Genomic DNA, 144,179 nt, shown 5'->3' with positions numbered 1-144,179 from the left:
CATGATGTTGAATAGTACCTTGTGGAGAGTGGGTTCCCTTGGCCTGTCCTCCCCCTGTCGTACAGCTGTCCTCCCAGTTCCCCTGTTATCCTGTGCCTCTGAACCGTGTGCCCACTGCCACTGCCCCCAGGTCCCTGATTTTCTTAGGTTGGTGGGTTTGCCTGGGTTCCCTTTAGTGGTGGACACACTGCTGCTTGACGTGTCCTGGGGACAGAGGGATGGGCCCGCTGGGAGGGTGCTGTGCTGGTGTTTCCTGAGGGGGGAGGCTCTGTGGTGGCATGTGCCAGTGTGAGGGGAACCAACTGTCCCGAGGTCCTAGTTGGGCCAGGCTGGTCATCTTGATCCAGTTGGACAGAGCTGCTGTCATCACTGTGGGCCTCTTCTGTGGGGGGAGTGGACATGTCTGGAACCTCCTGTCTGGTGACGTTGGGTAGGGGTCCTGCAGGGGTGTAGAGGCATGATTAGTGCATCTGTTTGTGCCATCGTGTGCAATGGGTGGGTGACCCTGTACTCCTGTGCTTGCATTCTTGTGTAGGACCTTGTGTGATACTTGGTTTGGGGTCTGTGTGGGTATCTGTAGTGGACATGCTTTGGTGATGGGTGTCCATGCTTTGTTGTTGCATGCAGGGCTTGGTATTGGGATGTGTGGGTTGTGATAGTGGGGCATATGTGAGGTGTTGGAGTGATGAGGGTGAGGGTGGGGTATGTGATAGCATGCAGGTAGGGTGGGGGATGTAATAGTTAAGATTTGACTTACTAGAGTCCATTCCTCCTGCTAATCCTGCGAGGCCCTCAGGATGCAGTATAGTCAAGACCTGCTCCTCCCATGTTATTAGTTGTGGGGGAAGAGGTGGGGGTCTGCCGCCAGTCCTCTGAACTGCAATCTGGTGTCTTGAGACCACGAAATGCACCTTCCCCCGTAGGTCGTTCCACCTCTTCCTGATGTCATCCCGTGTTCTTGGGTGCTGTCCCACTGCGTTGACCCTGTCTACGATTCTGCTCCATAGCTCCATCTTCCTAGCTATGGAGGTGTGCTGCACCTGTGATCCGAATAGCTGTGGCTCTACCCAGACGATTTCCTCCACCATGACCCTGAGCTCCTCCTCAGAGAACCTGGGGTGTCTTTGCAGTGCCATGATGTGGTGTGGGTGAAGTGTAGGGTGGTGTGTGTTGTGATGTGTGAGGGGATGTGTTTGTGTGTGTTGTCTGAGGTGCGTGGATGTTGTGTGAGTGATGATGGTGTGTGCCTGTGGATGCTAGTATTGTTGATAGTGGTATCTCTCTCTGTGCGTCTTTCTCTATTTTTGTCGTAGGGGTTTGTGGGTGATGTGGGTGTGTGTTTTATATTGTATTGGGTGTGTGGGAGTGGTGTGTGTATGTGTATCAGGTGTGAGTATTTCGAATTGTCCAATGTGGTTGTGTTTTGTAAATGTGTGTGTATTTTGAGCGCAGCAGTGTGTACCGCCAATGGAATACCGCGGTTGAAAGATCACCGTGTGGATTCGTGTGTCGTGATAGTGTGCGTATTCCTCTTGGTGTGACAGTGGAGGTTTTGTTATCGCCAGTTTATCACTGACCTTTGGTGTGGCGGACTTGTGTGGGTGTCTGGATTTCGGCAGATTCCGGCCTGTGGGTCGTAATAGCTGTAGCGGAATTCCACTGCCGCAGCGGTATGTTGGCGGTCTTCTGCACGGCGGTAAGCGGCATTTACCGCCAATGTTGTAATGAGGGCCATAGTATAGCAGAAGGCAGGGTGGGCAACAGCTGCTGCAGCAAGAAGCTTTTGTGGGCACAGCACCAGGTGCTATCATGGAGTGCCATGCAGATCCACGTGTCAGTCTATTACATGTTCAGCTAACAAATACCCAGGGCAAGAGGCGCATACACAGTGTTCTGTGAGGTGGACTGTGAGAGGTCTGCACCATGCAGCCCTTGATAAGTCACAGTGGAATAGCATGAATCAAGCGTGCCTTAAATATTATGCACATATCCCCCCCACACCCAAATTGAGCTAAATAGCAATTATGAGGTGGAGGAGCACTTTGATGGCTGCTCTCTTCTGCTGCCTTTGTATGAGGTGTTAGAGTAACTGCAGGACTGTTAAAGTAACTGTGTGACATGACATTATTGTCAAACTATCACCCTGATGCAAATACTGCCTGACAGACTGGCAAGCAACATCAATGCTTGGGCCATGGCTGGCCTTCCTTCTGGGATAAAACAGGCAGCCAAGAGCAATTTACTTGAAGCCTGACCAAAGGACCATCTTTTAATAGTTTCTGCCCCACTAGTATGTGCTGATGCCACCTATCATCAACCACTGAATCAAAGTAACTACTGCACAGACCAATATTGTTCAATATTTCTTTAATTTCTGACTGTTTAGCTAGTACTTGGAATTTTTTGCAAAAACACAAGTGCCCCAGAATGGAAGATGCTAGATGCTATTAGTAAAAAAATGCTGGACTGCCTGATGGACAACGAATCACTGCAATACCATAACAAAAAAAAAAAGAAATGTTCTCCCTTTTTTGCATTTATATCACGCTTGCTGCTCTTTGTCAAGGGTACTAAGCGCTATATAAATTCAATTACATGAAATCAGGGCAACTGAAATTTAGAGACGGGGGAATTATGTAGCAAGAAAATGCAAATTATGCAACGTAATGTGGCACATCTTGTGACACTATTACTTCCTTATTTTGCCATTTTTATACCTTTTAACACTGTCTGGGCATTAGTTGCACCTCATTAGTACCAGTAAAACACCAATATGAATCATTAAGCAACATATAAGTAACCAATCAAGCTTTGCAAAGCTACTTCCACTGCCCAGTAACGTGTTGCTGCATATTTTTGATTTGTTTGAGCTAGAAACAAGTTGTTTTCTTAAACTCTGCAGATTATGCAGCAGGCAATGGATTATGCAGCAAATGTGGTAAATGGGGGAGGGGGGCAGAGAAAGGGGTGGGGCTGAAGTTCTTTTAGCCCAGTGGGCATTGCATGCCTGCTGGGAGATCAGTGTGTGGGATGTTTTTTTTACGTTTATGGGCCAGTTTTATGGTCTGGTGGGCCGGTATTTCTCAGGTAATACCACATATATGGCCTACAGCAAGAGCAAATCAACACAGTTGCTTATATAGTGGAAAACACGTATATTGCTTGTTTTGACAAATTCAGAACTGCCCTGATTTGCTAATGTGGGCCACCTTTTTTAGCTACCTGCATTCTTCCCAAGTGCCACGCACCACAAGTTCAACTAACGCTTTTCAGTGCTTGTACCTGTTATCACCACACTGAAATACATTAGCCACGCAATTTGACTTCGGTTGTGTGTTTAAATTCTGTCCTTGCTCTCATCCTGGTGTGCTATTGGCACCCGCAGTTGAAAAGATGTAAGGTCATATTGCTGCAGATGCACACAGGGCTTGTTGGGATCAAGTTGCTGGAGCCTCAGCAGACGTCATTGTAGCTTGTATCTGCTGTGAATGGGCCTCTCACAACATATCATGTAATGGACCCTCTCCCAACAGTGCTATTGCGAGACAGACTAGCGCTGCCCCAGTTGGATCACTGCAGTGCTAACTTTGTAACAAAAGAAGGCCCTCAATACAACCCTGGCGGTCGGTGATAAAGTTGCGGTAATACCACCATCAGGCTGGCGGTAACTACCACCAAATTATGACCATGGCGGTGATATCTCTGATAGACAGCCAATGTACCACACCGACCGCCAGGGCAGAAACAAGAGGCACCACAGTGGTAGCCGCATACAACCAGGCGGAAGACAATGTACTGCCCACTGTATTATGACAGGCCAATCCGCCACCTTTTCCGGAGCGGTACAAACTACATCAAAATCACGGTGGAAACAGTACACTGAAGGGAAACCACTCACCTTTCGACACTCAACGAAGAACCAGGACGCCATGGAGCCCGAGCTGCAGGTCCTCCTCATGTTGGTGTATCTACTAATACACCCCAAAATAGAAAGAAGGCGGCGGGGACGACGGTGAGTACTGCACCTAGCACACAGGGGAGGAGGGGAAGGAAAAGAGAGTGACACACACACGCAACACCCCCACCCTCACCCACAACACCATACACACTAAGACAACCAACAACATTACAGATACACCTGTTACCCCCTGCAAGAACACAAGAACAAAAGGACTTGATTTCAATCAGTGATATTTTGGAACATGCAAATATAGCAAATTAATTTAAAAAAATCAGTATATACAAATATTTACATTATGTACAGAAGGCCGTACACTGTCCCTTGTAAATGTCCGAGGACCAATTGGCCAAAACATCATGGGCCAAACCCACACTTGACTCCTGCCTCAAAATGGAGAGAACACTTCAAGGGCATCAGGTCAAAAAACACAGGCACCTCAGGGGGAAGGGGAGGCGGGCACATCAGCCGGAAGATGGCACTATGCCACTGCTCCTCGAGGGGGCAACATGCCCACAGCGATATCCTGGGGAGTGCAAAGCCACAGTCTCACAAGTCTCTCAAGTGGGTGGTTTGCCCACTGCTTGGTCCTGGGGAGTGCAAAGCCACAGTCTCTCAAGTCTCTCAAGTGGGAGGGGTGCCCACTGCTTGGTCCTAGGGAGTGCAAAGCTACAGTCTCTCAAGAGGATGCCATTCTCCACTGGTTCTGGAGGGGGCCTTGTGCCCAGTGTGCTTCATCCTGCCAAGGATAGGGTGAGTGGATACCATTCTCCACTGATTCTGGAGGGGGCCTTGCGCCCAGTGTGCTTCACCCTGCCAAGGATAGAGTGAGAGGATGCCATTCTCCACCGGTTCTGGAGGGGGCCTTGCGTCCAGTGTGCTTCATCCTGCCAAGGATTGGGTTAGTGGATGCATCGCTCCACTGGTTCTGGAGGGGGCCTTGTGCCCAGTGTGCTTCATCCTGCCAAGGATAGGGTGAGTGGATGCCATTCTCCACTGGTTATGGAGAGGGCCTTGTGTCCAGTGTGCTTCATCCTGCCAAGGATTGGGTTAGTGGATGCATCTCTCCACTGGTTCTGGAGGGGGCCTTGTGCCCAGTGTGCTTCATCCTGCCAAGGACAGGTTGAGTAGATGCATCTCTCCACTGGTTCTGTAGGGGGCCTTGTGCCCAGTGATGCTGCACCTGGGGTGGGGCAGTTCCCATTCCCTCACCTGGGTGTCTGAGGCACGAGATGTGCAGGGAACAGGTAATATGATACTCCATGGAGGCAGAGACACACTCCATCCTGCGGCTACTTAGGCTGCAAACTGCTGGTAGTGCCAGTGCTGGTGATGGTGCCTCATGTGGTGTGTGCAGGGTCCAGGACGTCTCCTGCAGCCTCGGATGGCTGCCCACTGGGGATGCTGCTGATGTCCAATGTAGTGGCACTGGCTGGGCACGTGGCGGTGCATATAGCGGTGCAGGTGGCAGTGGCTGCCACGGACATGCTGCCGGTACTGCCCGTGGTGCAGGTGTCTGTAGTAGTGGAAGGAGACACCATGCCATCCCCAGCATCCTCGGACGGCTGACCACTGGGGAGGATGCTGGTGACTGTTGTTGTGGCAGCGGTGGTGCAGGGGGTGGTGCAGGTGGCGTCGCAGATGGCGGTGCAGGTGGCGGTCATTGCAGCGGTGCTTACAGTGGGACAGGTCGTTGGCCTGTCAGAAGAAATGGTGGTCACCAGTCCCTCACTAGGAGGCTCCACGACCTGAGGTGACTTTCCCTTGTGTAAGGAAATGCCTCCTTGGCATGGTTACCCCATAACGTTTTGCCTTTGCTGATGCTAAGTTTTGATTGAAAGTGTGCTGGGACCCTGCTAACCAGGCCCCAGCACCAGTATTCTTCCCCTAAACTGTACCTTTGTCTCCACAATTGGCACAACCCTGGCACTCAGGTAAGTCCCTTGTAACTGGTACCCCTGGTACCAAGGGCCCTGATGCCAGGGAAGGTCTCTAAGGGCTGCAGCATGTCTTATGCCACCCTGGGGACCCCTCACTCAGCACATGCACACTGCCTCACAGCTTGTGTGTTCTGGTGGGGAGAAAATGACTAAGTTGACATGGCACTCTCCTCCGGGTGCCATGCCAACCTCACACTGCCTGTGACATAGGTAAGTCACCCCTCTAGCAGGCCTTACAGCCCTAAGGCAGGGTGCACTATACCACAGGTGAGGGCATATGTGCATGAGCACTATGCCCCTACAGTGTCTAAGCAAAACCTAAGGTAGGGTAGCCATAAGAGTATATGGTCTGGGAGTTTGTCAAACACGAACTCCACAGTTCCATAATGGCTACACTGAAAACTGGGAAGTTTGGTATCAAACTTCTAAGCACATTAAATGCACACAGATGCCAGTGTGCAACTTATTGTAACATACACCCAAAGGGCATCTTAGAGATGCCCCCTGAATACCAATCCGACTTCTAGTGTAGGCTAACCAGTTTTGCCAGCCTGCCACACACCAGACATGTTGCTGGCCATACGGGGAGAGTGCCTTTGTCACTCTGGGGCCAGGAACAAAGCCTGTACTGGGTGGAGGTTCTTCTCACCTCCCCCTGCAGGAACTGTAACACCTGGCGGTGAGCCTCAAAGGCTCACCCCTTTTGTTACAGCGCCCCAGGGCATCCCAACTAGTGAAGATGCCCGCCCCTCCATCCACTGCCCCCACTATTGGCGGCAAGGCTGGAGGAGATAATGAGAAAAACAAGGTGGAGTCACCCACCAGTCAGGACAGCCCCTAAGGTGTCCTTAGCTGAGGTGACCCCTGCTTTTAGAAATCCTCCATCTTAGTTTTGGAGGATTCCCCAAATAGGATTAGGGATGTGCCCCCCTCCCCACAGAGAGGTGACACAAAGAGGGTGTAACCACCCTCAAGGACAGTAGCCATTGGCTACTGCCCTGCCAGACCTAAACACACCCTTAAATTCAGTATTTAGGGGCACCCCAGATCCCAGGAAACTAGATTCCTGCAACCTGAAGAAACAAGAAGGACTGCTGACCTACAAGCCTGCAGAGAAGAAGGAGACGACAACTGCTTTGGCCCCAGCCCTACCGGCCTGTCTCCAACTTCGAAAACCTGCAACCAGCGACGCATCCGACAGGGACCAGTGACCTCTGAAGCCTCAGAGGACAGCCCTGGATTAAAGGACCAAGAATCTCCAGTGAACAGCGGCCCGGTTTAAAACCAGCTACATCTTTGCAACAAAGAAGCAACTTTCCAATACTGCACGTTTCCCGCCGGAAGCGTGAGACTTCTCACTCTGCACCTGACGCCCCCGGCTCGAGATTCAGAGAACCAACACCTCAGGGAGGACTCCCCGGTGACTGCGAGCCCGAGAGTAACCAGAGACGATCCCCCTGGCCCCTCACAGCGACGCCTGCAGAGAGAATCCAGAGGCTCCCCCTGACGGCGACTGCCTGAAACAAGGGACCCGAAGCCTGGAACCAACACTGCACCCGCAGCCCCCAGGACCTGAAGGAACCGAACTTCAGCGCAGGAGTGACCCCCAGGCGACCCTCTGCCTAGCCCAGGTTGTGGCTGTCCTGAGAAGCCCCCCCGTGCCTGCCTGCACCGCTAGAGTGACCCCCGGGTCCCTCCATTGTTTTCTACCTGAAACCCGACGCCTGCTTTGCACACTGCACCCGGCCAACCCTGTGCCGCTGAGGGTGTGTTTTGTGTGCCTACTTGTGTCCCCCCAGTGCTCTACAAAACCCCCCGGTCCTCCCCCGAGGACGCAGGTACTTGCCTGCTGGCAGACCGGAACCGGAGCACCCCTGTTCTCCATAGGCGCCTATGTGTTTTGGGCACCTCTTTGACCTCTGCACCTGACAGGCCCTGAGCTGCTGATGTGGTAACTTTGGGATTGCCTTAAATCCCCAACAGGGGGCTGTCTATGCCCCAGAACTGAGACTTGTAAGTGTTTTACTTACCTTCTAATCTAACCTTTACTTACCTCCCCCAGGAACTGTTGATTTTTGCAGTGTCCACTTTTAAAATAGCTTATTGCCATTTTTACAAAGACTGTATATGATATTGCTTTTATTCAAAGTTCCTAAAGTATCTAAGTGAAGTACCTTGCATTTAATGTGTTTACTATAAATCTTTAACCTGTGGTTCTTAAAATAAACTATTTTTCAATATAAAAACCTATTGGCCTGGAGTAAGTCTTTGAGTGTGTGTCTCTCATTTATTGCCTGTGTGGGTACAACAAATGCTTAACACTACCCTCTGATAAGCCTACTGCTCGACCACACTACCACAAAATAGAGCATTAGAATTATCTACTTTTTGCCACTATCTTACCTCTAAGGGGAACCCTTGGACTCTGTGCACACTATTTCTTACTTTGAAATAGTATATACAGAGCCAACTTCCTACATTGGTGGATCAGCAGTGGGGTCTAAGACTTTGCATTTGCTGGACTACTCAGCCAATACCTGATCACATGACTAAATTCCAAAAATTGTCATTAGAAACTGATTTTTGCAACTTGAGCTATTTTTCTAAATTGTTAAGCATTGTCCTGCTAGGGCCTTGTGTAAGTCCCTGTTAGCATTTCTTTTAGAGTTTAAACGTTTGTAAAAGTTTAGATTAAGTTCTAGAAATAGTTTTAGATTCTTAAAAAGTATTGTAACTTTTAGAAAAGTAATGTCCAGCACAGAAGAGATGATGGTGGAACTCAACCTCAGTGAACTAAACAATATATAGACTGGGTCAAACCCTACCAAAGTGAAGCTCCAGGAGCTTTTGGTAGAGTTTGCAAAAGACCACCGCTCTGAGGATAACCCTACAGAGGAGGAAACTAGTGACCAGGAGGATAATTCCCTCCCTCCTGTCCTAGTTAGGGAGGCCAGGGTCCCTTAAACCCTGACTCCACAAGTGATAGTCAGAGATACTGGTTCTTCCGCAGGGGAGACCAGTAACTCTGGAAGCATTGAGGGCAGCCTCAATGAAGATGACCTCCAGTTAGCCAGGATGGCCAAAAGATTGGCTTTGGAGAGACACCTCCTAGCCATGGAGAGGGAAAGACAAGAGATAGGTTTAGCTCCCATCAATGGTGGCAGCAACATAAATAGGGTCAGAGAAAGTACTGACATGCTAAAAATCCCCAAAGGAATTGTAACAAAATATGATGATGGTGATGACATCACCAAATGGTTCATAGCTTTTGAGAGGGCTTGTGCAACCAGAAAAGTAAACATCTCACTGGGGTGCTCTCCTTTGGGAAATGTGCACTGGAAAGTGTAGGGATAGACTCCTCACACTCTCTGGTAAAGATGCAAGATCCTATGGCCTCATGAAGGTTACCCTGACTGAGGGCTTTGGATTCTCAATTGGGGAGTACAGGATTAGGTTCAGGGGGGCTCACAAATCCTCAAGCCAGACCTGGGTTGATATTGTTGACTTCTCAGTCAAAACACTAGATGGTTGGATTAATGGCAGTGGTGTAAATGATTATGAAGGGCTGTATAACTTGTTTATGAAGGAACACCTTTTAAGTAATTGTTTCAATGATAAACTGCATCAGCATCTGGTAGACCTAGGTCCAATTTCTCCCCAAGTATTGGGAAAGAAGGCAGACCACTGGGTCAAGACAAGGGTGACCAAGACTTCCACAGGGGGTGACCAAAAGAAAGGGGTCACAAAGCCTCCCCAGGGGAAGAGTGTTGATACATCCAAGGGAAAAAGTAAAGAGTCTTCTACAGGGCCCCAAAAACCTGCACAGGAGGGTGGGTCCAGAGCCTCTTCATAATAGGCCTGGTGTTGCAGCTGTAGCCAGCATGGACACCAAACTGGAGACAAGGCCTGTCCCAAGAAAGGTTCCACTTCAACTACTACTCCAGTTAGCACTGGAATAGCCAGTCTCCAGGTGGGATCAACAGTGTGCCCAGAGCAAATCAGGGTTCACACTGGAGCTACATTAGTCTCAGAGGGTGGGGTGTACCTAGCTACACATGCTGCCTGGCCGCCTTACATGCAAACATACAGGCAGCAGCTCTTAATTAATGGGATTAGAGTAGAAGCCCTTAGGGATACAGGTGCCAGTGTCACTATGGTGACAGACAAACTAGTTTCCCCAGGACAATACCTGACTGGACAAACTTATCCAGTCACCAGTGCTGACAATCAGACTAAAGTACATCCCATGGCTATGGCAACTTTAGAATGGGGAGGGGTCACTGGCCTGAAACAGGCGCTAGTCTGTTCTGCTATACCAGTAGAATGTCTGCTTGGAAATGATCTGGAGTCCTCAGTATGGGCTGAGGTAGAACTCAAAACCCATGCAGCCATGCTGGGTATCCCTGAACTGGTGTGTGTCAAGACAAGGGCACAGTGTAGGGCTCAGGGTGAAAAAGAAGTGTTGGAGTCTGGAATAATGGTCCAACCTTCCAAGCGAAAAGGGAAGAAGACTGGGGAACCAGCTTCAGCACAGAAAAAGAAACAGAACCTCTCTTCTCAGGAAGATGTTCTATCCACTGAGGGAACTGAGTCCATGGAGTTAGAACCTTATCAGGTTGAGCTCTTGGGCCCAAGGGGACCCTCAAGGGAACAGCTGTGAAAGGGGCAAGAAACTTGTCCTTCTCTTTAAGGCCTAAGACAGCAAGCAGCTGAACAAGAGAAAGGAATTGTCAGTGGAACACACAGGGTCTATTGGGAAGATGGACTCCTTTACACCGAGGCAAGAGATCCCAAACCCGGTGCCACTAGGAGAGTGGTAGTGCCTCTGGAGTTTAGGGAGTTCATTCTGACCTTAGCCCATGACATTCCCCTGGCTGGGCATTTGGGACAAATCAAGACATGGGAGAGGTTAGTCAACCATTTCTATTGGCCCAATATGTCCGAGAAGGTAAAGGAGTTTTGTGCCTCCTGTGCCACCTGTCAAGCCAGTGGTAAGACAGGTGGCCATACAAAGGCCCCCCCTCATTCCACATCCAGTGGTGTGGGTCCCCTTTGAAAGAGTGGGAGTGGATATAGTAGGTCCACTTGAACCTCCCACAGAATCTGGGAATCAGTATATCCTAGTAGTAGTGGATCATGCTACTAGGTACCCTGAGGAAATTCCCCTTAGGTCCACTACTGCCACTGCAGTAGCCAAAGCACTCATTTGTATTTTTACCAGAGTGGGATTACCTAAGGAGGTGGTTTCTGACAGAGGTACCAACTTCATGTCAGCTTACCTGAAACATATGTGGAATGAGTGTGGGGTGACCTACAAATTCACCACACCATACCATCCACAAACCAATGGTCTTGTTGAGAGATTTAATAAGACATTGAAGGGCATGATCATGGGGCTCCCTGAAAAACTAAAAAGGAGATGGAATGTCCTCTTGCCATGCCTGCTTTTTGCCTAAAGAAAGGTGCCTCAGAAGGGAGTAGGGTTTTCCCCCTTTGAACTTCTGTTTGGTCATCCTGTTAGGGGACCACTAGCTCTTGTAAAAGAAGGCTGGTAGAGACCGCTCCATGAGCCTAAACAAGATATAGTGAACTATGTACTAGGCCTACGTTCAAGGATGGCAGAGTACATGGAAAAGGCAAGTAAAAACCTTGAGGCCAGCCAACAACTCCAGAAGATGTGGTATGACCAAAAGGCTGCTATGGTTGAGTTTCAGCCAGGGCAGAAAGTCTAGGTTCTGGAGCCTGTGGCTCCCAGGGCACTTCGGGACAAACGGAGTGGCCCTTACCCAGTGCTAGAGAAGAAGAGTCAGGTCACCTACCTGGTGGACCTAGACACTAGCAGGACCCCCAAGAGGGTGATCCATGTTAACCGCCTAAAACTCTTCCATGATAGGGCAGATGTAAACATGTTGATGGTTACAGATGAGGACCAGGAAGCAGAGAGTGAACCTCTCCCTGATCTCCTCTCCACTGACCCTAAAGATGGCACAGTAGATGGAGTGATCTATTCAGACACCATCTCTGGCCAACATCAAGCTGACTGCAGGCAAGTCCTCCAGCAGTTTGCTGAGCTCTTTTCCCTATCCCCTGGTCAGACACATCTGTGTACCCATGATGTGGACACAGGAGACAGCATGCCTGTCAACAACAAAGTATTCAGACAATCTGATCAAGTTAAGGAAAGCATCAAAGTGGAAGTCCACAAGATGCTAGAGTTGGGAGTGATTGAGCACTCTGACAGTCCCTGGGCTAGCCCAGTGGTTGTGGTCCCCAAACCTCACACCAAAGATGACAAGAGAGAGATGAGGTTCTGTGTGGACTACAGAGAGATTAATTCTGTCACCAAGACAGATGCTCACCCCATTCCAAGGGTAGATGAGCTGATTGACAAATTGGGTGCTGCCAAATACCTGAGTACCTTTGACTTGACAGCATGGTACTAGCAAATTTTACCATTTATTTAATTGTTATTAGCCTATCCGGCCTTAACAATAATCACACAGTAGATATCAATCCCTCGAACTCAATAAAAATCACATTAAGATAAAAAACATCTCAATACAAGGAACTATGCTTGAATTTTTGATTTAACATGTGCCGAAATGTATCCAATTTACCATGCATTATCGTAAAACCTGATTTGACCATAATTTACATAAAAACTTAACTTATTCTAGAAAAACATTATGAATCTAATATTTAAAATGTCTTATTATGGGACGAGTCATTTGGGGCCTTGCATTGCCTTCCAGTCATTTAATAAAAGATCGAGGCCTAACCCAGTTTACATTGCCCTGCACCGATTTCCCAAGCTAAATAGGTACGGGATAACATAGGCTATTGTGCCTGTGCCAACTGTAGGTGCATTGATAGACGTAATTTCCATGCTTCCAAGATATAAGTTGAGACCTTTGTCACAATGTATTTCTCATCTGAACGCATACATAGCGCTTCCGCCTCCTTGCACTTCCTAACTCCGAAAGTTCTGAAAAGTGGACGAACGTACAATTTACGGAGTCTGAGCGTAAAGTGACATAGTAAAAGGAAATGGGAAAGTGTTTCCGGACCACCATGAAGACATGGACAACATTCTAAACTACCCGGAGGAGCGGATTGCCATCTGTTGACCACCGCTGTCACTGGTAGGGTGCCCATACGGAATTTAAAGTAGAGAGCCCTTTTTTCCTCCGGATAAATACTGTCTATGAATATTGCTGGTTTAAGCTCTTGGTTAAACAAAATATACCGTTTGAATAAAGGGCTAAATGACTCGCACATAATCTCTGTCTTTCGCTCCCAATATGCCTTTTTTATGACAGCAAGACTAGGCCTTCCGATTTTTTCAGGATGGAGCCAAAAGTCATCCTGGCCAATAGCAGCCAGGATAGTTGAAATATGTTTGAACCAGGGCAGTTTCCGATGGTTTTGCAACTTCATGATATCCTTGAGTACGTCTCTGAATGGTTTGAGTGCCTCTTTTGTCCAAATACGGATCCAGTATCTTACTGGAGCCAGAGCGATGTAGTCCTCAACCTTTCTCATCTGTAGATCAATTCTTATTGCTTTCATTGGTGTAGCATTACCTAGACAAAGTAGTTGGCGTAAGAATTTGTTCTCGGTTACTTGTATTGATGGAATCTTTCTGAATCCCCAAATCTCTGCGCTGTAAAGTGCTGCGGCTCTTGCTTTTGTTTTGTATGCAAGCAGCGCGGAGCTCACGGAGTGATTGCCTGTAGCCTTTGCAAATCTGAGTACTGCTCCGGCTTGTTGGGCCAAGGAAATTCTGCTTTTGTAGATTTGTGGTTTCCATGTCTGTTTTTCATCTAATCTGCAGCCCAGGTAATCATAGGAGGCCACTCGGGCCAAAGGCTTATTATTTACCCTAAAAGTCGATTGCAACGTCTGTTTTTGGTTGAGAATCATAAACTTTGTTTTCCCCTCATTGATTACCATGCTCCTTGAGGTACAGAAAGATTCGAAGCCCCTAAGTAGACCATGCATTGCTATCTCTGTTCTTGCCAGTAATACGGCATCATCAGCAAAGAGCAAGATAGGTATACTTTCATTGGCTAGTTTTGGCACATCCAGATTTAATTCCTTCAAAACTTGACTTACTTTATTTATATAACAATTGAATAAGGTTGGGGCCAAAACGCAGCCTTGTTTTACACCTCGCTCAATTGGAATTTTGGCCGTGTAATCATTTCTCGTAGAATATCTGACCCTGGCAGTGTTTCCTGTATGCAATAGAATTAGCAGCCTTAAGATTTTTCCCTGTATACCCATGTCCGACAATAGCTGCCATAATGTTTGGCGATTTACGCTGTCGAAGGCTGTTTGGAGATCCACAAAGACCAGGTATAATGGACAGTTTTTAAGGGTGGCGTATTTAGCACAGATCATGTTTAGCTTAAAAAATTGGTCTGTTGTACTTTGGCCTCTCCTAAAACCAGCTTGGTGTGTTGATATTAAATCTCCGTCCTCTAGCCATTGGTCTAGACACGACTGAATCAATTTGGCAAAAATCTTTCCAACACTATCAAGCAGTGAGATAGGTCTATAATTGCTCACCATGTCCCGAGGCCCTTTTTTGTGAATTGGAACGATTATTGATTCCTTCCAAGAAAGAGGGATTACCTCGTAATGCCAAACACTGTTGAATAGACGGGCTAGAGCAGGTAACCATAACGTTAGCTGGTTACGGTAAGCATCTGAAGGGATGCCATCTGGGCCTGCAGCCTTATGCGGCTTTTGAAGGAGGATAACTTGTTTAATCTCTTTTTCACTAAATTCCGGTATTAACTTCATTGCACGTGGAATGACGTGGGCTACTTGCATGGAATTTGTGCTGGAAAATTCGTTAGAGACTAGTACGTTCTGGGTTCCGTTTACCAATCTAAAAAGACAATTTGAAGATGCTGCGTGGGTCTTTTGAAGAGGAAATACTTTGCTTGATCTTTGATTTCTGCCTCCCAGCCCTTGAGTGAGGATGTTTGAGTTAGTGGTCATCCCTGGTTCTGTCTTGGCCACTTCCTGATACAAGGCAGTAAAGTGCTTTACCCAAAGTTGAGGGTTAATATTCAGTTCTAGGTTTTTCGGGGGGCCTTCGCATCCCCACCTGACTATCTCCCAAAACTTTTTGGAGTTCCCTGCCGTTATTGCTTGCAGTAGAGTTTTCCAAAGTTTATGTGGAAATATCTTTCTTTTGTATCTTAATAATTTTTTGTACTGTTGCCTACATCCATGAAAATGTTGCTCGTTGGAATCATTCAAGTGCCGGTTCTTCAGTGCTTGTGATAAGGTCTTTTTTAGCTTTAAACACTCTTCATCGAACCAGCCCTCCATCATTTTAGGACTGATTTGAGGATGCTTGATCTTTTCCTTTTTTGTTTGCAGTAGCAAATTATTAAAGTTATGCAGGAGGGGTATAGCGTCATTGTCTGATGGGTTTAAGAACGTGCTAAGTGATGACAACCAGGTTTGGCTGGGAACACTCATATAAGGTTCATCCTCATTTGACCTTAATATGTTTTTCCTGTTTGGTCTCATGGTTAATGTTAGGCTATTTCCGTTGAATGGAGGCTCCGCCTTCCCTGGGCTCGTGTCCGGATGGACTATCTCCATTAGCAGTGGGTCGTGATCACTCTCGATTCTGTCCCTTATTTCCATATCGATGACGTAATGCCAGGCTTCGATGTTTATTGCCATATAGTCAATTATGCTTTGCCTTTTTCCAGTTCGAAAGGTAGATTTAAAGGTTTTATCTGACTTTGTTCTCCCATTTAATGTGCGAAGTCCTCCTTCTATTAATGCTTCAAAGATTAATTCTCCTTTCTTGGAGTCATTACAACGTTGGATAAGAGGCGTTGGGATATTCCAAGCATAATCTTCCTCTGCTACTTGTTCGTCCCAGAGGATAGAATGAGGTTTAGTGTTAAAGTCACCACATATCAATAAAAAGATTTTACAAGGTTGGAGAGAGCGATTGTTCATGTGACCTGGTACTGGGTTCCTCCGATCCATAGATCTTTTGTTTAGGATATGTTCTTTAAGGAGCCGCACCCCTGGCGTAACTTGAGCCCGGCTGATAGGTGGGAAGTACACATTTACTATTTCAAGTGACCATTCCTCGTATTTGACTGCGAGGGTCTGGATTCCCTTGCTTTGTACGGTGTGAGTTACTACGGAGTTCCTCAGTAATGAAGTCCTAATCCAAATACTCAGACCTCCCGAGGGTCTTCCTTTTTTTTGCTTAATTGCAGGTGAGTGGAAGGTGGCGAACCCATCTAGGTCAATAGCATGTGTAGACCAAGTTTCTTGGAAGCAGCTGATGTCTTGTTTTTTAATGAATTCAACCCAGTCTTTATCTTCCATTTTGTTTTTTAAACCTGCTATGTTCCAGCTTAGAATTTTTAATATGGGACTGGTTTTATTTTTTATGTTCGAGTTATCCATTTTTTGCTACGAGCTTTTAAATGATTGCTCTTTGCAATTCTGTAACTGTGGGGAATTACCCCTACTGTTTCTAGGGGAATTAGCTACCAGGCAGAACCTCATGTTACTCAAGTTTATTCGTTCAGGGAGTTGTTGTTTGGAGCTGATTGCTCCCTGAAGTATCGAGCCGAAATTGCCTTTTGCCTCTTGCCTACGCATCATGTTTCGGTCTGTAGCTTTTTCAAGAAGTATTGTTGGATATAGTTCTTTTTGCGGAGTAGCAATGGATATTCCCCAGGTCTTCATCGTGTTTGAACATTTTAAGATCTGTTCTGCTATCCAAGGTGAGGCCCAGACTGTTTCTGTTAATTCCCCGTTCTCTAATTCTTTTTTTGGTATGAATCTTACTGAAAGGAGATCTTTAGTTGTTACATTCTGTAAGGCTGGCAGGGAGTTAACAAGACATAAGATGTTAGACCTATTCAGGATGTCGTGACTTCGTCTTGAGGAGTACTCAGGCATAAACAAGATCGTGGCTTCGGGGTTTTTAGTTGTTTCAGACCGGATCACAGTGTGCCCGCCACCTTCCTGCGACAGTCTACCTTGGAGTTGGGTGTTCTCATTTTGTCTGTCTTGGGTGGTAACTGCCCGACTAGTAGATATTCGATTTACCTGGCCTTTTTCCCTCCCTTGTTGCACTTCTTTGTTCCTTTGTTCTTCGTAGGGTTGCCTTTTTGGAGGCCAATTGTCCCTTTTTCCTTTGATTTCATTGGTTTCCAGGTCCAGTGCTGGGCGCGATGGTGCAGGCGAATCAGTGATCCACCCAGGCTGGTTGCTGAGATTATAATTCCCAGGGCTGCCCTGAGAACAATATTTTGCCTTTGTCCGGGGTGCGGGAACTGGGGCTGTTGTGTTGTCCACGCGCATGGTTGTTCGTATACTTTGTCCGTTTCGTATATACTCTGGGGTCTCTGCCCTTCTATTTTTGCCTATGCTATTATCTTGTTCTGCCCCCTCACTAATGGGGTTCGGAGGCTGCTGGTATTTTCCGTACTGGTCTTCTACTATGTTTGAGAAGTGTACCTGAACTAAATGTTCAGTTTTTGTAGCTGGGAGGTGCTTGTCGATACAAATGCTGGGTTTGGATGTTCCTGAGCTCCATTTGGGTTGTTCGTTGGCTGGAGGATCATTTACCTCGTTTATCCCATGATTTGTTCCAGGGTCTTTTCCGGACCACCTTTCTTTGTCTAAGTCATGCCCAGATGCTAGGTGTCCCCTGGGGCCAGTGGGTATGCGGTTTATATGGGAATGGTGAGTGCAACTTTTGTCGCACAATAAACCGGGATTTTTATTTATAAAGTTAAACACTTTATCAGTAGGTTTCTCAAAGATCTCCGACTCAATGCTTTTATCTTTATACTGATGTTGGGCGCTCTCGTCACCTGTGTTCCTGATTTCTCCTATTAGGCCTATCTGTTGTAACATATTTAAGGCCTTACCTGCTGGTGCTTTTTTTTTTCCTCTAGCTTTCTTCCATGTGTTTTTCCATCTGCCTGTTGGTTGAGGCCTTTTACCCGGTGGCCTTTTTTCTACTGTATTTGGGACTTTGCTTCCAAATTCAGGACTTCCATTTGTTCTCTCCCTCTTGGGTGTCTGATTTTTTACATCTGGGTAGTTCTCTCGACCTGGGCCGAAGTGGCTTTCTATGTTTTCTTTGTGTGCTGGCCCTTCAATTAAACTAGATTCTGTTTTTCCTAACTCGTGAATGCACCCCTGTGTGCTTTTAAGGTTATGTTTAAGGTTATGTTTGCAGTCTTCGATTATGTCCTTGATTACTTTTGGGACTTCCAATAGTTTTTCCAGCAGTGGTCCACAAACTTGTCCATCCAGCTTGTCCATTTTATCGGCCACTGCTTGGTGCAACAGGTTTTCCCTAATTACGCCCTCTACTAGGGCCATCCTGTAATCTATAGACTGTATTGAGGATGTAAGTTGTTTGGTCAGTTCAAGTTGATCATCAAATTTTTGAGACTGGGCCATGATCGTTGTTGCGATTGAGCCCAGTGTTGCACATATAACTTTCATGATGCTAAGAATTGGTTGGTCTAGTGAGAGGTCGTCTCCAATGCCACTTTGTTCGTTGGTTATCTGACCTTCTGGATTTTTACCTTCCTTTCCTCTGTGGCCTATGATTATACTACCTTCCAGGAAGTTTAGATCTACTGATGTTATGCTGTTTAGTTGAGGGTCTGTGTTGCCAATAACGGAGTTGTCGAGTGAGGACAGCTCCAGACTGAAAGAACTACTGTTGAGTCTGCCCAGCATTGAATTAGTTTTAACAATTTGTCTTCCGCAGTGAAGCTGTGACGCTGGGGTTTTATGGGTCTGTTTAGATGGTGAGCAGTCTGTTTCTGGACCCATTACATTTTGGAGTGCTGTGAATTCTGCTTGGGCACATTGTGGAGAGGATGTTAGTGAAAAATTTCCGGAGTTCAATAGTCCCGTTTGGGGGTCAGGATAAGGTGAATCGTTGCTTTTTCTTTGCTCTCCCGAAAAGTTGCTCCACTTTGGGGGGTTATTTAACTCCACTTCACCATCCCCAAGAGGATTACTCATTGGGCAGAATAATTGCGAAAAACCAGCCGGCTGCTGTTGCTGCTGAAGTGGGCGAGTATCCTGGAGCCTGGTCGCTGGTAGCTCCAGTTCACCCCCCCCCATGTTGTAGCCACCCACTTCCCCCGGTGGCTGTGATCGGAGGCCACTGGCTCTGGGACTTTGCGTTTGCGGCTGTTCTGAGTTCGAGATCACTTGGTTGTAATAGTTAGTGATAGTGTTTGTTTTTGGTCTAGTTTTCCTTACTCCCGTAGATCCACCCGGGCCCGGGTGTGTCGGTGTATACTTATGTCCCCTGCACAGAGGACTTAGAAGGCCCCCCACAGTTCCGCCTACAGTTTCTCCTGCATTCGGTAGGGCACCCCCTGTATCGTCAGAGTCAGTATGGGCTGGCAAGCAAGGCAGTGTCACCACTTCTAATGTCCCGCCTGACTCTTCTCCTGGCTCGGAATCGCTTTTGATGGCGGGAGACCCGAATTGGACACCCTCTGCTGTGTCTGCTGTGTCCTCACCTAGGTTTGCGAATCCCCCCTGGGATTGCTGGATGGTTCTGGGGTCCTGGTCCAGGTCCTGGTCCTGGTCCTGATCCTGGTTCTGGTCTAACCCTAGACTTTGTAGACTTTTGAGCTCCTGCTCCTGCTCAGGTCTTTGGGAATCCGCAAGGTGAGTGAACGCCTTGTTGGCCTCTCTAGCCTTCTTTGTTTTTCCTCTTGTCCCAACCATCCTCCGGTTACCGTTCACTGCTCACTGCTCACTACTCAGCGTTCGCCACCCACCACTCACCGCACCCCACCCCTTGGCTCCTTGGCTCCTTACTGGGTTCCTTCCTTCCTTCCTTGCTTGGTCTTTAGAAGAGACCACCAATCAACAACGGCAAATCCCAATCCAAGGCCAAAGACCAACTAGGGCTATGGCTAGAGCTGTTGCTGTGGTTGTGGCTGTGGCCGTGGCTGGGTAAGGCTGGGTGAGACGACGTGGCGCGGTTGAGTACCGGTGCCGGAGCCGAGGGCAGGAGCAGGAGAGGGAGAAGGAGAGGGGTTCAAAGGCCGGGAAGGTGGACAGGGACAGGGACCCCCCACCCTTCCCACGAAGTCTGCTTACCCGGTCTCTCCTGGTCAGTCCTGGTCTCACCCGGTCTGCTCTCCTGCTCAGCGTCTTTTTCCAGGAGGGGGCTGTTGGAGGTCGCAGGAGGTCCACAGGGGGACGGCCTTCCTTCTGGCTCCCTCTGACTAGTTTAATAATCTCCTTGGCTTCACCTAGTCCATGTGATGGCAGGGCAGGGCAGGGCAGGGCAGGGGAGCAACTCCAAGCTCCAAGCTCCTCTGGTACCCCTCTAGAGCTCCTCTCGTGCTCTGGGACTCCGGTACTCCTCTGGTGCTCCTTCTGGCTTCTGGCTTCTGCCTTCTGGCTTACTGGCTTACTTAGTGACCACGCCGTAGTCCGCACTGTGACGGCGCTGGTGAAAAACAGGCAGCAGCCCTGGTCGCACTCGCCTGCTCGCGGAAGCTGCTCCCCCCGCCAGCAGCTTCTGCACCCCGGACCGTGCTCACTCGGCTTCTCAGCTTCCCGGCTTCCTGCGGCTGTTTTCTCCTGTTGACACGGAGAGCGCCCCCAGACCGTGCGCGCTGGACGCGGCTGTTTTCTCCTGTTTTCTCCTGTTTTCTCCTGTTTCTCCTGTTGACACGGAGAGTGCCCCCAGATCGTGTGCGCTGGACGCCGGATGCCACCTCGCGCTCACGCTTGCACTCGCGGTGAGCCAACCGCGACGCGAGCCACCCGGCACCAGCGCCGTACGCCGCACGCCTGAGCTCCTCTCGTCTCTCGTCTCTCTCGTGTGCGCGATGCAGATCCAATCCGTCTGTTTCCTTCTCGTCAGCGATATATCCAATGTTGCTGGGTCGTTAATTAGGCATGCAAGAAGTGAAGAAACCAGGAGCACAGCAAAGGGGAATCCCACTCTCGTCACTCCGACAGCAATATGTACAATGATCCTGAGACTTTAACTCTGAAAACAAGGGAAAAAGCCAGGACCGCAATAAAGTGTAAATTCACTCTCGTTGCTCCGTCCGATGTACTCAAGTCTGTTTTATTTCATCCCTGGCATTGCCGTTTTACTTCCCCACGTCTCATTGCCTTACTCATCCTTGAAGATGTTCTTTTCTGTTAATGTTGTTTCCAGGCAGCAATACACCACCCCTTCTTTTCCTCTCCGTTTCAGGCACTGTATCGATTACGTGTTGATTTAAATGATGCAATGTATCCAGGTCATCCAAATGGGTGGCGGAGATCAGCAAGAACAAACCAAGATGAAATCCAGTTAAAGCCAGTCACATCCACCAAATGCGGTTGGTGCACTCCTACTTCTTATAGGTCAAGGGTCAGACTGAAAGCATTGACAATAGTCTTCCGCCTTTCAGAAGCCGATTTAAAAAGTATGTTGGGTAATGATAACACAAATTTTTCGCAGAAGTTGAAACTGCGAAATGCGCAATAACTGTGCTGGTACTAGCAAATAAGAATGGCACCAGGAGCAAAAGAGAAAACAGCATTCTCTACACCTGATGGGCACTACCAGTTTACTGTAATGCCCTGTGGCTTAAAGAATGCCCCTGCCACCTTCCAAAGGTTGGTGAATCAAGTCCTTGCTGGCTTGGAGTCCCTTAGTGCAGCTTATCTTGATGATATTGCTGTCTTTAGCTCCGGCTGGCAGGATCACCTGATCCACCTGAAGAAGGTTTTGCAGGCCATGCAAGCAGCAGGCCTCTCTATCAAGGCATCTAAATGTCAGATAGGGCAGGGTACTGTGGTTTACTTGGTGTAACCGTGTGGGTGTGGAGGAACCACTCCAGACTGCGTTATAGGCTTAAAAACAAAGGAATTTTATTGAAGATATTGAGTGTGGCGTAAACCAGGTAAGTTTGTTTCAGTCTTGAGTTGCTGGGTTTTAGGTGGTGGGATGTTCTTGAGGTTTGGTCTTTACTCGTCTCTTTCTGTCTCTCTTTTTCACAGGTCGTTTCCCGGGAAGCGCATGTGGAGAGAAGAGAATAATAGCTGTAAGTGACCGTGATACTGGTATCTCTTGTTTCTTTACAATGTCTTTATGGTCCCTGTCTTACTGTTCTTGACGAGGTTACATTTCTCACATTAGCTCAGATTAGCCCGTACTTTTCCTTCTGTTTCTTAATGGTCTAATTCCTATTCTTTCTGTCTTTATGTTTTCTTTCAGCGCTCAACCGTTCCTGTCCTCGGGTTTTGGCTGGCCCCTTAACGGTGACGATGGTCTATGGTGCCTGAAGGTAAGTTTTTGTGTCTCTCTCTGATCCTTGTTCGCTTCCCTCTTTCTCCTTCCCTTTTCCCCAGTGCTCGTGCATTTATGTTTTCTCAGTGTTTGTCTGTCCCCCTCCCTTCTCCCCGTGTTACCTTTTTCCCCCCTTCCCCCTCCCTTCTCGCTCCACTCCTTTATCTCTTTTGTACTTGCACTCATTCAGGGACGTAGTCCCATGCACCTGAATGGCCACGCTTCTCCTGGAGCGTGGCGGGATGCTGCGTTTCGTACTCCCGGTCGCCTGGAACAGGGTTGTCTGGCAATCGTCTTCTGGTTTCTCCTTCGATACCCGGACGGTACCGCTGGTGCTGGTTCACAGGTGTGCTCCGCTCCTCGTCTTCCTCCTTCCAACCTCCGAACGCTGCAAGTGCTGACAGCGGCACATTTGACCTTCTGGCGTCCCGCCACTCCGGATCTACCGACCAATCACAGGCAGAGTGACCAGGAAGCTTCAGAGTAACAGGGGCAGAGTCAGCACAAGTGAGAGCCATGTGCGGGCGAACTGGTCTCAGCCCGTCACATACACTCCCCCTAGAGAGCAGCCTGTCGAGGCGCTCCAAAGCCGGATAACGGGAAAGGAAATCCGCGGCCACCATATGTTTCCCTGGCAGATGCTGGATCCGAAAGGAGAATGGCTGTAAGGAAAGGAACCAGCGGAGAACACGGGAGTTAGTGTCCTTATGATGGGCAAGCCAGGTCAGAGGAGCATGATCAATAATCAGGGTAAAAGTCCTGCCCGACAGGTAATATCTGAGAGATTCAATCGCCCATTTAATCGCCAAACACTCCTTCTCTATAGCTGGATAATGACATTCCCGCGGTAGAGGTTTCCTGCTGATGTACAACACTGGGTGAAGGGAATCATCATCCTGCGGTTGGGATAACACTGCCCCAAGCCCCACGTCGGAGGCATCAGTCAATAACACAAAAGGTTTACCAAAATCAGGACAACACAGCACAGGTTCAGACGTGAGAGCGGTTTTTAGCTGATCAAAACTACGTACTGCAGTCACAGAGGGGGTCCAAGGATGTTGAGACAGGAGTTTTTCAGCATATTAATAAGAGGTTCTGCAATTGTGGAGAAATGAGGAATAAAGCGCCGATAATAGCCAATCAAACCCAGGAAAGCCCTAATGTCCTTTTTTCTCTTGGGAAATTCCATTTTAGAGATGGCCTCTACTTTTTCTACTTGTAGGCTAATCCTACAGTTTCCCACAATATAGCCCAAATACTTGATACTAATTTGTCCGAGTTTACATTTGTCAGGATTGGCGGTTAAGTGGGCCTTTCGTAGAGCATGCAATATGGTACCTAGATGTGTCATGTGCTCCTCCCAGGTCTTGCTATATATAACAATGTCATCGAGATAGGCAGCAGCATATTGCTGAAAAGGTCGTAGGATTTCGTCCATGAGCCTTTGGAAGGTGGTGGGGACCCCATGGAGCCCAAAAGGGAGGACAGTAAAGTGATATAATCCCGAAGGGGTAGCAAATGCTGTTTTTTCTTTGTCTTCCCTTCTTAAGGGTATCTGCCAATAACCCTTTGTGAGATCTAGGGTGAATAGGTATTTGGCTTGGCCTAATCTCTCAATCAATTCGGCGATTCTAGGCATGGGATAAGCATCAAAATAGGTTAAGTTGTTGACACCCCTATAATCTACACAAAACCGAGTACTGACATCTGGTTTGGGTACCAATACGACTGGCGAGCACCAAGGGCTGGTTGGCGGCTCTATGATACCCGCTGCCAACATGGTTTGGACTTATTCTTCAATTACATTTTGCTTTGCTTCAGGGATGCGGTATGGCCGCTGTCGCGAGACAGTATTTGTTTTCAAGCGAATGGGATGTTGGACTAGGGTGGTTCTACCCGGATATTTAGAAAATACATCTTGAATGTGCTATACTAAATGGGTTAGTTGGTTGTGATACTCTTTAGTAAGATCGGGATTGATCCGTGGTTGTACCTGGTGGGACCAATCCTGGGGAGTTATCTTGGGATACAGGATGTCATCAGTAATCTCGGAGTTGATAAAGTGAACAGAATTCTCTCCTGTGGGTTCTAGCCATTTCTTAAGTAGATTGATGTGATATATTTGCTCCCTACCACTTCCTTGGGGAATGGCCAGCTTATAGGTGGTGGGGTTGATCTGTGCTATCACTTCAAACGGTCCCTGCCATTTGGCCAATAACTCATTGTCAGTGCTAGGGAGTAAGACTAGAGCTTTGTCTCCTACTGATAAGGTGCGAACAGTACTTCGGGTATCATATCTTTGCTTCTGCTTATCCTGTGCTTCCTGTAGGGCCGTATGGGCTTCTTCCCATACTGTATGAAGATTGTCTCTTAAATCCCTGGTGTAGGTTAAGAGGTCTTTTACTTCCTCTTCTATGTCCTCCCATTGTTCTGCTAACATATCTAACAGTGTGCGTGGCTGTCGGCCGAACAACATCTCAAAAGGCCTAGGGACGCTTGTACATGAGTACGGATAGCATATAAAACCAATGGTAGTTTATTTTCCCAGTCTTTCCCAGCTTTAGATATACTTTTTCTGAGTAAGGATTTAATGGTTTTGTTGTATCTTTCTACTAGCCCATCTGTTTGCGGATAATATACTGAGGTACGGATCTGTTTCACCCCCAGTAGTCGGCATAGTTCTGCCATTAATCTGGACATAAAAGGAGTCCCTTGGTCCGTCAATATCTCCATGGGCTCCTCTGTGTCTTTTTTTTTAGGGCAATGCAGGGCAATATGGCTCCACTCTGAAAAGTGATAACACTGGGGACCATGGCTTGTGTATCCAGAGGGACCAGGACCAGCTGGTTGTGATCGGTCAGTTCCGGGATTCCCTACACGCCGCGGCAGATGCATTCTAGGTATGGCCGGTCGGGCCGGAGGTGGAGGGGCCGACTAACGGTAGCCCGGAAGTCTGAGCCTCTATGATAAGCGCAGGCAAGCTCTATGGCTGTTTCATTCGTGAGTCCAGGATGTTGTCGTACCCAGTTCCGGGTGGTAGGTGGTAGAGCATCTAAGTACTGTTCCAAGACTATGATGTCAAACATGTCTTCTCTTGTGTTCTCTGTGGGATGTAACCATCTCCCAGCTGCATGTTGGACTCGATAATATAAGGTACGGGGGTTCTCCTGATGCTGCCATTTCATTTGTCTAAACCTGGTGCGATAACTCTCACTATCCAAACCTACTCTTTCTAAAATAGTTTTCTTAAGGTCTTTGTATGGAAGAGTACCACTCAGATTAATAGCTTGATATGTTGCTTGTAAATGGCCTGTGAGTAGGGGGGCGATATACTGACCCCATTTATCCTCGGGCCAGTTAGCAGTGCTGGCCACCCTTTCAAAGTTTGTGAAGAAAGAGTCGGGGTCTTCCTGCTCCTGATATCGTTGCAACACACTACTCGGTACTGTGGGGTGTACTTTTGTATGGGTGATGGTATCGGTAAGTTTACCCAATGCTGTCTCATGTACCAGTTGGTTATTGTCCATAATCGTTGCCTTACTCTTAAAGGCTGTTTGTGGCGCCTCTCGTTTCTCTTTGGCTTCTTTCCTTTTTTGTTCCCACATTAACTGGAGATGCCGTTGCCCTTCTGCCAACTGAGCGATTACGTCTGCCATTGTTGCCTTTTCTTCCATGGTGGCGGTGTCTCCACAAATCCCACTTCTGACACCACTTGTAACTGTGTGGGTGTGGAGGAACCACTCCAGACTGCGTTATATGCTTAAAAACAAAGGAACTTTATTGAAGATATTGAGTGTGGCATAAACCAGGTAAGTTTGTTTCAGTCTTGAGTTGCTGAGTTTTTAGGTGGTGGGATGTTCTTGAGGTTTGGTCTTTACTCATCTCTTTCTGTCTCTCTTTTTCACAGGTCGTTCCCCGGGAAGCACATGTGGAGAGAAGAGAATAATAGCTGTAAGTGACTGTGATACTGGTATCTCTTGTTTCTTTACAATGTCTTTATGGTCCCTGTCTTACTGTTCTTGACGAGGTTACATTTCTCACATTACCTCAGATTAGCCCGTACTTTTCCTTCTGTTTCTTAATGGTCTAATTCCTATTCTTTCTGTCTTTATGTTTTCTTTCAGCGCTCAACCGTTCCTGTCCTCGGGTTTTGGCTGGCCCTTTAAAGGTGACGGTGGTCTATGGTGCCTGAAGGTAAATTTTTGTGTCTCTCTCTGATCCTTGTTCACTTCCCTCTTTCTCCTTCCCTTTTCCCCAGTGCTCGTGCATTTATGTTTTCTCAGTGTTTGTCCATCCCCCTCCCTTCTCCCTGTGTTACTTTTTCCCCCCTTACCCCTCCCTTCTCACTCCACTCCTTTATCTCTTTTGTACTTGCACTCATTCAGGGACGTAGTCCCACGCACCTGGGATGCTGCGTTTCGTCCTCCCGGTCGCCTGGAACAGGGTTGTCTGGCAATCGTCTTCCGGTTTCTCCTTCGATACCCGGACGGTACCGCCGGTGCTTGTTCACCGGTGGGCTCCGCTCCTCATCTTCCTCCTTCCAACCTCCGAACGCTGCAAGTGCTGACAGCAGCACATTTGACCTTCTGGCGTCCCGCCACTGCGGATCTACCGACCAATCACGGGCAGAGTGACCAGGAAGCTTCGGAGTAACAGGGGCAGAGTCAGCACAAGTGAGAGCCATGTGCGGGTGAACTGGTTCCAGCCCATCACACTTGGGTTACCTTTTAGGTGGAGGCCAAGTTCAGCCACTCCAACCCAAGATCCAGATATTCTGGACTTGGTAGCTCCAAAAATCCAGACTCAAGTCAGGGCATTTCTTGGCTTGACTGGGTACTATAGGAGGTTTGTGAAGGGATATGGATCAATAGTGACACCCCTCACAGAACTTACCTCCAAGAAAATGCCCAAGAAAGTTAACTGGACCTAGGACTGTCAAAAGGCCTTTGACAATAGAAGCAGTCCTGTCCCAGACAAATGATGATGGCCTTGACCAACCTGTTGCTTTTATTAGCAGGAGGTTACTCCCCACGGAGCAGAGTTGGAGTGCCATTGAGAGGGAGGCCTTTGCTGTGTTCTGGTCCCTGAAGAAGTTGAGAACATACCTTGTTGGTACTTACTTCATAGTTCAAACTGACCACAGACCTCTCAGATGGCTAATGCAAATGAAAGGAGAAAATCCTAAACTGCTGAGGTGGCCCATATCCCTACAGGGAATGGACTTTATATTGGAACACAGACCTGGGACTGCCCATTCCAATGCTGATGGCCTTTCCAGGTTCTTCCACCTAGAAAATGAAGATTCTCTTGGGAAAGGTTAGTCTCATCCCCTTTCGTTTGGGGGAGGGTTGTGTAAGTAAATACCTCCTTGGCATGGTTACCCCTTAACTTTTTGCCTATGTTGATGCTAAGTTTTGATTGAAAGTGTGCTGGGACCCTGCTAACCAGGCCCCAGCACCAGTGTTCTTTCCCTAAACTGTACCTTTGTCTCCACAATTGGCACAACCCTGGCACTCAGGAAAGTCCCTTGCAACTGGTGCCCCTGGTACCAAGGGCCCTGATGCCAGGGAAGGTCTCTAAGGACTGCAGTATGTCTTATGCCACCCTGGGGACCCCTCACTCAGCACATGCACACTGCCTCACAGCTTGTGTGGGCAGGAGGGGAGAAAATGACTAAGTCGACATGGCACTCCCCTTAGAACGCCATGCCAACCTCACACTGCCTGTGGCATAGGTAAGTCACCCCTCTAGCAGGCCTTACAGCCCTAAGGCAGAGTGCACTATACCACAGGTGAGGGCTTATGTGCATGAGCACTATGCCCCTACAGTGTCTAAGTAAAACCTTAGACATTGTAAGTGCAGGGTAGCCATAAGAGTATATGGTCTGGGAGTTTGTCAAACACGAACTCCACAGTTCCATAATGGCTACACTGAAAACTGGGAAGTTTGGTATCAGAGATGTCCCCTGAATACCAATCTGACTTCTAGTGTAGGCTGACCAGTTTCTGCCAGCCTGCCACACACCAGACATGTTGCTGGCCACATGGGAAGAGTGCCTTTGTCACTCTGTTGCCAGGAACAAAGCCTGTACTGGGTGGAGGTGCTTCTCACCTCCCCCTGCAGGAACTGTAACACCTGGCGGTGAGTCTCAAAGGCTCACCCCTTTTGTTACAGCGCCCCAGGGCATCCCAACTAGTGGAGATTCCCGCCCCTCTGCACACTGCCCCCACATTTGGCGGCAAGGCTGGAGGAGATAATGAGAAAAACAAGGAGGAGTCACTCACCAGTCAGGACAGCCCCTAAGGTGTCCTGAGCTGAGGTGACCCCTGCCTTTAGAAATCCTTCATCTTAGTTTTGGAGGATTCCCCCAATAGGATTAGGGATGTGCCCTCCCCACAGGGAGGAGACACAAAGAGGGTGTAGCCACCCTCAAGGACAGTAGCCGTTGGCTACTGCCCTCCCAGACCTAAACACACCCCTAAATTCAGTATTTAGGGGCACCCCAGATTCCAGGAAAATAGATTGTGTTTGGCGGACCAGTACATCTCCCATGTGAATGCCAAATATCCTGGCTCTGTGCATGACGCCTATATCTTGAGGAATAGCAGCATCCCTTATGTGATGGGCCAACTCCAGAGGCACTGGGTGTGGCTAATAGGTGAGCCCAAGGTCCCACACAGTATATGTAGGTGTCTGGGTATGGGGTTGACCCTAAGGGTTAGTGTGTGGCTCACAACTGTCCCTTGATATTTACAGGTGACTCTGGTTACCCCAATCTGTCATGGCTACTGACCCCAGTGAGGAATCCCAGGACAAGGGCAGCGGAATGTTACAATGATGCACATGGGCGAACAAGGAGGATTATTGAAAGGACCTTCGGCCTCCTGAAGGCCAGGTTCCGGTGCCTCCATCTGACAGGTGGATCCCTGTACTACTCAACCAAGAAGGTGTGCCAGATCATCGTGACATGCTGTATGTTGCACAACCTGGCATTGAGACGTCAGGTGCCTTTCCTACTGGAGGATGAGCCTGGTGATGGTCTTGTGGCAGCGGTGGAGCCTGTGGACAGTGAGGAAGAGGATGCAGATGAAGAAGATGTGGACAACAGAACAAACATTACCCAGCAGTACTTCCAGTGACACACAGGTAAGAGACTGTAACTCCTCTTCATATTTCAGTGTACTTTAGGACATTGTACATGGCAGCCTCTTACCCTCTGTGTATGGCCACTGACTGTTCCCTTTGAGTTTCCTTTTCTCAGATCTGTGTACCCCATTCTGGCTTCTGCTATGCGTACTGCTGCCCACCAACTGTCATACATTGCTATTATTCAATGAACATGGACGTTGCAATGCTTTGTGAATGTTGTAAGAATACATCTTTTGAATCATTACACTGACTCTAGTATGGTTTATTTTTCAATGGTGTTTATTTTTTGTGCTAAATAGTATGGGGGTACGTGCAAGGGGCTCGGGTGACGATGGAGGAAAGTCCATGGTAGAGTCCAGACTCTTGGTATCACAGGTGCATTGTCCAATGGGGCATAGGAAGGGGAGTAATGGCAGTTCAAGGTGGACAGGGTGACATAGTGGGGCAGAAGGGTTACAATCAGGAGAGTCCTAATTCCTGGAGGGGGTCTTGGCAATGTTCTCTGTCTTATGCCTGGATCTCAGGGACCGTTTGCGGGTTGGTTCTCCTTCTCCAGGGGGTGGGGTGCTGGTGGCCTGTTGGTCCTGTGGCGGGGCCTCCTGTCCACTAGCGCTGGCGGAGGTGGAAGGCTGTTCATCGGTTTGGCTAGTGTCAGGGGCCCTTTGTTGTGCCACTGCCTCCCTCATGATCTTGCCCATGTCTGCCAGAACCCCTGCTATGGTGACCAGGATGGTGTGGATTTTTGTGAGGTCCTCCTTCATCCCCAGGTACTGTCCCTCCTGCAGCCGCTGGGTCTCCTGCAACTTGGCCAGTACCGTGCCCATGGTCTCCTGGGAATGGTTGTATGCTCCCATGATGTTTGAAAGTACCTTGTGGAGGGTCGGTTCCCTTGGCCTGTCCTCCCCCTGTCGCACAGCAGTCCTCCCAGTTTCCCTGTTGTCCTGTGCCTCTGTCCCCTGAACCGTGTGCCCACTGCCACTGACCCCAGGTCCCTGATCGTCCTGTGTTTGTGGGGTTGCCTGGGGTCCCTGTAGTGGTGGACACACTGCTGATTGACGTGTCCTGGGGACAGAGGGATGGGCCCGCTGGGTGGGTGCTGTGGTGGTGTTTCCTGAGGGAGGAGGCTCTGTGGTAGGTTGGGACTGTGGCAGGGGAACCGACTGTCCATAGGTCCCTGATGGGCCAGGTTGGTCATCGTGATCCAGGCGTGCAGAGCTGTTGTCATCACTGTGGGCCTCTTCTGGGGGGGAGACTGGATGTACCTGGCATCTCCTCTCCGGTGACATTGGGTAGGGGTAGGGGTCCTGTTGGGATGCAAATGCATTGCTATTGTATCTGTGTGTGCCATCATGTGCAATGGGTGTGTTTCCCTAATATATATATTAGTGGTTTCCCTGTCGCATTGGCCTTGTGTGGTTACTGATTGTGTGGGCTGGGTGAGTCTCTCTACTGGGCATGCTGTGGTGATGGGTGTCCATGCACTGGTGTTCCATGCAGGGCTTGGTATTGGGATGTGTGGGTTGAGATGGTGGGGTAGATGTGAGGTGATGGAGTGATGGGAGTGAGGGTACGGGTAGGGATATGTGATGTCATGCAGGTAGGGTGGGGGATATAGTAGTAAATATTTGACTTACCAGAGTCCAGTCCTCCTGCTACTCCTGCGAGGCCCTCAGGATGCATGATCGCCAAGACTTGCTCCTCCCATGTTGTTATTTGTGGGGGATGAGGTGGGGGTCCACCGCCAGTCCTCCGTACAGCAATCTGGTGTCTTGAAACCAAGGAATGCACCTTCCCCCGTAGGTCGTTGCACCTCTCCCTGATGTCATCCCTGGTTCTTGGATGCTGTTCCACGGCGTTTACCCTGTCCACGATTCTCCGCCATTGCTCCATCTTCCTTGCAATGGACGTCTGCTTCACCTGTGATCCGAATAACTGTGGCTCTACCCGGATGATTTCCTCCACCATGACCTTTAGCTCCTCCTCAGAAAACCTGGGGTGTCTTTGAGGTGCCATGGATGTGCTGTGAGTGATATGTGTGGTGATATGTGTGGTGATGTGTTGGGATGTATACTGTAATGTGAGTGGATGGTGTATGAGTGATGGTGTTCTGTGCCTCTGTTGGGTGTGTGCTCTTTGCTTGTCTCTCTGTGTTTGGTCTCTTTTTTTCATTGAAAGGGTTGTGGGTAATGTGGCTGTGTGTTTTATAGTGTTGTGAGTGTGTGGGTGTTGTGTGTGTATGTGTGTCAGGTGTGTGTATTTTGAATTGTCCAATGTGGTGTAGTGCTGTAAGTGTGTGTGTATTTTGAGCGCAGCGGTGTGTACCGCCAATGGTTTACCGCGGTTGAAAGACCGCTGCGTTGATTCGTGGGTCTTGATACTGTGGGCGTATTCCTGTTGGCGTAACGGTGTGGGTTTTGCTATCGCCAGTTTATCACTGACCTTTGGGTTGGCAGACTTGTGTGGGTGTCTGTATAGTGGCGGTATTCTCTGTGTGGGTCATATTACCCGTGGTGGATTATCGCTGTGGCCTCGGTATCTTGGTGGCCGTCGGCACAGCGGTAAGGGGAATTTACCACCAGGGTTGTAATGAGGGCCAATATGAGTAGTGTAGGAGGCTGGGCTGGTTTGTATTGGGTACCTAAGGTACTTACACCTTATACCAGGTCCAGTTATCCCTTATTAGTGAAATTAGGCAGTGTGTAGCAGCTTTGGATGTCTAGGGGTAGCTGTAGCAGAGCAGCCAAGGCTGAACTAGGAGACATGCAAAGCTCCTGCAATACCACTATGGTCACACAGTACTTTTAAACAATAAAAGACAATACTCAGTGTTACCGAAAATAAAGGTACTTTGTTTTAGTGACACAAGTCCAAAAATATCTTAAGAGGCAATACTTCTTCTGGAGGTAAGTATTATACCCAATATATACACTAATAATAATCAATATCAGATAAGTAAACAGTCATAGAATAGAGCAAACAGTGAAAAACACAATAGATTGCAATGGGCCTAGGGGCAGCACAACCCATATACTAAACTAGTGGAATGCGAAGGTCAGATTCCCCCCAGGCAAGTGTAGTGTGTAGAGGGGCGCTGGGAGTGTAAGAAAACACCAAAGGTAAGTAAAGTACCCCACCCCAGAACCCAGGAAAGCAGGAGTTAAGTACAGCAAGTTTCCTTGGAACACACTACAAGTTGTGATGAAGAATTATGCAAGAAAGAAACAAGACTGCAAGCAACCAACAATGGATTCCTGGACCTGAAGACCTGTGGAGAGAGGAGATCAAATCCATAATTCGATGAAGAGTCCAGGAAGAACAGGAGCCCCTGCTGTAGGAAAGTAGCCTCTTTCTTGCATGGTTACCCCCACTTTTGGGCTATTAGTGAGCGTGTGTCAGTGTGTTTTTACTGTGTCACTGGGATCCTGCTAGCCAGGACCCCAGTGCTCATAGTTTGTGGCCTAATATGTATGCCTGTGTAGTGCCTAACTGTGTCACTGAGGCTCTGCTAACCGGAACTTCAGTGCTTATGCTCTCTCTGCTTTTAAATTTGTCACTGTAGGTCAGTGACTACATTTACCAATTTCAATTGGCATACTGGACCCCCTTATTAGCCCCTAGTATATGGTACTTAGGTACCCAGGGCACTGGGGTTCCAGGAGATCCATATGGGCTGCAGCATTTCTTTTGCCATCCAGGGAGCTCAGACAAACCCTTACACAGGACTGCCACTGCAGCCTGCGTGAAATAGTGCACACACTATTTCACAGCAATTTTCACTGCACTTAAGTAACTTATAAGTTACCTTTATGTCTAACCTTCACTTGCTGAAGGTTAGGTGCAAAGTTACTAAGTGTGAGGGGCACCCTTGCACTAGCAAAGGTTTCCCCACTTAGTTCAGGGTCATTTCCCCGGACTTTGTGAGTGTGGGGACGCCATTACACGCGTGCACTACATATAGGTCAATAACTATATGTAGCTTCACAATGGTAACTCCGAATATGGCCATGTAACATGTCTAAGATCATGGAATTGTCCCCCCATCCAAATCTGGAATTGTGAGCCAATTCCATGCATCCTGGGGGCTCCACCATGGACCCCCAGTGCTGCCAAATCTGCTCTCTGAGGCTTGCACTGCAGCTACAGCTGCTGCCACCTCACAGACAGGGTTCTGCCCTCCTGGGGTTTGGGCAGCCCAGTCCCAGGAAGGCAGAACAAAGCCTTTCCTCTGAGAGCAGAGTGTTACACCCTCTCCTTTTGGAAATAGGTGTTACAGGCTGGGGAAGGGTAGCCTCCCCCAGCCTCAGGAAATGCTTCGAAGGGCACAGATGGTGCCCTCCTTGCATAAACCAGTCTACACCGGTTAAGGGACCCTTTCTCCCCTGCTCTGGCGGTAAACTGGACAAAGGAAAAGGGAGTGACCACTCCCCTGTCCATCACCACCCAGGGGTGGTGCCCAGAGCTCCTCCAGTGTGTCCCAGACTACAGCCATCTTGCTTTGCAAGGTGTGGGGCCACTCTGGAAGGCTCTGAGTGGCCAGTGCCAGCAGGTGACGTCAAAGACCCCTCCTGATAGGTCCATACCTGATAAGGTAGCCAAACCCTTATTGGTTTCCTTCAGGAAACCTCTGCAACAACTTCAGCATCCTCTGACCTCTGACCTTGGATCAACTGCAGCCTGCTCCAAGAAACGCTGTAACTGCAACAAAGTGTCTACAGGAGACACTTTTCTTCAGCAACCTCAGCTCCAAGTCAGCAACTGCAACAGTTTCCATGGTGTGCATGCTCTGGGAACTCCCTGTCTTCATCCTGCACCAGAAGGATTGAAGAAATCTCCTGTGGAGTGACAGAGTCACTCCCCTGCTCCAAGCAGGTACCTTCCAAGGTGACGACCGGTACCTGGGACTACTGTCACGGTGACGAGCGTGCTCCTAAGGACACAGAAGGTGAACATCATTGACATAGACTGTCCTGAGGTCCTGCTGACGCAATTTGGAGGAGGTAAGGCCTTGCCTTCTCTGAAAACAATGGTACCCCTGTGTTTTGTGTCTTCTTCGCCTCCTGAGGCCTCTGTGCACTTTTTGCAAAATTCCTTTGTGCACAGCCTGGCCCAGGTCCCCAGCACTCCACCCTGCGACGCTCGACTCGCTGAGTTGTTCTCTGGCGGCGTGGGACCCTCTTTTGTTGTGCTGCATCAACTGTGTTTTGCACCTCCTTTGAACCCGGATCCTGCGGCTTCTTGGGGTGTTGGCTGGCATCCTGAGGGCTCTTTAAAGTGCTGAGAGCCCCCTCTTCCTCCTCACACAGAGTTGAGGCCCCCCGGTCCTCACTGGGTCCATCCATCACCATTTTGATGAAAAACGCACTTTTTCCGTAGCCAAGGCTTGTTGGTGCCTTCCAACATGAAATCTCATCTGCAACGATCTTCACGCCGTGGGACATCTTTTGCATCATGCAGGAACCCACTGGCATCTTCCTAGGGTGCATTTCTGCAGTCTTCAACTAACTGGGGACTCTCCTTTTGCACCCTCTTCTGGATTGGCAGGAGCTCCTGTCCTTCCTGGAACTTCTTTCGACTTCTGGACTTGGTCCCCTTCCTTTGCAGGTCTTCACGTCCAATAATCCTGCAGTTCTTCTTTGTAGACTGGGTTGGCTGCTGCAAAATCCCCAAAACGCGGTGTAGTGTGTCCTAAGGAAACCTGCAGTTCTCTACTCCTGCTTTTCTGTGCTCTGGGGTGGGGTAATGTACTTACCTTTACTGTATTCTTACTGTCCCAGCGATTCTGCACACACTACACTTGTCTAGGTGGGAATTTGTGATTCACATTCCACTTTTTAGTATATGGTTTGTGTTGCCCCTAGACCTATTTTCTCCCATTGCATTATATAGGATTTCCAACTGTTTGCATTGTTCGATGACTATTTACTTGTCTAATTTTGGTGTCTAGTGTATATATTGTGTATAATACTTACCTCCAGAAGCAGTATTGTCTCTAAGATATTTTTGGTACTGTGTCATCCAAATAAATACCTTTATTTTTGGTAACACTGAGTATTGTCTTTACTTGTGTATAAGTACTGTGTAACTATAAGTAGTATTGCATGAGCTTTGCATGTCTCCTAGTTCAGCCTAAGCTGCTCTTCTATAGCTACCTCTATCAGCCTAAGCTTCTAGAACACTACTACTTCACTAATAAGGGATAACTGGACCTGGTATAAGGTGTAAGTACCCAAGGTACCCAGTACAAACCAAGCCAGCCTCCTAAACCTGCCCACCTGGAAGAAGGTGCAAAAGTGGATTCTCCAGTTGGAAGAAAAGTACTTTGTTGCAGTTACAGCGGTTCCTGGAGCAGTCTGCGGTTGATCCGACGGTCAGAAGCTGAAGCAGAGGCTGCAGAGGAGTCCTGGAATTGGATTCAATCACGATCTTCGGAGACAAGCCAAAGATCCCTCTGCCATTCCAAACATCCTTATGATTGAGCCACCGATGGATCTCAGACCTGGCCTCGAATGAGAGGGGAACTAGGGCAGAATAGCTGAGGCCTTTGTGGAAATGGGAGATCTTCAGTCGTTGAAGGGCCCAATAATGAAGGGGACCCGGAAATATAGCCTGAATGGATGAGGAAAGGAGGCCCACCATCCGAGCTAGGCATCACAAAGATACCATCTGTTTGGACAACAATCTCCTCAACTCCTTCTTTATGTTGCGGACTTTGGAACGAGGAAGGATCAATTGAGCTAGGACAGAGTCTACATGAAAGCCCAGAAACTCCAATCTCTGTGAAGAAACCAAGATGGACTTCTGGCTGTTGATGACGAAACCCAAATCTTGAAGGAGGGAAATTGCCCCCACTCCAGATGGGTCATCAGAAGAAGAGGGCACTGAGACATGATGATAAGACCGTCGAGATATATGATCAGACGAACCCCTTTGGACCGAAGGTGTTCTGCAACTGGGCGCATCACCTTCGTGAAGGCCCAAGGCGCTGAAGACAGGCCCGAAAGGAAGAACCTTGTATGAAGAGGAAAAATAGGAATGGTCAAGCAAGCCTCTTTTAAGTCTATGCGGACCATTCAATCTTTTTCTCGTAGGATGTTCCTTAGTAAGTGTATGCCCTCCATCTTGAAGTGGCGATAAATGATCCAATCTTTTAGATTTAGGACCAGACGGAAACCGCTGCCCTTCTTTCTACCAGAAAAATCAAACTGAGAAAACCGTGAGGATGAGGGTAGGAGGTCACTATGGCCCCTTTGGATAGAAGAGCCTCAACTTCCAGTGAGATGAACTCCCGATCTTATAGGGAAAAAAAGATTTCTGGAGGGAATACACCCTGAACAGGGGAATCGTAAAATTCCAGTTTGAAACCCTAGATAGACTCTAGGCCCAGGGTGTTCCTGCGTGATCTTTTGCCAATTGTGAATAACAAAGTTGTCCTGCCCCCCAGAATTATTTCTGAAAACAAAATAAGTCTCACCTGTAGTATTGGGCTCCTGATGGGTGGTGTAGGATCCTTTAGTTTTCCTCTCCGGAGTCGATTGCGACCTCCACAGGACTTGGTGGGGTAGAAGGAAGAGAAGGAATCCTGATATCCCCCCCCCTGGGGTGTTGGTAGGAGCCTCACGGGGCCTTGATAATAATTGCGGCTGAATGCTCCCCCTCTGTAGCGTCTGGCCCTGGAAAAAAGTGGGCAAAGAACCTTTTTTATGGAGCCTTGGGCCTTGTCAAGGTTGGCATAAGTGGAGGCGAACTTCGAAAGTTCCTTGAGAAAAGGAGATCCAAAAAGCAGTCCCTCTGCCAAAGGACCTGATTCAGACGAGGCAAGATCAGTCACTTTGGGATCCATCTTGATTAAAATGGAGCACCGCCGCTCACTGGATATGGCGCAGTTTGCATTTCCCAGAAAGCGCAAGGCTCTCTGGGCTCAACCAACCAGAACTTCGGGGTTAACAGGAGTACCCGATGCCTTAGCCTGAAAACCCAGCTCCAAAATCTTGGTAGGGGGCCTGAGACATCCAGGAGTTTGTCCTGACATCCTCACCAGGCACGATCAATGCCCTTTTTGGGGTCTTTGGAGAATTTCTTAAGATAGGTTACCCGGGTGGGGTCTATCTCCGGAGTCTCAGTAACTTTTGAGGAAAAATCAGGTCTAGGACATTCAGATCTCAGCCAAGACCTGACATCTTTATCAAAACAATGGCGAATGTGTGCCTGAACGTACTTGGCCACTTCCAAAGGCGGAGTCCAAGAGGAAGATCTAGGGTGAACGATATCTTCTGGTTAAAAAGTAAGCACTTTCAAAGGTTGAGAAGATGCTTGAGTATGCCAGGATTTGGCTTTACACTTACGAGGAGGAGAATCAGAGTCCCCATCCGGGTTGTTAGAGGAAGACGAGGAATCTGAATCCCCCTTACTTTCATCTCTCAGATAGAGCGACTGTGAGGATGAGTAACCATGCTCCTTAGTTAAGGATTGTACGAGTTGTTCAAAATCAGCTTGGTGAGGGTTCGCAAAAGAACTTGAGCAAGCAGGATCTTTAAAAAAAGGCGACTCTTCCTGGCAGCTAGAATGTAGGACCCAGCCCTGCTACTCAGCAAAACCCAATAAATGATGCTTAATCGGCTGAATAGTTTGGGCTCAGGCCACGCTGACAGTGTGCCGAACACCAGCCTCGAGGGCATAGACAAGGTTTTGCTCAAACGACCCCACAAAGTCATCATAAAAGGTACCTTCCCCAGATTCTCCTTCATAAACAGCTATGGCGTAAAATATCAGGTCACAAAAAGTGGGAACTTTAAAATGGGCAGAGGAAACTGCCAATAGGAACTTCAAATGAAGTGGGGAGGAAAGCTCACAACTCAAAAGCAGGCTAATATGCTCAGGGAGGGCACCAAGCCAGTAGTAAAATGTGGAGGGAGGCCTGCTTAAATAGAGAATATTCCACTAATAAAGTTGCATTCCAACAAGGCAAAGCCTAATAATTATTATTGCAGCCCAAAGTGACCGGCAATCGGGTGTAAGATGGAGGGATGTGATGAAACCTGCAAGAAACGAAACATGCCTCTCCCTCGTGTTCCAAGTTCCAGGAGAATGAGCTGACTGAGTCAGACTCAAGCGTGTGAAGCAGGCACACAAAAAATAGAAAGAGGACACCGCGTCAAGCAAGACGCGCTCTCGCTCTCCTCAATCCTGCTCCACTGACAATGAAAGGCGAGGGTTAATGAAACTCACGCCAGGAGGTAAACCCTCCCATCAAGGACGTGCACAAGGAACGCGCAATAAGGATCGGAAGCGTCTGATCGTAAAAGCACAAAATTGAAACAGGAGCGCAGCGCAGGCGAGCGGTAATGAAAACACAAAGTGCTCGAACACGGCGCACATCCTGTAGCAAAAAATACATTCAAATAGTATAAGAGACACTTCACTGGCTGCGTAGCAACAAAGAAAGAGGAGGAGTTGTATCCCTAAGGGGTTTATATAGGGCTAGAAGCTATGGTGGTCATGTGATACTGTGTCACAGGAAGTGATGTTTTGTTTTGTTTTCTAATTTGCTGCTAAAAATTAAAAGCATAGAAAGAGAAGCATTATCGGGGCCTCCAGTCCTGACATAGAATTGCAACAGGTTGAAGTAGTTGCATGCTTATTTAGGTCTGCCTTGTGAGCGGCGTCCATACTGTTTGGCAAGGACAGAGAATATGCAGGTTTCCAGTTTGATGCGCCTTTTGAAGTCGTGAGTAAAATGAGCCCCCGGATGGGCCATAATGTGTCTGCATGTACAGCACACAGGGGCTGATACAGAGGTCACAGAACCTATCAGGCTCCATGTATGAATGTGACTGAAGCGTCAATCAGTCTTTGGATGTTAGAAACAGTTTTTTGGTAAATCCCCAGGGATGGGAAGAGATATGGCCTCGATTATCACTTTTCAAAAGATCGAGTTCCCTGGGGCATGATATTGGGCACCTCACATTTGAAGCTATATTATACAGGGGGTATCACCAGTAGTGGGTTGATTGACACATAATACATAAGGGCCATTGCGTACCTAAGGCAGTTGGGGGGAAAATGCCAGTGAGACAGCTGTAGAAGTGTTGGTGATGGAATGTGAATTTAAGCAGCCTCTGGGCAAAATTATTTAATCATACACAGTGGAGGCGCATAAAGGCAATTTTCTATTGTAAGTGGCAAAATACGCGCAAGTAACAAAAAATATGCGGAAGCAAGAGTATATGCAAAACTTGGATTGGCATCCCACTGCGAGCACGCCACGAAACCGTAGCTATTATCAATACTGAATAGTGGATCCTGCGCTAGAGGACGATGGATCGAAGCAACATAGGTTTGAGGGGATGTCACCAATGGGAGGTGTGAGGACCATCAATATGAATAACATTCAATATTATAAAGCTTCAGTCAATATCTACACCAGTTTAGTAATAAGAATTCATGGATTTATTTCCCTATATTAACAATGCTAATGTCACCAAAATAACTCTCAAACACGAATGATAAGCATATAAAATCAATAGCGGTTGGTTAAAATGATGGATTTATTTCAATTTGAATAATACAAATAAGCAAATTATCTCCAAGAGAATCACACTTATTAATAATACAAGAACTGGTAACAATGGCAGAGTATGCATTAGTTCAGCTTCAAATGATCTCAAACCAAACCATGAGCATATCAGGATTAATTCACTGACTAACCGCAAATTAGCATTAACATGTTGGGCTTCATGTGAAAAGAATTTACTAACACACATTTAGAAAACTCCTAACTTGATTATAATATAAGAAAAACTATTAATATGCAGCAATAAAATCAATAGTTGCAGCTGGTACCTGAAAAGCAAAAGAGACACAATTCATATTTAATAACACACACTACCACAAAGCTAGTAACAGCAAATGATCTGCTTCAGCTTGAGGACACCATCAGTTATGTCATCAGAGGATTTGGGGCCATCAAACTCGAACCTCGTCTGCTCTCCAACTCAATGACTAAACACTAGAAGAAAGATCCCCTCCTAATCACTCTACCCAGGTTATTATACTGAATTCTAATTAACTCCTGATTGGTCAGTTTATGGGGTGGTTTAATTTCAGCCAATCAAAAACTAAATTGATGACCTAAACTCAACAAATCTACGCTAACTATAACATTTTCTTTCGTTGTATCTTTACTTCTTCTGTCTCGTCTGTAACTCCATTGTCTCATCGCCTCTTGTGTATCTTGTTCTCAGGAAGAAACTTTTACTGTTTCATTTACTTCCATCCTTGAGGAAAGACCAGATATTAGTAACATTCTCAAACAATAGGACATTTCAACGTATGCAATGCTTTGTTAATATACAACCTTGTAAGACATAACACTGCAACCCACTAGGGGTAGCTGTGGATACGTCTACAAAAGCTTTGAAAACACTTATGAAAACTCTGAATCATGGAAAATAACCACAGCGTCTGATTATTATTTTGCTTAGCCAAGAACAGGAAAACTGACATTTCAAAAGTTTCTCGTTTTACAAATTTTTAATATGAAAATCATTAATAAACACATTAGAAAATTTACACTCTCACACCACTATATTTTGTTTTGTGTTTGGTGTGTCTTTTTGTTGTGTTTGTCTTGTGTCTTTTATGTACAGTGAGTGACTATAAAGGCCATCGACCCTCTCCTTGACCAGGAAGCTAACAGCCCCCGAAGTTAGTGTAAGGATGACTCGCATGTAAAACGTTAGCATAAGTAAAGTAGCAATTTCTAAGGTTCCTTTGACTAGAGAGGTGTTAGAATTACTGCTATTCTGACCAAAATGAAGTACTAGTAGGTAGTATAATAGTCAGCATGTTAAAGGGTTATTCTGCATGAGGTGGTTCACACGCCACAAGTGTTTGCAGTGATGTGTGCAGTGTCACTTTCGTTCACAGAGCAATGGCTTAAGTGGGCGAGGATTATCAAAAAATCTGTGTTGATTTTTTTTATCTAATGTCTTTTAGGTGGCTTTAATTTTCAATCTTTTATCCAGGAAGGATTAACCTGCATGCATTGGGTTTTCCTTGTGCAATCCTAAAATTTAGGGTCAAATAGCCAGCAAGGTTGGATAGGGACCCATGATCATGAAGAATGCCTGAGACCAATTAGGGCTTGAAATATGGGCAGAAACATGTTGGCCTTAGAGTATGTGGCTTGAGTCATAATTCTCGAACAGCCATCCTTGTCCTGTTTTTAATATTATATGTGGTTCTCAATAATAAAGGTGAAATGCTGGGGTACTGCAAGGTATTTTTAAAGTAATTCATCTGGCTCCCAGTTTTATCCAGTAGGTGTTTTATCTAAAAACTCCCTCTTGTTCTGAATCTGATTGGAGGTTCAGTCCGCCCTGGTGGCATTGTCTTACCAGGGTGAGGAGAGGAAGCTAATGATGAAGCATGACACTAATAGGTGTGTAAGGCTTCCTCTTCCATTAAGGAATGACTCTTCAGAAGAGAGGAAAGTAACACCTTGTAATTTACCTTTGTGAAAGTAATCCCAGTATATGGAAAAAAGGAGAATCAGAATAGACTCTCTCTAAATTTTACAGATACACTTGGTTGTGTTTTTAGGAAGGCTTAGGAGAATATGTAACTGTGTTCTGCCTCCTACTCTTCAGTTTGATTTGACATATTCCAAAAGAAAAACATACGATTGCATAAAAAACTAATGCAATACAATTTCATATTTCTACCTGATGTAGAATCAATAATCAACCACAATATATTTTAAACAAAAATTATTCTAATAATGCATACATTCACAGAACAAAAATCAGCATTATATTCAGAAAATGTATTAACAGTTATGATGCATGAAAGCCATATGTTGAGTTAACAGTATTAGTACGTTTTGATCCAGAGAATGGGAATAAAGTAGTTTCTTTGGCACTCACAGGAGAAAGTTATTTTCATTTTGCCTTTTGGTGGTATCTGGGTCTGTCCTCAAATGGGCCAGATCAGCAACCACATGTAAGGGCCACTGGGGCAGCAACAGTGTAGGAGGTGACAGATGATTCCAGAGGAACTAGTGTCCCTCTTTCTGTGGGGCTGCCATCTAGAGAGAGAGGAGGATTGCCCTAGCTGATGATGTACGTCCCTCACAGAAAGTAATCTAAACTTAACACTGCTGCCACTAATGTAAACTTTAAGGATGTAAATGTCTTTATGTGTCACTGTGTTGATACATTATTCAATAACTGTGGTAGGCTAGATGACCAAAACCAGAAATACCTTTCCACACACTTGTCATTTCTACTCATGTACCCACAAATAAGTGTCTAGGCCTACATAACCTACATAAGGTCTTCTCATTTGAAATATCAGGAGTGTTGTCCACAGTATTAGGCACAGTTCCCCATAAAACGTAACATTTTTAAAAATGAGCAGTATGAGCCATTGAATTTTTAACATTCTTTAGGGATGAGGCAGGAATCACACCCAACCACTAGTTAATGAGAAGCATAAAACAGTATTGTTAACAACTGTGGCCCTCATTATGACTTTAGCGGTCTATAACGCAGACCACCTGAAGTCCCGCCTGCCGTAAGACTTCCATATTATGACTGCTGGCAGCTCTCTGCCAGAATATGAGCAGAAAGACGCCAGCAGTCAGACGGACAGACGGACAGACGGTCGGCAGTGCAGTGGAGGCTGCTCCGATTGCACTGTCACGTCATCACAGCACCGCCACGCCTATTACAAATTGGTAATAGGTGTGGTGGTGTTGTGGTGACAGGGCGCTGCCAGCAGAGCAGGCCCCAAGGATCCTGTCCCCTCCTGGACGACCACTGTGAAAAAGTAAGTGCCCGTCCGATAGGGGAGAGGGGGTGATGAGTGGTGTGTGCATGCACGGGGGTGTGCGTTTGTGTGATTGGAGGGGGGTGGTGTTTGTGTGCGTGTATGTGTGTGATTGTGAGTGTCTGTGTGAGTGCATGAATGGATGCGGGGGTGGTGGGGGGTGTGCGTGTGTATGAGTGTGTCTGTATGAGTGCATCAATGCATGATTGCATGTGTGTGTGTGTGTGGTGCATGCATGCTTGGATGGGGTGGGCAGGTCTCTACGGGGCTTAGCGGGGACCATGGCTGTGTGGGGGGACTGGGGAGAGTCGCATACTGGCGACAGGAATGTAAATTCCTGTTGCCAATATCCTTTCCACCAGGGATTTCCTGGCGGGGTTGCCACCAGGAAATCCCTGGCAGAAAGGAGGCTCCAAATACCGTTGGCAGTCTATGGTGGACTTCCAGGACGAAGGTGGTCCACCTTCGTCCGAGCTGTCCAACTGCCCTGACAGTTCACCGCTGTGGTTATAATCTGGCGGTCCAGCACCGCCACACCATCAGTGGTGTTACCGCCACCGCCACCTTGGCGGAGATGGACCACCAGTGTCATAATGATGGCCTATATGTATTACTGGTAGGTGTGTAGATAGTACACCAATCTAAAGTATCACTATGATTAAAAAAAACAGCTAAACCTAAGTTTAAACCGCATAAGTCTCCACTCTGCCTTGAATTCCTGTTATCCTTTCAATGTTGAGTATGAACAACACCTTCTCCCCTAGGATTTGATTAGATTGAGAGGCCTGGAAGAACTATCACAAGTTGGGAGGGCATCTCTGTGTGTCCTCCAAGCAAGGGAACATACTCTTCCCTGGAGGTCATTCCAGCACTTGTGAATGCCCTCATGCGAGTGCTTGCTGGTAGACACGACATTGACCTTATCCACTATTCTGTCCCATATTTGCCGTCTCTGACTCGTTGTTGTCTGGGCTAAGGCTCCTAATAACAGGGACTCAACCATCACTAATTAATCCACTATAACAGTTCATTTTCTGAAAACCTATGGGGATCTTCTCTTTGACATATTAAAACAAAAATATAGATAGAAAAACACTGGGTTTTGGCAATACTGCTGTAGAGCATCATGCTGTAAATGTTGCAAAAGCAAGGAGTAGCATGAGTGGAGGGTTTGTTTTGTATTGTTAGTTGCAGATAATTTGTTTAGGCTGATGCCGTATAGCTGTGTGAGACAGATGGACATGTCTACCATTTTGATGGACGTGTCCACCATTTTGGATGCTTACGCAATTTAGATGCCAGCCGTTTTGATGGACATGGGCCTTGATGTTGCTTATATTGTCATTGTTATATCTGTATCAATTGAATGACATCAACTAATAGCGGCAATCTTGCAGATCTGAACTACTGTTTTTGCAGCTAGTGTACTGCACAGTTCCCTTTAGTATGAATGACTTCACTTTTACAAGCCATCGTATGCTGTACATGCACCAATAATGGCTTTTTCTGCAAGATGGTGACATTTGCCAAAGCTAGTTAGCCTTTTGAATCTTTTTAGGTGCTAGTGAGGCACCTTGGGATTTTGTTTTTGATAAAACTAAAACAAGGTAAAGGTTTGTTGGCCAGAAATTTTATTTGATGGAGCCCTCTACCAAACTTTTACCACATTGACAGGAACCACCTTGACAGCTGTACCTGCCAATGTTAAGAGACACTAATAAACAGAAAGGGAACACAGAGGCTCTTGAGATCAGTCACCAGGGACCTCAGAAGCGCGAAGGGCTTACCCATTTACCAATAAACAAAGACAGATCAGGTTTGAGGTCCAAAAGATAAGGCAGTCGTTTGAGTTTTAATTTTTCTTATTTCAGATAGCAGGCTGGCCAGCACATGTTTCACAATAACAATGGCGCTTCTCTGCTACAGTAACTTCCCAACACAATTTTTTCAAATTTTATATTAAATGTCAGAACAAACAATGAACACAGCCAGATTGAATAGAAGGAAATCAAAGAGCAACAAGCAAAAAGCAAAAAAACTAAATATCATTAAAATCCCAAGTGTGTGTATCTCTGGATAAATGGGCTTATTAAATGTTAGTACTAACCATTGTAGCGTCATTTGAAAAATCTGCTAGAGATAGACCCTTTGAACTCATTTATAGGAACCTCACAATAGAGCACAAAATGAAATAAAATCTGAACAAAAAGAAAGAAAGTAGGTGACTAAAAGTTTGGTGGTCCGTGGTCGGACATGGCAGCGCCAAGCCGACGACGCTCGGACAACCATATTATGATGCATGTGGTTCCATAGAGGAAACACTGCTGTAGTCCTGCCGACACCGCCAGGCAGTTCAGACCCTAGAGGTGGTTGGCGAGATAGGCCAATCTGTTTCGGTTGGCAGATTATGATGTTGCCTTCCGCCAACGTGACTGTGGCGGTCCAACCACCACGTCCCAGCTGGCAGAAACAGAGCCATAAAAGGTAAGAACTCACCTGCAGGCAGCGTTACACGTCCTGTGCTGCCATGGAGATGATCATATACGTCCTGCCGCTGCTCTTAGATGGAGCACAAAATCCATGCCACCGCAGACGCAACCGTCAGTAAAGCAAAACACCTACCCGAGTTCCAATACTCAACAACAAACTGACGAGCCAGCATTCACCTTGTATGTGGGTAACGCTCCGTGGGCCAAGTACACATTTTTGTGTCCCGGGTCGGAGTTGTTCGCAACGAATGACCCATAAACAGCCACATGACCCCCCTTTGGGCAGGCCACTGACACTGCACCAGCACACTCCACAAAAACCCAAGTCTGCCCCTTCCCGTTTCAGGGACAGTGAAGTCTACAGAACATTGTGTCACATAACAGCAACACCACATCAACACCACATCAACATCACACACAATTAAATAGACACCATCACTTTGCTCATATGCATGGCCTGTCATGATATTGAAGACATATATGTATGGATGTGTCATTTACCCCAAACACACATTCCATGAAACATCCCTGTGATGGACCAACACATATCACCCATGCTGCAACACAATGGAAGAAAAATGGGATGCACAATATTTTGTGAGACAAATATATAAAGCTCACAATGTAAACATTACCTGCACAATAGGGATATCGGCATCACGGGCACACCAAGAAGGATGCTGCCCTGGGACACATTCACTTTGCACATGTCCCTAAAATACTATTTGCACAGGAACTGGCCATTTGTGTATGCCAGGGACAACCAATAGTAGAGCCAAGTGGCATGCCAATCTGACAAATGTGCAAGTCAAGAAATCAAGTGCAACAGCATGGGTCACACATCTAGATGAAGTAGCTGAAGTCACATGAAAATGGACACATGCTCAGTCAAATGTATAGGAAGGTAGCACAATTGAACACCCTTCATGTGTAGACAAACAAAAGGGTAGCTTGCACACGAGACGATTGTCCAGTCTACATCATGGAGACTAATTTAACACATTGGCTAAGCCAAGATGAAATACTTACCATATCAAACAAAACACAGTGCAATAACACCCCATTTGGATTGCCATCCACATATCCATCCAGTGAACATCTACCCTTGTCCTGGATGACACCAGCACTGCCCACAAAGTCATATCTTGCCAACCAAAGCAAATAGATCAGCAATCAGGGTGAATCACATGCAACAGTAGACATACAACGCAAATTACTCAGGAACAACAAAAAGGTAGAATAGTAATGGCAGGACACATGTACCCAAAAAACACCTTGGGTTTATTAACAAAATAATGATGGTGATCAAAGGCCATTGGCCAGTCCATAGCAAAGTCCATGCACAGTACTGTGCACCAGCTTGAGACTGATCGCTGACAAAGAACTGCCACAGGAAGGGGCATCAATTGGGCACCTCAGTGATTGGGTTTGGGAGGGGTAGACTTCTTTTTAGGAGGGGTGGCCTTCTCTTTTGGAGGGGTGGGAGAGATGTGGCTATTTTGGGGGGGCAGGTGTGATGGGGACTTGGATTTAGAAGAGAAGGGTTGGGATGTGGGTGTGGTTCTTTCGGTTTTGAAAAGGATCACAGGGGTACAGACAAGGTCAAAAAGGAAACTCTTGGGGAAAATGGGTAGGTTCTTCAGAAGGGATAATGGATTTGGAGGTAGAAGAAGTACTTGTCTGGCCACTGGGTGTTGTTGCTGTGGTGTGAGTGTGTCTGAGGTATGCTTGGGTTTGGGTGGTGTCTGTTGCATGTGTGGGTGTTTGCCTTTCTTGGGGGTCTGTGAGGTGGAGATGCTGGGTAATGTGGGAGTGGTGGCTGTGTTTGTGGGTGTTGGGGTGGTGTCTAGTGGTATGGTGGATGTGATAGCTGTGTCTGTTGGTGATAGGGATAGTCTGGGGGTATGGTGTGAATGGTTGTTGTATCTGAGGTTGTTGGGTTGGTGTTTGGTGGTATGGTGTGAGTGATGGCTGTGTCTGTGAATGTTGGGGTTTTGTCTGGGGTAAGGTGTGAGTGGTGGCTGTGTCTATGGGTGTTGGGGTGGTGTCTGGGGGTATGATGTAAGTGGTTTGTGGGTCTGTGGGTTTTGAGATGGTGTCTGGGTGTATGGTGGGTGTGGTGGCTATGTCTATGGGTATTGTGGTAGTATCTGTGGGTATAGTGGGTGTGGTGTGTGGGTCAGTGGCGGAGGGTGTGCTATCTGTGGAATGTTGGTTGTTGTGGTATCTGTGAGTGATTGTTGAGCGCTTGTGTCTTGTGGTGCTTGTGTTTGTGTATGCTGCTTGTGTGTGTTGAGGTGGGTGGATGAGGATGTGTCTGTGTGCTTGGGACAGGGAGGGGAATAGGGAAATTGGATGGGGATGAGGTAGGTGGGGGGGAGGATTGGGGTGGGTGGATGGCTGCCAGCCATGAGGAGGCCAGAGACTGAAAGGATCTCTATGGGCGAGACATGGGCACAATGAATGCCTTCCAGGTACGCAACCATCTGCTGGTGCTGGCTGCCCTGCACCTACATGGCATTCAGAATGGCAGTCTGACCCACAGAGATACTCCATAGGAGGTCAGTAGACTCCTCACTCAGGGCAGCAAGGGTAACGGGGGTATGGGGAGAGGTGCCTGGGGCAAAGAAGACACCCACCCTCCTGTGTGAGCAGGCACAGACGACTGGGTGGGGAGCCACAGTGAGGGTGGCAATGGAACTGGGTGTATCGGACAAGGCTGGAACAGGAGCATGTCCTGATGTCCATCACAACTAGGGAGTGACCACTTGAGGAGGAATCTGAAGATGGTGAATTGGATCCTGTGTCCTTACCCTCCGGGCCACTTGGTCCCTCCTTGTCAGTTGTCTCATGATTGGAGATACTGGGCAAGCTGCTTCGCCACTTGGTTCTGCCCTGCCTCCTCCATTTGCCTGGGATCATGCTGAAATTACAAAGACAAATAGGGTCACTACATGTTCCTGATCACACTTGAACAAAGCAACCACTATCATGACGTACAGTAGCCACCAGCCACAAGCTCCAGCAAAGTGACTCCAACATTTGCAATACCATATGCATGCTTGCTACATGAAGTGTCAACAATTGCCCACAGGAAATTCAGAATCACAGACAACTCCTATTGGATGGATGAAGTTGTATGATCACAGTACGCATGGAGCAAGTAAGAGATCTTATCACCTTGAATGGTCTTCTCATGTATCATCCCTCATTAAACTGTTGTCACAAAATAGTAAAGCAATGCAAATTTAATTCCACAGATCCCACCCAAGGACATGCATCCAGCTAATCTTCATGTCACGTTGTAGATGCTCCTCAGACTCGGTGTGATGCAAAATAAAGGTCCACCTCCTGACCCCACCAAGTCACCGACAAAAACCACGGTGCATTGGAGTAATCAGGTGAGGGAAGGTAGGGGAAGGAACAGCAGGGACGGGATAGCTGTAAAGAAAAATACACAGTGTTAAATATCACATTACCTGTCTATTCTCATAATGTCTCACTAACACACCAATGACCGTGTCTGCCCATAACTCATGAGGGCAGAACTAGTCCCATGCCTGTCTATGCTCCATCTGAATCATAGATGGAGGCCACAAGCCAACAACGGATACCAATAATCACTTAAGGGTTTCACAACACCTACTCATATGCAAGATAGTCATGTAATAACGAGGAAACAAAAACAAAGAGAAAAAATAAGGATGGCAAAAAACCCTATCTCGTACTACTGTCTATGACTCAGTTAAAATACTAAGCCTCATGTTATTGTCACGTAACTTGTAGAAGTAACCAGGTCCCACTCCACTATATCCTGAAAAAGAACAACTTGTCCCGACTGTTTAATTCCTGCAAAAATAACATTAATCCTGAGACGCCGCCAATTGTATCTATGTTCTGGCTCCAAAGACCGTCGTCCGTGTTTAAATGGTAGTTAGAATAATGGAACGCCGTACTACGGAAGATTCCAAACAATTTGGCCGAAATGTACAAAAAAGAAAGGCGAAAGACTCCGGTACTAATTCGTTTCGCCGCTTACCACCTCTTTCTGGTGTCAGGTAGTACATGGAACCCTCTGCTATCAGACTGTCCAATTCTCCGTGGGAACCCAGAAGAAATCAGTTCTTCCTCTCAGACGCTACATTTCCCCCTTGGAAACGCCGTCCACATAGCCCTCGTTGAGCCTTCGACTTGGTTGCATGAAATGAATAACGCACAATACTTCCTGGATGGGCGTGGGTTTATGCGGCCTCTTCCGCGATGGCGTCATGGGATATGTAGTCCATCAGGACTACAAGATCCCGATCGGCAATGTAGGCGCCGCGGCTAACACCTGACAGTACGCCCTCCTCCAAGGCGCCTCCTAGGACCAGGTTTAGTGGGATGACGGGCATGAAACAGGTGCACTGCCCTAGGGGCATGGACATTGCCTTCCGGCTCCCATGAATCCTCCTCGGCATTATACCCCTTCCACGAAACCAAGTACCATAACTTACCCCCCCGTCGTCTGGAATCCAACACTCTGCGCACCTCATACTCCAGCTGCCCATCTCTAACCACCGGAGGCACCGCCTGCCGGGTCGCTGAAAGAGCTGGTTTCAAAAGGCTGCAATGAAACACCGGATGGATCCTTAAGGAAGCAGGTAAGTTGAGACGATAAGCCACAGGGTTTATCTTGCGTAACACCACATAGGGACCAATGTAACGAGGATGAAAGATGCTACGCATCTTGAAGCGTATATACTTGGTGGAAAGCCACACTCGATCACCTGGCTGATACGCCGGCCCCTCACGCCGATGTTCATCACCCCATTTCTTATATTGTTCCTTGGCTTTCTCCAGATTGAGTCGTATCTTCTTTTGCATGGATTGGAGATTCTTAATCATAGCATGAACCGTAGGTTGATCCGTGACATCCCGAGGTATGATTATGGGCAACATTTCCGCGTGGAACCCCGTGTTAGCACGAAAAGGAGACTCCCTTATCGAGCTATGCCAAGCATTGTTGTACGATAGTTCGGCAAGCCATAACAACGATACCCAAGATTCCTGGGCGTCCTTTGCATAGCACCTCAGATATTTCTTCAGGGTTTGGTTGAGGCGCTCCGTCTGGCCATCGGTTTGTGGGTGGAAACTGGTGGATAGGGCGGATTCAATGCGCAGAACCTTGCACCACATGCGCCAAAACCTAGCGACGAACTGGGGGCCTCTGTCCGAAATAATGGTTCTTGGTAGACCATGTAACCGCACTACTTGAGACAAAAGTAGGTGGGCGGTTTGACTTGCTGTAGGTAGGTTTCTACAAGGGAGAAAGTGACCCATCTTGGTGAGACTGTCGATTACCACCATGATAGCGTTGTACCCCTGATCCATTGGTAATCCTACCACAAAATCCACGCTGATGGTTTGCCATGGTTTATCCGGAGTGGGCAAAGGCATCAGTTTGCCCTGACTCTTCGCATTTTCTCCCTTGGCTCGAGCACATATCTCACACCGGGCCACCCATGCCGCAACGTCTTTAGCCCAACCTTCCCACCTGAAATGTCGTTGAACTATTTGCGCAGTTTTGGTGTACCCAGGATGACCAGCCGTTACCGCATCATGACACCAATTGAAGGCTTGCACTCGGAGTTCATGTGTTGGCAAATACAAACGATTACCTTGCAACGGTATTCCATGCTTAAGGGTACGGTCCTGACTTACTTCGGCCCATTTCTTCCACTGAGCAACAGACTTATGCTTAGAAACTTTTTCTAGGAAATGGGAGATATGAAGGGCACAAAGCACTCTTTCAGGTGGGATGATTGATTCATCAGGTCTTGAAGCGATGGTTCTCACATCCTCTTGTCGAGACAGTGAATCTGCCTTGCGATTGTCAACCCCAGGACGGAAGGTTACCACAAAATCATATTCAGAAAAAAAGAGCATCCACCTCATTTGCCGCTGGGTAAGCTGTCTTGCCTCCTTCATATACTGCAAGTTTCGGTGATCAGTGTATACCGTGACCGGGTGTTGGGCTCCCCACAGGTAGTGTCGCCATTCCTGAAATGCCTTTTTGATGGCTAGCAGTTCCTTTTCTGCCACCGTATAGTTAAGTTCCGCAGAAGATAATTTCCTAGATAAAAACGCGACAGGATGAAGCTGTCCGGTGGTTTTGTTTCTTTGGGATAACACAGCCCCAATCGCTATATCAGAGGCATCTGCTTCGACGATAAAAGGTACGTCTGGCTGTGGATGTTGAAGTATAGGTGCGGAGCAGAAGGCCTGTTTTAAAAAGCAAAAGGCCTCCTCTGCCTCCTCTGACCAAACAAAAGACACACCCTTTCTTAGCAACCTTGTTATAGGTGACACAATGTGGGAAAAATGACAGATAAATCTTCTGTAATAATTGGAAAACCCAAGGAAGCATTGCACGTCTCTCACACTAGTGGGTACTGGCCACTCCTGAACAGCCTGTATCTTTCGGGTCGACATGCAAAACCCTTCAGGGCTTAAATCCACCCCCAGGAACTCAACCTTCTGGACATGGAACTCGCATTTGCTCAGTTTGCAAAAAAGACTATGCTGTCGCAATGCTTGGAGTACTAAGGAAACGTGTTCAAAGTGGCGCTCCAGGGATGTAGAATACACCAGAATGTCATCTATATAAACGATCACGAAATGGTCTATGTATTCCTTAAGAACATCGTTCAGAAAATACTGGAAAGCCGCCGGGGCGTTACACAACCCGAACGGCATTACCAAGTACTCAAACAGGCCATAACGGGTTTTGAACGCCGTTTTCCACTCATCCCCTTCGTGAATTCTGACCAAATGGTAAGCTCCCTTCAGGTCCAACCTTGTATAGATTATTGCCTCTTTCACCTGTTCCAATAACACAGGAATAAGGGGAAGAGGATATCTATTCCTTACCGTGTTCTTGTTCAGCATTCGATAATCGATGCAGGTTCTCAACTCCTTATTAGCTTTAGCTATGAAAAAGAGGGGAGAGGCTGCCGGAGAACATGATGGTCTAATGAACCCGATTTCCAGGAAGCGATCCAAGTATTTTCTCAAATGCTTGGTTTCTGGGTCTGATAGAGCATATACCCTACAAGAAGGAAGGAGAGCTCCAGGAATCAGATCTATCTTGCAATCATATATACGATGGGGTGGTAAGGTCTCAGCCTGACCTTCGTCAAATACATCCTTGAACTCGGCATAAACAGAGGGCAATATCACTGTTTTCTCCACCACTGTGGCCAACTGTAGCCCTTGAGCCAGTGCTAACGTGGGGGGATTGTCGTACAAGAAGCAGCCATTCTCACACCTCGAGGACTGAAAACTAACCGTCTTGGTTTGCCAATCGATAGCAGGATTGTTTTTTCTCAACCAGGGCATTCCCAAAATTATTTCATACTGAGGAGCCTCTATTATATCTAGCCTGATCCTTTCTTTATGTGCCGGAGATACCCCATTGAAGATCAACCCAACGTCCTCCGTATGTTCTGTAAGGGGTCCAGATTTCAGCGGTGTTCCATCAACTGCCAACACTATTTCGGGGTCCTTTCTTGGAATACTAGGAAGTCCCAGTCTCCTAACCACCCCGGCATCTATGAAATTTCCCGTGGCTCCGGAGTCTATCATCGCCCATACTGGATATTTTCGATCTTGGGACATCAGCTCTACTGATAACAAAAGGTGGGATGCCTTTTCTTCCTGTGGACAAAGGTTTAAAGAAGTTACCCGTAACACCGGTTGGGGTTCTGTAAAGGGCAAATCCTTTTTCTCAGATGTCTTCCCTGACGTAACCGCTGCCTTTTGAGTGGGGAAGTAGGAGAGACTTTTTTTTGGTTTTTGGGGACACTCTCTCACATAATGACCTTTCCTGCCGCAATACATGCACAACCCCTGGACCCTCCTACTCTCCTTCTCGGCCTTCGACAAGGGTGCCCTCACGGCTCCCACGTCCATAGGTTCTCCGCATGTATCATTGGGAGTAAAAACTGGGCGTCCCTCCCTTTCCGGAATGCATGGTCGCCTATCACCCGCTCTACGCTCTACTCTTCTTTCTGCTAATCTGTGATTCAGTCTCAGGGTAAGATTCACAAGGTCTGTACAAGTGGAAGGCTGCGGATCTATTTGAGCGATTATATCCTTCATGTCGTCTCGTAAGCCTTGATAATAGAGAGACATTCTCTTCTCCTCTGGCCACCCTGATTCCGCCACCAGTCTATTGAAGGTCGTAAGATAAGTGACCAAATCAGACCTCCCCTGTCTCAGCTCCAGTAATTCCCTATCAGCACTAAAGGTGGTTGTTCTATGATCAAACACCCTCTCGAAGGCCGACCGAAAGGCATTCCAATCCGATAACAAAGGGTCATCGTTTCTGACTAAGGGCACGGCCCAATTAGCGGCGTCTCCCGAGAGATAAGAAATAGCGAACGTTACCCTGGAAAGGTTAGAGGGAAAAGACGCGGGTCTACAAGAGAATTGAAGAGACAACTGGGTCAGAAAGGCCTGAACCCTCCTGGGGTCCCCTGAAAACCGTTCCGGGCTGGCCAAAGGGATAGGAGGGGAGACATTAACGGTTACCTGCGGTGTAGATGCTGAGGCATCAAAAGGATTCCTAGTAAGCTTGTCTACCTTTTCCCTTAAAGCCGCTGCTTCAGCCCTAGAATTAGCCAACTCTTGTTGCACTACTACTAACGCCTGTAATACATCATCCATAGACGCCATTTTTGCATTACACCGAGCGGGAGGAGTTTTATTCGTGGGTGCGTTATTCTGTCACGTTGTAGATGCTCCTCAGACTCGGTGTGATGCAAAATAAAGGTCCACCTCCTGACCCCACCAAGTCACCGACAAAAACCACGGTGCATTGGAGTAATCAGGTGAGGGAAGGTAGGGGAAGGAACAGCAGGGACGGGATAGCTGTAAAGAAAAATACACAGTGTTAAATATCACATTACCTGTCTATTCTCATAATGTCTCACTAACACACCAATGACCGTGTCTGCCCATAACTCATGAGGGCAGAACTAGTCCCATGCCTGTCTATGCTCCATCTGAATCATAGATGGAGGCCACAAGCCAACAACGGATACCAATAATCACTTAAGGGTTTCACAACACCCACTCATATGCAAGATAGTCATGTAATAACGAGGAAACAAAAACAAAGAGAAAAAATAAGGATGGCAAAAAACCCTATCTCGTACTACTGTCTATGACTCAGTTAAAATACTAAGCCTCATGTTATTGTCACGTAACTTGTAGAAGTAACCAGGTCCCACTCCACTATATCCTGAAAAAGAACAACTTGTCCCGACTGTTTAATTCCTGCAAAAATAACATTAATCCTGAGACGCCGCCAATTGTATCTATGTTCTGGCTCCAAAGACCGTCGTCCGTGTTTAAATGGTAGTTAGAATAATGGAACGCCGTACTACGGAAGATTCCAAACAATTTGGCCGAAATGTACAAAAAAGAAAGGCGAAAGACTCCGGTACTAATTCGTTTCGCCGCTTACCACCTCTTTCTGGTGTCAGGTAGTACATGGAACCCTCTGCTATCAGAATGTCCAATTCTCCGTGGGAACCCAGAAGAAATCAGTTCTTCCTCTCAGACGCTACATTTCCCCCTTGGAAACGCCGTCCACATAGCCCTCGTTGAGCCTTCGACTTGGTTGCATGAAATGAATAACGCACAATACTTCCTGGATGGGCGTGGGTTTATGCGGCCTCTTCCGCGATGGCGTCATGGGATATGTAGTCCATCAGGACTACAAGATCCCGATCGGCAATGTAGGCGCCGCGGCTAACACCTGACACTTCATATACCCAATGCCACATCATGAAGAAATGATGGCCAAATAATCCAGCCATGTTGCTGAAAAAAGTACAATAGCCGGAAGAAGGTGACATGGAAACATCCATCTAACAATGTAAAAAATCAACAATGGTCACTTCACTATGGGCCAGAAGTATGACATTTTTTTGCACTCGCAAACGGTGCGAATCGCAAAATTCGCCGTTTGCAAGTGCAAAAAAGTGGTCTGCGATGCATGAAAGGCATTCGCAGACCACAAATAAGAAATCGCTAAAATTTCGATTTCTTGCGTTGCGACCTGGTTTTGCGAGTCGCAATTTGCGATTTGCAAAATCCCCATCGCAAGGCGATGTTGCAAAAAATCGCAAATTGCGATTTTTCGCAGAATGGAATTTTGCACATGCAAAATACCATGAAATGAAACCAGGTGGTAACTTGGTGCAAAATTTAAAAATGCATTTAAAATGCATTTTTAAATTGAACATGTAAAGCACACATGCCCTTTTGGCATGTGTGCACCTTACATGTCCCCCAAAACATTTTTGGGGTGCAGCAGAGGGGGCCTTAGGCCCCCAGCACCCTGGGCTTTTGCATTTCCAAAATTGCGATTTCTGGTTCAGAAATCACAATTTTGGAAATGCAAAAAATTCGCAGATATGGGCCAACAGGCCCATAGCTGCGAATAGGGCCGGTATCGGAATTTGCGATTCGGTAATGGCATTTGCGATTTTTAAGAAAACGATATTACCGAATCGCAAATGTGATACATGGCACTTTGCGAGTCGGAAATAGCGATTTCTTAAAAATCGCTATTTCCGACTAGCAAAGGGCCGTGATGATACATCTGGCCCCATATGCCTATTGTCTAAATGGACTCATGTACATTGTAGTAATGTTGCTTAGAAGGATAACACGTCTTGCATAGAAATGTACACTGGAGACAAGTTGGTTAAAAAGTCAGGGAGATTTGTCTACAAAATCCACACTACATGAATCAGATAGCCCCAGGGAAATCACTTCTCATGATTGGTACTCCTGAGAATACCCTACTCAGATTGCAGAAGGAAAAACCAATAGTCCATTGAATGTTGTAGAGGCCTAGGGATATTCAAGTACCCGTAGAAGGCCCTTAACATGTTGCTGAATGGGAAGACACATCACTGGCCCTTACTGTCATACAAATACAGATTCCCTTGGATGAATGGTTTATACAACCACATATGGTTCCCACATTACTGCAAGTCACTCCCTGATGCATGTCAACAGCTAAGAAATTAACCTACACCATGTAACATGAGCTAAGCACTTTGCTAAATGATTCTGTATCATTGTAATTGAAATGCTCATTTAGAGTGAAAACGGTAGTCTTACATGTCATGTCCTTCATTCTTCTGCAATTCTACATGCCAAATTACATGGAATGATGAGTGAAGGTATGCGTGAGCCACCAATCAATGGTGACATGCTCTTGTCTGTGGCACCACATGAACGGTAGCCCCATCACATATGTCCAATTCAAAACAAATGTTGCCATGCACACATATGTGAGGGAATCAGACATCATCCTGTGAAGACAGGTAGACCATGCATGAAACAGCAGTGAACATGATATGGCGAAAGTGAAAGGTGCACAAGCTAACATGCAGGCACAAGGAATGATGGCAACAGTGATGTCACCAAAATCATGTCATGGACAATCACTACTTACCAAGGGAAAGTATTGATCTGAGACTGCACCCAAAGGGCAATGTATGCTCTGTCACATGTATGATGGCAACCCTCACATGACAGACATAAGTGAGACACCAGTCTCATCACACACTGAAGACAAGTGGCCTGTGGCGGACAGATACTAATAGACTCACTTGAGCAGACACGTGGTTGAGTACAGTGATCTATTACTCCATGTTGTTTGGGCTGATACACTGAAGACAAGTGGACGGTAGGGTTCAAATGACACCCGCAACAACAGACATTATCTGATTGATCACTGTACTCAGCCATGTTTTGGTCCTGGAAAGTTCATTGGTTGTGGACTGTACTATGTTGTGTCCTAGGTCACTGGGCCAATAGGCAAGGCACATCAGCATGCACCAACTACCATACCTACACAATTACTCATCTTGTGTGTCACACATGGCACATTTCCAACCTTCAGGAGGAGATGGCACACTCTAACACATCAATTGGGCGATGTTACAAGCAGGAATATGCCCAGGACTTACCTCCTTGTAGCTGCTGTGCTCCCCTCAAACGTCCATCAAGCTCGGGGTAGGCCAATACCAGAATGCGTTTCCAAAAGGGGGGGGGGGGGGGTAGAGTCAGGCTCCGACGTGCGCCATGCCCATGTTGGGAGGACAGCACGTTCCAGGTGCTGGCTCTCCAAATACCTTTTTCCTGAGTGGCATTGACCAGTATGGATGTATGAGACAAATCAAAAGGTTACATATCCACTTTTTTTGCCCAAATGGTTGTGTCACACACATTTCAGAACTACCAGGCACAACAATTTTGTAATTGTAAACACACCACAAGTGTAAACACACATGCTGATTGTAGGAAGCTAGGCGGGTGTGTAGTGAGCACCTATGGTGTTATGAGCATTATACCAGGTCCAGGTATCCTCCATTAGTGAGGTGTAGGCAGTGTGTAGGAAGCCAGGGCTCTCTAGAGGTAACTGTGGATGAGCAGCCAAGACTTATCTCGGAGACATGTAAAGCTTATGCTATACCACTGTAGTCACACAGCACTCACACACAAGAAAGGACCACACAGTGTTACAAAAATAAAGGTACTTTATTATGGTAACACAAATACTAAAATTCTGTATAGGCGAACCCTCGCTGGGAGCTATAATGGCGGCAATCTCATGTCTTAAGTCTACTTTATAACTCAAGTTGGACTCAGTAAAGGCAGACGTCTCCCTCTTGTGCGCTGATCTACAGAAGATGGCAGATAAGGTGTCCACGGCACAAACCGACATGTCAGGTCGACATCCAAGAGATTAGAAGAGCAGGTGCGAATTCTCACAACAAACAGCACTGGCGGCTAAGTTGGAGGACCAGGAAGGGCACACAAGACGGAACAATATCTGGGTGGTTCGAGTACTGGAAGGTGCCAGCATGGACCTCTTTCTGGAAGACCTCATCCTAAAAAACTTCTGCCCAAAGCGATTGTCAAACTTCTTTTCAGTGGAAAGGGCGCACTGCGCACCAATTCCGCCACCAAGGCTGCGGGCTCCCCCAAGGACAATCATTGCCATAATTTTTTATAATCGAGATCGTGATGCCATTCTACAGGGGGACTTGCATTACGAAAAGGCTGTCATCAGGTTTTTTCCGGGCTATACATTTCAAGTTCAAAAGCAGCGCCGCAGTTTTGATGAAGAAAGCTCTAAGAACTAAGGAACTTAAATACATGATGCTCTTCGCAGCAAAGCTCTGTGTAATAGCAGAGGGCAAATCTTGGTACTTTACCTCACCAGCGGATGCATGGGAATGGTTTGAAGGCTGGCATCAGGGAGGACAGCAAGCCCGCGAGAGAGGGAAGGATGCACGCATAAGCACCCAGCGGCAGGCTGGCTCCTTCAAGCCACCCCAAGACCATGAAGCCTCAGGAGAGATGGAAAGGGCGAGCCCTAGAACTAAACTTTTTCACGATTTTAGGGCGGAGTCCACTGGGGGTGCCGTGGGACCAGATTCAAATAGTCTCCCCGGGGAGGGAGGAGAGTATAGTAATAAATAAAAAAGAGTCTTCCTGGACATGCGGGCATAGAAATCTAGAAGGACTGCGCAGCTCCAACAGGTCCGAAATATGGACTAAGAAAGCGGATGATAGCGGGCAGAATAATGAACGATAAACTGACTGATCATTACTAACACAAGTGACTCATCCGGACAACACTTGGCATATCTGGGTAAAGCCAGTCAACCCTTAACACGTTTAATGTTATAGTTGGGGCGACGGGCACTCTTCAAGTTGGGGGGTGGCAATTCTAAGCCTACTAAGCAGGGAGGGGGAGATCTAGTTGGGAGGATTGGAAGCTTAGTCATTTCAGAACAGTTGATGTTTTCTTAATGTGGGCTCAAGAACTCAGTACTCAGGGAAGGATGAGAAACCGTGGTAGGGAGGATAGGGAGGGAGGTCAGTCTACGGAGGCTTATATCCTCAGGCTACGAAAGTATTGGACCTGACATGACAACCACTAAGGCCCTCATTACAACACTGGCGGTCGGTGTTAAAGAAGGTAACACCGCCAATAGGCCGGCGGTAAAAAAACTTAGCTCACGACCACGGCAGAAACCGCCAACATAGATCAAATCAAATCAAATCATTAACATTTATAAAGCGCGCTACTCATCCGTGCGGATCTCAAGGCGCTAGGGGAAAAAAGGGGGGGTTAACGCTGCTCGAACAGCCAGGTCTTTAGGAGTCTCCGGAAAGCGGAGTGGTCCTGGGTGGTCCTGAGGCTGGTGGGGAGGGAGTTCCAGGTCTTGGCCGCCAGGAAGGAGAAAGATCCCCCTCCCGCCGTGGAGCGGCGGATGCGAGGGACAGCAGCAAGAGCGAGGCCTGAGGAGCGCAGGTGGCGGGAAGGGACGTAGAAGCTGAGGCGTCTGTTGAGGTATTCCGGTCCCTTGTCGTGGAGGGCTTTGTGTGCGTGGGTGAGAAGTCGGAAGGTGATCCTTTTGTTGACTGGGAGCCAATGCAGGTGTCTCAGGTGTGCGGAGATGTGGCTGCTGCGGGGGACGTCTAGGATGAGGCGGGCCGAGGCGTTTTGAATGCGTTGCAGGCGATTTTGGAGTTTGGCTGTGGTCCCGGCGTAGAGGGTGTTGCCGTAGTCCAGGCGGCTCGTGACGAGGGCGTGGGTCACGGTTTTTCTGGTGTCGGCGGGGATCCAGCGGAAGATCTTACGGAGCATGCGGAGGGTGAGGAAGCAGACGGAGGACACGGCGTTGACTTGCTTAGTCATGGTGAGAAGAGGGTCCAAGATGAAGCCGAGGTTGCAGGCGTGGTCTGTGGGGGTCGGTGCGGTGCCGAGGGCCGTGGGCCACCAGGAGTCGTCCCAGGCGGACGGGGTGTTGCCGAGGATGAGGACTTCTGTTTTTTCAGAGTTCAGCTTTAGGCGGCTGAGCCTCATCCAATCTGCGACGTCCTTCATACCCTCTTGTAGGTTGGTCTTGGCGCTGGCGGGGTCCTTGGTGAGGGAGAGTATAAGTTGGGTGTCGTCGGCGTAGGAGGTGATGATGATGTCGTGCTTGCGTACGATGTTGGCGAGGGGGCTCATGTAGACATTGAAGAGTGTCGGGCTGAGTGATGAGCCTTGAGGTACGCCGCAGATGATCTCGGTGGGTTCTGAGCGAAACGGAGGGAGGTAAACTCTTTGTGAACGGTTTGCGAGGAAGGAGGCGATCCAGTCCAGGGCCTGGCCTTGGATCCCGGTGGAGCGCAGGCAGGTGATTAGGGTGCGGTGACAGATGGTGTCAAAGGCAGCCGAGAGGTCGAGGAGAATGAGGGCGACTGTTTCACCGTTGTCCATCAGGGTTCTGATGTCGTCTGTGACTGAGATGAGGGCGGTTTCAGTGTTGTGGTTGGTTCGGAATCCGGTTTGTGAGGGGTCGAGCAGGTTGTTGTCTTCCAGGAAGGTGGTCAGCTGTTTGTTGACGGTCTTCTCTATTACTTTGGCTGGGAAAGGCAGAAGAGAGATGGGGCGGAAGTTTTTCAGGTCGCTCGGGTCAGCCGTAGGTTTCTTTAGTAGGGCGTTGACTTCAGCGTGTTTCCAGCATTCGGGGAAGGTAGCAGAAGAAAAAGAAGAGTTGATGACGGTCTGGAGGTGCGGGGCGATGATGTCGTCGGCTTTGTTAAAGATGAAGTGCGGGCAAGGGTCCGAAGGGGCGCCGGAGTGGATAGAGTTCATGATGGATTTGGTTTCTTCCGTGTTGATGTGGGTCCAGTTGTTGAGGGTGATGGCCGGGGGTGCGGGTTCGGTGGTGTTTGGTTGGGTCTGGTGTCCGAAGCTGGCGTGGAGGTCGCTGATCTTGCGATGGAAGAAAGTGGCGAGGGATTCGCACAGATCCTGAGAGGGCGTGACGGCGTTGGCGTTGGCGCTGGGGTTGGAGAACTACTTGACGATGCTGAAGAGTTCTCTGCTGTTGTGGCTGTTTTTGTCCAGTCTGTCGGTGAAGAAGTTCCTTTTGGCAGCGCCGATCAGGTGGTGGTGTTCGCGGGTAGCGTTCTTGAGGGCGTTCATGTTGTCAGCGGTGTGGTCCTTGCGCCAGGCTTTCTCAAGGGCGCGACAAGTTTTCTTTGATTCTTTGAGGGTGTCAGAGAACCAGAGAGGTTTTTTGGTGTTGGTCTGTCGATGCGTGCGTTTGAGGGGAGCAAGGTTGTCTGCGCAGTTGGAGATCCAGTTTGTGAGTTTGAGGGCTTCATCGTTGGGGTCGGTGGTGAGGGTGGGTTGGTTGGCGGCTAGTGCGGAGAAGAGTTGCTCTTCAGGGATCTTGTTCCACTGTCGATGAGGGATGGGTTGAGTGCGGAGGTGGCGGGTCTCGCGTCGGAATGTGAAGTGGACGCAGCTGTGGTCGGTCCAGTGTAGGGCGGAGGTGTGGCTGAAGAAGACGTCTTTGCTGGCGGAGAAGATAGGGTCGAGCGTGTGTCCGGCGATGTGGGTGGCGGTGTTCACCAGTTGTTTGAGGCCGAGGTTGGCGAGGTTGTCGAGCAGGGTGGTGGTGTTGGGGTCGTTGTTTTGTTCCAGATGGAAGTTGAGGTCGCCTAGGAGGATGTAGTCCGGTGAGGCGAAGGCGTGCGGGGAGATGAAGTCGGCGATGGCGTCGCTGAAAGGGGCGCGTGGTCCGGGAGGACGGTAGACAAGGGATCCTCTGAGGGTGGTCCTCGGGTCGGTGCGAATCTGAAAATGCAGGTGTTCAGCGGCGAGAGGGGTGTCTTCGGTGGAGGTGGTGACGCTGATGGAGTCTTTGAAGACGATGGCGATACCTCCTCCTGCTTGGTTGGTGCGGTCTTTCCTGGAGATCTTGTAGCCTTCGGGGATGGCGGTGGCGATGTCTGGCGCAGAGGAGGCGTTCATCCAGGTCTCCGTGATGAAGGCGACGTCCGGTGCTGTGGAATCCAGGAGGTCCCAGAGTTCGACGGCGTGTTTGTGGACGGAGCGAGCGTTGACTAGGATGCACTTGAGGTGGTTGATGGCGCGTGGGCTTGTGGTCGTGGTAGTAGCGTGGTGGAAGATGCGTTTGCAGGAGTTGCAGGCGAAGGGTCCATGGGTGCGTTTGGGGTGAGCTTGGAAGCAGGTGTTGGAGCGTCCTGGGTTGAGTGCGTTGAGGGTGGTGGGGTCGTAGCGGATCAGCGGGGCTTGGGAGAGCTTGGGACCAGGGGTCGTGGCGCTGGGCGCGGGCCAGGCGCGGACGGGCGCAGACGGGCTTGCCTCTGGCGCGCCTCTGGCGCGCCAGAGGCGCAGTCGCGCAGCGGCCGCCATATGAGGTAGGAGGGGGGGAGGGGTCAGCTGGGGGCGAATGGGAGCTGGGGGGCGGGGGCGTGCAGGAGGTCGCGGCGGGAAAGCGCGAGGGGGGAACAGGTAGAGTGAGAAGAGCTGGGGGAGGGGGGTCTAAGGGTGGAGGGGGGTGAGTGTTAGGAGGTTTAGGAGATTAGGGAGAAAGATAGGAGTAGGGTTGTGAAGATAGGGGAGGGGGTGTTGTAGAGGTGGGTGAGGGTGAGGGTGAGAGGTAGAGTGAGAGGATAGGAAGATAGGTAATAGAGGGGGTGGCGGGAAGGGGGGGAAAGATAGAGAAGTAGATAGAGAAAATAGATAGATAGAGAAATCGATAGATAGGGAAATAGATAGAGAGATAGGAAGATAGGAGGAGGTGGAGAGTGAGGGAGATTAGATAGTGGGATAGAGAGATAGAGAGATAGGTAGATAGGAGGAGTGAGGGAGGTAGATAGGGGAGATAGAGAGGGGGATGCGAGTGAGGCAGGGGGATGAGGTAGGAGCAGGAGGGCAGGCGCGGGGAGAAGAAGACGGAGGAGGCAGAAGAGCCGAAGGCAGAAGACCAGAGGACCGGAAGAACAGAAGAACAGAAGAACAGAAGACCGGAAGAACAGGGAACAGAAGACCGGAAGAACACAGAAGAACACAGAAGAAGATACAGAAAACGAAGAACAGAAGGCAGAAGACCACAGAAGAAGATGAGGAAGAAGAGAAGAAGAGAGAAGACGGGGAAAAGAAGAGTACAGCAGAAGATTACAGACGAGGAGCGAGGAGGAAGAGCAAAGAAGAAGAAAAGAAGAAAAGAAGCAGGAGCAGGAGAGAGGGTGAGTAGCGCGGGGCAGAGCGAGGGGCTGGGAGGTGGGGGGTTCTTACTGTTAGGTGGGTCTCAGGAACTCAGGAACCTGGAGGAGCTGGAGGAGCTGCAGCGGCAGGGGGAGCGACCTACCCTTGGGTCAAGGGTCGCTACCACTGTCGCGCAGCGGCCGCCATATGAGGTAGGAGGGGGGGGAGGGGTCAGCTGGGGGCGAATGGGAGCTGGGGGGTGGGGGCGTGCAGGAGGTCGCGGTGGGAAAGCGCGAGGGAGGGGGAGACAGGTAGAGTGAGAAGAGCTGGGGGAGGGGGGTTTAAGGGCGGAGGGGGTGAGTGTTAGGAGGTTTAGGAGATTAGGGAGAAAGATAGGAGTAGGGTTGTGAAGATAGGGGAGGGGGGGTTGTAGAGGTGGGTGAGGGTGAGAGGTAGAGTGAGAGGATAGGAAGATAGGTAATAGAGGGGGTGTGCGGGAAGGGGGGAAAGATAGAGAAGTAGATAGAGAAAATAGATAGATAGAGAAATCGATAGATAGGGAAATAGATAGAGAGATAGGAAGATAGGAGGAGGTGGAGAGTGAGGGAGATTAGATAGTGGGATAGAGAGATAGGTAGATAGGAGGAGTGAGGGAGGTAGATAGTGAACGGGTTAGATAGGGGAGATAGAGAGGGGGATGCGAGTGAGGGAGGGGGATGAGATAGGAGCAGGAGGGCAGGCGCGGGGAGAAGAAGACGGAGGAGGCAGAAGAGCCGAAGGCAGAAGACCAGAGGACCGGAAGAACAGAAGAACAGAAGAACAGAAGAACAGAAGACCGGAAGAACAGAAGAACAGAAGAACAGAAGACCGGAAGAACAGGGAACAGAAGACCGGAAGAACACAGAAGAACACAGAAGAAGATACAGAAAACGAAGAACAGAAGGCAGAAGACCACAGAAGAAGATGAGGAAGAAGAGAAGAAGAGAGAAGACGGGGAAAAGAAGAGTACAGCAGAAGATTACAGACGAGGAGCGAGGAGGAAGAGCAGAGAAGAAGAAAAGAAGAAAAGAAGCAGGAGAGAGGGTGAGTAGCGTGGGGCAGAGCGAGGGGCTGGGAGGTGGGGGGTACTTACTGTTAGGTGGGTCTCATGAACTCAGGAACCTGGAGGAGCTGCAGCGGCAGGGGGAGCGACCTACCCTTGGGTCAAAGGTCGCTACCACTGTCGCGCAGCGGCCGCCATATGAGGTAGGAGGGGGGGGAGGGGTCAGCTGGGGGCGAATGGGAGCTGGGGGGCGGGGGCGTGCAGGAGGTCGCGGCGGGAAAGCGCGAGGGAGGGGGGGACAGGTAGAGTGAGAAGAGCTGGGGGAGGGGGTTTAAGGGTGGAGGGGGGTGAGTGTTAGGAGGTTTAGGAGATTAGGGAGAAAGATAGGAGTAGGGTTGTGAAGATAATGGAGGGGGGGTTGTAGAGGTGGGTGAGGGTGAGAGGTAGAGTGAGAGGATAGGAAGATAGGTAATAGAGGGGGTGGCGGGAAGGGGGGGAAAGATAGAGAAGTAGATAGAGAAAATAGATAGAGAAATCGATAGATAGGGAAATAGATAGAGAGATAGGAAGATAGGAGGAGGTGGAGAGTGAGGGAGATTAGATAGTGGGATAGAGAGATAGAGAGATAGGTAGATAGGAGGAGTGAGGGAGGTAGATAGTGAACGGGTTAGATAGGGGAGATAGAGAGGGGGATGCGAGTGAGGGAGGGGGATGAGGTAGGAGCAGGAGGGCAGGCACGGGGAGAAGAAGACGGAGGAGGCAGAAGAGCCGAAGGCAGAAGACCAGAGGACCGGAAGAACAGAAGAACAGAAGAACAGAAGACCGGAAGAACAGAAGAACAGAAGAACAGAAGACCGGAAGAACAGGGAACAGAAGACCGGAAGAACACAGAAGAACACAGAAGAACACAGAAGAAGATACAGAAAACGAAGAACAGAAGGCAGAAGACCACTGAAGAAGATGAGGAAGAAGAGAAGAAGAGAGAAGACGGGGAAAAGAAGAGTACAGCAGAAGATTACAGACGAGGAGCGAGGAGGAAGAGCAGAGAAGAAGAAAAGAAGAAAAGAAGCAGGAGCAGGAGGGTGAGTAGCGCGGGGCAGAGCGAGGGGCTGGGAGGTGGGGGGTACTTACTGTTAGGTGGGTCTCAGGAACTCAGGAACCTGGAGGAGCTGGAGGAGCTGCAGCGGCAGGGGGAGCGACCTACCCTTGGGTCAAGGGTCGCTACCACTGTCGCGCAGCGGCCGCCATATGAGGTAGGAGGGGGGGGAGGGGTCAGCTGGGGGCGAATGGGAGCTGGGGGGCGGGGGCGTGCAGGAGGTCGCAGCGGGAAAGCGCGAGGGAGGGGGGGGACAGGTAGAGTGAGAAGAGCTGGGGGAGGGGGGTTTAAGGGTGGAGGGGGGTGAGTGTTAGGAGGTTTAGGAGATTAGGGAGAAAGATAGGAGTAGGGTTGTGAAGATAGGGGAGGGGGGGTTGTAGAGGTGGGTGAGGGTGAGAGGTAGAGTGAGAGGATAGGAAGATAGGTAATAGAGGGGGTGGCGGGAAGGGGGGGAAAGATAGAGAAGTAGATAGAGAAAATAGATAGATAGAGAAATCGATAGATAGGGAAATAGATAGAGAGATAGGAAGATAGGAGGAGGTGGAGAGTGTGGGAGATTAGATAGTGGGATAGAGAGATAGGTAGATAGGAGGAGTGAGGGAGGTAGATAGTGAACGGGTTAGATAGGGGAGATAGAGAGGGTGATGCGAGTGAGGGAGGGGGATGAGGTAGGAGCAGGAGGGCAGGCGCGGGGACAAGAAGACGGAGGAGGCAGAAGAGCCGAAGGCAGAAGACCAGAGGACCGGAAGAACAGAAGAACAGAAGAACAGAAGACCGGAAGAACAGAAGAACAGAAGAACAGAAGACCGGAAGAACAGGGAACAGAAGACCGGAAGAACACAGAAGAACACAGAAGAAGATACAGAAAACGAAGAACAGAAGGCAGAAGACCACAGAAGAAGATGAGGAAGAAGAGAAGAAGAGAGAAGACGGGGAAAAGAAGAGTACAGCAGAAGATTACAGACGAGGAGCGAGGAGGAAGAGCAAAGAAGAAGAAAAGAAGAAAAGAAGCAGGAGCAGGAGAGAGGGTGAGTAGCGCGGGGCAGAGCGAGGGGCTGGGAGGTGGGGGGTACTTACTGTTAGGTGGGTCTCAGGAACTCAGGAACCTGGAGGAGCTGGAGGAGCTGCAGCGGCAGGGGGAGCGACCTACCTACCCTAGGCAGCCACTTTAACACACCGACTGCCACAGCGGTAGCAACAAACACCGCGGCGGTCGCCGCCAACAGACAGGCGGAAGACAAAGTACCTTTCACACTATTATGACAGGCCAATCCGCCAGCTTTTCCGCGATGGTACCAATGACATCAAAAGCACAGTGGAAACAGTACATCGATGGGGAACCACTCACCTTTCGACACTCCACGAAGAGCCAGGACGCCATGGAGCCCGAATTGCAGATCCTCCCCATGTTGGTGTATCTTCTCATACACCAGGAAGTAGAAAGAAGGCAGCAGCAGCAACGACGGGGAGTACTGCACCTAGCACACAGGGAAGGGGAGGAGGGAAAAGAGAGTGACACACACACGTGGCAAGCAACACCCCACCCCCCACCCTCACCCTCACCCACAACACCATACACACTAACACAGCCAACAACATTACTGATACACCCTGTCACCCCCTGGAATAACGCAAGGACAAAAGGAAATTAGTTTAACCAGTGTAATATTGGAACATGCAGACATAGGCGGGGGCACAGTGGAGGAAGTGGATGTTGGTATGTGTGCATGGGTATGGTGCTTGTGTGAGTGCCTGTGAGATGTGTGGTGCTTATGTTTTCCTGAGCCACTTTTGTGTGTTGATGTGTGTGCATGCTGGTCTGAAGGTGTGCTTGGGATTGGCTGAGGTAAAGGGGATTGGGTTGGGGTAGTGGGAGTTGGAGAGGGAGGGCTGGACACAGGGACAATGGCTGCCATCAGTGCTGAGGCCAGAGCCTGAAATGCTCTCTGTTGGGCCGCCACGCCAGAATGAATGCCCTCCAGGTATGCATTTGTTTGCTGCAAATGCCTCTCAACACCCTGGATGGCATTCAGAATGGTTGACTGCCCAACAGTGAGGGATCTCAGGAGGTCAATAGCCTCCTCATTGAGGGCAGCAGGGCTGACTGGGGCAGGGCATGAGGTGCTTGGGGCGAACGAGATGCACACCCTCCTGGTTGAGCGGGCACGGGAAACATGCTGAGGGGCTGCTGGGAGGGCGGTGCTGGTAGGGGGGTGGCGGCTGTAACTGTAGTTTGGGTGGGCACAGAGGTGTCCGCCACCACCAGGGAGCTTCCATCAGAGGAGGAGTCGCTGTCGCTGGTATCCCCTCCTGTCCCTGTCGTGGAGCTCCCCTCGCCCTCCGTACCACTGGTGCCTTCACACTCGGTGGATTCACTCTCATGGGCCATGTGGGATGCAGCTCCCTCCATTGCCGGTGCCTCTGCTCCTCCGCCAGATGATGCTAATGCACACAAGGACAGGGTGACAACACAAGAAGGGGGGAAAGACAGAGGACACACATGGTCAATGCCAGCAACACCACTACCATTGGCGGACACAACACACTCTGAGCTGCCCTATGCACTAGGCCTTGCCCAACCACTCACTATTTTAGTCAGCAGCCCATGGGGTACAATGCCTAATGCCAGCACATGCACACCTGACACCCCCAGGACCCTGCACACTAGTAGCTGCCATATTGTACCATTGGGTTAGGGATGCTTCTGAGCCTGCAAACAAGCAAAACTTGCAGTGTAGGTTCTCTCCTGTTGATGGTCAGGTATCAAGTGAGTGAACAGATAGAAAATGGTGGTGACGTCCGCGGTGGTGCGTACCGTCATCGCCAGCGTACATTTCCATTGGCTCCTGGAACCCATAGGGCCCAACGATAACCAATGCGGAGTTGCGCAGCGGTCTTCGACCGCCTACCGTGACTCTGCACAACGCCAGTGCAGTTACCTCATTTCCCCTTGTCCCTCCTCACAAGTCAGGCAGCTGCCATTTCAGGGGTCCACATGGCATGGCACCTAACTGCGTCACAGCACATATTGGCACATATACGGACTCACAATTTCAAACACGGATTCTGTCACATTACTTCAGACACAGTTGTGCTACCTATGTGGTAAATGACCCTCTTCTCACCGTTTTCCTCCATTGGCTACAACTGCAGGGGCAGATGATGAGATGGCGGCATCCTCCGGTGTACAGACCCCTGGTGGACCTGTCGACAATGGAAGACTGACACATCATAATCACATACAGACTTCATTGTGCCGCAATCCAAGAACTGTGTGCCCAACTGGAGCCAGACCTGATGTCAGCTATCCGCCAGCCCACAGGTATACCCCCTCTGGTGCAAGTCTTGTCAGTGCTCCATTTCCTGGCAAGTGGCTCCTTCCAAACTACAGTGGCCATGGCATCTGGGATGTCTCACCCAATGTTTTCTAACGTGTTGAGCAGGGTGTTGTCTGCCCTGCTGAAACACATAAGCAGCTACATCGTGTTCCCCCGGTGGATGATTTGGCCACAGTGAAAGCTGACTTCTATGCCCTGAGACACATCCCCAACATCATTGGTGCCATTGATGGTACACATGTGGCATTTGTCCCCCCGCAGAAGTGAACATGTGTACAGAAATAGAAAACGCTACCATTCAATTAATGTGCAGATGGTGTGTTTGGCGGACCAGTACATCTCCCATGTGAATGCCATGTATCCTGACCCTGTGCAAGACGCCTATATCTTGAGGAATAGCAGTATCCCTTATGTGATGAGCCAACTCCAGAGGCACCGGGTGTGGCTAATAGGTAAGCCCAAGGTCCCCACACAGTATGAGTAGGTGTCTGGGTATGGGGTTCTCCCCAAGGGTTAGTGTGTGTCTAACAGGTATTCCTCGAAATTTGCAGGTCTCTAGTTACCCCAACCTCTCATGGCTACTTACCCCAGTGAGGAATGCCAGGACAAGGGCAGAGGAATGCTACAATGCGGCACATGGGCGAACTAGGCGTATTATTGAGAGGAGGTTCAGCCTCCTGAAGGCCAGATTCCAGTGCCTCCAACGGATGGCTCCCTGTACTACTCACCGAAGAAGGTGTGCCAGATAATCGTGGCATGTAGGTGCCTTTTCTGCTGGAGGATGAGCCTGGTGATGGTCTTGTGGCAGCGGTGGAGCCTATGGACAGTGAGGAAGAGGAGGCAGAGGAAGAAGATATTGACAACAGAACAAACATCATCATGCAGTACTTCCAGTGACACACAGGTAAGAGACTGTAACTCCTCTTCACATTTCAGTATACTTTAGAACGTTGTACATGGCAGCTTCTTAACCTCTGTCTATGGGCACTGACTGTTCCCTTTGGATTTCCTTTTTGCAGATCTGTGTACCCCATTCTGCCTTCAGCTTTGTGTACTGCTGCCCAACAACTGTCATACATTGGTATGAGTAAATGAACATTTACATTGCAATTTGTTGCTAATGTTGTGGTAATACATTTGTGAATGATCAGACTGACTCCAGATTGGTTTATGATTAAAGGGTGTTTATTTAGGTGCTAATGGGTATAGAGGTTTGTGCAAGGGGCTGGGGTGATGGTGGAGGAATGTCCAGTTAGAGTCCAGTCTCTTGGTATCACAGGTGCATTGTCCAAGGGGGCATAGGAAGGGGAACAATGGCAGTTCAAGGAGGACATGGTGACATAGTGGGACAGAAGGGTGACAATCAGGAAGGTCCTTTTTCCTGGGGGGGTCTTGGCAATGATCTCTGTCTTCTGCCTGGATCGCAGGGACTGTTTGCGGGGTGGTTCTCCTTCTGCAGGGGGTGGGGTGCTGGTGGCCTGTTGTTCCTGTGGCGGGGCATCCTGTCCACTAGCACCGGCGGAGGTGGAAGGCTGTACCTTGGCTTGGCTAGTGTCAGGGGCCCTTTGTTGAGCCACTGCCTCCCTCATGGTCTTGCCCATGTCAGCCAGCACCCCTATGGTGACCAGGATGGTGTATATTTTGGTGAGGTCATCCCTAATACCCATGTACTGTCCCTCCTGCAGCCGCTGGGTCTCCTGAAACTTGATCAGTACCGTGCCCATGGTCTCCTGGGAATGGTGGTATGCTCCCATGATGTTGGAGAGTGCCTCGTGGAGAGTGGGTTCTCTGGGCCTATTCTCCCCCTGTCGCACAGCAGTCCTCCCAGCTTCCCCGTTGTCCTGTGCCTCTGTCCCCTGAACCGTGTGCCCACTGCCATTGACCCCAGGTCCCTAATCATCCGGGGTTAGTGGGGTTGCCTGGGGTCCCTGTAGTGCTGGACACACTGTTGATTGACGTGTCCTGGGGACAGTGGCATGGGCCCGCTGGGTGCGTGCTGTGCTGGTGTTTCTTGAGGGGGGAGGTTCTGTGGTGGTTTGGGACTGTGGCAGGGGAACGACTGTCCAGAGGTCCCAGATGGGCCAGGCTGGTCATCCTGATCCAGGCGTGCAGAGCTGCTGTCATCACTGTGGGCTTCTTCTGTGGGAGGACTAGATATAGCTGACACCTCCTGTCCGATGACTTTGGGTAGGGGTCCTGTTGGAATGGAAATGCATTGTTATTGTATCTGTGTGTGACATCTTGTGCAATGGGTGTGTTTCCCTTTATAAATGTGCTTGCACTGTCGCCTTGGCCTCGTGTGAGTGGTGATTATGTGGGCTGGGTGAGTCTATCTAGTGTGCATGCTGTGGTGATGGGTGTCCATGCAGGTCTGTGATGGGTGTCCATGCATTGGTGTGGCATGCAGGGCTTGGTATTGGGATGTGTGGGTTGTAATAGTGGGGTATATGTGAGGTGTTGGAGTGATGGGGGTGAGGGTAGGGGTAGGAGTTTGTGATGGCATGCAGGTAGGGTGGGGGGATGAAGTAGTTATGATTTGACTTACTAGAATCCAGGCCTCCTGCTACTCCTGTGAGTCCCTCAGGATGCATGATCCCCAAGTCTTGCTCCTCCCATGTTGTTAGTTGTGGGGGAGGAGGCGGGGGTCCACCGCCAGTCTTCTGTACAGCAATCTGGTGTCTTGATACCAAGGAATGCACCTTCCCCCTTAGGTCGTTCCACCTCTTCCTGATGTCATCCCTGGTTCTTGGATGCTGTCCCATGGCGTTGACCCTGTCGACGATTCTCCGCCATAGCTCCATCTTCCTTGCAATGGACGTCTGCTGCACCTGTGATCCGAATAGCTGAGGCTCTACCTGGATGATTTCCTCCACCATGACCCTTAGCTCCTCCTCAGAAAACCTGGGGTGTCTTTGAGGTGCCATGATGTGGTGTCAGTGATGTGTGAGGTGATGTGTGGGGTGCTGTGTTGTGATGTATTATGTGATGTGCGTGGATGGAGTATGAGTGATGGTGTTCTGTGTCTCTGGGGGAAGGTGTGGTCTTTGCTTTTCTCTTTCTGCTTGGTCTAGTTTTTTCATTGAAAGGGTTGTGGGTAATGTGAGTGTGTGTTTTATAGTGGTCAGGGTGTGGTGTGTGTATGTGTGTCAGGTGTGTGTAGTTTGAATTATCCAATGTGGTTGTGTTTTGTATATGTATGTTTATTTTGAGCGCGGCGGTGTGTACTGCCAATGGCTTACCGCGGTTGTAAGACCAACCCGGTGGTTAGTGGGTTGTGATACTGTGGGCGTGTTCCTGTTGGCGTGACCGTGTGGGTTTTGTTATCACCAGTTTATCACTGACCTTTGGTGTGGCGGACTTGTGTGGGTGTCTGTATAGTGGCAGATTTGTCTGTGTTGGTCATAATACCCGTAGCGGCATTCCGCCGCGGTCACGGCATGTTGGCAGCCGTCGGCGCGGCCGTAAGCAGAATTTACCGCCAGGGTTGTAATGAGGGCCTAAGTCTTTGTCACTAAAGGTCATGACGTGGAACGTAAATGGCCTAGGCAACAAAATTAAACACGCTTTGATCCTGCAGTATCTCAGGAGATATACACCGGACTTATGTTTTTATACAAGAAACTCATCTGAAAGGCAATCACCATAAAGCCCTGGATAGAATGGGGTATTTTATGTTGGCACATGCCAGCTTTACTGCCGCCTCAAGAGGGGTGGGAATCTAACTAAGAAAGGCAACATCATTTATTCCTGGGGTCAAACTGGACTGATCCCTGGGCAGGTTGGTGGCTCGATCCGGAATCTGGCACAGGCAGACCCTCAATATTTGCTCCGTATACATTGACCCAAGACTGCACTCAGACACCCTTCCAGCCCTTGGGCGCTTGCTGTTACAGTTGCCCCCAGGGATTCTGATCTTGGTGGGGGACATGAACAGTACTGTAGATCCGAATTATGACAGATCGACTCAATCATGAGGGGTCTGGGAAGTTAGTATACTGAAGTCCTTCGTAGATTCGATGGGGCTAACAGACTTGTGGAGGGCCCACAACCTAGACGAGAGGCAATATACCTTTCTGTCTGCAGCTCACAAAAGCTTCTTGCATCTAGATTGCTTATTTACCCACCACTCGGATGTAGGCAACTTCCAGGGGACAACCCATTTGGAAAGAGGTATATCTGATCATTCTCTAGTTGAGGTTACATTGAGGGGAACCTTTAGGGACATGACACAAATGCCCAGACTTGATCCCTGGTGTTTGAGGGAAGAAGGCTTCTCAGAAAAGATACATGAGAGTGCAGAGCAATATTTTTCTGAAAATGGTGGGACAGTGGATTCCACAACTACACTCTGGGAGGCATTTAAGACAGTAGTTTGGGGGAAGACTGAGGCATTAATTGGGGGCCACAAAAAGGAGAGGGATTGTAAATACGCGACACTGGAGAAGGAAGTCTCTGACTTGGAGGCGGAGGCTCTTGGGTGGGGTGGTTGACCCACACCGATGCCACAGACTCTGACTTAAACGACAACAAATGCAGGACCCAGGGACCAATAAGGCACGGACCCACGAGCTAGATAACCAAAGGAGTCTTTACGAGGTCGGGGAAAAAGCAAATAAGTTACTGGCATGGCTAGCAAAATGGAATAGAAGCAGGAACTGGGTGGCAGAGATCTGTGATGAGGAGGGAACACAACACTCAACAAATGAGGCTATGGCAGAGGCCTTTGCCACCTACTATGAACGTATATACTCTTCTTAGACGACCAATACACAAGAGGACTGCAGGGAGCTGGCGCAACTGTCTGGGACGGATCGGGAGCTTCTAGATCAAGAGCTGACAGTAGAAGAAGTGCAACAGGCCTTGAAGGAAATTCCATCTGGGAAGGCAGTGGGCCCTAACGGACTTGCGGTGGAGATCTTCAAATGCATGTTGGATATAGTGGCTTCTCATATGTTGGAAATGTTCCAAGCAGCTAGGGTAGAGGGGATTCGTCCGGGAGATCAGAGACTCGCTACCATAGTGGTCCTTCATAAGGAATGCATGCCCCTGAAGTCCTGCAGTTCATATTGTCCCATCTCACTATAGAACTTGGATGTCAAGGTATTAGCAAAGATTCTGGTAAACAGACTGCGACCACATATGGCCAAACTAATACATCGAGATCAAACAGGCTTTATGCCACACAAAAACACTAGATTAAATTTGAGACACCTGTATGGGATCTTGCATGCTACCGGGTCCCCAAGTGTGGAGGAGGCTGCGGTACTCTCACTGGATGCCAGGATGGCCTTTGACAGTATTGAATGGCCTCATATCTATGCAGTCCTAGCCAGGCTAGGGTTTGGCCCCAGATTTTGTGCTTGGGTTCAACTACTATATACTGGCCCGCAAGCAAGTGTCAGAGTGAATGGGGTTATGTCCTGCCCTTTGCGTTCCAGAGGCACTAGGCAGGGATGCTCTTTATCGCCATGGCTATGTGCCCTTGCACTTGAGCCAGTGGCCGCATGGGTACGCCAAGACCCCTGGTGTGCGGTATACCTGAAGAGAGCTGGTGGGAGGCTCGGCTATCTCTGTACGCCGATGATATACTCTTATACATCACAAGACCTCGCCAGTCCATAGAGAGACTATTAAATATTTTCCATCTTTTTGGAACCTATTCTGGTTATCAGATAATTTGGGAGAAATCCTTAGTCTTTCCTTTAACAGGCAAGAACATTTCCCTATCGGAATGGTGCTTGGCCCTGGTGACTAGCAAGGGTTTTCCCTATTTGGGAATTTACATGACAAGGAACTCGGCAGAGTTCCTTGGGAAGAACCTCTACTCACAACTGGAACGGGTTGGAGCTGATGTCTCACATTGGCAGAGGCTCCCCCTGTCCTTGATGGGCCGAGCTGCCCTATTTCAAATGATGTCTCTACCTCATCCAATTTATGTACTTCAGAAGATCCCTTTTAGGGTGCCCCCTGACTTCTTCTCAAAGATAGATAGCGAGATACGCAAGCTCCTGTGGCAAGGACAAAGCCCACGGTTATCCCTGGGTAAACTGCATAGAGAAGTATTCAATGGGGGTCTAGTGGTCCCTAATATACAAATGTACTACTGGGCGGCTCAACTATTTTCGATGGGTGACTGGGTGTATGCAGATGTGGGGGAGCCCGCTTACAAAATGGACATGGAGGCAACAGGAGAAGGATACCCCTCAGTGTTATACTTTCGGAAAATGGAGGGCTTACTACTCCCCCACATGCAGTCTGCGGTGGGGTGTAATGATATGTGAGTTTTGACCACTGACTCAATGTTGCACTTAGCCTAGCACTACATCGTCACATTAGTGACCACCAGCTTAATTTTGCCTAATGACTTTATTTTAGCATTAGCCACTGACACGTTAAAAGCTGCAAGTAGTTTTCCACGTTGTACTGTGTCCATGTTTTTATTCCTCGTGTTTTTTCCCACCAATGGCTTAGGCTGATAAGAATGTACTCAGACGGCAGGGATTGTCTTTTTTTTAATTGGCACCTTGGGATTGTGCTGTCCCGACGTGTTATTTTCAAAGCAGGCCCCAAAGCAAGCAGCATTTGTTTTTAATAAATAAAGTTCTGTAGGGAGAGGGAGGTTCCAAAATGTTCCTCTCTTGTTTGTTCGAAGTATAAGAGGTCAAAACCAGATGGTCTGGGGACAGAGAGTGTTTGCAGATCTCAGGCACATCCAGGACGCTGAAGTGTGCCATCCTTCCCATGAGGATAATTGATCTCTCTCTCCTCAATCAATTCTGAGATCTGGTGATCTGATGCTGAATAGGAGTGAAGTGAAGCAGTGATGCCCTTTTCTCATGGTGATGCATATTTTTTAATTCATTATTTGCTTTGCATTATAATATAGATACATATATTTGCTGTGTAAATTGCAGTTGAGAATCATTCGTAAATTCTTTAATTTCATGGCTGTGACTATTTTTGAACGTGTGCTTTCAACATGCTAATCTCCTTTTGGGAACCTTGCGTAGTGAAATAATAAATGTCTTCTTTGGACTAAATAGCGCTTTCCAGAGATTTTTGTCAGTGCATGAGTGTTTCATCTCGGTCATTAGTGAACCAAAACATGGGGGCGTGGAGGGAGGCCACCAAATACCTGAGATGGGATGGTAAATTGATGGCCATGACTCCACTTTGGTATAGTGACCAAATAAATTAGCTTTTAACTCTAAAGGGCTTTTATAGATGGAGACTACTCAGCATTGACGAACCTGGGGATGTCTCGAGGGGCGGGTCGCTGATCTCTCTGGAGGATCTACAGAATGCATATGAAATGGAAATCTCTGACGGCTTTAAATATATCCAGCTGGGCCATGCACTCAGGAGGCATCTACGTGTAGAGGAACAGATACCCGAATCCTCCCCGCTGGAGGATCCTTTTCTACTGGCCCCTATGCCGGAGAAAGCGATCTCCCTCATCTATTGGAAATTCATGAATAACTCCCCCGATCACTGGCAGCCTCTCTGGGAAGCATGGGAGCAAGGTGTAGGAAAAACTGAAGATGATGACGGGCAGGATGCCCTCCAGATACCTAGAGAGGTGGCAATCCGAGCGAGGTTCCGCCTCGTTCAGTTGCAAATCCTCCACAGGTCATACTTTTCCAGATCACTCCTGCACCGCATAGGCCATGGGGATTCAGACCTATGTAAAAGAAGGTGTGGTGGGGTGGGGACATTGTTTCACATTCTAAGGGACTGCCTGATAATACAACGGTTTTGGGGAAAGGTGGTCCATATCATGTCCCAAGTCACAGGACTCTTGATCCCACGGGAGGCCTGGTGGTTGGTACTGCATATTTCAGCGGAGGAGACTTGGTCGAGACATCAGAAAACTTGGCTGATGCTAGCGGCAGGGGTAGCCAAAAGAGACATAGCCCAAGCCTGGGTGGCACCTAGGCCACCGGACGTTTGGACTTGGGAGGAACATATGGATTGGTGCCATCTTGCAGAATGAATGGTGTATTAGAGCAGGGGTTGCCCCCAGAAATTTGACAAGATATGGTCACTTTGGGGTGCGTATAGAGGACTGTGAGCTGGACCCTGGGGAGTAGTAAGGGGTCGGTGTAGGGGGATAGTCTTATCCTAGGGGTTTCTAGACCTGTAGGGGGTCACTGGGTATGATGTGAATAGAATGTTTGACAGCTGATTTGATCTCTTATTCAGACATGATCTTTCCACTGAAAACTACCACTTCTGACTAAAGTATATTTGTTGATTGTATTCCTTGGCAATGTACTGTACTGAGCAATGGTTTAATAAAAAGATGTTTAAAAAAAATCTGTATAGGCAATGCTATACTAGCAGGTGAGTAGCCACACTATTGTATACACACTAGAAGTCAGAAATTGGCATAGAAAGCAATAGAATACAGTGAAATAACAGAAAATAATAGAGACCCTATGGGGAGACAAAACCATATCATATGTAAGTGGAATGCGAAAGTCAGTCCCCCACCCAAGGAGGTGGGATCAGTAGAGGGGAGTTGGAGGAACTAGGAACCCCAAAAGGTATGTACCAGGGTCCCCCCCAGAGACCAGGAGAGAAGAGATAAGTGCCTGTTTTTCCCTAAACCCATAAGTAAGCTTTGTAAAAGGACTGTGCAAGACCCAAGCAAGACTGGAAGAAACCAAAGGTGGATCCTGATGGAAGAGTACCTGCGAATGAAGGAGACCAAGTTCAGCTTGAGTTGCAGTGTCCGGTTGAGACAGGAGCTACTACCCACCCTTCTAGACATGCAGGACCGGGTCAATGAAGATCAGGAGTCGGCTATGCAGCACAGGAGCAGGAGAAGAATTCCAGGAGTAATGCAGTTGAAGAATCACGTTGGAAGAAGAGTTGCAGTCCATCAGTGGTGTGGAAAAACCACCAACAAGCCTTGGCAAAGGCAAGAGTTGCAGAGCTGTCGGGGACCAGGAAGATCCAGGGGGACTCAACTCAAGGAGTGGAGTCCCATTAGTGAGGAGAGTCAGAAGTCGAGGATGCAGCCCCCACAAGCAACTCAGAGGCAGCAGACACAGGAGCCATAGTGAGGCCCACTCTGCACAGCTAGAGAGGTGTCCTACGCCGCTGGAGTAGCAGGCAGGAGACTGTGCTTTGCAGGGAAGAGTGCTGGAGGGCCTGGCTACACAGAGACTGAAGATCTCTTGGAAGAAGAGTCAACAAGCTAGGGTAGCTGCTAGAGTCGCTGTGCATAGGGGGACTGTCCTGCAAGGAGAGCAAAGGGCTTACCATCTCACAAGTTGGACAGCTGGTACAGAGGATCAAGGGGACCACTCCAGACCACCACATGTGATGCAGGATCCATGCAGCCGATCGTCGTTGCAGTTGGTGCCTGAGGATGCAGGGGAGTGACTCCTTCATTCCAAGGGAGATTCCTTCTTGCTTCTGATGCAGGCTGAAGACTCGTTGCCTTCAGAGGATGCACAGCCAGGGAAATGTTGCAGATGGTGGAAGGAGCCGGAGAGACAATGGTGCAAAGCGAAGTTGTTGCTGGAGTTGCATATTGTCAGTTCTTAGAGGGTCCATTTGCAGTCCAAGTGGCCAGAAGTTGAAGTAAATGATACAGAAGAGTCCTGCTGGAATCTTGCACATCGAATCTGAGGACCCACCCAAGAGGAAGACCCTAAATAGCCCAGGAAGGGGGACTGGTCACCTAGCAGAGTGACCACCTATTAGGAGGGGGCTGTGAGGTCACCTGCCTGACCTGGCCACTCAGATGCTCCTAGGGGCCTCGGCCACCCTTGGATTCAAGATGGCAGAATCAAGTGGCCACCTGCAGGATCTGTGGGCACCTTCTCTGGGGTGGTGATGAACAGGGGAGTGGTCACTCCCCTTTCCATTCTCAGTTTCATGCCAGAGCAGGGACCGGGGATCCTTGGACTGGTGCAGACTGGTTTATGCAAGGAAGGCACCAAATGTGCTCTTCAAAGCATACCAGTGGCTTGGGAAGGCTAACCCTCCCAAGCCATGTAACACCTATTTCCAAAGGGAGAAGGTCATGCTTCCCATTCCCAAAGGAAATCCTTTGTTCTGCCTTCCTGGGCTTGAGCTGGTCAAACCTGTCTGTAGGATGGCAACAGGGCGGGTTGCCGAGGAAAACCCTGCAAACTGGTAGGAGCAATGTTAGGGGTCCTCTAAGGAGCCCCCAGAGTGCATGGAATCATACAACCAATACTGGCAACAGTATTGGGGTATGATTCCGACATGTTTGATACCAAACTTGCCCAGGTTACGAGTTACCATTATGTAGCTGGACACAGGTAGGGAGTGACCTGTGTCAAGAATATTGGTAAAATGGATTCCCCACAATTACGAAGTCCAGAAAAATGGAGCTGGAGTTCATAGGGGCACCTCTGCTCATGCAGGGGTGCCCTCACACACAGGTACTTGCACCCTGCCCTCTGGGCTTGGAGGGTCTGCCACAGGGGTGACTTACAATGACCTGGTGCAGTGACCTGTAGTGAAAGGGTGGATGCACCTTTTCATGTAAGCTGCAATGGCAGGCCTGCAGACACATTTTGCATGGGCTCACAATGGAGGCATAATACATGCTGCAGCCCATGAGGAACTCCTGGTGCCCCAATGCCCTGGGTACCTAGGTACGATATACTAGGGAGTTACATGGGGGCACCAGTATGGCAATTGTGGGGTGTACTAAGTCAGGAACAACCAAATTTAGAGGGAGAGAGCACAGTCACTGGAGTCTTGGTTATTAGGATCCCAGTGAACACAGTCAAAACACACTGACAGGCAAAAAGTGAGGGTAACCATGCCAAAAAGAGGGTACTTTCCTACACAGGTAAGTACAGGGACATGACTGCACACTTTGGAGTCATCTGCAGACTAACCCACTACCCTTCTCCTGGCCTACACTGACAAAGCAAGCCTACTGAGGTAGTCCAGTCTCAAGCAACATGCACTGTGATGTGAGCCACAATGAAACACAACACAACATTGTGGTCTTCTGAACCCTACATGCCTTGGGCCTGACTGGACAGACATATGTACATCAAGGACATTGACGCAATGCATACAGTCCCTACAGGCAACTATCATAGTACAGACTTCACCCTAACACTTAAGTGACAATGAAAGGACTGCCATGGGTGGCACGGAAAGTCTCTTCCCTGTGCATGTATGTACATGTGGGTTACCCAATGTTAACTCATACCACTTCATGGTATGTTTGTGTGGTATGTACTTGTAACACAGAATGCACTTTTTACTTTATATGGCAATCCTACAGAGATGGCATCCATGACTGGTTGCATGTAACCAACCTAATGAGTCACATGTCATGCCCTCCCCGGCATCAACAAACTATTTGCACTGTTGGTTTGGAACTTGTGCAATACGCCTGTACTGGACAAATATAACTTATGTAAAAGTGACAACACAGCTTTGGTAGTAAGTGACCTGTCATAGGTCAATGACACACATTGACAATGAGTCAAAATGCACAAATATACTAAGTGATGGAGTTACCTCAGTACACACCCCTAATGTAGTCAATGGACAAAGGCCTTCAAGCCAAACTTTGCCACTAGAGACTCATTTTGGCCACATGCCAGTATCTGCAGGTCTACGAATTGTGGTGCCCCAGTAGCATAGCCACAGTAACTCTAAACCAGCTTGGCCTATGCCCCATACTGAGAGATACATATGACAGGCCCTGGTTTCTGCAGGCTGAGCATATAGATCCTACATGACACTCACATTTCCATCACGTCTATGCATGACAGTACATCATGTGCCCATACTCTGTGTGGGTTGTGGCTTGTGTAGCACTCTAAAGGGCACTATGATTTTTCTGTAGTTCTCACACAACAGTTTGCCAAGGCCAGATGTGTGCTGAGTGCTCTGTGGCACTATACACATTGCTTACAAGATCCTCAAATGACTCAAACAGTATACATACACAGCTCATACTGTGATGCACATATATGTCATTTGACATTTACAACCATCATATCCAAAGATATGTCATTGTATGGCTTTCAAGGCTCATTGCCTAGATATATGAATGCAACAAGAGGAGGATCTAGACCTTATCACACATCACACAACACAATGTTAATGTGAAATACATGGAGTACTTTTCTCCCAACCTGCACCATGTATATTCCACATATGGCACACAAAAAGTGACAACAGGCACCCAAAATTCTACCTGGCACACAGAGGCACACTGCAGTCTATGAGGAAGGAAAGAATGGTGTTGAGCAGAGTCAGATATGCGTATGAGGTTCTTACCTGCTCCTCTGGTGAGCCATAGAGCCGACCATACAGGGGAAGGACCTCCTCAACGAGCCACCCCAGCTCCTCAGGAGACAAGGCAGGGGCCTTTCACCTGCTAGGCCTGGCATTATTGCTCCCAGAGGCAGCACACAGCAGCTGAAGTGGTAGAGGTGCTGATGGCAGCAGTGTCAAGAGTGAAGTGAGTGAATCTGCAAAACGTGGTGTACATGTACGCCATGCATGAGGACATCACCGCCGATGGCCACAGACATTGGCCGCAACAGTCACAGGCAACAACGTTAGCCTATGTCTGTGTCCGCCAGGTTGGAACCGCCCTCAGAGTGGTCAAACTCCGCTGGCGGCCGTGGGCGATTCATAGTGTCCAGTGAAGCAGGTCAAGCATCCGCCATTTTGGCGGTTGGAAATACAGTATTGGGCGATGATAAATGCGTCACAACACCAATATATGTGTTGGATCATCACAAACATTCTAAAGCAGCCTTGTTGTGTAGGTTTTACTACACAATCACCAGTGTAGTGTGTTGCTGGGCACAGATGGCATATTACGGCAGTGCACTGTCCACCGCCGCTGACGGTATATTTGGGGGTTGGAACAGACTGTTAAATTTTGAGGGGCATTTGAGGAGCAGATAGTTGGGTGTTGCCCAAAGCCATGTTGTCGACACGTGTTGACAACCATGGGGATCATATTTGACCCTTGTGTTGTTGACATTATGATGTGTACTGGATGTAATGTATATCCAATCAGAAATTCTGTGTCACATAATTGTGTTGCTATACATCATGTATGTTGGCGTGGACAGAGTGACTACTGCTCCAAATCATGTATTATCACAAATAGGTACCCTGGGACAGGGAGGAGGTGACAACCTCCAGTGTACCATCCTTTGCCAGACCTTCAAACCAGGGAAGAACCTCACATCATCAAACAGTACCATCTGGATAGGCAAACAATTGTAGATTTATGTTGTCTGTGGGAGACGGATACGTTGACTGAAAACACAAATCCAACAAGCATTCCATCCATTGTGCAACTCATTGTAGTATTATACTTCCTGGCCACAGGGTCCTTCCAATATACAGTGGGCATAACTGGCGGTATGTCCCAAACTATGTTCGGTTGTGTGTTAAGAAATATGCTATCATCAATGATGAAATACATTGACACCTATATCAGGTTCCCCAGACGTGAGGTTTTAGCCAATGTGAACGCTGACTTCTATGGTTTTGCTCTCCTCCCACGTGGTGGGAGCCATTGATGACACACATGTTGCCTTGGTGCCACTGCAGGCCAGTGAACAAGTCTATCGCAACAGGAAGCACTTCAATACTTTCAACATGTAAGTTTTCTGCTATTCAGATCTCTACGTCTCAAACGTCTGCGCCCGGTCCCCAGGTTTAGCCCGTGAATCCTTTGAAATGTGGAACAGCACCATACTCCAGCAGTTGTCATAGACTGCAACCAGAGATGGCCTGGCTGGTTGGTAATTCACATCTGTCCAGATTTTGAGTGTGCAATTGCAGATGCTACAGTCATGAAGTAAGTGACTCATTGTTGCACATCTCATTCCTAAACAGGAGACTCAGCATATCCAAACAGTCCTTGGTTATTGAAGTCACTGAGGAATCCAACTACGCCAGGGGAAGTATGCTTCAATGAAGCCCATGGAAAAACACGGCAGGCAGTGGAGTGGGCTTTTGGGCACCTGAAGGCCAGATTTCATTGTCTGGACAGGACTGGGGGAGCCCTCCTCTACTCACTCAGGAAAGTGTGTCAGATCACTGTGGCGTGCTGCATGCTCAATAACATCGCCCTGTGGAGGAAAATCTCTTATATCCTAGAAGAGGAGGTACTTTCACCATGACATCTTCATGTGGGAATTTCAGAGTTGTGACATTGGCAGGTATGTGATGCTTTTTGGACATACAATATGGACATGGATTGTTCTTGGGGATGTAGGTCACAGACTTTGGGTGTACAAGACCTGTGCCAAGACAGCTTATACAGTGATAGGATGGAAGTTTGGAAGAATCCATTGGATGTATTCTTTGTCATGTGATAACCCTGATGCATCATGGTTGTCATCATGTGGTCAGAACATATGCACTCGTAGGCCACATTCCTGTTAGTTTCCCTTCAATTAGGCTAAACAATCTTTTTGTATGAACTGTATGTAGATATTGATGTGTTTCATATCTGTAGGCCAAAGTGCCTGTGGCGCCTCACAGACATTTGTTTGTGTCATACCACCAGATGCAGAAGTACTGGGTTGTAATGACCTGGCATCCGAAACTGTTGTACTGCCATCTGTTTGAGTCTTGCATTATATGATGTAGGATTACTTTTGTGTGGGAGGCGATATTGCTCCAGCTGATGACATCAACCACTTTAATGTTTGCCTTTTCTACAGGACAATGGCCCTCATTACGACCCTGGTGGTCGGTGTTAAAGCTGTGTTAATACCGCCAACAGGCCAGCGGTTAAAAAAATGGGATTTTGACCCTGGCGGTAACCACCATCACAGACAGGCACTTTAACACACCGACCAGGGTGGTAACGGCCGCTGGACTGAAGACTTCGGTCTGCAGCCCGGTGGCTGTCACAATCCCACCCTCGGGATTATGACCCGGCCTTCCGCCATGGTTTTCGTGCCAAACTTACTGCCACGAAAACCATGGCGGTAGGCACTATCAGTACCAGGGAATCCCTTCCCTGACACCGATAGGGGTCTCCCCTGCCCCATTCCCCCTCTACAGAGACCTCCCCCACCCCCATCTCCTGCCTCCCGCACATGTACACAACCACACGTCCACCCAAATACCCACATGCACAGACGCATACCCACCACCACCTACGCATGCACACATACATACCCACACACCGCAACACACAACAACATACCTTGTCGCACACATGCATTCACAACATACACTCACATTTAGTAATTCACGCACGCATTCAACGCGACTCACACCCGCATGCACGTATTCCAAAACATACACCCCCAAGCCCCCACACATACACACAACACCCCCCAGGCCCCCCTCTTGTCGGATAACCCGACTTACCTGCTTACAGGGGGCCTCCTGCTGGAGACAGTCTGCGGCGTTGCTGTCAGCAGCAGTGTTCGTCATCAAAACACCACCAGGCCGTATCATTGGTCATGATACGGTTGGCGGTTTTTTGCTGGCGTGGCGGTGCTGCTGTCAGCAGCGCTGCCTTACCGCCGTCCGCCGCCATGACCGTTGGAGGTATACTGCCAGCATTCTGGCGGAATACTGTTGGCGGTCATAATACGCGTAGATGGCTGGTAGCCACGGCGGCAGTATGTTGGCTGCCGTTGCTGTGGCAGTAGACGGCAGTTACCGCCAAAGTTATAAGGAGGGCCAATGTCTGATAAATTGCTTCCTTCCATGGTCTGGAGGCCTGTACCCATAAATTTGATCATTTACCCAGCATGATTCAATCATGCATGATTTGCTTTGTTTGAGACATATTGACAGCCTTTGCACTGAACAATGTAATAAAATTTCTTTTTTGACAAGACACTTGTGTGTAGGTGTTTATGTGGAGTGGCTATAATCCTGAGCTGGACCTGTACATACAACATATCCCTGCTTGCACAAGTAACTTGGTTCTTCATTGTATGGTTCACATGGTCTGACACACCTACATGGCTAAATGTGAAATTTAAAACAGCAGACAATGGGGGTTATTCTAACTTTGGAGGAGTGTTAATCCGTCCCAAAAGTGACGGTAAAGTGACGGATATACCACCAGCCGTATTACGAGTTCCATAGGATATAATGGACTCGTAATACGGCTGGTGGTAAATCCGTCACTTTTCCGTCACTTTTGGGACGGATTAACACCTCCTCCAAAGTTAGAATAACCCCCAATGACTTTGTGATGGGTACATTTATTGCAATGCTACCATATACAAAAATAATTTTGATGGAAATAAAAATGTAAAATGAAGGGGTCAGTCATGGTGAAGGAAATCAGTGAGCAGTTGCCACGGCATTGGAAGTACAGAGTACTCCTCCCACTGGAAATGGAATGTGGTTCAGGATCAGCCCACATTGTGTATGTGTGACACATAAAGGAGGACATTAAGGAAGATGATTATTGCTGGCAGTGGTGGGTGTCTTGCGATCCACACCTCCTGGATTCTCGCATGGATGTCCCCACTTGAGGTGGGGGGATCAGCTGCTACATAGGTAGGGGTGTCTGTAGGTGGTTGCACCTCTAGCAGGGTCTCTCTTCCTGTGGCTGGAGCCGATGTACTTGGGCCTGACGTTATTGACTCAAAGGAAGGGGAAAATTGGGTTGTAAAAGCACTGCTCAGGTCTGTATGAATGTCCCTCAGCACCCCTGTTAGAGAGGCCATGTTTGAATTGTGGGACTCCATTTGTTCACGCATGTCCCTATGCAACTGCCTAATTTCCCAGAGTTCAGTCAATACCTGCCCCATCACTCCTTGGGACTCCTGGTAAACCCTTAAGACTTGGCTGATGGCATCCTGTCATGAGTGACCCCAGTGGCCTCACTCTGCCAGCCCACAGCCTCCCTCCCATTGACCCTATGCCCACGACCCAGTGCCCTTGGTACAGGGTGCCCTCTCACACTGGGTCCTGGAACCTCAGTGTCAGGATTGTTGGGTTGGACCTCAGGATCCAAGACTGGGGTGTACAAGATGGTGGAAACTGTGCTAGGTATACAGGTTGAGGAGCGCGTTGTTGCCTGTGATGTCAATGCAACAGGGCTGGGAGGTGTAGTTGTAGACACAGTGAGACTCACTGTTGCTGTGTGACCAGGTTACCCTGATGTATCAGGACTGCCCTCCATGTCCACAAGTCCAGGAGTGTTGTCATCACTCAGGGCATCATATGGGGGTTGAGTAATAGTCTGGTCGGTAGAAGAGGTCTGCCCAGGGGCTATGCCAGCTCAACCTGTTGAGTAAGAGAGTACATTGTTATTGGTTGAAGTGTTCTATCTACCTCCAAAGGTCTTGTGTCACAGTAAGTGGTGACACTGGACATTTTTAAGGTGTAATGTAGCCCATTATGCCATATTATCATGGTAATGGAGTACTTGACACGACGTGTGAAGCTTGCCTAGACTGTTGGACTTGAGCAGCTCAGTAGATGTGTTGATCATTTGCAGTGTGGACAAGGGAATGAAAATTACATCTTACAAACAGTGAAGCCAACACAGTGGAGAGGCAACATGTGCATTTGACAATATGGAGGCCTAGATAAGTGTGATACAAGCAAACACACAACTTTGTTGTATCTGTATCTGCAGTCATCATGTGTGTAGTGGTGTGTTAATGTGTTTGCTACCGCTATCAATCTGCTGATGCCGCTTAAGGCCTCAGGAATACTAGGTGTACTAACTTGGTAAGGTGTCATTCCTATCTTCACTAGGTTCATTTTGGGATAACAGGTCAAGATGGAGCTAGTTAGACAGACATGTCTCTGAGTTGAGCATGACCTGTATATTGCTCACTTCCAGGTGAGTAAACTTCATTTGGAAGTTCACTAACAGATGTATTTGGCCAAGTGGGCTGGTGTTTGGAGTTAGAGAAACAGGGCCTCCTGGGAGTTGTAGTCAGGTCACTCCCTCTACTTCCCAACACTTGACAAATAGTATACAGCCAGATGAGTAAACTTTAGTTGAGAGTTCACTAACAGATGTATTTGGGCAGGTGAACAATGGGCTGTTGGTTGGAGTTAGAGAAACAGGGCCTATTGGGCTTTATAGTCAGGTCAGTCACTCTACTTACCAACACTCGAGAAATGAAATGGGAAACTACCAGGTGAGTAAACTTCATTTGAGGGTACAGACACAGATGTATTTAGGCAAGTGAACACTGGTCTGGAGGTTGGAGTCAGAGAAACAAGGCCTCCTGGGAGTTGTAGTGTTGTCACTCCCTCTGCTTCCCAACACTTGACAAATTGTATCGTCGCGGACGAGTAAACTTCATTTGAGAGTTCACTAACATATGTATTTGGGCAAGTGAACACTGGACTGCTGGTTGGAGGTTGAGAAGCAAGGCCTGTTGGGCTTTGCAATCAGGTCAATCCCTCTACTTACCAACACTTGACAAATGACACCAGGTGAGTAAACCTCATTTGTGGGTACACACATGGGTGTCTTTGGGCACACAAAGACTGGGCTGGTGCTTTTTGTTACAGAAACAAGGCCTCCAGGGAGTTGAAGTCAGGTCACTTCCTCTACTTCCCACCACTTGCCAAAGTTGGATATTACATATCTGTAGGCAGACTGCATTTAGGTTGGAGCATACATTTACATGTTGAAACATTCCATGAGTCCTGGGATTCATTTCTGTTATTGAAACACTTACATGCACCATTCCAACTTTTTCCATGTGATAGGCCGTAGTAGCTGTGATGTTAGGTCCAATAATACAAATTGACAGTCTTACATCTCAGATACTCTGGGTATTGAATGTTGTTAGAGTCAATGAACAAAAGCTTACAAAAGCTAAGCTGTGAGCATGGATAGTATTTCAGTGTAGTGCCAGTTTGTGTTGTAACTTACCAGACTCTGCTCTCCCAGGTTTTCCTGTCAAGCCCCTTAGGATGGAGGATGGACAAGACCTTCTCCTCCCAGGGAAAGAGTTGTTATGGGGCACTGGGAAGGCCACCGCCATTCTTGTTGGCCCCCATTTATTGTCTGGAGGCTAGTGAACGCACCTTGCCCCTCCGGCCACTCATTCTCTTCCCAGTGTCCTCCTTTGTGCGCAGGGTGGTGCCTACAGCATTCGCTCTGTCGATGATCCTTTGCCACAGTTCCATCAAGAAAGTGTACTGGACTTGGGCTCCAAACAATTGAGGCTCTAATCTTATGATTTCATCCACCACGACTCTCAACTCATCCTCTGAAAAACGGGGATTTCTGTGACGTGACATGGTGGAAAATGTAAGTGAGTGATAAGTATATGAAAGTGCCCCTTTTGCCATGGTTACCCCCTTCGCCCCCCCCACACACACTTTTTGCCTGGTATTGATGCTAACTCAGCTGAATGTGTGCTGGGATCCTGATAACAGTTCCTAGCACCAGTGTTCTTTCCCTAAACTGTACCATTGTTTCAGCAATTGGCACACAGCTAAGTCCCTTGTAAAAGTTACCAGTGGCACCAATGGCTCTGTGACCAGGGAGGGTCCGTCCCTAAAGGCTGCAACATGTATTGTTCTACCCTAAGGTGTCCCTCACCAAGCACTTGCACACTGCCATTGCAGATTGTGTGTGCTGGTGGGTGAAAAAAAGGTAAAGTCGACATGGAACCCCATCCAGGGTGCCATGCCCACAAACCACTGCCTGTGTCATAGGTGTGTCACCCCTATAGCAGGCCTTACAGCTGGCAGGGTGAAATATGCCACAGGTGAGGGCATACCTGCATGAGCAATATTCCTGTACAGTGTCTAAGTCCATTCTTAGACTTTGTAAGTGCAGTGTGACCATATTAAGCACATGGGCTGGGAGTTTGTCATTACAAATTCTAAAGCTCCATGATGCCTTCATGGAAGGCTGAGAAGTTTGGTATCAAACTTCTCAGCACAATAAACCCACAATGATGCCAGTGTTGGATTTATTGTACAGTGCACACAGAGGGCATCTTAGAGATGCCCCCTGTCTTTTTCCCATCCCTTTAGTGCAAGACTGACCAATCTGTGCCAGCCTGCCACTAACAGACAAGTTTCTGACTCCATGGGGTGAGAGCATTTGTGCTCTCTGGGGTCAGAAACAAAGCTCGCTCTCGGTGGAGGTGCTTCACACCTCACCCCTGTAGGAACTATAACACTTGGTGGTGAGCCTCAAAGGCTCAGGCCTCCTGTTACTGTGGCCCAGGGCACTCCAGCTAGTGGAGGTACCCGCCCCCTGGACAAAGCCCCACCTTTGGCAGAAGGTCTAGCGGGAAAATTAGGAAAAACAAAGAGAGGTGACCACCTCAGCTAGGACCACCCCTAAGCTGTCCCGAGCTGGAGTGACCCGCTCATTGCAGAATCCTCCATCTTGGTTTGAAGGAGAGGGACAAATAGGGATAGGAATGTGCCTCTTTCCCCAATGCAAGTGGGCACAGGAAGGGTGTAGCCACCCTCAGGGACAGTAGCCATTGGCTACAGCGTTCTGACCCCTGTAACGCCCCTAAATCAAGTATTTAGGTGCACCCCTGAACCTTACTCATCAGATTCCTTGTGAGCTCAAGAAGAAAGAGGAAAGAAGAAGGACTGCCAATCCGATCCCTTCAGTGAAGACTGACTTGGCCCCAGCCATACCGGCCTGTCTGCAGCTTCAAAGACCCCTGCTCCAAGAAGGAGACCCATCCTGCAGGAACAGTAACCTCTACAAACCCTGAGAGGACTGCCTGCCCAGCAGAGGGCCAAGAACTCCCAAGGACAGCAGCCCATCCAGAAGAAACCTCCAAAAAGGACTCCAGAACCACCCCGGATCTGCGAACACTGACCACTCTGCACCCGATGCCCACGGCCCGAGTCCAGGTGGTCCACTGGTCCAGGGAAGGTCCCCAGGCAATTCTGACCTCAAGTCCACCCTGGGTTGACCACTCCTGGCCAACACAATGACGCCTGAATCCAGAGGACCCTCCTGACCGTGACCGGATCTGACGAAGATACCCGAAACCCAAGGAGACCCCTGCACCCACAGCCCTCTCGCCTTGAGGAATCTGACCGATGGTCTAGCAACGTCCAGTGGGCACCTCCTGTACCTGTCCAGCCTTTGGTTTCCTGGAACCGAACCTATGGACCAAGCCAGCAGCATCTTTTGTGACCCCGGTGGTCCGCCTACTGAATAGCATTGGGCGGCGAGCCCTGTGTTTATACCCTGTAGCTGGCCGCCCGAGCCACTGAGGGTGTGTGTTTGGTGTGAACCTATGCACCTCCCACACCCCAGTGCTGACCTAAATGTCCTGGAACCGTGGGTACTTACCTGCAATCTGCTTTCTACCAAGCACACCCAGTCCTCATAGGAATTCATTGTAAACCCAACCTCAACTTTGACGTTTGCACCCAGCCGGCCCGGTGTTGCTGGTGGTGCACTTTTGGGGTCAGCCTAAACTTTGATCTGTGGACATCCTAACCCCTGAAGATTGGAATTGTAAGTCGTGTACTTACCTGTTAACTGTGCTCACACTTTCCCCCCAGGACTCTATTGACTCCTTTGAAAAATTGCACTACGTCAACTTTTGAAATACATAAGTGTTACTTATTTGTAAACTGCTTTATCTGCAAACTCCAAACAAAGTACATTTGGTACATATGCTTGATACCTATGGACAACTGTACTTAGCTGCAACAAAGACCTTCTGGTTCTAGAAATAAAGTAGCAAAATATATTTTTGCTATATAAAACAATTGGCCTTGAGTTAGTCATTGAGTGTGTGCCTCATTTCTTGACTGTGTGTGTACAACAAATGCTTTGCACTACCCTCTGATAAGCCTAACTGCTTGACCACACTACCACAAAGGAGAGCATTAGTATTATCTACATTAGCCTCTGTTAAACCTCCGGAGGAACCCCTAGACTCGGTGCACACTATACCTAATTTTGGTATTATATATACAGAGCAAGCTTCCTACAACAGGGAGTTACTTACAAGAGAAAAGTGATGTGGGGTGTAAATAGAGTAAAGTGTGTGAAAGAGGTTTAATGGGATAATAAAAAAGGGGTGCCTAATCGCTCTGAACAAAATCAAGTGTGGTCTCTTGGCTCCAGAGGAGATGGAAAGGATCATGGCCTGGGAAGGGGTGTGTTTCATAGTGTGATTTGCAGGTGTGTTTCCTGGGCGGATAATTGTCAGCTGTGTTGTTTTTTAATTCATCCAATGTGCACTTGTCTGTTACTTTGCTGAAGGCGGACGTCGACTGCCATTGCTAACCATTGCAAGGGGACTGCCACAGCGACTGTGTGTTTGTAATAGGCTCAGTGGTTGGCCGCGGCACTGATGGTGCTGGAGGTCTGACCACCTACACAGCAGATTGCCGCACCGCTGGTAGTCTGCCTTTTTGCTTGGCGGTTGTGCCTGTTTACATCATAATATGGTGGGCTAGGGACTGTTGGAGCAGCGGTCTTTTTAGGACCCCAACATGGCAGTATGGTGGTCAGACCGCCAAACTCATATTCAGGCCCTATGTCCCGAAAAGATGTATAGCGGTCTGTGCCTTTATTGTCAAATAAGGTTCAAATGACAATATCTTCAAAAGTTAAATGACAGCAAATGAACAAATGACTAATCAGAAACCTCATGCCAAGAGGATCAAAGATGATCAAATGCGCTAGGTCTGAAAAGACAATGAGGAATCTCTGCAAAGAGGCAGGACCACATCATAGTGCATCCGAAAGAAAACTTATTCCACCACATGCATCTTAGAAGAGAATTTCAAAGTCAAAATTCATATAAGAAATATACATTACCCAATGTAATTGCATGTTACAGTTTATAAGCTATTTGCCATTCATTTCTTTTGTTTACATCAAATGGATACACATTGATAAAGACGCAATCTCAGGTCTGTTAAACAAGTAAATACTTTGCCATCAAACTAATACTCACTAGAACTACTAATACCTTTCTTAAATGTGTTCGGTGTTTGAAATAATGTTCCACTTTATCACTCTGTTTGTAGTATATAGTTTGAAATGTTATTTATATTTATCTTTTATGGTTTGTTCAGTATTCTTTACATGTATTCTGCCTCTTGCATTCTTTATTGGAATGAGTGAATATAATGGGATTCCACGGTTCAGGTATTGTTAGAATCCATTTTGAATTGATTCTTTTCCTTTAACACGTGTAAGTTTGAGCTCTTTCCTCTCTGAACGCACTGTCTATCACATATGTTATCTTATGTATATTTGTTTAAGTAAAATAAGTTTGGCTCCACACCACAGGCTTGCAGCTGGTTTCTTTCCCTAACTGGGGCACGTTACTCATTATAATCATGTGGTCAAAATAACTAACCGACCTCGGCTGTTGTATTTTGGGGAGGGAAAGGCTGATATCTATACCTTTGAACCACGCAATCCTTTGAAGGGTCTCAAGAATGTGGGGAGTCATGCAGCTGCAGAAGGGAGTCGAGGACAAAGCTGGGAATGGAACCGGTGTGTGGAAAACTGATTAAATCCTTAAAATATCTGTATGACGTATATCATTATTTACATACTTTATGTATCCTTTGATGTATGAGTATAAATATCACTGTTAAATGCTTCATGCCAGCACACTTTACTTCGGGCCAGGGATGCCAGTGGTAAACCTGTCCTCTTTTGCTGCAGCAAAAATAAACAGACCTTCGGTCATTGATTTTTCACTCCGGCTCTCCGTGTCAAAACTCCTTTGTAAATGCATTTGTAAGTATCTGCAAAAATGTGCATTTGACAATTTGGCGCCCGAACAGGGACCTTCCAGTGGATATCTTCAGTAGCTCTGTCACGAGACGTGCTGCCAGTGGGGGGACGCCGTTTCGGAGGTGTAGATTCCAGGGGCCCCTGCACAAAGACTTAGTTTCAAAAGCAGCTGCATCTTATCCACCGGGCAGGCCTCTCCCCGCTTCTTCATGATGTCCCAGCGAAGTCCCTGAAACATCGGTTTTTATCTTGACTGATTAGTCTGACACGGGCGACCGGAGAGAAATCCAGGAAAAAGCAGATAGTCAGGTAAGACTATTCCTCGCTGGCTATTTGTCTGCTTTAACTTGCATTTGAGAGAATAATTGTTTTTGGATAACTTATCACTTTTGGGAATGATTAGTTCTTGGTAAATTTGCATTTGTACAAGGTACCATTTGACAATTTGTATTACACGTGTTTTTGTTAATCTTGACTAGTTTGCCCAGGCCTGGAGCAATTTGTAAGTTGGTAGACATTTGAAAAAGGGTTTCTTTGGTGCATGTTGCACTTTGAAATTTAAAAAGGGTTAGATATGGGAAATAAAAAATGTTGGCAAGGGCTATGTCTTTGTTTTCGCCGAAATCATGTTCCACGTTTAGATAAAAAACAACCGATCCCAAAGGAGGGAAACACCAGGGAGGGACATGTTAAAGGATTATGGTTTAGAGAATAATTTGTATAATAGTATATGGCGCAGATATACTAGACATTGTCCTGACCTCCAGTGGCCGGAGGATGGGTCTTTTGATTTAAAGAAACTAACCTACCTACAGGAATGTTTGTTTCATAAAAAGGCTAGACAACATATGTTTGAGGTATACAGCAAATGGGAAATGGAGGCCACCAAAAGAAAAATTAAGACAGATAAACTGGTAGAGAAAGAACAACGGAGAGCCATCATGCAGAAAGCAGCGCTGTACCACCATTCCCAAACCCAAAAAAGAATTGAGTCTAAAGATAGAGTCCATAGAGCCCAGGTGGAGGGAAGTTATGTATCAAAGCCAACAGAACCCAAACATGCATTAGAGGAAGATGAGGTATTTCTACAGCTATTAGATAATAGCCCTACTGCACCTCCACCTTACACACCCCCTGCAGTAGCCCAGCCTATCATGGGGGCACAGCAACAGCAGCAAGGGCAAGGGCACAATGTTATACCTCTTCAGACTGTGGATTGGGGAAAACTTGCCACTTATAAACAGAAAATAGGTGAAGATGTCCCAGATTATTTTACTAGAATTGAACAAGCTTTCATAGATTTTAGCGGTCAAGACCTCGCCACCGTAACAGGTGTCACACTATTTGTAGAACGCTTTGTTAATGGCCTTCTACCTGAAATATCACAAAAATTAAAAGCAACAGAGAGTTCGTGGATGATGAAGGGACAGGCAGAGATTTTACAGATGGCACAATACTATGAGAGCAGGTACAAGGAAGAATTAGAAAAGAATGAGAAGTCAGTAAAAGAATTGAAGAAAAAGGTACTATTACAGCAGGCATATCCCCAGCGGGATACAACCCCTCAGCCAAGGGGTGGCCCACCAAGGGGACGGGGAAGGGGTTGAGGCCGAGGTGCATCTGCACCACCCCAAGACCGCTGATTGATTATCAACCAGTGTGCCTACTGTAAACAAGATGGACATTGGCGTGATACTTGCCCATTACTGGAAGGAAGACAAAGTATGTCACTTAATAGAGGGAACGCGGCAGGTAATGCACGAGCAAGAGGTAGAACTGATCAGAATTTGCAGAATGAGAACCAGGTCCCGCGTAATACTAATATTTTTGACAATGCATTTGAACGACAATATTATGCTGATGATTCCTTTTCTGAATCCAACAATTATTAGGACAGCCACAGACAGGGCCAGGGGCGAGTAAGTATTCCTGTAGATCAGAATGGTCCCTACATTGATGTAAAAATCAAAGGTGAGGGCCATAAGTTTCTCCTAGATACTGGTGCCACCAGAACATCTATTGCACATTCTGCAGTCCCCGGGGCTCCCCTGTCTGGGCTTCATACCACATCAATTGGGATTTCTGGGATCCCGTGGTGAGCCCCATCTCAACACCTATGAGAGTAACTGTAGGACCATTTACAGTACACACGCCACTCTCCTTAACATCAGGTTGCAATGAAAACTTGTTTGCATTAGATTTGTTAAAGAAATTAAATGCAGTTATTCACTGTTCAATGGATGGTGTCTATGTAACTATGGATAGTGTTTCCCCTACTCGGTGCATGTTCTCACAGGAATACGACTTACCCCCAGAGCTAAAGGAAATAGACCCTCGCTTATGGGCCAAAGGCAAAAATTATGTAGGCATTATGGAAATCAACCATATTGTAATAAAAATCAAACCAGGTACCCGGTTACCTCGTGTTCCTCAATACAAATTATCTAAATCAAGCGAAAAAGGGCTCAAGGCAGTCATATCTGATCTTGTGCATGCAGGTGTCATAAAGGAAATAGTGAGCAGCCCATGTAACAGTCCAATTCTTCCTATTGTAAAGAAACAAAATGATGCTAATAGATTAGATGGTAAGCAATCAGTTACTGATAACACAGTATATTGATTAGTTATTGATCTCTGAGAAATAAATAAAATAGTCATTCCCCAGTTTCCCGTGGTCCCAGACATGAATAGTCTTTTCACCATGACCCCACCCTCTGCGTGTTTTTTCACCGTAATCGATCTGAAGAACGCTTTCTTCAGCATTCCAATTGCCGAAGAATCTCAATATTTGTTTAGCTTTGCGATTTTTGGTAGATCATTCGCGATTACAAGAATTCCTCAAGGGTTTGTGGAGTCCCCGAGTGTATATAGCCAATGTCTTAAACGTCAACTAGACCAATTCAATCCACCTTCAGGCTCTGCACTGTTGCAGTACATTGATGATATTTTAATTGCCTCAGATTCCATGACACAATGTAAGACTGATACTGTTGCATTATTACATCATTTAGCATCCCTGGGCCATAAGGTGTCCCTCCCAAAATTGCAGTATTGTAGAGAGGAAGTCACCTATCTAGGACATCTCCTCTCTAAGGAGGGAAGGAGATTACATCCAGACAGAATTAAACTGGTTCATACAATGACTGCACCACGCACCCCTTCTGAAGTCCGAGCATTTTTGGGATTTACATCCCTTTCCAGACAGTGGATTCCAAATTTTTCACTTATAGCAAAACCATTGACTGCTCTGACACTTTCAGATGTGCCCTCCCCTGTACCGTGGACTGACAGATGTGAGGAGGCTTTTCAGGAATTAAAAAAGGCGATGTGCTCTGCTCCTGTATTGGGTAATCCAGATTACAGCAAACCATTTGTTTTATTTGTGCATGAAAAGCATGGCTGTACATTGTCTGTTTTGACACAGGATCAAGGTGGGAGACAACGCCCTTGTGCATACTTCTCTTCCACCTTGGACACTGTGGCGCAAGCTTTGCCTACTTGTCTTAGAGGAGTGGCTTCTGCAGCTGCTGCGGTGAAACAAAGTGAAGGGTTTGTTGGTGGCAATCTGCTCACTGTGATGGTTCCTCATGCAGTTGATATTTTGTTAAACAAGACCCAGACGCAGCACCTCACCAGTGCTCGTCTAACGGGTTACGAATTAACATTGTTCAGTCCAAATATTACTTTGAAGCGGTGCAATGTCTTGAACCCAGCTACGTTACTACCCCTCCCTCAGGACAATGTGGAATTTGATCATAATTGCATTTTTGCCACTAAGGAAGAAACCAAGGGACGGGTAGACTTAACAGATACTCCCCTATCTGACCCACAGGGAGAGCTGTTTGTAGATGGGTCTTGCTTTAAGTTACCAGATGGTACAACCACTGCAGCCTATGCCGTCACCACATTAAAAACAGTGGTTGAATCTCATAGAATCACACAAAATTCGGCACAGGCTGCAGAATTAATTGCTCTCACCAGAGCTTGTGAAATAAGTGAACATCTTAGTGTTAATATCTACACTGATAGCCAATATGCGTTTGGAGTAGCTCATAATTTTGGGCGACTCTGGGCGAATAGAGGCTTTATCACGTTACATGGCACTACCATTCAGCATGGCAACTTGATTGTGACACTTTTGAATGCTCTCAGCCTGCCCCGTCAGGTCGCAATCATTAAGTGTAGTGCCCACAAAAAAATTACTGATGATATAGGACGAGGAAATGCTTTTGCAGATTCTACAGCAAAAGCAACAGCACGAGCACCATTTGACAATGCATAGGTTGAGAGTAGCATCAGGGGAGAGCCCCAGAACGAAGTATTAGAAAATACCATGCAGTGTGTGAGAGATATTCAAGCAGAAGCAACAGCAGAGTAAAGGGAACAGTGGGAGAAGAACGGTAGACTAGACAGTGAGGGTTGTTACACAGATGACACAGACAGAAGAAGATGGATGTTACCTAATTGTTATGTACACGCTATGGTTACTATGGCCGACAGTCCTACACACATCAGTGCCCAAGGCATCAAGACAACGTTGGACCACGTTTGGAGTAATCCTCTGATATCCAAAGCTGCTAATAACCTAGTCAAGAGTTGGATGGTGTGTGCAGTACACAATGCAGGAAAAGGGACCCCTACGCCCCCTGGCCATTTTGCCCCTCCTGACCTCCCCTTTGAAGCTATACAGATGGATTTTATCCACATGGAACCATGTAACAAACTGAAATACGTGTTAGTGGTAGTATGTATGTTTTCAAAATGGATAGAGGCCTACCCATTAAAAGACAATGGTGCCCTCTCTACCGCCAAAATATTACTGAAAGAATACTTTCCTAGATACGCATTGCCAAGATTAGTCTGGAGTGACAATGGCAGTCATTTTGCTAATGAGGTAATGGAGAAGATCTGTACCGCCCTTAATATCAAACATCGATTTCATGCTGCAAATCACCCACAATCAGCGGGCCTTGTAGAAAGGTATAATTACACTTTGAAGAGCAAAATAGCTAAGATTTGTGCGGAGACTAATTTAAAATGGCCAGATGCTTTGCCCTTAGCATTAATGTCCATCAGGATGACTGCCAGTAGCAAGTCACGATTATCCCCCTATGAAGTTGTCATGGGGAGGCCAGCCAATATCTGGGGGGTACCACGACCAAAGAAGCTTTCTGAAGTGCAATATTCTTTGTTTGTAGACTTTTGTAAACAATTGACTAAAGATTTGCGTTTGATCCACCAACAGGTCAAGGCCAGCCTACCGACTCCTCTTGAAGGCCCTGGTCACCCTTTTAAGCCAGGGGATTGGCTTATGACAAAGAACTTTCAAAGAACCAACAGTCTTCAGCCCAGGTGGCGGGGGCCAGCCCAGGTACTGCTTGCAACACAGACAGCGGTGAAAGTGGAAGGAAGGAAAAGCTGGATACATGCTAGCCATTGTAAGCGTGCACCAATTCCACTGCAAATTACTCCAACAGCAGAATTACCGTTGTCTCCTGATTACAGAGAAGTAGGGAGACAGGAAACACCTCCACAGGTTTCAAGTGCTACCTTTTCTGCTCCTGAGGTGACACAGCAGCCCAGTGACGAAGGGTTGCTGTTTGAAGATCAACAAATTCATCGATACAATCTGCGTCCTCGCCCACCCAAATGAACAGAATTCTGAAGGTGCGTAAGGTGGTGACCCCTACGAAAAGCTACATTTACATCACCCTGATAGCTCCCAGCCTGGAACTGCAAACTGAGGTCTTTTCTGAATGGCCAAAGAATCCTTTGCTCAGCAGAATACGGCACGCTTGCCTTCATGAAATACAGTTCCCCGCTTTCACCGCCACAGGCATTTCCGATGCCATTGATGTACCAGCATTAAAACGAGCTATCCTCACTGTTGTTACGCACACTTTGGGCGACGAGGTTGTAAATGACTGTGATGACAAAATTTTCAGCATGAACATGAACACGGGTGACTAGCCTGTGCAACGACACCAGAACATTGGTCAGGACAACTGTCTCAACGAGAACACAAGCATAGTGGGATGCCGCTTGTGCAACGCTATTATCTGTGATAAGAAAGTGTGTAAGTGGAGTTAACAGTTCTGTGACTGGCGAGAAAAACCAAGTACCAGTTCTACGGAAGCGGCCAGTCATTAGGGTTGGTGCGGTTTGTAGTCCCAGCGGGAAAGAAGGTGCCTTTTTCTGTTAAATACCCAAGCACATCACTGATCTGGTTACAATTGCTGGCCTCTGCCCTCATTTTACTGAGACACTGAACGAAACTGCCGAACTATACTGAAGACGAACTTTGAAGTATCGCAACTTACTCACTGGGAGTTGAGTCTCACCAGGAGTTAAAACTTGACAAGGAGAAGTCAAGGGACCTAGGATCAAGCCCACATCTATCGTCCAGTATTTGAAAAACTTGTTCATGGACCAACTAGTGCAGCCTAACTGCTAGAGTGAGAAGCACGGCGTTGCTGAACCCTAGTGGGTTGTGAACATTGAAGGAAAACTCACTTATTTGCATATATACATATATGATTATTAGTATAGTGATATCAATATTTTGCATTTGCATATTTGGTAATTGTGTGGGTATATTTTTGAACACACATAGGCGGTTGAGACGAGTAAAACGGCACCATAGAAAGGTTGTAGGAACAAGGAGGAGAGCAGAATAAAATTATGAGAATATATCCATTTGGCAGGACAAATATCCCTCAAGAGAATAGAGAAGAGTGGCCTTATAACTATTTCTACAAAACAACAATGAAGTACCTAGTGACCCTCATGTTAATATGTATAATGTCCAGTGGTGTTGCATCATTGTTGCAAAATCCTACCTTACATCCATTGATAAAGGTTCATGGAAAATTAGCTGAGACATTAAGTCTCACTGACTGCTGGATTTGCCGGCACTTGTCTAGACACCCTGAGGATCCTATAGGCCTTTATGAAGTACCAGTATCACCAAGCGAATATGAAAGAGGGGAAGTGTGTCTTGTACCAAATACCACTTGGAGATGGGACCAACGAGAATATCAATGGTACCCTAGGTGTGTGGTGCTCCCTAATACCCAGGCAGAATACAAGCTCTCCCCGATGCCTGGAGAGAATGCCACACTTAAAATGTTTCCCATATGTTTTGGTACCTATTTTTACGGACAAAACCCAGAGGCAAAATACATGGGGAAGATCCCATCTGAACAATGTGTTTACACTTTGTTATTTGATATCAAAACAGGGAATTGGGATCTTGAAGGAGAGGAGAAAATAGACAGAAATTGGACTGTGTTAATTAATGGGACTCAGCAAAATTATACTGTCAATTATTGGAACCTGACGGTGGGAGAAAAAGAGGTTCTGGTAGATCCAGAAGGATTGTTATATGATCCCTCCAGGGAACAAGATAGAAGTGGAAAAAATTCACCTGTAATATTATCCCGGGTTTTCCTTGGCCCCCTCTGGACGGCTAGATGTTCTCATGTTGCACCCTGGGCAAATGTATCATTGCTAAATACAATTTGGGAGGATTACAAGTATTGCAATAGTTCTGAGCATGACACCCCAGAGGGTGTGGGTTTGCCCCAAATAAAATACAGTATTATAAATTCACAAATCCAGGGAGGCATGTATTTCGTATGTGGAAGAACTGCATATAAAGTACTCCCTCTAAACTGGGAAGGGATATGTTCACTGGCATATTTGGCACCCAACATTACTGTGATATCAAATATATCATCTTCCCAGCCCCTTAACATGGGGAGTTTTGCACATAGGTACAAACGAGGGACACCCATATTGGAGGAACGAAAGAACTGGGTATTTCAAGTACTACATGTTCTTATTCCAGGATTTGGAATTTTCGACTTACAACTGGCAATGATGAACATGTCTGCTGAATTAGCCATTGCATTTAATGCCACCAGGGAGGCCATAGGAAGTGTACAGCTAGAGATAAACTCTGCAGCCCAATTGGCGATACAAAATCGTCTTGCTCTAGACTTGATTACGGTACAACAAGGAGGAGTATGTGTTTTAATCCAACATCAGTACCAGCAAAAGTGCTGCTATTTTGTCAACAAGTCATCAGAGATAGAATTGGATATTGGGAAAATAAAAGAAGCAGTACAGGTATTTGAAAAGGGGGGCCAATATGAAGGAGGCAATTTGAGTTTATCATGGTTATGGTCTTGGTTTGGGGGGTGGGGCTGGTTGTTTAAAGACATACTTTTTATAATAATAGCTATTATATTAAGCTGTTTGTTGGTACAGTGCTTACCTGCTTTCTGTTCCTGTTTAAAATTGTGTAAACTTCCTCCAGTGAAAATACTAGAAACCAATCGAACTATGATGCAGAGTGAAGAGATAAATTCCCTAATGGCTATTGATCCCACTATTCTCACTACAGATACTGGTTGCTCATACCCATCGGTTGTTTATGTCCCCATGAATGTAAATTTCAAGGAAGTAGGAGTAAAATTCAACATATATGAGGAAATTTAGAACTATTCAAACGTTGATTATGTTCAGGGAGAAAAAAACCTCAAAAAGGGTCGATTGTTAGAATCCATTTTGAATTGATTCTTTTCCTTTAACACGTGTAAGTTTGAGCTCTTTCCTCTCTGAACGCACTGTCTATCACATATGTTATCTTATGTATATTTGTTTAAGTAAAATAAACCTGGCTCCACACCACAGGCTTGCAGCTGATTTCTTTCCCTAACTGGGGCACGTTACTCATTATAATCATGTGGTCAAAATAACTAACCGACCTCGGCTGTTGTATTTTGGGGAGGGAAAAGCTGATATCTATACCTTTAAACCACGCAATCCTTTGAAGGGTCTCAAGTATGTGGGGAGTCAGGCAGCTGCAGAAGGGAGTCGAGGACAAAGCTGGGAATGGAACCGGTGTGTGGAAAACTGATTGACTCCTTAAAATATCTGTATGACGTATATCATTATTTACATACTTTATGTATCCTTTGATGTATGAGTATAAATATCACTGTTAAATGCTTCAAGCCAGCACACTTTACTTCGGGCCAGGGATGCCAGTGGTAAACCTGTCCTCTTTTGCTGCAGCAAAAATAAACAGACCTTTGGTCATTGATTTTTCACTCCGGCTCTCCGTGTCAAAACTCCTTTGTAAATGCATTTGTAAGTATCTGCAAATATGTGCATTTGACAGTATAAAAGGGTGTGGGGTAGGTTGCACGGAATGCATTACCTCAGGAGTTCACTTTAGAAGCGTTATGCTCTGTGCTTTAATAAAGAAGTTATTTACATAAAGGAGATCAACTCTTCTTTGGATTTACCCTGCGTTACTACACAGTTTTGGCGACGACTGCAGTTGAAGACTTCCTGCTACAATGGTAACTGTCAGCTCTCTTGATCATCAGATGAAAACAGTGCTTCCTGCTACAATGGTTACTATGTCAATTATCTTATTCGTCCGAGGAAACAAAACAGCATTGTTTCCAACCATGGTAGTTTTATTGTTGTTCCGTTTGCCTATTGTGTTAGTGGGGCGTTGGAGATATTTCGTGCCATTCTCAGGCAAGTTTGATATTTTGGATGCGACCGTTGAGTCTGCTTTTTATTGAAATTAGTTGGACGGCCTCCACATACTCTTGTTTACCCTTTGTCCATCAATACGATTGTGTGGAGTGAGGATCCATTCCAAACTAGACCCCCGCTTTCTGTCCTTTGGGTATAGCTCAATGTCCTCTGGAGTTGAGGTCTATTCATGCCGCCATCTTGAATTTCCACATATTGTGTGGTATGTGCTGTGCGCCTCCCAAAGGGCATTTTGAAGCAAATACAATATTTAATCATACATTTCCTGCATCGCTACTCTTCTTTAAATCATCTTCAAAATAAGAACAGTATTCTTTGTTTTTTACCATTTCTTGATGTCCACTCGTGTATTTGCCCACATATTGCATACTGTTACATAAATAACTATCATTTGAGCATGTATTGAACTGTGGTAAAGTGGAAAGTCATCGTAGAGGAGATTTAGTATGGAGTCCTGTGCATGTACCAGCAGCAAAAATGCAAACATTATTCTTATTACACCTAAAGAATTTTTAACCAATCCTGGTGAACCTATTATCAAAGGGAAATTTGGTAATTTGCACGGTGGAATGATTTGTGATCAATTTATTATATGCACAAAAACACAAAGGAATCCAGGATAAACTTTGGATCGAATGAGATTCAAGTTTAAAATACATCATAGCTTTAGAAAAAAAAGCAGAACTTTCTGACAGATGTGCTTAGGCTGTTTCACCTTCTGATATTAGTGTTTCTGTAAATAAAATTTCAGATGATAAAAAGGAAAGGACTTTAAAAACAAATTGGATAGAACTATATTTAATAGCACACCAATCAATAATGCTACTAACTAAGGGAAACCGTTTAACTGTTATTGCTGTGGGAGCGGCACAAACAGTGCTAGGTCTGAAAGATGTCCTGCTAAAGCAGCTAAATATCTGGAATGTGGCAATATAGGACATTTTGCAAGAGTTTGCAAGAAAAAACAGAAAACAAAAAACTGTGTTGCTTGTGTAATGGAACATGATTCAGATTCAAAAGAATGCAATGATGAGGAGGAGGCAGTAGTTTTATCTTCCAGAAAAATGAACAAAAAAGAGTACTGTTTCAAATGTTAAAAGTACTGATATGTCAAAACCCTTATGTATTATTAATTTTGGAGGTATTTCTTTACAGGTAGAAGCAGATTCTTGATCTCCTTTCACTTTCACTCTCACCTGTGGTGTATAGGAAAGTAATTTTGTAAATGCCGTAGAATCATTTTTAGAACCAACAGATGTTAATCCAGAAAGTTTTACTGGTGGAAAAATTGACACGTTAGGGTATAGATTGTTGGTTTTTGAATTCAAGAACTGAAGAGCTACTTGCAGATTGAATTTTCCAGTTTATGGACCAACGATTCTTGGTTGGAAGGATCAAAGAGCATTACATATAATACTTGATCCTAAGAGTCCTGAACAAGTTTTAGTGGCATGCAATAGCAATGATACTGAGAATTGGGTCTTTAATGAATTTCAGGATGTGTTTAGTGAAAAGATCGGTAAATTCAAGGGATTCTCCCATAAAATTAGGGTTAAATCATCTGCAACATCTAAAATTCATAAAGTGCATAATGTATTATAGTCAGAGAAGAGGTAAAAAAAATTACATTACAAAATGCAGGCATTATAAAGCCCCATGAGGCATCCAAATAGATTCCCCCCATGGTGGTCGCTAGGCGAAGAAATGGTAAGATACCATTATGTGTGGACCTCAGGCAGTTGAATGACAATGTTATGGTGGATCAATTTTCCCTTCCCAGAAATGATTACATGTTTTTGTTATCCAGAGACTCAAAATGGTTCTCCACTTTTGATCCTTCCTTGGCATATCACTAAATTAGGTTGCACCCGTCAAGTAGGAATCACACAGCATTTTTCACCCCTTTTGGATGCTTCCAATTTCGGCGTATGCCCTTTTGTTTAGCCTCTGCGGTTTTCCAAAGATTAATGTTTCAACTGTTTGGTGATATGCCAGGGATTGCATTTTTCCAAGATGACATACGCATAGTGGGTCATAACAAGTCTGAACGTGATGATCGGTTAAGGAAGGTTCTAAAAGTGTTATGCTTGAAAGGGCCTATCAATGAATTGTCCAAATGCAAATTTACACAGAAAAAGTTACTTACATAGGACATGAAATAAGTGGTCATGGAATAAAACCAAAAGACACATTTTTAAAGCTATTACCAATGCTTCATCAAACAGTTCCAATATTGATCTTAGATCCTTCTTGGGTTTAACTGAATATTAATCAAACCTACTTTTATATGTTTGATGAATGTCAATTAGCTTTTGAAACCACCTAATCAACAAGGTTTTAATCCTGATGCTTACACAATTGTCACTACCGATGCCAGTGGTAAAGAATCAGGGGAGTTCTATCCGAGATAGATGAGGACAACAATGAAATGGTTATTGCCTTTGCATCTAGATCGTTAAACCATACAGAAGAAAAATACTCAGTGATTGAGCAATAAACGTTAGCATGAGTTTGGACTCTTGAACATTTTAGGAAGTTTTTGTGGGGGAGTAAATTAATTTTGAGATCTGACCATAAACCACTTACTAAGTTGTTGACTACTGATGGTTTGTTTAGAGTATCAGCTAGGATTGCTTGTTTTTCTATGAAATTGCAAGATTGTAGATATGAAATTCAGTATGTACCAGGTGCAAATAATTTTGCAGCAGATTTCCTCAGCAGAATGTCTTTACAATTGACTGAAACTGATTGACAAAGACCCTTGGAATGAGTATTCTGTGGCTAGTACTTGACAAATTAGTGATTTACAACAAAACATTGATCAACAGACATGGTCGGAAGCTGAAAAAGAGGATAGTGTTCTGTTAGATGTAAAGCAAAAAGTTATAAATGCTTGGTTGAGTGTTGAGATAAAGAACATAAAGGATGAACTAAGAGGATTTGGGAGGTCAGAGACAATTTGAGTATTTCTGATCAATTTTTAGTAAGAGGAGATAGCCATTCCACCTAGAACGCTGAGAGAAAAAATATGTTTTTTATCATGAGGGACACTCTGGCATTGGAAACAGCAACTCAAGGACCTTTTTTGGTGGCCTGGTGTAGATAGTTCTGTAGATAAATTTGTGAGAATGTGTGTAAAGTGTGAAGTGGCTGGCAAATCATAAAAAACTTTCAATACGCCATTAGGGGTTTTGCACTGTCCCAACGTACCATGGCATTGGATATTTTGGGACCCATTGATTGAAGTAATAAGTGTACCAAATACATTATAGTATTGACATATATGTTCTCCAGATGGTTTGAGTTCTGTATTGTGGACAAAGTGGGCACTAAAAATGTGATTGATTTTTTTAGACAGTTTATTTTTGAAAGAAGGTATTCCTGCTTCGATCCTGACAGACAAATGGAGTACAATTTCAGTCCAAACAGATGAATTATTACTTAAAGGCCTCCCGTATTAAACACAATTTCATAGCCCTTTATTATCCAAAGGGCAATGGAGTTGTGGAGAGAATTAACAGAATTATCAAAGGGATTTTGCAATTTGCTAACAGAGTTAATATCTCTTGGGAAAGTGAAGTGCAGAAAATGTTGTGGGCATACACAGTAGCATCTCACAGCTAACTGGAAATAGACAGTTTGCAATAATGAGAGGGAGGGTTCCATTCTCAAAAGTTAACCTGGGATGGATGAAAAGATATGGCATGGTGAAATGTGAAGTTGAGGCTGTGAAGAAAAATATAAAGGAGTCACAAATGAAAATTAAAATGTATTATGATGTTAATCAAGGTACTAAACATGTCATATTAAAAGTGGGACAAATTATGCATATAACAAATGCAGAAAAGGTTGCTAAAGGAAAAGACTTTCAGTGACCAAAAATAAATAGTGTGAGTCGTGAACAACACTGTGGAACTAAAAAATGGCGAAATATGGCACATGAGTTGCCTTGCATTGGCAAGCCCAGTTAGTAAATGTGAAGAAGTGGAGAATCATACTAGCAGTAGATATTGGTGGTTTGATGTGAATATTCCTGTCTCTAAACGAGTAGTGGTTGAAAATTGGAAGGGGAAGGCTGGGATTCACAGCGAACAACAAGTTTGATACAAAGATTGCTTTCCTTGGTGTGATCTTTTGGGAAACAAATTAGTGATTGAAAGCAAGGAATTAACTTCAGACACTTGATACAAATGTGGCAACCTGCACTCTCCAAATACATTAAAACAGTGCAAGTATTTGAACTTTGGAACGATGTACCTGACACACTATGCAGAGTGGGTAAAACCATTATATGCTTTGTTTTCACCCACTTTTCACAGAAGAATAGGAATCATGCCTAGCCTGCCATTTTGTGTTGTCTACTTGTAGAGATGTTAGAGATGAAATTTCTGCAAGTGAGGAACTACAAACAAAACTTTGTTACAAGGGATGTTCCTAGAATCTAATCTGTATTCAGCTCCTGAAGAGTGATTCATTCCAACAGAGGAAAGACTCAGTGATACAAACTGTTGTCTTAAAGGATAGACTCCCTCACCAGAGCAATTTCTAATGCCCGAGTATGATATCTACACTCGGGTATCAAGAGGTTTTTCACTATCAACAGGCAACACCATAAACTCTGCCTGTTCTATCTAAAAATGAGTGCAAACGCATGTTAAATAAAGCAGGCTGTGCACAGCCTCCTGCTGTGGGCACAAAACTGAAATAATCAGTTGCTTGTTCTACAGTGCAGGGAATTTTCCAGAATAGGGAATTCCAAAGACACACACTAAAACAATAGGAGTTTCTACTGGAAAAATAGCTGAAATTCAAGGCTCTGTTAACCCTGCAGAAAGCTGCTCTCTTAGTTCCCTCATAGTGTGGATTTTCAATTTTGCCTTTGCCTTTGTAATAGGTATGTCAGAAGTCTCAAAAAGATTGCATTAATTCTGCTCATCAATACATAATAAGCACACCTATTGGCATTACTCGGCCCATAAAGCACCAATTGTTTGTGTAATGCACAACAGGAGTTCTCAAAGCTGCTTTTTCATACATCTTCTTTGTGGAGCCTTAATAGGCGACACGCACCTCAAGGAGAATTTTGAAGAAAAAAAAGAAAGTAGCACCATGTAAAGACTCTAGGATTCCACAAATCAAAAGTAAAGGATATCTCTCTGTAGGAAGCTGGCTCTGTATATACTATGTACTATATCAAAGTGAGATATAGTGTGCACAGAGTCCAGGGGTTACCCAGAGGCCTAACAGAGGCTAAAGTAGATTATACTAATGATCTCTTTGTGGTAGGGTGGTTGAGCAGTTAGGCTTGCAGAGGTAGTGCAAAGAATTTGTTGTACATCCACAGGAAATAGAAAAAGCACACACGCAAAGACTTAACTCCAGACTAGTTGTTTTTATATTGCAAAAATATATTTTCTTAATTTATTTTTAGAACCACAAGATTCAAGTTGCAGGTAAGTACCTTAAATGTTTCGTATTTCACACAGGTATCAGCAGTACTTTGTTTGAAATAGGTAAGTAATACAGTTTGTGAATTATTGGCAAAAAGCTATTTTAAAAATGGACACTGCATTTTTCAAACAGTCCCTGGGGAAGAAAAGTTAGATCTGGTAACAGGTAAGTACAACACTTACAGTCTCAGTCTCCAGGTTTTAGGAAATCTACCAGTTGGGGTTAACCCCAAACACCCACCACCAGCAACACTGGGCCGGACGGGTGCAGAGGTCAAAGTTGAGCAAATTTAACATGGGCTCCTATGGAGACAGGGGGTACTCAGAATCCGGTCAGCCAGCAGGTAAGTACCCGTGACTCAGAGGGCAGACCTCGGGGATTAGAATAGCACTGGAGGGGCCACAAATAGGCACCAAACACACACCCCCAACGGCACAGGGGCGGCTGGGTGCAGGGTGAAAACGTCGGACTTCCAATGCTGGTCTATGGGGAGACCCCAGGGGTCACTCAGATGCTGCAGGCAGAGTCCAGGGGGGTGTTTCGGCACATAACCAGTCGGAAAAGGAGGAGGGCTGCCTGCTGAACGATGAGGCACCAGGGGTCATTTTCTCCAAGGCATGGGGGCTGCGGGTGCAGTGTGTTCTTTAGGTGTTGGATATCTTCGTCCGGAACTTAAGGTCAGGGGGGTCCTCGGGATTCCCTCTGCAGGCGTCATTGTGGAGGGGTGGAGAGGTCAACCCAGGGTGGGCACTTGCTTACAATAGCCTGGGGACCCTCTCTTGCTGGGTAGACCACCTGGACACGGGCTGTGGGCGTCGGGTGCACAGGGGTCAGGACTCACACATCTGGAGTGAGGTGGGAGTCCTTTGTTGAAGGATTCTTCAGACACAGTCGCTGTCCTCTGGAGTTCTTGGTACTTTTGGGTGCAGAGCAGTTCTCTGGAGTTGGCAGAGGTCGCTGGGCCCGCTGGACTCATCACTGGTCTTTCTGCAGGTTCTTTGAAGCAGGAGACAGGCCAGTAGGGTTTGGGCCAAAGCAGTTGTCGTCTTCCTTCTTCTCTGCTGGGGTTTTCAGCTTAGTAGTCCTTCTTCTTGTAGGTCGCCAGGAATCTGTTCAGCTGGGTTCAGGGAGACCCTTAAATCCTAGATTTAGGGGTGTGTTAGGAGTCAGAGGGCAGTAGCCAATAGCTACTGTCCCTGAGGGTGTTTACACCCTCCTTGTGCCCACTCCCTTTAGGGGTGGGGCACATTCCTATCCCTATTGGTCCCTGTCCTCCAAACCAAGATGGAGGATTCTGCAGGGAGGGGGGGTCACCTCAGCTCTGGACACCATAGGGGTGGTCCTGGCTGGGGTGGGCACTCCTCCATGTTTTCCCTAATTTTCCCACCGGACTTGCCGCCAAAAGTGGGGCTTTGTCCTGGGGGCGGGCATCTCCACTAGCTGGAGTGCCCTGGGGAACTGTAACCCGATGCTTGAGCCTTTGAGGCTCACCGCCAGGTATTACAGTTCCTGCAGGGGGAAGTATTCTGCAGCCCTTAGAGACCTTCCCTGGCCACAGGGCCCTTGGTACCATGGGTACCTTTTACAAGGGACATAATTGTGTGCCAGGGCTGTGCTAATTGTGGAAACAAAGGTAGTTTTAGGGAAAGAACACTGGTGCTGGGGCCTGGTTGGCAGGGTCCCAGCACCCTTTCAATCAAGTTGGCATCAACACTAGGCAGAAAGTGGGGGGGTAAACATGCCAACAGTAGCACTTTCCTACACTTTTACTGTAATTTGATTCAGACATCGGCTTGACTGTACCCTTCTTGGGTATGGAAAAATAGGTATAACCGCACGGGAGGGATGGGGTCTTGGATCTTGTAATAAAGCCATTCTTTAAATTTACTTGGATATTCTCGAAGAACCGTCTTTTCCTTTTCAGAGAGAGAATATTTAGAGAGAGGATGTGGTGGTACAGCCAGACCTGCCGACTTTGGAACCGGAGAACCATGTTTGAGTCCTGCCGTTGGTTTAAAATCCTGTGGTTCTGGGCAAATCACTTAGTATCTCCTGTGCACATGAATCGGAACTTGTGTAATGTAATTGGTGCTCATGTTAAGCACTCCATTGCCCTTGGGCCAAGTTTGTGTTATATACAACTGCAAAAAATATATATTTAGTGTCTCAAAACGAAGAAAGAGTCTGGAAACATTTCTATTGCACAATAATGTTCTTGTAAAGGGGGAAGAATTATTTCTTTAAGCTATTGGAAAACATCTCGAAACTCTTGAAGCGTGACGGGACAGTATTCAAACAGCCAAAATATGAAGGAGATCTTAGAGATGGTGCCTCTATGGATGTTGATTTTTCAGGAAAATCATGATTCCAGTAATGAGTGGAGTCAAAACAATGCAGTGTACAGACTGCTGAGGCGAAAACCAAGGTTTTGGTTGACTAATTTATGAAAAGGTTGTGACAACCATGGTATTCAAAGGATTATGCTACCATAGGGCAAAGCAATTAAGCCAATGGAAACTAATTATGTGTGTTGACTTACACAAACCTCTAAAGGTCCTGCTCGCTCAATAATTGTCAGGTTGCTCGTAGACTCAACTTGTGGATGGGTGGACCAGGACAAATAGGTTCGGAACGGACGTGTCACATCCAGTGCGTCCTGATGACTGGGACCATGCTTTCATGCAAGTTTCATGAATACCTCAGTCATCTTCAAACAAACAGCTCAAACTACTTTAGTGCGGGCTAAACAAGGATACAATTTATGCAGGAAACTACAGATGGTCAGAGAAGACATTGAACACTGGGGAAACGAAGGACGGGGTGAAGAAAAATACTCACCTGAAATCCTGACAGCTCCTCTCACATGACGACCTGGAAAACAAAAAAAAGAAGAGCGAAATGGGAAAATGACAAAACCATGGAAAAAAGGAAAGACAAACAACAAATTACTTGTTTTCATTCCTTAGGACACAACTGTGGAAGGAGAAACAGATAGAGATAGATGGAGAAGTTCAAAGATCTCACCCCCACATAATTGTTAGGAAAGTTTTATTTTATTATTGAAAGAGGGCTTAACATAAAATCCTATGGAAACGGATACAGAACTCCATTGTTTTATTTTTCCTGCTTTCTATATTTTTCTCTTTGTTTGTTAAAAGTTTAATTTATGTAAAGCCAGCTTAAGAACGATCCGTGGCTGAAGGCCAGGACTTGGGAGGGTGCTCAAATACAAAGCAGCGAGAGAAGACTAGCCTCCCAGAAATCCCCTGAAGAAGAAAGAAAAGGTATACATAGAAGAATAAATGTTTGTTCAAGAGTGCTCAAAATTAAGCAACTGTTGTGGCGAGACTTTAGAAGACAACAAGAGACAGCCAATATACAAAATGTAATAAAAGAGAAGGGAAGTAAAGATAAATAAATTGGGGAAAGAAGTATAACAAAGGGTTCACGAAACAGCAGTAAAGCTGAAGAAATAGGGAACTAACCATGTTCACTTACATGTGTCACTATTTTTCCGAGGGGCTCCGGTCTGGCAATATTCACACCTGAAAGAAGGAAGAAGAAAACACAAACCAATCAACAAACCAAGTCCCTCAGAAGTAGCTGAAATGTCAGATCAAATGCACTATTGGAATTTACAGAACCAGTTTATTTGTAAAGAGAAATAAACCAATGTTACACAAACCCAGGTACAGTTCAAATTGTTTGTTTCCAATTCTAAAATCTGCCCTCGTTACAGGGAGCAAGCGTGGCTGTCCACAAAATTATTTGTTTCTCAAGCGTCCCAACAAATTACAGCCAAAGTTTATTGAGTCTGTTAAAGTACTTACGATTATCAGTCCTGTAGCCATCACAGTAAAGTTACCCGCTACCTTACCAAATAACCCGGTATTTCACATTTCACTGATAAAACCACTATCTGAATGAACAGGTTTGTCCTCTCCTCCACTCCATGTCCAGGTAGAAGATCATGCTGAGTACGAAGTGAAAGCTGTGTTAAATTAAAAAATAATAAGAGTATGTCTCGGACCCGAAAGTCGATCTTGTAAACCTGTAGGTCATATACGCGCCCCAAGGTTACTTATACAATTTAGTTTGCAGCACCCAATAAAACCCTAACCTGTGGCAAGGATCCTGGCAGGGACACACTGTCAACTGTCTGTGGACTCACTTTTGTGGACAGGCGTGGACAAGTCCGGAACTGATGCATAAGTGTTGTCCAGGCCTTACAACTCTCAGCACAGTGCAGTCGCGAGAGTTCTAGCTCTAGCAGGAAGGGAGGCCATCTTGAATGCAGTATGATTAAAAGCTGAGTCAGTCCAATGCGTGTTATTACGCTCACCTGTTGCCTTATGAGAGAAGAGTTATCTGCCGATATACAAGAGGTTCTTACAGCTCCCCGACTTCAACCCACGGCAACACGCCACCTTTGCCATGTGGTGGAGCCTTCTCGCTTCATATCCACCGCCTGCAGCAATCTAAGCCTTTATGCGAAAACCTGTAAGAAAAGTACAGACAGCTTAACAACAGATGCTAACATGGAAAAAATAGTGCTGCGAACATGCACTGCGCTATAAGTGATCCTTTCCTACTTATTGCCCTGGGGTTCTTGGATGTGGTTTGCGCTTGACTCTGAAGTTCCTGAAAAAAAGACAAAAATGATGAAGTAATGTAATGTGTGACATTTTCTAGAAAAAAAGTGTTGTTTTATTTTCAAGATACCTTTTTACAAATCTGAAAAAAAGATGAATTTACTTTTTCCGAATGTTTGGTCACAAGAACTGTTTTTGACACATATCTTTAAACTGTCTGATGAAGAAAAAGTCTGTCAAGGTTTTTCAAGGAGTCAATGTATTTTCAGGATATTAAAACGTGGTGCAGTCAGCGTGTATTTGAAGTCCGGTAACCTGAAATGGACGTTGGGAAGTTCTTGGGGAAATGAGTAATAAACATGCAACTCAAGTATAAATATTGTCTTCAAATGAGGAGCACAAAAGAAAAAAGTAGTTGTATGAGCAGGATATAGAAAATATGACCCACCGTTTTCTTGATGTGCTTTCCTCATTTATTGAATATTTCTGAGAGGTACAACACAGGCATTAATGAAGTTTCTTCTTTTCCTCCTTCAGGTACGCAGACATCAGGGCCACCGGGACTGGTTATATGCCTCGAAAGAAGAAAACAGGCCACTGAAAAGTGTTTTGTGTGGGTTTTATTTCCTATTCTCCTTATGGTTAGTAGGTAGGTGGTGCTCAGTTGAAGCCAAGGCTTTTATGTTTTGGTGCGTGCCCCCCAACTTTACGGACTCCTGATCACTTTACCAAAGTCAGTATTGTTTGGACCTTAATTCAGGTGAAGTATTCTTACTTAGTAGATCACAAAGGGTTAGTGTGGGAAGTGTTAGCACACCTGACCTTATTTGGCTTTTTACCTTTAATTTATAAGGGGAAGCTTTAGAGGTTCAATGGACCTTTTGACTGCGCTTAGAGGAAATCCCACCATAAGACTCTTTTTCAGTACCAATCAATAACAATAGCAATCAGTAGTATCAGTAATGTTTGGATGTCAGTAATTCCCCACACCATGACCCCTTTGGCCATGAATAACCACACCTTTATGTAAAAGTTAGAATCCTTATTTCCCTATATTAACAATGCTAATATCACGTAACTTAGTCTCAAAATCAGATGATACACATCCAGAAACACCACTGGTTGACCAAATCTTCTAAAGAATCTCAATTTAACTAAAGCATGTATTGTTATGCACTCTAGAATTACAGTACAAATGAATAGCAAGAAAAACTGCGCAATAGAAATAGCATACATTTAGATTCAGCAAAGAAACTTTATCAACTGTTCTTAATAATTAACAAACATCTTCTTGTGAGTCTCCTAATTAGCCTTCTGTTTAGAATAGCATGTTTGGGCTTCATGCAAAACAATTTAATCAACACAAATTTGGAAAACATCTAGCTATGGCTCTATCAAAATTAGCGATTGGTACCCAGGAACAAAAGACAAATTACATCAAACAATAACATTTGGTTAATACCTCTCCTCGGTATGGATCAGCAAGCCACAACTGTCTTCTTCAATTGGACATCAGTTCGGTCAGAATCAGCATCGGACCATGAACGGAAATGGTTCAGAACAGGGGACTCTAACTATCCGAACCATTTACAAAAGCAAAGTCTAAGGACCAGCATTCAGCATATAACGTTTAAGCAATAAAGTTCAAGATAGAATTCTCTAAGTAAGGAATCAAATTCGAATGAGCACAGAAGGTGAGAATGATCGGGATGGTGTTTCTCAGCAAAAGATTAAGAAAAAATTAGCTCTGCTTTCTCTGTGCAGTTGGGCTAAGTTAATATTCTCTAGGACTCTTTGCACGGTGCTATTGGTTAAAGAATCATACGTTTACATTTAGTCCAATGAAAGTAGAACTTCAAATCTTAGATATAACTAAACTGTCTTTCACATGTCAATGATTGGCGCCGCTTCTCCTGTTCCCATAGTCAGACTCATCAGGAAATAATTTTGTATCTCTCTGTCCTTCAGTCAGTGCATCCATTGTTAGCTCCTGGAAACATTGCTTTCACACACACTAAAGTCTACAATGTATCAATGGCTAACACAGCATATTCTAGCAAACAGTTCTCATGGGAAAGAAAGCATTCACTAGTGTTTGGTCAACACAGTGAAACAATGCAAGTATTCATTTTTCTAAACGGCCATTTTATGTGAATTATTTAAACAGCGCAACTTAACATGAGGTTGTGCAACTAGGCCCAAGACCTCGCTAACTAAAGGCGTACAATTATTAAAGCAAATTCATAATAAGTAATCATTAATATAACATACTACTACATTAATCTAAACATGAGCACATCATATCACATTAATAAGCAATTAATAAGGACACTTTGTGATTACTAGTGGCCACTCAAGTAGGCACATTTTCTAAGTTATGCATTATTTTCTACATTAATTCATTTTTTACGCAGATTCAACATTCAGAATACATGAATATTTATTAGTAAAAATTCAGCATTCACAGAAGCGATTTCAGTTACACCTGTTTCCACATACCCAGTTCTCCCCAGTCTCCAGTGTGATATTGGTTTTTACCCTTTTCTCTGATTTTACCACCCGCCTTCCGTTCCAGACCTCCCCGGATAAAAAGACCCCAAGAGGCGATTTGCGTACCTGGGTAAGCCATGCTGCCCCATTGGAGCGTGACGGGACGCTTTGCTTCTCCAGTGGCCCTCGAGGCTGTCAAAGGTCTCAGGTCCTCCCGCTGCGCATCTCCCTCCACTCTCCGGCACTGCTTTCAGGATGACATCTACAACAGCTTCTTCCCGCAGCATCTCTCTCTTGCGTCCGGCCTCTGGGTTGCCCTTCTCATTCTCTTCCTCGGGGTCTGATTCCCTCATTGATACAGCGACTTCCCCTAGAGTGTTCTGACACTCCTCTTTCCCATCACCTCTCACTCTCCCACCTACTTCCTTATCATCCTCCTTTGAATCATGAGCCGACTTCTCATTGGCCGCACTGCATCCCACGTGAATAGTAAACATGTCAGGGTTAAAAAGCCGGATTCAACAATTGTTGTGGAGAGTTGGAATGTTTGAGTCTATAAAGAGAAGGAGAAGTAACTGTCCCGCCTGACCCATCTGATGATATTCTTGCGATGGGCTGAAAATAAAGGAGATCTATATCAGCAGGCAGAATGGAAAGAGAGGGGAGATGCCATGGAACGTTCATTTCCTTTTCTTCGTCCATCCCCTTACCTTGGACTCCTGTCTGACACACCCCTTCGCTATGACTTTCCCGTTTGGGGAAAAGAGGTAATTGAGAAAGCATTATCGTTCTCTCTGCCTTTTTGATGTCGGACCTTAAAAGTAAAGCGCTGTAAGGACAACCACCACCTTAGTATGCAGGGTTGTTACCTTTGTTTCAGCTCATTTAGGTCAAAGGAGCATGGTCTGTATATAGTATAAAGGGCTTTCTCGCCAAGTAATACTGTAATTTTTCAATAGCCCTCCTAATTGCCAGACACTTCTTTTCTATAACTGGGTATTTTTGTTCCCGCAGGAATAGCTTCCTGCTGATAAACAAGATGGGACGTCTACTCCCTCATTGTTATTCTGGGAACATATGGCCCCTATCCCTACATTGGACACATCTGTTTGTAGGATAAAGGTCTTATCAAAATCTGGAGAAGTAAGGATGAGACTAGTCGTGAGGGCCCTTTTAAGTAAACAGAAGCCTTTCTGAATTTTAGAGGAGGGTTTTTCAATTTCCTGTCTGGGTGTTCCTTTCTTTAAAAGATCTGTCAAAGGTCCTGAAATATTGGAATACAATGGTATCAACCTTCTATATTAGCCAAGAAGACCCAAGAAGGTTTGTACTTCTCTTTTTGTCTTAGATAGCGGGATGTCTAAAATAGCCCATACCTTTTCGTTTCATGGTTCGATCAATCCATTTCCTAAAGTATATCCTAAATATTTGACCTTAATATACCCAACCCTGGATTTCTTTGCAATAATATGCAAGTCGGCGTGTTTTAACTCTAGCAAGAGTTTTTGTATATGGGAGAGATGATGTTCCTAGGTCGGGCTAGAAATGACAATGTCATGCAGATAAGTTGATGAATATGCTTGATGTTTCTGTAAGACTATTCATCAGCCTCTGGAAAGTGTCTGGAGCCCCAGAAAGGCCAAAAGGAAGTACTGTAAACTCAAACAATCCATATGGAGTAGAAAAAGTCATCCTCTCCTGGTCTTCCTTCCTAAGAGGAACTTGCCAATACCCTTTTGTAAGATCTAGGGATTTCATGTACTTGACCTCACTGAGCTTCTACATTAACTTGTCAATCCTAGGAAGAGGGTAGGCATCAAACTTGGAATGCTGTTAACGGCCCTAAAGTCAGTACAAAATCTGATGTGGGTTTTGGGACTAAAACAATGGGTGATGACCAGTTACTTCAGGAAGGTCACCCATTTGGAACATGGCAGTGATCGCTTTCCGAATGGCTCCCCTCTGGGCGGCAGGGTTCTATACGGCTTCTGTTTGATGACAACAACCAGTTGTGTGGGAATGGCATGTTGAAACAAATGGATGTGTCCCGGGAAATCTGGACATAAAGTAGAAAAAGGTGGTAGGGTTTGTAAAAGGGCTTCAGGTTACTCTTTGTCAAAGCATCATTTATAACTAGCTGATCGAAGATGTTAGCCTGAGGGTTTACCAGTTGGATAACTTGTATTTGCTTTGGGAGAGGCCCAAGGCATTTTTTAAGTAGGTTTATGTGATAGTTCTGTTGTTTCCTAGGAGTCTTCTGGAGATGATATGTGGCCTTCCCTATCTTGACTACGATTTTAAACGGACCTTTCATTTCTGCCCTAAAGTTTTGTGTGGATGAAGGCATAAGGACCAACACCCAATCATCTATCTTATATTCCCCCCATTTATTCCCTTTATCGTACTGGATCTTTTGCCTTTTTCTTTTTTTTCTGTATTAGCATGAGCCAAGTTGCGAAGTTTGCCAATCCGGGACCTCAGGTCTTTCATATAGTCCAATAGCTCTTTGACCTCGTCTCTGGTATCCTTCTCCCATGCATCTTTCTTCATCTCGAGGAGACTATGAGCCTGTCCACCATATAGAAGTTCAAAAGAGGAAATGCCTAGGCTACTTTGAACTTGTCCCCTGATGACATAGAGAGCTAAGGGTAATAACTGGTCCCAATATCTACTGTCACAAGTTAGTATTTTCTTTAGGGTTAGTTTGAGAGTGCCATTATATTTCTCAATTAAGCCATCTGTTTGGGGGTAATATACAGAGGTTTTGATGTGTGAAAGATCGAGCATCTGGCAAACTTGTTTCATGAGCGGAGATACAAATGGGGTCCCTTAGTCTGTGAGCATTTCCTTAGGGAATCCGTCTCTAGAAAATATCTCAACTAAATTGGGGCGATGTTTCTGATGGTAATGGTTTTTAGTGGTATTGCTTCTGATATATCTCGTTGGCTAGTCTACCAAGACCATGGAAGTGACCCAATAAGGTCCATCCCCACCGATTTAAAAGGTTTCCCCATAATGGGAACGGGTTGTAAAGGAACTGGAGGCAGTTTATAAAGGTTCTTACGCTGGCAAACCTCACATTTCTGACAATATTTTTTTATGAAAGTAAAGATACCTGTCCAATAAAAGTGGTGTAAAACAATTTGAGTCATTTTCTGTGCCCCCGTATGTCTGACTAGTAAATGTGAATTAGCAAAAAAAGGATATGCCCCAGGAACTCCTGGGGAACCAACAATTGTGATTCACTTCTTTTTCTCTCCACTCTATATAATAGTCCCTTTTTTATAAGAAAGTGAGGATAAGAGGGGTTGAGATCATTCTGACTGTCTGGAACACTCTGCCTTGCATTACTTACAGTTGTGTCATTCATTTGGGCTTGTCTGAAACTGCAGTCTAGAGTTGAAGGCTCAGAGGTAAGAAGCATAATCTGTGGTCTTGTTTTCTCTTCAGCTTCTTCTGCTGGGCTCTTGGACTTTAAGATCACTACAAAAATTGCTTAGAACTCAGGGTTATCAAGTCCCAGTATTGGGTCTTCTGGAAGAGTGCATGAAACACCAACCTTCATGTCGAAGAATTGGCCAGCTGGGGTGGTAACAGTTATATCTGCGAGGGGGCAGCTCCTGACATCTCCATGAACACACCTAATATTGACCACCTGCCCTGGTAGAATTTAAGGTGGTTCAACCAAACTAACCTGTACTATAGATTGTTTGCACCCAGAATCTAATAGGACAGTTACCCATCTAATGTTTAGTAGCAACCTTACATAATGACCACACTCTTGGATGTATAGGACCTCCATGGGCTCCTCAGTAGACTTTTTATGAGGACATGCTCATGCGATATGCTCCACTCCCCACGGTCAAAGCATTGGGGTCCCCCTGAGAGTACATGTTCAGGTTTGATACTTTTGTCGTTTGGGTTTTCGGTGGGGGTTTTCATTGGTTTCATCTCTTTTTGTCACCGGCAGGCGTGGTGTTACGATTAACTTTCTCCACTTCCCATGGATACAAACAGAGTTGTGCCCTGGAACATGTGGTGGCCATTTCAACAGCTTGCTCAACGGGATTTGTATGTTGTCTCAGCCATCTCTGCTTTGCCAGGGGTAAGGCCTCTAGGTATTGTTTGAGATAAATTTAGTTTATTATATCCTCTTTTGTGCTCTCTATTGATTTCAACCACTTGTTCGCAGCCATTTTCAGTTTGAAGCACAAGGTTTTTGGATTATCACCCGGTGACCCACTTTCTTTGCAGAATTTGACTCAATAGGATTCCGCGTCCAACCTAAATGGTCCAATATGACAGTCTTGATTTCGACATTGGGGGTATTCCTATGCGGATTTGCAATTTGATATGCTGCTTGGGCTTCCCCTGTCAGGAGAGGGGCGAGATAGAAAGGCCATTTGTCAGGGAGCCAGGCACATGCTGTCGCTACTTGCCCAAAATTTAAGAGGAACACATCAGGATCTTCTACCGATACATACTTCTGCAATGCCACCCTCGAAGTAATGGGGTTTGGAGGATGCGTGTTAGAGAGATTGGTGGCAAGCTGCTGTTGGTCATCCACTACTCTATAGAGATGGTCTGCATGGGATTTCAAGGCTTCTTTTATCAGCTCTCTGTCTGCTTTAGCAGAGTTCAACTGTTGTTCAGTGGCCCATTCCAGTTTCTTCTGACCTTGCAATAAATGATATATCATGCCTTTCATTTTGCATCAATGGTGGTTTACCTGCATTCTCCACCATGTCTTGTCTGAACAGGATATAGAAAATATGACACACTGTTTCTTGATTTGCTTTCTTTGTTTGTTGATTATTTCTGACAGGTAAACACAGGCGTTAATGCAGTTTCTTATTTTCTTCCTTCAGGTATGCCGACGTCAGGGCCACCGGGACTGGGTAGAGGCCTTAAAAGAAGAAAACAGGTAATTGGTAAGTGTTTTGTGTAGGTTTTATTTCGTATTCCCCTTATGGTTAGTAGGTAGGTGGTGCTCAGTTGAAGCCAAGACTTTTATACTATCCGTGTATCTTTACTCCCCCACTTTTCCAAAATGCAACTTTGCAGACTCCTGATGACTTTACCAAAGTTGGTGTTTGGACCTTAATGCAGGTGAGGTATCCTTCCTTATTAGCTAGATCTGTTTCCACATACCCAGCATACCCAGTGCTCCCCAATCTCCTGTGTGATGTTAGTTTTTACACTTTTTGCCAATTTTACTACCCGCCTCCCATTCCAGACCTCCCTGGATAAAAAGACCGCAGGAAGCGCCTGCGAGCCTGGTTAAGCCACCCTCATCTAGGAGCATGGTGGCCCGCTTTGCTTCTCCAGTGGCCCTCATGGCAGTCAAAGGTTTTCGGTCCTCCTGCAGCACATATCCCTCAACTCTTCGGCACTGCTTCCGTGACGATGTCTATGATGGCTTCTTCCTGTGGCGTCTCTCTCTTGCGTCTGGCCTCAGGGTTGGTCTTTGCGTTCTCTTCCTCAGGGTCTGAGTCCCTTGTTGATACAGCGACTTACCCTAGGGTGTTCCGACACTCCTCTTCCCCATAACGTCTCGTCCCCCACCTACTTCCTTATCATCCTCCTTTAAAACATAAGCTGACTCCTCATTGGCCCCATTGCATCCCATGTGAATAGTAAACATGTCAGGTTTAATAATAAACATGTCAGGGTTAACAGCTGTATTCGACAAGTGGGGGTTGTGGAGATTCGGAATGTTTGAGTCTATAAAGTGAAGAAGTATCCATCCCTCCTGTCCCATCTAATAACATTCTTGAGGTGGGCTGAAAATAAAGGAAATGTATATATCAGCAGGCAGAATGGAAAGAGAGGGAAGATGCCATGAAAGGTTAATTTCCTCTTCTTCATTCATCTCCTCACCTCGGACTCCTGTCTGACAAAAACACATGAAATCTCACAGTTATATTTAATGACTATTCTTTACATGTGAGATTATCATATATCGCTTTCTATATAAGAAAAAATTACTATATTCCAAAATATGTATGAACATTGACTGTTATACAAATATTCCTTAAGAACAGATTAATGTGAGTTATAACACAGAAGAAAATCAATGTCCCAATATTGTCCAAACAAAATAAACTGAATGGCTGTTCTTGAAATCCATTGCCATAGACACATTTTTGTTATTCTAAAGCGACTTCATGAGAAGATCTTTTAGAACACTGACGGCGTGTTTCACAGCCAAAAACCACTTCTTCAGGGCTATTATGAATTAACACAAAATGTATTAATCTCTCAAATTTCGCATAAAACACTTTCCTATATTCTCATGTTCAGCTATGCATTTCTAAAACTATTAGGGGAGGAGGTGGCAATAGACAACTTGGCATGTCTTTTTTTAGCAAACTGTAACACACCACAACTTAAACAAAGATTTATTATTGGAAAATGTTCAGAAACCCATTTCAACCTCTGTAGGTCAAAACACCTTGAGGAACTTCAGAAAACCAATAATCAACTTTCTTACCTATCAGACACTGATGATATGGCAATAATAAACCGTTGGGCCATATATAGTGATAACATACTGTCTTTTTAGTATGCTGTGGCAGGCTCTTATACCCAAATTCAATCAGGATACAACTAAACAAAGGCTAAAAATAAATGCAGATATAAACACAGAGTTATATTGTCTACTCTGAATACCTGGAAAAAAACATTCATATCTGTTGTGGTGCTGTGAGTAATTCTACATTACCTTCTTTCTTAGATTAATAACTTGACCTCTGCAGTTCAAACAGGAAAATAAAACGTTTTCGTTGGGATTCCCGTCATATTTCTCATAATGGAGCTTCCACCATTCTTATATGACTGGTAACATACACGGCTGTAATACAAAAATGCAACTAATATAAACTCAAAATTACTCTTCGGGCTAGAAAAACAAAAAACAAAACAATAAATGGCACGCAGTGTAACAGTGCATTCACGATTAGTACCAAACACTGTCAGACTTTAACCTTTTAAGCCAAAAAAAAACAAACAAAATAGACATAGATCTCCTGCGGAGCCATAAAACTTACAATAGCCAATGAACTGGAAAACGTAAAAGAAAAGAAAATGTGAATTTAAACGTCAGAAACCTCCCCTTCTCTTCCAAACTATAGTCATCTGATGCTAACCAATTACCAACAAAGCGATGGGCGTCAATTCACCAAAATGCCAGGGGTAGCGGAAGTGACATCTCACGCCATTTCATTTTCACTTTCACTCACACACACATACTTACACATACACGCATTCACTCATACACAATCTCTTTCACATTAGCACGCTCAAAAGCATGCACACAACATACACTTAAAAGTTTTTTTTACTTACCTCAGCTACCAAAGAGGGTCATATTCCAGCTAACTGTACTCCGTTTTTATTACACTAATTGCGAATAATGTATAATTCACTATTAATGTAATAAAAAAAAATGATTGAAAACAAGGAAATGGAGTCCCAAGCAACGTCCGAGCTGCCCCTGTGTTCCTGCACTGATTTTGCCACCTCTGAGGCCAGGGGTCGCAAGGGGCAAGTCAGTGGTCGCAGTGCGACCTCTGGCGACCCCTAAATGACGTCCATGGGTGGAGCTGTGCAAGAGAGCCACACACACACACACGCAGTGAGTGATAATATGTTCTCTTTGACCGTCGAGCATGTTTTAATATCACTCATGTTTTCTCTGCGCATGTCTACGACAGTGTGAGAAACAACGTCTCTGTAGCAGAGCGAGGTATTCTTCGAGGTCCTTTACTTTTAACTTCCAAGTAGGCTTGGTGCCATACATTATTGCGAATGTATTGCTGTAAAGTGCATGATATTTCGTTCTAAAGAGCGTTTAAAATGCTTGAATTAGATCGTTTAAAAGATCTAGTTCAAGCATTTGTCTATGGCAATAGATTTCAACAACAGCTATTCAATTTATTTTTTGGACAATATTGGGACATTTTCGACTGTATTATAACTCCCATGAAACTGTTTTTGAATAATATTTGTATTATAGTCAATGTCGGTATATATTTTGAAATATTGTTCTTTTTTCTTATATGAAAAGTGATATATGATAATCTGACATGTAAAGAATGGTTAGTACATATAACTGTAATATTTCATATGTTCTCTAGTATATATGTTTTCTTTTTTGCTCCCCCATTGAAAAACAATGTTTAAACTTTGAAACGTATATGTCAGTTGGGTTAACGACTAACAGTGGGTGTGAGCCAGCGCAGTGCTCTTTACATCCCTTCTCCTTGATAGACTTTCCAAGATAGGGTTAGGAGGTCCAGCCCTTGCCTGGCTCTCCTCCTTCCTCACAGGAAGATCCTTTCAAGTTTTGGATCGCTCTTTTTTGTCTGACGTCAGGTCTCTATCTTGTGGAGTCCCGCAGGGTTCATCTTTAAGCCCCACCTTGTTTAACATCTATCTGTCATCCTTGGCCACAGCAGTCGCTCCTTATAACCTCTCTATGGTCACTTATGCTGATGACACGCAATTGGTGGTTTCCCTCTCTAGTAGTAGGGACTCCCCCTCTGCCAACCTGGCCGGCTGCATGAAAGATATTGGGGACTGGATGACCCTGTCGAAACTGAAATTTAATGACAGCAAATCAGAGGTAATGATTATAGGTAATGGCGCCCCTACCGCCCCTCTGGCTATGTACTCTGAGGCTTTTAACAGCCTGCCTCCTCCAATAACACAAGTAAAAAGCCTCGGCTTTCTGCTTGACCCACGCTTAACTATGGAGCCACAAGCTAAAAGAATCTCCTCGATCTGCTTTGGCTTAATTAGAAGTGTCAGGAAGATTCTTGGACTTCTGCCATTCGCTGCCAGAAGAATTCTTGTACAAGCCCTAGTTCTCTCCCGCCTGGACTACGGGAACTCTCTATAACTTAGTTCTCCAGATTATGTAATAAAGAGGCTACAGGTTACGCAGAACGCGGCAGCTAGACTTCTCATGAATACCCCAAGGCATCTTTCCGCTAAACCAGCACTTGCAGCTCTTCATTGGCTCCCGATTAAGCAGCGCATTCAGTTTAAAGCTCTGTGTCTTGTTCACAGAGCCTTACACAATAAGGGTCCCCTTTCCCTTAGAAAACGGATCTTTCTTAACTCGCCCCTTAGACCTCTTAGATCTCGTTCTTCTCAACAGGTTTACATCCCTTTGGTCAAGAGATCATGGGGAGGTAATTCGTTCTCCATCAGGGCTGCTCGGCTCTGGAATGCCCAGCCCTTTGAATGCTGTCAGGAATCCTCTGAACTTCTCTTTAGGAGGAAGTAGAAAACCATTCTCTTTCCCAGTTAATCTGCTTCCTCTGGCTCTTCCGACATTCATGGTGTACTTTAGCGCTGGGATGCCCCCGGGTAGCCATGCGCTCTACAAATCTATAAACTAAACTAAACTAACACCGTCAATTTGTGTGCAACTCAGCTACTCTAGAAGTAATCGTATTGCCATTTCTCTTTTACAATAAATTCCTGGAAATGACACAGTCCTGAAGTCAATGATAATTACCTCTCAAGAGGGAAAGAGGAGAACAGTAAGTAAGATCAGGGGAATGTTTAACTCAAGGAAGTAGGGATTTGGTAAATATAGTTTAGTTCTGAGTATTAATACACTCCCTGTCTTTTTATAGTAATGAACAACCCTTAACACTTTGTAACTACTGCTAAGGACAACTAGACTGAAGATATGGTAGCAATGCATAAGCAAAGAGTGGTGAGGCAGACCAGAAGACATCTCACTTTTTCAGTCCCTTTCCTCCGGGGGCTGGCCCAGGCTGGAGTATAGAACTGTTTTCAGATTGTGACAGTGTCTTGGAAGAATTGGGAACCATCTGCTTTGGTCCCACCTTGCACCTACAGGATCACACAACCTATCAGGCTAGTGCTTAGTTGTTACAATAATGGGCCCTGAACTTAAACAAAAAAACATCAATGGCTTGCTCAGTCTTAACGGCAAATTTCTTGATGACGGGTAGACCACGTGTGTTGGCCCATAATTTATCTATAAATAACCCTGTGACACCTTAGTAAAGCATAGCTTCAGTCATAACTGAATAGAAAGTAATAACAACATTTTGGAAGATGGAGGAGTAGAAATTTGTTGTTCAGTTTCTTCAAAAGGGATAGAAGAAATGGGCACACCCACACTCTCTTTACTTTCCTAGGGTATAAAGCACAGGGTCTACCAAATGACCCGTTTGTCCATAGGACAGTGGTTCTTCTCTAGCATATATGTGATCAGGCATATCAAGAAATGCTTTAGAATATGTTAAAATGGCCTGACAATTATCCAACATAGCACTTTCCCTAGTGACTTGAGGTTGTAGCCCAGTTTAAGGCATTCCCACTAGATTACTGAAGGTACATCCCTCCTTTGCCCTATTAGTGCTAACCTAATGGGACTTGAAGGTGAATTGAATCCTACAAGCATTCAGGAACTTATTTACCTTCTTTGGGTTCCAGTCAAACCTATTTCTCACAGTGCCAGTTAAAGGAGGATTTAATGTTATACTCTCACAGATAAATACTACTTGTCCATGGACTGTATCATCATCTGATGAGGATTGTACCTTTACATAGAGATCTTACCTGCCTTGTAAAACCCCTTGCATCTGAGCCATTGTGGTCTAGTGACCTAGAAATCTTTGGCTTTGCAACCCGTTAAGCAATGAACTGAGTTAGGCCCTCACCTTCTCACAGTGGAGTCTGGAAGGATGCCATTCTCCGGATGCCACTCTTCAGAAACCTTGTAAATAAGCACATTGGGAAAATAAACCCCAAATAAGGCGCCAAATAGGCACAAGCATTCTAAGTATTCAAAAGAGGAAGCAGAAAACATCTCCTAAAGAAAAGAACAAAAAAGCAAAGTTTGATGTCTTCAAAAAGCTAGATAACATAGCAAACTACAACCAAAAATGCTAAAACAAAAATTACAGCAAACAACAAGAGAACTGAGGATAAATACATGAGAGAACAAGCATTTTCAAAGCAAATAGGTCTTGCGTACAAGAGCTATTGGATTTGTCAATTTTTTTTAGATGTGTTGTACAGCAGTGCAGCTGTTGTGCACGCATGACTGAAAGTTAAAACAAGCATTTGTAATGCAATGGGTCGCACGTATGCTCGAGTTAGAGCTATTAGCGTTGTAAACAGGACTTTTCTTGCCACTTAATTGAAAATGAAAAGTAAAACAAAGTGAGACGCTTCAAAGTGTCACGCCCGCTGTGAGCACGAGAGTTATTGTCTCCCTGCGTGAATGTCTAGATAGGATCGTGGGTAAAAGCCCACAGAGAGATTACAATAGGCCAGAGCGCTTGTGCACTTGACGCTAAAAAGCGATATGACACAACCAATGCTGGCTGTGTCATGGTGCTTTTGCTTCTGACTGTCAGTCATGCTCACAGCAGCTTTGCTGCTGTACAACATGACTAAAAAAGCATTGACAAAGTCAAAAGCTCTCTCGTAGGCAAGACCTATTGGCTTGGACAATGAATGCTTGTTTTTCTTATCAGTGTTTGGTTTTGCTTATCCTTAAAGCTTTTGAGTCTCTGAATGTGGCAAATACAACACACTAACTAACTCCAAACAGGGCAATCTGCGTTAATGACTTCTGAATACATTTGAGAGATGTTTCTCTGGCTGACACATACAAAGTGACATTATCTTTAGGTTGTGGGCTTTTTGATGCCATAAATCAGCTGTGCTTCATTAAGAACTTGCTTGCTCACTTCTAGGTGTGTCTAGAGGCTAGGTTTAAATTCCTCAATAAAAGTCTGCTAAAGGATGTATGGTGTAGGAAACTGGCCCTTGTTGCAGTTACCTCCCCCCACACACTTTTTTCCTAATATTGATGCTGACTTGACTGAGAGTGTGCTGAGATCCTGCTAACCAGGCCCCAGCACCAGTGTTCTTTCCCTAAAAATGTACCACTTTTTCACAATTGGCACACCTCTGGTAAACAGTTAAGTCCCTTGTTAAAGGTACCAGTGAAACCAAGGGCCCTGTGACCAGGGAGGGTCCCTAAGGGCTGCAGCATGTGTTGTGCCACCCTAAGGGTCACCTCACCAAACATATGCACACTGCCATTGCAGATTGTGTGTGTTGGTGGGGAGAAAAAGACAAAGTCGACATGGCATCCCTCAGGGTGTCATACCCATAAAACACTGCCTGTGGCACAGGTAAGTCACCCCTCTAGAAGGCCTTACAACCCTAAGGCAGGGTGCACTATTCCAAAGTTGAGGGCATAGTTGCATGTGCAATATGCCCCTTCAGTGTCTAAGTCCATTCTTAGACATTATAAGTGTATTGTGGGCATATTAAGTATATGGTATGGAAGTTTGTCATTATGAACTCCACAACTCCATAATGGCTTCATTGAATACTGGGAAGTTTGGTATCAAACTTCTTAGCACAATAACCTCACACTGATGCCAGTGTTGGATTTATTTTAAAAAGTACACAGAGGGTATCTTAGTGATGCCCTCTGTATTTTACCCAGTTCTCTAGTGTAGGACTGACTAGTCAGTGTCAACCTGCCACTAGCAGACAAGTTTCTAACCCCATGAGGCGAGGGCTTTTGTGCTCCCTGAGGCCAGAAACAAAGCCTGCTCTGGGTGGGGGTGCTTCACACCTCCCCCTGCAGGAACTGCTACCTGGCAGTGAGCCTCAAAGGCTCAGGCCTCATGTTACAGAGCCCCAGGGCACTCCAGCTAGTGGATTTACCCGCCCCCCGGACAAAGCCCCACTTTTGGCTGCAAGTTCGGCAGGAAACTTAGGAAAAACAGGAAGGAGGGCCAACCCCAGCAAGGACCACCCCTAAGGTGTCCAGAGCTCAGGTGACCCACTCCCTGCAGAATCCTCTATCTTGGTTTGGAGGACAGGGACCAATAGGGTCAGGTTTGTGTTCCCCTCCCCAAAAGGAGTGGACACAAGAAGGGTGTAGCCACCCTCAGGGACAGTAGCCCCTGAAATGAGCCTAAACCCCTGATTTAAGGGCCTCCCTGAACCCAGCTCACCAGATTTCTGGTGATCTGAGAAGAAAGAAGAAGGACTGTTAAGCTAAATCCCCAGCAGAGAAGCAGAAAGAAGCAAACTGACTTGGCCCCAGCCCTACCGGCCTGGATCCTTCTTCAAAGATCCTGCGACAAGAAGGCGATGCATCCTGCGGGACCAGCAACCTCTGCCAAGCTCCAGAGGACTGTCCTGCACGCCAAGGGAGCAAGAACTCCTGTGAACAGCGGCCCCGTCCAAAAAGAAACTACAACCAAGGGACTCCAAAGCCTCCCGGATCCGTGAGTACTGACCACCCTGCAACCAGCGCCGTTGGCCGGTGACCAGGTGGCCCAACCAGCTAGAGAGAGCCCCCAGGCGATTGTGAGCAAGTGCCTACCATGGGTTGACCTCTCCACCCCTCCACGATGACGGATGCAGAGGGAACCCCGAGGACCCCCTTGACTGCGAAAGCTCAAGACGAAGATATCCGATGCCTGAAAGACCACTGCACCCGCAGGCTCCAGGCCTTGGAGAACCTGACCTCCGGTGCATCTACATTCAGCAGGTTGCCCTCTGCCTCTCCAGCCTGTGGTTTTCTCAAGTTGACACCCTGGACCTCGCCTGCAGCATCTGAGTGACCCCCGGTGTACTCTCATAGATCAGCACTGGAAACCCGATGCCCTGTTTGTACCCTGCAGCTGGCCACCACAGTGCAGCTGAGAGTGTGTTTGGTGCCTACTTGTGGCCCCTCCAGTGCTCCTCTAAACACCCCCGGTCTGCCCTCCGAAGTCGCGGGTACTTAACTGCAGGCAGGCCTGATTCCAAGTGCCCCCAGTCTCCATAGAAGCCCATGTTAAAATTGCCTCATCTTTGACCTCTACACCCGTCTGACCCCATGTTGCTGGTGGTGGGAGTTTGGGGTTAACTTGAACCCCAGCCTGCGGACTTTCTAACCCCTGGAGACTGGAACTGTAAGTCGAGTACTTACTTGTAAATCATACTAACTTTTCTTCCCCCCAGGAACTGTTTCTGAAAATTGCACTGTCAACTTTTAAAACAGATAATTGCCAATATTTCAAAAACTGTATAACTTACCGATTTCAAACAAAGTACTATTGATATATGTGTGAGATGTGAATCTATTGAAGAACTTACCTGCAACTTGAATCTTGTTGTTCTAGAAATAAATTAAGAAAATATATTTTTGCTATATAAAAATCATTGTTCCTGAGGTAAGTCATTGAGTGTGTGCTTCTTCGACTGTCTGTGTGTGTACAACAAGTGCTTTGCACTACCTTCTGATAAGCCTAACTGCTCGACCACACTACCACAAAAGAGAGCATTAGTATTATCTAATTTAGCCTCTTTTAAGCCTCTGGGGAACCCCTGGACTCTGTGCACACTATGGCCCTCATTATGACATTAGCGGTAAAACCCACTTACCGCAATGCTGACTGCCGCCAATATACAGTTGCTGCGACGGATATCCGTTCACAATATTATGACACATACACACCAGTCTGTCACTATTTAGCCACACACATAAATCCGCCACACCAAAGGTTAGTGATAAACTGGTGGTATCAAAACCCACATCGTTACTCCAACAGAACAAAACCCAACACATTATGACCCACGAATCACCACGGCGGACATTCAGCTGTGGTAAACCATTGGCGGTACATACCGCCGTGCTCAAAATACACATACTCACACAAAACAACACCACATTGGTCAATTTAAATAACACACACCTGACACCCATACACACACCACAACCACACACCCACACCACTATAAAACACACATGCACATTACCCACATCCCTTTACTAGTATAAACAATTGGCACAAGACAGACACCACGACTACAGACAAAACCAGAGCCACACACCACCTACACCTATACACCACCCATGCACCCCACATCACACACCTCAACACATCACCCTACACACCCTCACCTACACAACTCACACAACACCCATGGCACCACAAAGACACTCCAGATTCTCAGAGGAGGAGCTAAGGGTCATGGTGGAGGAAATCATCCGGGTAGAGCCTCAGCTATTTGGAGCACAGGTGCAGCAGATATCCATTGCTAGGAAGATGGAGCTATGGCGGAGGATCGTGGACAGGGTCAACACTGTGGGACAGCACCCAGAACAAGGGCCGACATAAGGAAGAGGTGGAACGAGCTACTGGGGAAGGTACGTTCCATTGCAGCAAGACACCAACTCGCTGTACAGAGGACTGGCGGTGGACCCCCACCTCCGCCCCCACAACTAACAACATGGGAGGAGCAAGTCTTGGCAATCATGCATCTTGAGGGCCTGGCCGGAGCAGCAGGAGGAGTAGACTCTGCTAAGTCAACTCTATACTACTATCACCCCCCTACCTGCATGCCAACACATACCCCCACCCTCACCCTCACTCCCATCACTCCACCACCTCACCCCCCCCCACCATCACATCTCACTCATCCCAATGCCAAGCCCTGCATGCCATACCAATGCATGGACACCACTCACAGACCGGCATGGACACCCATCAATAAAGCATGCACACTAGAGAGAACTAATCATCCCACCATACACCAACGTACACAGGGCAAATACAAACAAAGAAGGCAACCCACTGATGCACAATATGTCACACACAGAAACAATAACACTGCATTTACAGTCCCACGGGTACCCCAGCCAATGTCAGCAGTGAAGAGGTGTCAGCACTATCCAGTCCCCCCACAGAAGAGGCCCACAATGATGACAGTACCTCTGGTCACCTGGATCTGGATGACCAACCTGGCCCATCAGGGAACTCTGGAAAGCCAGTTATCCAGGCCCAGTCACACACCACCACAGAGCCTCCCCTATCTGGAAACACCACCACTGCACCCATCCAGCGTACCCATACCTCTGTCCCCAGGACACGTCAATCAGCAGTGTGTCCACCACTACAGGGATCCCAGGGCACACCTCATACCCAAGAGAATCAGGGACCTAGGGTCAGTGGCAGTGGTTACACGGTTCAGGGGACAGAGGCACAGGGCAACAGGGAAACTGGGCGCCAGGGGGAGGACAGGCCCAGGGAACCAACTCTCCAGGAGGCACTCTCTGAGATCCTGGGAGCATACCAACATTCCGAGGATACGCTGGGCCAGATCCTGGACAATGTCCAGGAGAACAGACGGCTGCAGGAGGGACAGTACTAGGTGGTCAGGAAGGACTTGCAGGCCATCAACACCACCCTGGTCTCCATAGCAGGGATGCTGACAGACATGGCCAACATTATGAGGGAGGCAGTCTCACAACAGCGGGCCCCTGCCACTAGCCAGACATCTGAACTTCCTACCACCTCCGCTGCCGCCAGTGGACAGGAGGCCCCACCACAGGACCAATAGGCCACCAGCACCCCTGCCCTTGCAGAAGGTGAACCACCCCACAAACGTTCCCTGCGATCCAGGCAGAAGCCAGAGACTATTGCCCAGACCCCCGCCAGGAGATGAGACTCTCCTGATTGTCCCCCTTGTGTCCCACTCTTTCACCCTGTCCACCTTGAACTGCCATTGCTCCCCTTCCTATGTCTCCTTGGACAATGCACCTGTGCTACAAATAGACTGGAACAATACCCTGGACTTTCCTCCATCGTCATCCCATCCCATTGCACTTGCCCCTCTTCTTTTTAGCACTTAAATAAACACACTTTGAAAAAATAAAAGTATGGAGTATGTCAAATGTTTTAAGTATGTATTCATTTAACAAGGTTCAAACATTGCAATTCAACTGTACAGTAATGTTGACATAGTAAAGACCTGTAGTTGGCTGCAGTGATCACACCAGGAGCGATAGCGGGGCACCAACATCTGCAAAATGAGTTGCCAAAGGGTACAGTGAGTGGGCATAGAAGTGGGAATTAACAGCATGCTAGTGCCATAAATAATTCAAAAAATGACAATGAAATGTGAAGTAACACTGTCTTACTTGTGTGTCAATGGAAATATTGTCGAATCACTGCAGTTCTGTTGTCCTCATCCTATGCCTCCTCGTCCTCACTGTCCACAGGGTCCACTGCTGCCACACGGCCATCTCCAGCCTCCTCCTCCTGCAGGAAAGGCACATGGCGTCTCAAGACAAGGTTGTGCAACATGCAGCATGCCACAATAATCTGGCAGACCTTCTTGGGTGAGTAGCACAGGGATCCACCTGTTAGATGGAGGCACCGGAACCTGGTCTTCAGGAGACCAAAGGTACGTTCGATAATCCTTCTTGATCGCCCATGTGCCTCATTGTAACGTTCTTCTGCCCTTGTCCTGGCATTCATCACAGGGGACAGTAGTAATGATAGGTTGGGGTAACCAGAGTCACCTGCAAATATCGAGGGACAACATTTAGCCACACAATATCCTATATGGCCCACACCACACCCATACACCAATATCTACTGGTTGGGACCCAGGGCTCACCTATTAGCCACACCTGGTGCCTCTGTAGTTGGGCCATCACATTTGGGATGCTGCTATTCCTCAGGATAAAGGAATCATGCACAGACCCTGGATATTTAGCATTGACATGGGGGATGTACTGGTCCACCAAGCACACCATCTGCACATTCATAGAGTGAAAACTCTTTTGATTTATGTACACCTGTTCATTTTGACGGGGGACACAAATGCAATATGTGCTCCATCAGTTGCCCCAATTATGTTGGGGATATGTCCTATTGCATAGAAGTCAGCATTCACTGTGGCCAAATCTTCAACCGGGGGTAAAACAATGTAGCTGCACATGTGTTTAATCAGGGCAGACAACACTCTTGGCTGTGACATTCTTGCTGCCAAGCCCACTGTCACTTGGAAAGAACCAGTTGCCAGGAAAGGGAGCAATGATAGGACTTGCACAAGAGGGGGGATCCCAGTGGGGTGACGGATAGCAGATATCAGGTCAGGCTCCAGTTGGGCACACAGCTCTGTGATTGTGGCCCTGTTAAGTCTATAGGTGAGGATAATGTGCCTGTCCTCCATTGTTGCCAAGTCCACCAGGGGTCTGTACATGGGGGTATGTCTCCATCTCCTATTCATCCGCAGGGGTTGAAGTCCAAGGGACAAAAGAGTGAGGAGCTGGTCACAAACTCTACATTGGAGACACAACAGTACATTGCATGATGTTAACAAGTAATGGGTAAGTTGGATTTGTCCTTTATGTCCTATTTTTTACTGTTACGCAGTTATTACCAGGGCCTGCCCCCCTAAAATGGCGTTCGCCTGTCCTGTGTGGATTGACAGATGGCAGTGAGGTAATTCCGCTGATGTTCTGCGCCATCGCGGGAGGCGGTCGTGAACCGCCGTGCAACTCCTCAATGGCTAACATTGGCCCATTTGGGGTACAGTGGCTAATGGTGATGTACGTCGGCGGTGACGGTATGCACCGCCGCGGATGTAACCGCCATTTTTTATATGATCACCCATTTGCTACCTGACCTTCAACAGGAGAGGACCTATACTGCATGTGCTGCTGTGACCTGTGTCTGGAACCTACCATGGCTCGTGTGACTGAGGAAAGGGCCCCAGCCTTCACCTTGTCGGAGTTGGAGCGACAGGTGGATGGGGTCCTACCCCAGTACGGACTGCTGTATGGGCCTCCAGACCAACAGGTAAGTACACTGTGAGCACAATGCATGTGGCATTAATGCATGGAGTGGTGTGTGAAGGCCTTGTGTAGGGGGGCTGGGTGGATGTCCCCTGGGCGGCATGCAGCTTATTTGCTGGGCCCTGTGTGTGCAAATGGTGATGTGAAGGGGTTTGGTGGGCCATAAGTATAACAGGCAGGACAGTCTGACTGATACCATTTCCCGTGTGTATTTCTCTGCAGGTCAGTGCCCATCAAAAGAAGGGTATATGGCGTGCCATCGCCAAGGAGGTGCGGACCCTGGGGGTCTATGGCAGGCGGAGCACCCATTGTCGGAAATGGTGGGAGGACCTGAAATGCTGGGCACGGAAGACTGCGGAGGCCCAGCTGGGGATGGCCTCCCAAGAGGAAGGGGTGCCTGTCGAACCTTGACCCCCCTGATGGCCTGCATACTGGCGGTGGCCTATCCGGAGCTGGATGGGCACTTGAGGGCATCACAGCAGCCACAAGGGGGTGAGTACAGTGTCCATCATTACAACTTACACCTGGTGGGACGGTATCCGGGTGGGGGATTTGAGTCTGTGGGTGTCCCTAGACCAGGTTTGACATTGCAGAGTAGGTCCCATGGTGTGCAGGGTTCTGAAGTGATAATCCTGCTACCCAGCTTGTAGGCATCCACAACTGGTCAGGGCTGTGTGGGTCCAAGGTGTGCTGATTTTGGCGGTATGTGCCCCTCCCCATGCTTTGGTGGCTAGCATCATCACAGGTAGTGTATTGCATAGTGCATAGGGCTGTTCCCTGTATGTTATGGTGGTGTGTATGCCAACGGTGGTGTTGGTGCAGACATTGACCAAGTGTATCCTTTGTCTCTCCCCCCCTTTTTGTTTTGTCATCCTGTCCTTATGTGCATTATCATCATCTGGCGGAGGAGCAGAGGCACCAGCGACGGAGAGAGCTGCATCCCACAGGACCAAGGAGGCAGAGTTCACCGACGCTGAGGGCAGCAGTGGGGCGGAGGGCGAGGGGAGCACCAAGGCGGAGACTGGAGTGGACAGTTCGGACACCGATACCTCCTCCGATGGAAGCTCCCTGGTGGTGGCGGACACTTCTGTGCCCACCCCAGCTACAGGTATATCCGCCACCCCCGTACCAGCACCACCCTCCCAGCAGCCCCTCATCGAGTATCCCGTGCCCGCTCACCCAGGAAGGTGGGCATCTCCTTTGCCCCAGGCACCTCATACCCTGACCCAGTTAGCCCTGCTGCCCTGAGTGAGGAGGCTGTTAACCTCCTGAGATCCATCTCTGTTGGGCAGTCAACCATTGTAAATGCCATCCAGGGGCCGGCAGCCCAAATACAACAGACAAATGCATTTCTGGAGGGCATTCACACTGGCTTGGTAGCCCTACAGAGATCAATCCAGGCTCTGGCCTCCTCTCTGATGGCAGCCATTGTCCCTGTTTCTACCGTCCCCCTCCAACTTCCTCTTCCCAATCCCATTCCCCTCAACCCCAACCTATCCCAAGTACACAGGCAGACGAGCATGCACACAGGACAACACACAAGAGTGGCACAAGCGAACACAGGCACCACACATCATCCCACAGGCACTCACACAAACACCATTCCAGATGCAGACATACCAACATCTACTGCCTCCACTGTGTCCCCCTCCTCCTCCTCCTCGACCTCTCTCCCAGTTGCGTCTACACTCACTCCTGCATGCACTAAATCCTCATCCACTACCAGCATCACCACCACACCTAGCAGAACACACACCTCACTTGCAGACACCTCTACAACAGCAGTGTACACGTCCCCTGTGTCCTCTCCCACTGTGTCTGTCCCCCACTCCCAAGGTACACAAACGCAAGCACTCAGTCACCCAACAGCCATCCACCTCACAACTGCATCCAGCCCAGGCACCTACACCCAAACACAGCAGACAGACACCTCCTACAACCACTCGCTCTTTGTCCACTCACAAACCTTCTCCCTATTCTCGCCCCAGTGTCCCTAAGAAGCTTTTCCTCTCCACCATTGACGTTTTCCCTAACCCCCCCCATGTCCTTCACATCTGGTCAGGGTGCCAAAAACCCAGGCAAGGACCTCAGCCACCCAGTCCACGGGACCAGCAGTCTTCACACCCACTCGTGGTGGGAAAGGATCCAGGGCACCAGCCAACCTCAAAGTAAGTGTGCCTGCTCCTTGTGTGCTAGGCGGCTGTACTCACCATGGTCGTCTTCGCCGGCGTTGGTGTTTGTGGTGATCCAGGACGTAGAATATCATAGGAAATATTTGAAGTTCAGGCACCATGGTGGCGGCGTTAGTCCCTGTGTCTATAATGGTGAGTCCTTTAACTTCTGTGATGTGTTTTCGCCAGGCTTTTGATCTCGTTGGTACCGCCTCGGAAAAAGTGGCGGATTGATGTGTCTTAATATGGTGGGCGGAACATTGACTTCTGCCTCCCTGTAGGCGGCCACCGCCGTGGTGGCTGTTGTATCCACCCTGGCGGTCAGTGTAGTAAAGTGGCTGTCTATCTGAGTTGTCACCGCCATGGTCATAATTTGGCGTTAGTTACCGCTAGCCTGTTGGCGGTATTACCGTCACTTTATCACCAACCGCCAGGGTTGTAATAAGGGCCTATATCTCATTATGATATAGTATATATGGAGCCAGCTTCCTACGTATGGGTTTTCGGTGTAACTTTTTTTTAAAGATTACAGTGGATATTTGCCTCAGAAGTTTTGCTGGATCTACATCAGAGAGGTCAAGTCCCAAGGAGAAAGAAACATTCCCATGATTACTGAATACATTTTAAATATAGAACAACAATATGATTCCGGTAGGCAAGGATACAGACTGAGTAAAGTGCAGGCTGTGTAAAAACCTCTAAAACAGATTAGCAAACAAAAATATATTTATTGGCTGTACACATATATAATTCATAATACATGCCAGACCAGCAACACAATCAGAACTAAAAGTCCATTAAGGTAAAAATTATGAACACATTATGGCCCTCATTACAACCCTGGCGGTCAAAGACCGCAAGGGCTGTTTTCGAGGTTGTACCGCCAACAGGCTGGCTGTACAAACTCCCATATTACGACCGTGGCGGAAGCGCTGCGGTCGCACTGCCGGGACCGGCGGTTTTCTGCCACGGTGGTCCCGGGGGTTTTAATCCTCCAGGGCAGCGCCATGGAAAGGCTGGCGGAAAGGGGAGTCGCGGGGCCCCCTGGCACAGCCCCACACAGCTTTTCACTGTTTGAACCGCAGACAGTGAAAAGCGCGACGGTGCAACTGCACCCATCGCACGGCCGCAACACCACCGGCTCCATTTGGAGCCGGCTCCCATGTTGCGGCCCACATCCCCGCTGGCCCAGCGGGGATGTCATAATGGGCACTGCGGGAGTGCGGCTGCATTGGCGGCCGCACGGCGGTTACAACTGTTGTAATGAGGCCCTATATGTTCAACACTTTTTCTCACACATCATCATATACTGAATTCAGAGACATTTTAAAGATTTTGTGCATCAAATGTGGCGAGAAATGTGCCAATTATGCTTCTCGACTTGTTTCAGTGGATATCATTTCTAGTGACTGCCTTCTTCAGGACAATTAAAAATGTAGATTTAATTCACAAGAATTGTAGGTTCACAGATATGCCTGCTAGAGTGGTACCACCATGGTTTGTTGGACCTGCTGGAACAGGGCCAAAAAATCTACAAAGAACTCCCAGCATACACTGAATTACAGGTACCCAGACCCCCAGGTACTTTACCGAAATTGAGGAATTGAGAGAGATTTTATTGTTTATTTACTTAAAACCATAACACAAAAAATAAAAATAGATAAGCACTATATAAAAAGGTAAAAAAGAAAAATCATTGTTCAGTCATTTCAGTTCGGCCCCATAGGAGCTCGCTTTAAATGATGGAGTTGCACCTGTCACGCAGATCACTGCCCGAAAATCGTGCAGTGACCTGCGCGATGGGGAACTGCACTGGGGCCCCTGCACTGCCCCGGGGCACCCCCTCTGCCAGCCTTTTCATGGCGGGATATCCCGCCAGGAAAAGGCTGGTGGCAAAAGAAACATTATCCGCAGGGTAGTGCAGCTACCCTGGCGGATGGTGTTTCACCCCGCCGCCAGGCTGCCTAACGGCAGGAGCCCGGCGGTGGGTGTCGGCTGTCACCCTGTTCTTTTTATGGCGGTTCGGCCCGCCATGCCGGCTGGCGGCTTCAGCCGCCACTGCCGGCATGGCTGGCCGAACTGCCATGATCGTAATGAGGGCCTAAGTGATTTCCTAGCCGCTTTCTGAAAGGCATTGTGTGGGATTGAGGTCCTCCACAAGTCCGTTAGTCCGGTCTTCTTAAGAGAGTCATCTAAGTGAATTCTGAATAGGGAGGTGTTCTTACGTTCAAGCTCTTGCCACAAATGATAGTTGAGAGTGCCCGGGGAGTCACCGCGGGCTTTGCTCCAAAAGTTTATGTAGGCGACAGGTCGAGCCAGGGATTGGTTTAGCAGACCAAACTCCAATCTCAGTTGGGCTTGGGTGGTGAATCTGGGGATGTTAAAGATCGTCCAGTAAGCTTTGATCACTGCATGATTTAAGATATCAGAGTCAAACGCCTCTTTGAGCTTCACTCTTGTATGTTATAGTGGAGAGGAGCTTGGCCTTTAGCACTTTTTTAGGAGGGGTGTGTATGAGGGCCCATTCAGAAGGGTTTTTAGTCTTTTTAGTGAGAGTGCTATGGCTAGACTTTTTGCCATTAGGATTTTCCTTTGATGCACGAAGTACCCCGATTTGTTAACAGTGACTCCAAGATATTTGTACTTATCTGTGTGGACCAGTTGTGTCTCACCCCAAAACCAGACTCTCGCGGATGGCTTTCACCTAATTGACAGTGTGCGTGTTTTGCCAAAGTTTGCTGTCAAGGCATTCGTAGCTGTGTAGAGCTGAGTGGCGTTGAGTAGTCTCTGAAGGCCTACCTCCGTGTGGCTGAGTAGTACGAGATCGTCAGCGTACATGAGGCATGGTAACTCGAGGTCCCCAATTTTTGGAGGGTGCGAGTTTGTAAGGGTGAGTGCACCCTCTAAGTCTGCTAGATATAGATTGAACAGTGTGGGTGCCAGAACTCAGCCCTGTTTTAGGCCTTTGGTAGAAGGGATCCGCTTTGAGAGATGAGTGCCTGTGCCTAATTTTATCTGGACCCATGTGTCTGTGTGGAGAGCTATTATTAGGTGTAGAAGTGGATGGGGAAGCCCCCAGGTTGCAAGCTTCTTCCACAACCGGTTCCTGTCCACATGGTCGAATGCCGCCTTGAAGTCAACAAAGCAAAGGTGGAGCTGACGTTTCATTGTTTTTGCTTTGTCGCTTAAGATGGCAATGGCGTAATGTTCGTGATGGTGCCGGTATGTTTGGAGAATCCTGTTTGAATCGTAGGGATTATTTCCTTTTCGGTAGCCCATGCCAGCAGATGATCCAGTAACAGGCCTGCAAAGTACTTTGCGTCGTTGGCAATTAAGGCAATCAGACGATAGTTATCGGGAAGCGACCTGTCCCCTGTCTTATAGATGGTGGAGATTATGGACCTCTTCGAGGACTGCAAGATCGTTCCTGTCAGACCTATTTCCAGGTAGAGGGGTTCAAAAATCTTTTCCCAGAAGGGTCTATTGTGCTTGAAGACTGCAGGCGGGAGGCCATTTCGTCTCAGGGTGCCATCTCTCTGGCCCTTGGCTAGCTGGTTATGTATAGTGACAGAATCAGTGAGTAATGAGTGCATAGTCTTTGGTGCAGGCCTGTGTAGAGGAAGACTTCCTGGTGTGATCATGCTTTGTGTGACCATGCTAACTGATATTGGTCTGTTGAAATGCAGTCCGAGATATTTGGCCCAGACAGCTTCTGATATATGCGATGTAATGGCACCATGGTATGGGCGTGTGAGGTTGCATATTGTGTGCCGGAAGCGTACGCTATTGTTACTCCTTGCATCTGTATGCAGCCTGGCCCACAAGTCTTCATTGCAGCTCCTATTGATTGCCCATTTTAGCTTTTTCAGTTCCTGTTTGTGGTGCCTTAGGTTTGTCAGAAGTTCTGGATTACCCAGGCTGCCACGGAGTCGCCTTATGCTGGAGTTGATTTTTCTCTTTGCATCTCGCAGTGCTGTTCTGTGGGCTTGCGCCAGGTGAGTTGCTGCTGCAGGAGGTGGTGTTCGCCTGTTGGTAATTGGTACCGCAAACATTCCACTAAGCCTGGTTGTGAGTTGTTCCCATTTCTGCACTTCGCTATTGTTAGTTGTTTCTAGTTTGAGTGCGAGATCCCTTGCTGTTTTGATGAGTTGGTCATTGTTTGATTGCCCACATTTGACACGCTTGCAATTTGTGGTAAAAGTGGTGATTTGCACAATGTTTGTTTTCTCCATTTTGGTTATCCCCAGTTTGATGGATACTTCCTGTGAGCAGTGTTTACTCTTGCACCTGTTGCCTAGCTGAAAAGAGGCTACTTTCTTGAATAGTGGAAGAGAAACAAATGTGAAGTCAATTGTGGTGGATGCTATTGTTGAAAAATATGATGCTGGCAGAGCAAGTCTTCAGTAAATCTGCCATTCAGGGCTCTTAGCTGTAACAGTTCTAAGCCATTGAGCAGCATCCTGCTGATCTTTGTTGTACGGCCATGTTTGTTAGCCCCTTGTGCGGGGAGGTCCCAGGCGCTTGAAAGAGCAGTTGTAACTTCATCTGTTGAGGATCCTAGTAGGTGCAGATTGAAGTGGCCTGAGATGATGATTTCGGCTGCGTCAGCTATGACACCGTTGCTTATGAAGTTCTCGAGGAGAGCCACTAAATTATTGGCTTCACTGAGTTTAGTTTTAGGGTGAAGGTAGGTGTTTACAAGAAATATCTCTTCTGCGGACGCACTTGTTGTAGCGGCAATTGACACTGTATTGATGGAGTAGCAGTGGAATGCAAAGGGGTGATAATAGCCAATAGTGCTAAGGAGACATAGGTGGCAAGACCACCTTGTGGATGCCCATACTTCGCTATCCTGATTGCTGGGGTAATGAAACACATATAGCCCTGCAAGTGAAATGGTTCCTCCAGCCAGGTTTACTGCATTAATATGATGTCAAAGGTGCTGATGTATTGGATAAAATCAGAGTCCTGTACTTTGGAGAGGAGGCCGTTGACGTTCCATGAGCACATATGGAGGGTCTCCTTTCTAGATGTAAAGCCCATCTTTTTATCTAAGGTTTGTCACCCTACCTATTTCAGTTGTTGATTGTTTTTGAAAACCACCTTAAGTCTTCATTGTTTGAGAAGAAGTTGACTGAGGTGATGGATTTTTGGGGCCGAGATTCCCCTCTAGCAGTCCTGGAGGAACTTGAGTTTACCGGAGAGCAGCCCCGAGCACTCCTGAGTACGGAGCGTGTTTCCCGGCACTGGGGGCCTGGTTCTAAAGCGGGATCCAGTGATAAGCAGGGGAGTTGGGTAGCCAACCTCACCGTACGTGGTAATACTGATAGCCCAGCGTTCGAAGGTTGTACTTTCTCCTAGGATTGTTTGGGCAATCAGGCCTGTCTTCTATGTGGCTTTAGTGGGTTTGGGAGCGTTGGTGTTAGTTGGATGGAGAAATTCAACTGCTAGACGATCAGTTGAATTGAGGCCGCTTGTGGAGGGGATATGTGAGAGTAGATGAACAGTGTTCCCCCTGTTCAGAATGTCGGTGTACAAAGAACTCCCAGCATACACTGAATTACAGGTACCCAGACCCCCAGGTACTTTACCGATGAGATGCACCACGGAATAGGCTATTAGAGCAGAGGAATTGGATATTCAAGCACTTACTTGGGTGCCCGGAGTCAAGGGGTATTTTGTTAACGTATTCTAGTAAATGGAGATTCCTGATAGGACTTTAGATAGTGTGAATTCTCTAATAACTGGGCTAAGAAGGCTGCGGACTGGGGTGCGCAGATACAAGGTGACATCAACTGCATATTATGAAATTGAGAGATTTTGAGATGAACACTTCTCCTCCCTTTTGTACTTTATGCATGCCTCTTCTTTATATAGACTATTCTAAAGCCTGTCAGTCCTAATCTCTTTTTGAAACAATATCCCAGCAACCTAACAATATCTATTAATAATTCCAGCAAGCATTTCCTTCTCACATAGCCCTTGCTAAAGGTCAAACGTCAGTCATTAATATACCACAAACAATCTGGAGTAAATACATGGAATGGCGTCCTATAGCATACAAGACTACTCCTAATAATCAATGGCCTGACCACTAACTCCGGGGCTCCAGATTAGCGTGCTACTTGCCATAAAGTATTCCATAAAGTACTTCACTGCCTTGTCGGGGTAGAAAGAGTTACATAACTGCATTTTCAATCCAAAGTTAATATAAAGGATCCATTCCCCACTGAGAAAGCTGCTCACTGTGTTAATCTGCCTGCCACAGACAACTGTGCTCAGCCTACTGTTTCATATCCCTGCAGGGCCAGTTCAACACTTCATCCTTTCATGATCGAACCTACAAAATTACACAGCATTGAGGCCACCAGTGCTATATAAAAAACGAGTGAGTTTACTTATCAGATGACAATAGAAATCTGAAACACTGGGCAAAAAACTCTTTGTACGCAGACATGAAACTAGGCTGTTAATTAATGACTGCGCTTGTAACATTTTAACTTCAACATAATTGTTTCAGAGGGATCTAATGACAGCTAATATTAAGGAGTTGGGACACAGTGTCACTGACCTGTTAAAAAGACAGACCTGTGTCAAGGTCTTTTTTAATCGTTTTCTTTTTGCTGTCATTTCATTTTTTTAAGGGAACACACCTTTTTTAATTATTTCAGAACAGAGTGTCTACCTTTTTCTTGAGCAAACATTTATGTTTATGTGGCCTAGACTGTTTGGTGTTCAAATGCACGTTTCCACTGGTCTTATTTGAGGGGAATCCTGGCCAGATTGAGCAAGTGTTGTCGATGCCAATAGGTCTCACGTATGAAAGAGCTATCGCCTTTGTTAATGTGTTTAAGCCATGTTGCACGGCAGCACACTGTTGTGCATAATGACTAAAAAGTTGAAGCCAAAGTGCTATGACCGGGCATTGTTGGTTGTGTCATAGTGATTTTTTTCTGGCGGGAGGGAGGAGCGGGCAAACAACAATTAAGTGAAGGGCTGGGTGGGGTAATTCAGCAACAACTACAGGAGGGAGGCCAAACAGCAACAATGGGAGAGGGGAAGGAGGAGGGGAAGCAATGATGATGGGAAGGGGAAGATAGGTGGAGCAAGCAACAAATGTGGAGGGAGCAGGAAAGCATTAACGAGAGGGGCAACCAACAACAACGGGATGGTGTGGGGGCAAGCAACAAAGATGGAAGTAGGAGGCAAGCAACAATGATGGGAAGGGGCAAGCAACAACACATGCACTCTTATGGGGTGTTGTAATTAAAGAAAAAAAACTACTTGAAAGAAAGCACAAGCAGCAGAACCAGTGTTATCACTGGGTGCTGCCAGAAAACAGTACTTGTGCCATGCTCTAGGGAAGGGAGAAACACACCAAGAGGCAGTGAAGCTGCCAGACGCTGACCAAAAAGGTGCCACAAATAAGAATGCCAGTGAATCTAACCAATGGAAGGCAATGGGTAGGTCTAAACCCCTTCTAAGCTGACAAAATATCTCACGAGTGATAGTGCGTGCGCTGTTTCAGGCAGGATCTAAAAACTAGAAATTTCAGCCATTTTAGGGAGGAATCAGTGATGTAACATTAGCCCCTGCAGCCTCTGTGTTGGAGGGGTGAGTTCCAGAGGGCCCCTTCAGCACAGTCAGCACTGTGTACGGGGAGCAGGCTCCAGGCCTGAGAGTTCAAAATTCGGTCCGTGGGGAGGCTGGGCCCCTTCATGTACTTTGCAGGGCAGGGAGCTCTTAAGTTTCATTACACCAATGGGAGGAACATCTGTTCCTCCAGTAAACCCAAACTATGTGCCCCCACATTTGCAACACTCATGTTGCACAGCACAAATTGATTGAGTCTCGGAGAAGTAGCACCTGTTCGGTACATCAGCTGAAAGTTAAAAAACAAATAATCAAAAGCCTTATGACACACCCAGTGCTAGGTGTGGTTTTAAATTCATGGCTGGCGGAAGGGACAGCAGGTAACATGGACAGAGTGAAGGGGAGCATCAAGGAGGGTGGGTGGGGGAGGTGACAGATTGCTCTAATGTAGCTAGCAGTGTCTGCGTCAAACCCATTTTTACATAGGGCCCTGGGGCTCAATGCTGACAGGTAGGGGAAAAGCTACACGGACATAAGCAGGGAGGTTGGGAGCAAATAGCACAGACGATGAGCAGGGAGGGTGGGGCACATCAAAACAACACAAAGAGGGGGAGAGGGAGAAGCAACAGTGTGGGCAAGTAGTGGAGCAGGAACTTTGGAGACGGCTTGCAAAGACATGCACTG

The sequence above is a fragment of the Pleurodeles waltl genome, chromosome 8 (genome assembly GCF_031143425.1).
Source record: "Pleurodeles waltl isolate 20211129_DDA chromosome 8, aPleWal1.hap1.20221129, whole genome shotgun sequence".
Taxonomy (NCBI): Eukaryota; Metazoa; Chordata; class Amphibia; order Caudata; family Salamandridae; genus Pleurodeles; species Pleurodeles waltl.
This window is presented reverse-complemented; position numbering follows the sequence as displayed.